General features: G+C 42.4%; 2 protein-coding genes across 3 annotated transcripts; both read right to left on the bottom strand.

Moving 5' to 3' along the window:
• Positions 1-25,026: 25,026 nt before the first annotated feature.
• cd79b (CD79b molecule, immunoglobulin-associated beta) lies at positions 25,027-34,509 on the bottom strand. 2 transcript variants are annotated; one of them, XM_060938802.1, is made up of 5 exons: positions 34,327-34,509; positions 33,511-33,825; positions 33,235-33,353; positions 26,159-26,212; positions 25,027-25,566 (listed from the first exon to the last, which is right to left on the bottom strand). In XM_060938802.1, the coding sequence occupies exons 1-5, from the start codon at positions 34,400-34,402 to the stop codon at positions 25,459-25,461; spliced, it is 672 nt and encodes a 223-aa protein (XP_060794785.1). In that variant the 5' UTR covers positions 34,403-34,509; the 3' UTR covers positions 25,027-25,458. The 2 variants fall into 2 exon arrangements, with proteins under 2 accessions (XP_060794785.1, XP_060794786.1); XM_060938803.1 differs by having other exon boundaries at positions 26,159-26,209.
• An 18,314-nt stretch (positions 34,510-52,823) lies between these two features.
• On the bottom strand, positions 52,824-132,934 carry scn4aa (sodium channel, voltage-gated, type IV, alpha, a). The gene is given in 25 exon segments (XM_060939525.1): positions 52,824-54,115; positions 55,506-55,776; positions 55,941-56,045; positions 56,138-56,275; positions 62,147-62,200; positions 62,539-62,817; positions 62,940-63,062; positions 63,187-63,360; positions 68,404-68,558; positions 68,739-68,865; positions 78,291-78,683; positions 106,583-106,939; positions 107,910-108,083; positions 108,248-108,486; positions 109,184-109,316; positions 121,562-121,711; positions 121,860-122,060; positions 122,604-122,745; positions 122,887-122,950; positions 124,856-125,104; positions 125,253-125,344; positions 128,132-128,260; positions 128,406-128,494; positions 132,385-132,516; positions 132,656-132,934. Coding segments are annotated over 25 exon segments (5,520 nt in total). The 5' UTR covers positions 132,914-132,934.
• Between the last annotated feature and the right edge of the window lie 11,245 nt (positions 132,935-144,179).

The following is a 144,179-nucleotide window of genomic DNA, read 5'->3' as shown; positions in this document are numbered from 1 at the left end:
CTCCTGCTCCTAACTGGCGAGGTGCAGCTCGCAGCGCAGCAGCTCCCTGCTGACAGCCGGCTGGTCTTTGCCGACCTGAGGAAAACCATCCTGCAGCAGCTCGGCCGCTCCCTGGAGCAACACCATCAGCGCTTCCGGATGCTGACACTGGAGGAGGTCAGCCGGCCGTTTGCATTCGGCCAGCAACTCCGGGATGCCTGCCGGCGGTGGCTGAGGGCGGAAGACTGCGACGCCGAGGAGATCATCGATCTGGTGGCACTGGAGCAGTTTATCTCTCAACTTCTGGAAGGAATGGCGGAATGGGTCCAGTGTCACCACCCGGTGTCACTGGAACGAGCCATCGAGCTGGCGGAGGACCATCTGGAGGCGGCGCTGATGGCAGGCAGACGAGGCACCTCCCCTCGCTTCTCTTCCCCCTCTCTCTCTCCCTCTCTCTCTCCTGTCTCTTGTCCCCCTCCCTACCCCGTTCCCCTGCCACGAAGGCGGCTGGCTCCTCCCCAGCCGGCCCGTCGCACCCGTGGTGTCCTCCTATCTCCCTCTTCTGTGTCTGTGTTGTCTCCCCCTCAGGTGAGTGACACCCATAACACCAGTGCAGAGGGAAAGCCTGGGCCGGTGTGCTGGCATGGCGGGTAATTGGAGTGTCTCCCGAATCAGAGCCCTGCAAGGGAGGTGGGGGCTGTCATCTGGACCCCCGACGTACCAGAAACCGCCCCCGATCGGGCCGGAGTGTATTGCGTACCGGTGAGTATTCAAGGGGATACATATCATGCTTTGGTGGATTCTGGTTGCAATCAGACCTCAATTCACAAACGCCTGGTGCAAGGCGAGGCATTGGGGGGAGCACAAGTGGTGAAAGTGTTGGGTGTGCATGGGGATGTTCACCATTACCTTCTAGTGTCTGTCCATATTCTATTCCGGGGCCAAACGCATAAAATGGAGGCGGCGGTTAATCCTCGTCTTACCCACTCGTTGATCTTGGGTACTGATTGGCTGGGATTTAAAGAATTAATGGAATATTTAACACGCAGTGGGTCCTGTCCTAGTAGGTCACGGGAAGATCCTGGTGTGGCATTGGCTGGAGAAGCTGTCACAGAGCCATCACACCGCGTCGGAGTGAGGAGCACTCCGCTCCTCCTCCCTCTCTCGGGGATTCCCTTGGGGATTTCCCGTTAGAGCAGTCGCGAGACGAGACTATGCGGCATGCGTTTGACCAAGTGAGAGTAATCGATGGTCAAACTCTTCAGCCGAGCGCAGCGCCAACCTTCCCCTATTTTGCTATTATGAAAGATAGATTGTACCGAGTGACTCAGGACACTCAAACCAAGGAACGAGTAACCCAGTTGTTAATCCCAAAGAGTCGTAGGGAACTCGCATTCCATGCGGCTCACTTTAATCCCATGGCTGGACACTTGGGGCAAGACAAAACACTAGCCCGAATAATGGCCCGGTTCTATTGGCCTGGGATTCGCAGGGATGTCCGTCAGTGGTGTGCGGCGTGCCGTGAATGCCAATTAGTAAATCCTGCGGCCACTCCAAAAGCGCCATTGCGCCCTCTTCCTCTAATCGAGACCCTGTTTGAGCGAATTGGGATGGATCTTGTCGGGCCATTAGATCGGTCAGCACGGGGATATCACTTTATTTTAGTTCTGGTGGACTATTTAACGTGATATCTGGAGGCAGTGCCTCTCCGCAATATCTCAGCACGCAGTATTGTGGAAGCACTATTCCGCGTTATCTCCCGGGTTGGGATTCCGAAAGAAATCCTGACAGATCAAGGCATCTCGTTTATGTCACGCACACTGCGTGAGCTGTATGGGTTACTGGGGATTAAGCCCATCCGCACCAGTGTATATCACCCACAAATGGATGGATTAGTAGAGCGATTCAACCAGACATTCAAAAACATAATCCGGAAATTCGTTAGTGAAGATGCGCGTAATTGGGATAAGTGGCTCGAACCCCTGTTGTTTGCAGTACGAGAGGTCCCGCAAGCCTCCACAGGGTTTTCTCCCTTCGAATTATTATATGGGCATAAGCCGCGTGGCATTCTGGATGTGCTGCGGGAAAATTGGGAGGAAGGACCTTCACTGAGTAAAAATGAAATCCAGTACGTTCTTGACCTGCGCGCAAAACTCCACACTCTCACACAATTAACACAGGAGAATTTATGGCAGGCACAAGAACGTCAAAGCCGGCTGTACGACAGGGGCACGCGCCTTAGAGAATTCACGCCGGGAGAAAAAGTACTTGTATTATTGCCCATGTCGAGTTCTAAATTAGTCGCCAAGTGGCAAGGGCCCTTCGAGGTCACACGGCGAGTCGGGGACGTCGACTATGAGGTAAAGCGAACGGATGGGGCGGGGCACTGCAAGTATACCACCTCAACCTTTTAAAATGCTGGAATGAGGGGGTCCCCGTGGCGTTGGCGTCGGTCATCCCAGAGAAGGCGGAGCTGGGGCCGGAGGTAAAAAAGATAACATCGCGGACTACTCCGGTCCCTTGTGGAGACCACCTCTCGCCGACCCAACTCATGGAGGTAGCCAGGTTGCAGAAGGAATTTTCCGACGTGTTTTTGCCCCTTCCGGGTCGTACCCACCTCATAGAACACCACATTGAAACGCCCCTGGGGGTGGTAGTGCGTAGCCGCCCTTACCGCTTGCCCGAACACAAGAAAAAGGTGGTTCAGGATGAACTCAAGGCCATGCTCGAAATGGGCATAATCGAGGAGTCCCACAGTGACTGGAGCAGCCCAGTGGTCCTGGTTCCCAAGACTGATGGGTCGGTCCGGTTCTGTGTGGACTATAGAAAGGTCAACGCGGTGTCTAAATTTGACGCATACCCAATGCCTCGCATTGATGAGTTGCTTGATCGGTTAGGCACTGCTTGCTTTTATTCGACACTGGATCTAACCAAGGGATATTGGCAGATCCCCTTGACTCCTCTATCCCGAGAGAAAACGGCCTTTTCCACACCGTTTGGTTTACACCAATTCGTCACGCTCCCCTTTGGGTTGTTTGGGGCGCCCGCTATGTTCCAGTGGCTTATGGACAGGGTCCTCCGCCCTCATGCTGCCTACACAGCCGCCTATCTAGACGACATAATAATCTATAGTCATGATTGGCCGCGGCACTTGGAACACCTGAGGGCTGTTCTAAAGTCGCTGAGGCGAGCGGGCCTCACAGCTAACCCAAAAAAGTGTGCGATTGGGCAGGTGGAAGTACGGTATCTGGGGTTCCACTTGGGTCATGGGCAGGTGCGTCCCCAAATTAACAAGACTGCAGTGATTGCGGCCTGCCCGAGGCCCAAGACCAAAAAGGAGGTGAAGCGGTTCTTGGGGCTGGCTGGCTATTATCGTAGGTTTATATCTAACTATTTGGACGTCACCAGCCCGCTAACTGACCTCACTAAAAAGGGGGCTCCAGATCCGGTCCAGTGGACGGAGCAGTGCCAGCAGGCCTTCTCGGAGGTAAAAGCTGCACTGTGTGGGGGGCCACTTTTACACTCCCCTGACTTCTCTCTCCCCTTTATTTTACAGACTGATGCATCGGACAGGGGGCTGGGGGCCGTTTTGTCCCAGGAGGTGGAGGGTGAGGAGCGCCCGGTGCTGTACATCAGCCGGAAGCTGTCGATGCGCGAGAGCAAGTACAGCACAATTGAAAAGGAGTGTCTCGCCATCAAGTGGGCGGTCCTCGCCCTCCGATACTACCTGCTGGGGCGCCCTTTCACTCTCTGTTCGGACCACGCGCCCCTCCAGTGGCTCCACCGCATGAAGGATGCCAATGCGCGGATCACCCGTTGGTATCTCGAGCTCCAGCCATTTAAGTTCGAGGTGATCCACAGGCCGGGGACGCAGATGGTGGTGGCGGACTTCCTGTCCCATCGGGGGGGGGGGGGGGGAGTCAGCTTCAGGCCGGACGGCTCCCTGGCCTGAGTCGGGCGGTGGGGGTATGTGGCAGTGGGGGCGTGGCCAAGCAGCAGTCTGTGAATGGAGGGCGGGGTCGGGGAAGGTAAGTGGCTAGGTCATTACACCTGATGTTAATTTGTGTGTGTGTGTGTGTGTGTGTGTGTGTGTGTGTGTGTTGCAGGGATGGAGTATAAAGGGAGGGGGAGAGGAGAGAAGAGGCTTGCTCCCCAACTAGACGACTGATGGGTGTGTGTGTGTCTGTGTGACTGGGAGTTTGTTAAAAAGCTGAAATGCTGCAAATAAAGAGTTTTGTGAAACTCAGTTCTGGCCACCATACTTCTGTGCTCCACCCACCCGCTCAACATACTACACATGGCATTAAACTACTACAGGTACAACTGTATAACTTCTACAAGTAACTTCTTTGAGCATAAAATTAAAAAAAAAAATCCCTTACATCAGGTTTTTTTGATTAGAAACAAGACGCTTGTTCAATATTAAAGCAAAACAATATCCTTTAAAAATTTGAGAATTAATTTATTTTCATTAAACAGCTTTTAAGAACAGAAGGTTACTTACTGACATACAGGTCATTTCTTGTTAAATTTGGTTTACCAGTCCCACCCAAAGAGTGCTGGGGTTTTGATGCTCTACCTGGGAAAACTTTACAGCTCCTCAGAAACTGCATAAATGTTGGGTTTAACCACAACATGAACTTCTGAAAAATGAAATATGTTCATGGGAAGTAAACATCACAATTGAAAAATGTACAAACAGATACAAACAGGAAAACTTTGGGTAATGTAACGTGGTTGATGTAAATCTTTTTAATCATAAAATTCTGTAATATGAAGAAAATACACAAGCTGTGGCTAATATTATATTAGTAATCCAGTGGAAGAAGTTACAGTGATGCTTGAAAGTTTGTGAATCCTATAGAATTTTCTATGTTTCTGCATAAATATGACCTAAAACAACATCAGATTTTCACACAAGTCTTAAAAGTAGATAAAAATAACCCAGTTAAACAAATGAGACAAAAATATTATACTTGGTCATTTATTTATTGAGGAAAATGATCCAATATTAAACATCTGTGAGTGGCAAAAGTATGTGAATCTCTAGGATTGGCAGTTAATTTGAAGGTGAAATTAGAGTCAGGTGTTTTCAATCAATGGGATGACAATCAGGTGTGAGTGGGCACCCTATTTTATTTAAAGAACAGGGATCTATCAAAGTCTGATCTTCACAACACATGTTTGTGGAAGTGTATCATGGCACGAACAAAGGAGATTTCAGAGGACCTCAGAAAAAGCGTTGTTGATGCTCATCAGGCTGGAAAAGGTTACAAAACCATCTCTAAAGAGTTTGGACTCCACCAAACTCTTTAGAGAATAACTGATTAATTTCCTTTTTCCAAGTTTACAGAAGCAACAAAACTACAATACAGAACACCTCATTTTTTTTTCCCAAACAGACATTTCACGGGATATACAGTGGTGCTTGAAAGTTTGTGAACCCTTTAGAATTTTCTATATTTCTGCATAAATATGACCTAAAACATCATCAGATTTTCACACAAGTCCTAAAAGTAGATAAAGAGAACCCAGTTAAACAAATGAGACAAAAATATTGTACTTGGTCATTTATTTATTGAGGAAAATGATCCAATATTACATATCTGTGAATGGCAAAAGTATGTGAACCTCTAGGATTAGCAGTTAATTTGAAGGTGAAATTAGAGTCAGATGTTTTCAATCAGTGGGATGATAATGGTGAGTGGGCACCCTGTTTTATTTAAAGAACAGGGATCTATCAAAGTCTGATCTTCACAACACATGGTTGTGGAAGTGTATTATGGCATGAACAAAGGAGATTTCTGAGGACCTCAGAAAAAGTGTTGTTGATGCTCATCAGGCAGGAAAAGGTTACAAAACCATCTCTAAAGAGTTTGGACTCCACCAATCCACAGTCAGACAGATTGTGTACAACTGGAGGAAATCCAAGACCATTGTTACCCTCCCCAGGAGTGGTTGACCAACAAAGATCACTCCAAGAGCAAGGTGTGTAATAGTCGGCGAAGTCACAAAGGACCCCAGGGTAACTTCTAAGCAACTGAAGGCCTCTCTCACATTGGCTAATGTTAATGTTCATGACTCCACCATCAGAAGAACACTGAACAACAACGGTGTGCATGGCAGGGTTGCAAGGAGAAAGCCACTGCTCTCCAAAAAGAACACTGCTGCTCATCTGCAGTTTGCTAAAGATCACATGGACAAGCCAGAAGGCTATTGTAAAAATGTTTTATGGACAGATGAGACCAAAATAGAACTTTGTGGTTTAAATGAGAAGCATTATGTTTGGAGAAAGGAAAACACTGCATTCCAGCATAAGAACCTTATCCTATCTGTGAAACATGGTGGTGGTAGTATCATGGTTTGGGCCTGTTTTGCTGCATCTGGACCAGGAAAACTTGCCATCATTGATGGAACAATGAATTCTGAATTATACCAGCGAATTCTAAAGGAAAATGTCAGGACATCTGTCCATGAACTGAATCTCAAAAAAAGGTGGGTCATGCAGCAAGACAACGACCCTAAGCACACAAGTCATTCTACCAAAGAATGGTTAAAGAAGAATAAAGTGAATGTTTTGGAATGGCCAAGTCAAAGTCCTGACCTTAATCCAATCGAAATGTTGTGGAAGGACCTGAAGCGAGCAGTTCATGTGAGGAAACCCACCAACATCCCAGAGTTGAAGCTGTTCTCTATGGAGGAATGGGCTAAAATTCCTCAAAGCCCGTGTGCAGGACTGATCAACAGTTACCAGAAATGTTTAATTGCAGTTATTGCTGCACAAGGGGGTCACACCAGATACTGAAAGCAAAGGTTCACATACTTTTGCCACTCACATTTATGTAATATTGGATCATTTTCCTCAATAAATAAATGACCAAGTACAATATTTTTGTCTCATTTGTTTAACTGGGTTCTCTTTATCTACTTTTAGGACTTGTGTGAAAATCTGATGATGTTTTAGGTCATATTTATGCAGAAATATAGAAAATTCTAAAGGGTTCACAAACTTTCAAGCACCACTGTATGTCCTGTAAAATATATGTTCGGAAAAAAATAAAGTGTTCTTTATTGTATTTTTGTTGCTTCTCTAAACTTGGAAAAATGAAATTAATCAGTTATTCTTTAATCGTATCGATGTGAATGTGTTGTGGATTGATCGCGAACATTTCATCAGAAGCAAAACTGGACAAACAATCCATGTACAGGATGGTGACGTTATTTTTTATTTTATGAAGACTGATGTGGAAAAAGACACTGCTTTCTCATTACAGTGGTGTTACTGTCTGTTGGGAATTTTCATCTTCATAAAAGAAAAAGGATGGACTTGAAATCTAATGTTGAATTATTTACAGTGGAGCTGATTGAATATGGGACTACAGTTAAACTCTAAAGAAGAGAAAAGCTCTAGAAACATGTCATATTTATTGTTAAACTCAATATTTGCTGGTTGTTTTCTCTGGTGTTTTTATTGTCTGTTATTCCGCTGCCATCTTCCCTTTTGTGTTTATTTTGATCCTGTACGGATTTACTGTTCTGGCACTGAATTAAACTATTATTGGATGGTACTGAGATTGTTTTTATTGGAGTTTTATTGAAGGGAACTGCAGAAAACTAGAAGTGATCTTTAAAATCTGTGAGCACATGTCAAACAGGCTCCAAACATGTCTTCATTATGGAATATTTTCCAACATCTGTGCGCGGGGGGTGGCACGGTGGTATAGTGGTTAGCGCTGTCGCCTCACAGCAAGAAGGTCCTGGGTTCGAGCCCTGGGGTTGGCGAGGGCCTTTCTGTGCGGAGTTTGCATGTTCTCCCCGTGTCCACGTGGGTTTCCTCCGGGTGCTCCGTTTTCCCCCACAGTCCAAAGACATGCAGGTTAGGTTAACTGGTGACTCTAAATTGACCGTAGGTGTGAGTGTGAATGGTTGTCTGTGTCTATGTGTCAGCCCTGTGATGACCTGGCGACTTGTCCAGGGTGTACCCCGCCTTTCGCCCGTAGTCAGCTGGGATAGGCTCCAGCTTGCCTGTGACCCTGTAGAAGGATAAAGCGGCTAGAGATGATGAGATGAGATGAGATGAGATGAGATCTGTGCGTGGGCTTCACCTTACCCACGTGTTTCCGGTTTTAACGTTCACCTTCATGAACAAACTGTCAAATTGTCCATCATCATTTCGGTGGTGTTTCACACTCGCTGTCTGAGGTCCTGCGCTTTCTGTTTCTCTTTCATCACAACTCTTCAGTAGGAATTCCCTCCAAGCTCCGGTGTGAATCTCACACACAGGGAAAGACGTGAAGACCAAATAAATAGTATGGAGAAGTAGTGCGGATAATGAGGTGTCACACTGCTTTGGAACGCTTTTTAGTGACGTAGTATGCTTTTCCTGACGCTGCCGGGATCTGGCCACGCCCATAGTGTCGTCATCAGTGGTGATGTTGAGAAAGTCACCTGAATAACCTCAAGTTCAGATAAAAAAAAATATTAATAATATTTAAGACAGTTAAGTTCATGAATAAAGAGGATAATCTGAGAAGATAAATATAAACATATACAGGCAGCACGGTGGTGTAGTGGTTAGCGCTATCGCCTCACAGCAAGAAGGTCCGGGTTCGAGCCCCGGGGCCGGCGAGGGCCTTTCTGTGTGGAGTTTGCATGTTCTCCCCGTGTCCGTATGGGTTTCCTCCGGGTGCTCTGGTTTCCCCCACAGTCCAAAGACATGCAGGTTAGGTTAACTGGTGACTCTAAATTGACCGTAGGTGTGAATGTGAGTGTGAATGGTTGTCTGTGTCTATGTGTCAGCCCTGTGATGACCTGGCAACTTGTCCAGGGTGTACCCCGCCTTTCGCCCATAGTCAGCTGGGATAGGCTCCAGCTTGCCTGCGACCCTGTAGAACAGGATAAAGCGGCTAGAGATAATGAGATGAGATGAGATCAGAAAGTGAAATTTCAACTCGTGTAACTTTCATTACATTGTGTATCTCACTTGTTGCCTATAAATCCTGAGTATTAACAGTGCACAAGATGGTGATAGTAAAGTGTAGAGCACTTCACAGTCTTATTAGGAGGAACAGTGTGCTGTACAGGAAAGTAGAATGTGTATACTGGGAATACAGTGTCTCTAGGTTTGGTGCACCTTTGTGTCATTTGGACTCTGTGCAGTGTGAGCTCTGGCTTCAGCTGCCGATGGATCAATCTTAAATTCAACCAGCACCATGGGACATGTTTAGCACTGCTTAGAGAAATGGTGAGGTCTATCTATCTATCTATCTATCTATCTATCTATCTATCTATCTATCTATCTATCTATCTATCTATCTATCTATCAGTGTAACAAAATGTGAAAATGTACCATTGGGATCCTCTTGTCTTTGTTCCAACAGGGAGAGGAAATCAGCATCAACTCCTCCATCCCGGATAACTGGCATCACTGGTTCTTTAACCAAAGCTATTCTCAGGTTAATATATTAATGATGGTGTTCACATACAGAAATCGTTGTTCTGATCCTGTAATCCTGTGTGTACTCTTCCTTCATCTTCATCTCCATCCTTCTTCCTCAGCCAGAGAAACAGATCTGGTTCATTGTTCAGACTCTGGACGAGGTCTCTCGTTTACAGGAAGACTCTGTCTCCTGGAACAAGGACAAGCTGGACACTTTCTTACATATGCTGGATCTGCAGGCCAACGGACTATGCTCATGTGTGAGTGCTCCTTTTCTCAATGCTTTCTCTGTGATCCAAGCATAATGTACTCTTACTATATCTCTGAATGTGTTTGTTTCTTTTAATGCAGCTTGAGCACAAAATGAAAAAGAACAAAGATTGCCCTTGTACTTAAAACGACTAAGAGATCTCACTGAGAATGACAAGGTCAGCAATTATCTCATTGTGGCAGCGGGGGCGTGGTCAAGCGCTGGTCTGTGACCGGAGGGCGGAGTCAGGGAAGGTAAGTGGCAGAATCACTACACCTGATGTCAATTAACCTGTGTTTGTGTGTCTTCCCAGTGACCGCGCCCTATATAAAGAGCGAGAGAGCAGAGGAAGGGAGCTCTCTCCCCAGTCAGACGACTTGAGTGTGTTTTGCGTCTGAAAAGAGCAAAATAAAGAAGGTTATTGAACTTGATTCTGGCCTGCCGTCTTTCTGTGCTCCTTCCCGTCCTACGAATGGCTACACTCATCTTCCCTCATTCACACACACTGTGACAGAGGCAGAAAGATGTTTAATGTAAAGGTGTCTTGATGTTGCTGACATGCTAAAATATTGGGATTTAACTTTACAGCAGGAGAAGAACGAGGCTTGGGAGTGGATCAGAAAAGAGCTGCTTCAACTCTTCGGGCTGTTGGAGTTTTTCCCTGCTGTCTCTGTGAATCGAACTGCAAACAATAATCAATAATCAGTTGAGGTCTTACAGTGGAGACCAGAAGATTGTGATGTCAACTCCCAGAACTGCCACAGAGACTTATTTTTTATTGCTGTCCAAGAAATGTGTGTTGGTCACATTTTTCAACATTTAATATGAAGTTTACGTTTTCCATTTATTGAATTATTTATTGAATTGATTTTATATTTATTTAAATTCGTATTTGTTTTTGTGATTATATTCTTGTAGTTATTTCTTACATTTGTAAAACTGGGCTGCTGCAATTGGACTGTTATTCTCAGAGCTATGAATATTTTTTCTCTTTTGTTTAAAAAGCCTTTTGTGTGTGTTGTCATCGTTCAGATAAGTAATTTTTTTTCCAGTTTATGCTACACGGTGGTATTGTGTTCAAGAAATGCTTGCATCATAATAAAAAGTGACTCATTCATTCATATGGATTGATTGCTTTGTTTACTTGCAGCCAGGTGATTTTTTGTTCCTAATATAAATTATATTACTGCATGTCCTTTTCATTTGTTTTAAAAGCAGTTTTGAAATGTAGAGCATTATTCTCACTGGCCACTTTAATCGGAACTTGTCCTTGATTCTAAGATTCCTGTTCTTCACTGGCAGGAGTGGAACCCAATGTGGCCTTCTGCTGTTGCATGTTGAGATGCTTTTCTGCTCACCATGGTTGTAAAGAGTTACTATGAGTTGCTATATCCTTCCTGGCAGCTCGAACCAATCTGGCCATTTTTCTCTGACCTCTCTTAACAAGGCGCTTCCACCCACAGAACTGTTGCTCACTGAATGTTTTTTGTTTTTTGCACCATTCTGTGTAAACTCTAGAGACCATTGTGTGTGAAAACCCCAGGAGATAAGCAGTTTCTGAAATACTCAAACCAGTCCATCTGGCACCAACACCCATGCCACAGTGAGAGTCACAGAGATCACAATTTTTCCCATTCTGATGTTTGAAGTGAACATTAACTGAAGCTCTTGATTTGTATCTGCATGATTTGATGCATTGTGCTGCTCTCCAGGGATCGGCTGATTAGAGAACTGCATAAAACAGCAGGTGGATGGGTGTACCTAATAAAGTGGCCAGTGAGTATATATTAGTATAAATGAGGGCAAAAGTGAAACCCACTTTTTATTTACCAGAATTGACCACAGGATGGCACTCCTTTTAATGTCATTATTTGAATGAACTGAAAAACTGAGGCATGGCTGCAGGGCAGAACAGTGGAACCAAACACTCATGTAGAGTATCTGCTTCAAGTCTTGTATCTTAAATATGCAAATGTTTACATACAGGAGATGTTACTATAAGAGAGAGTAACAGTAACATCTCCCATAAATGTTTCCATATTTGATACCTGCAACACACTAAAAAAAAAAAGTTGGGACAGAGGCAAAATAATACTGAACAGTTTACAGGATATTCAAGTAAAACCATTTTGGAATATTCCACAATAAGCAGGTTAATTGGTAACATGATTGAGTATAAAAGGAGCAGCACCAAATGCTCAGTCTTTGCAAGCAAAGATGTGGCTCACTCCTTTGTGCCAGAATTCGTGAGAGACTCGTTAGTCAATTCAAAAGAACATTTCTCAATGCAAGATTTTAGGTCTTTCAAAATTTACAGTACATAATATTGTGAAAAGATTCAGGGAATTCGAAAACATCACAGTGGATAAAGGGCAAGATCAGAAACCACTGTTGAATGTGCGTGACCATCGCACCCTCTGGCAGCACTGCCTGAGAAACCATCATGCTAATGTGACAAATATGGGCTTGGGAGTTCTTCAGAAAACTGTTTTGACTTAACACAGTCCACCGCTGCATTCAGAAATGCAACCTGAAATTGTATTACACAAGGAGCAAGCCATTCTATGCAGAAATGCTGCCAATTTCTCTGGGCCTGAACTCATCTCAGATGGACCAAAAGACAGTGGAAACATGTGCTGTGGTCAGATGAGTCCACATTTCAGCTTGTTTTCGGGAAACCTGGATGTTGAGTTCTCAGTATTGAAGGTGAACACGACCATCCAGTTTCTTATCAGAGCAAGGTGCAAAAGCCAGCATCTGTGATGGTATGGGGGTGCATCAGTGCCCACAGCATGGGTGAGTTGTGTGTGTGTGAAGATACCATTAATATATTGGGATTTTAGAGAGACATGTTCATCAAGGCAGCGACACGGTGGTGTAATGGTTAGCACTGTTGCCTCACAGCAAGGAGGTTCTGGGTTCAAGTCCAGTGGCCAATGGGGGCCTTTCTGTGTGGAGTTTGCATGTTCTCCCTGTGTCTGCGTGGGTTTCCTCCGGGTGCTCCAGTTTCCCCCACAGTCCAAAGACATGCAGGTTAGGCTAATTGGTGGCTCTAAATTGATCATGGGGTGAACATGAGTGTGATGGGTTGTTTGTCTCTATGTGTCAGCCCTGCGATGATCTGGCAACTTGTCCAGGGTGTACCCTGCTTCTCACCCATAGTCAGCTCCAGCTTGCCTACGACCCTGCACAGGATGTCATCCTTGACAGCTCTTTGTCATTCCAAACCCACATTAATAATGTTACCTGGTCGGCCTACTTCCATCTTCACAATATTAACTGCCTCCGTCTGTCCCTTACTTCCAATAGCGCTGCCATCTTGGTCCACACTTTAGTCACATCCCGCCTAGACTACTGTAACTCCCTCCTCTTCGGTCTCCCCTGCAAGTCCATCCATAAGCTCCAACTGGTCCAGAACTCAGCTGCTCATATTGTCTCTAGAACTCCATCCATCAATCATATCACTCCTGTTCTCCAACAACTCCACTGGCTTCCTGTCAAATTTCGCATAGACTTTAAAATCCTGCTCCACATTTTCAAGGCCATCCACAACCTCACCCCCCCATACCTCTCCGACCTTCTCCACATTAACACTCCCTCCCGGACACTCAGGTCAGCCTCCTCCATCAGCCTCACTGTGCCCTTTGCCCGTCTGTCCACCATGGGGTCCAGAGCCTTCAGCCACTCTGCCCCTCGCTTCTGGAACTCCCTCCCCCCTGACATCAGGAACATTAACTCATTATCCATCTTCAAAACCCATTTAAAAACCCAGCTTTTCAAACTTGCCTACTCACTATAACTTGTCATCCACTACTGCTGATTTCTGATTTTATTCTGATTTTATTGCATTTATATTGTTGTCTTTTTGCTCTTTTTACTGTCATTTATGTGTATTGTGAGGTGACCATGAGTGCCCTGAAAGGCACCTTAAATAAAATGTATTTGTAAACGTTACGTACGTGGGGGTGGAGCACAGAGGACGGCAGGACAGAGATCAGGGTTAAATATCAGCTTTATTGCCGCACTTTTCAGTCTGACAACTTAAACGATAGAGACACACACTGGAGTGTTCTCGTCCGGGGAAGCTCCCCTCCGCTCTCACTCTCCCTCCTTAAATAGGGCGTGGTCACTGGGAAGACACACACAAACACAGGTTAATTGCCGTCAGGTGTAGTGATTCTGCCACTTAAATTCCCTGACTCCACTCTCCTGTCACAGACCGGCGCTCGACCACGCCCCCACTGCCACATACCCCCACCACCCGACTCAGGCCGGGCGGCCGTCCGGCCTGCAGCCGACTCCCCCCCCCCCTTGACGGGAGAGGAAGTCCGCCACGACCATCTGCGCCCCCGGCCTGTGGACCACCTTGAAATTGAAGGGTTGGAGTGCCAGATACCAACGGGTGATCCACGCGTTGGCATCTTTCATGCGGTGGAGCCACTGGAGGGGCGCATGGTCCGAACAGAGGGTGAAAGGGCGCCCCAGCAGGTAGTAACGGAGAGTGAGGACCACCCACTTGATCGCCAGACACTCTTTTTCAATCGTGCTGTAGCGCCCGTCACGCACTGACAGCTTCCTGCCAATGTACAGGACGAGGCAGTCCTCCCCCTCCACCTCCTGGGACAAAACAGCCCCCAGCCCCCTGTCTGATGTGTCGGTCTGCAACACAAAGGGGAGAGAAAAGTCAGGGGAGTGTAAAAGTGGCCCCCCACACAGTGCAGCCTTCACTTCAGAAAAAGCCCGCTGGCATTGCTCCGTCCATTGGACCGGATCTGGTGCCCCCCTTTTAGTGAGGTCAGTCAGCAAGCTGGTGACGTCCGAATAATTAGGTATAAACCTACGGTAATAGCCAGCCAGCCCCAGGAACTGTCTCACCCCCTTTTTGGTCTTGGGTCTCGGGCAGGCCGCAATTGCTGCTGTCTTATTAATTTGGGGACGCACCTGCCCGTTGCCCAAGTGGAAGCCCAGATACCGTACTTCCACCCGCCCAATCGCACACTTCTTTGGGTTGGCTGTGAGCCCCGCCCATCTCAGCAACCTAAGGACGGCCCTCAGATGTTCGAGGTGCCTCTGCCAGTCATTACTATAGATGATAATATCATCCAGATATGCGGCCGTGTAAGTGGCGTGCGGGCGGAGGACTCTGTCTATCAGCCGCTGAAACGTAGCGGGCGCCCCAAACAGCCCAAACGGAAGGGTGACGAATTGGTGTAAACCAAACGGTGTGGAAAAGGCCGTTTTCTCTCAGGATAGTGGAGTCAAGGGGATCTGCCAATATCCCTTCGTCAAATCCAGCGTCGAATAAAAGCGAGCAGTGCCAAGTCGATCGAGCAACTCATCAATACGAGGCATTGGGTACGCATCGAATTTAGACACTGCATTGACTTTTCTATAGTCCACACAGAACCGGACTGACCCGTCGGCCTTGGGTACCAAGACCACCGGGCTGCTCCAGTCACTGTGGGACTCCTCGACGATGCCCATTTCGAGCATGGTCTGAAGTTCTTCCCGAACCACCTTTTTTTGTGTTCGGGTAGCCTGTAAGGGCGGCTAAGCACTACCACCCCCGGGGGCGTCTCTATGTGGTGCTCTATGAGGTTGGTGCGACCGGGAAGGGCCGAGAACACGTCCGAAAACTCGGCTTGTAACTGGGCGACCTCCGTGAGTTGGGTCGGGGAGAGGTGGTCTCCACAGGGGACCGGAGAGGTGCGTGATGCCAATGCCCTCTTTTGAACCTCCGGTCCCAGCTCCGCCTTCTCCGAAACCACCGACACCAACGCCACGGGGACCTCCTCAGTCCAGAGTTTAAGCAGGTTGAGGTGGTAAATTTGTAGTACCCCACCCCTGTCCGTTCGCCTAACCTCATAGTCGATGTCCCCGACCCGCCGTGTGACCTCAAAGGGCCCTTGCCACTTGGCGATCAATTTGGAGCTCGACGTGGGCAACAGTACTAGTACTTTATCTCCCAGTGTGAACTCCCTAAGGCGTGTACCCTTGTTGTACAGGCGGGCTTGCCATTCCTGGGCCTGCCGCAAATTCTCCTGGGTTAGGTGGGTGAGCGTGTGGAGTTTTGCGCGCAGGTCCATAACGTATTGGATTTCATTCTTGCTTTGTGAAGGTCCCTCCTCCCAATTTTCCCGCAGCACGTCTAGGATGCTGCGTGGCTTACGCCCATATAATAATTCAAATGGGGAGAACCCCGTGGAGGCTTGGGGAACCTCTCGCACTGAGAACAACAAGGGCTCGAGCCACTTATCCCAATTATGTGCGTCCTCACTTACGAATTTTTTAATGATATTTTTGAGGGTGCGGTTGAACCATTCTACTAAACCGTCCGTTTGTGGGTGATACACACTGGTGCGGATCAGCTTAATCCCCAATAACCCATACAGTTCGTGTAGTGTTCGTGACATAAATGTAGTGCCCTGATCAGTCAGAATCTCTTTTGGGATTCCGACTCGGGAGATGACGCGGAAGAGTGCCTCTGCAATACTGCGTGCTGAGATATTGCCTAGAGGCACTGCTTCTGGGTATCGCGTTGCATAGTCCACCAGAACTAATATAAAGCGGTACCCTCGTGCCGACCGATCTAATGGCCCAACGAGATCCATCCCAACTCTCTCAAACAGGGTCTCGATCAAAGGAAGAGGGCGCAAAGGCGGTTTTGGAATGGCCGCTGGATTTACTAACTGGCATTTGTGGCATGCCGTACACCACCTACGAACATCGCCGCGAATCCCCGGCCAATAGAATCGGGCCATTATTCGGGCTAGTGTCTTATCCTGCCCTAAGTGTCCAGCCATGGGATTAAAGTGAGCTGCCTGGAATACCAATTCCCGGCGGCTCTTTGGAATCAACAGCTGCGTGACTCGCTCTTTAGTTTGAGTGTCCTGCGTCACTCGGTATAATCTATCCTTCATAATCTCGAAGTAGGGGAAGGACGGGGTGGCGTTCGGCTGGAGCGTTTGACCATCGATTACTCTCACTTGGTCAAACGCATGTCGCAGATTCTCGTCTCACGATTGTTCTAATGAGAAATCCGCGAGGGATTCCCCAATAGACAGAGGAGGAGCCGGCGGCTCCTCACTCTGACGCGGAGATGATGTAGACGGCCCTGCGACAGCTGCTCCCGCCAAGCGACACCGGGACCTCCCCCTGTCAAACGGCAGGACCCACTCTTTACTAGGCGTGTCATTAAACCCCGGAATCCCGGCCAATCAGTCCCCAAAATTAAAGAGTGGGTAAGGCGAGGATTAACTGCCGCCTTCACTATAAATTTTTCCCCTCTGAAAAAAATGTGGACTGACACCAAAGGGTAGCTGTGAATATCCCCGTGCACACACAACACCTTCACCCCCTGTGCTCCCCCCAATGTCTCGTTTTGCACCAGGCTTTGGCGGATTGAGTTCTGATTACAACCAGAATCCACCAACGCCTGATATGTAGCCCCTTGGATACTCACCGGTATGCGATATGCTCCGGCCTGATTGAGGGCGGCCTCTGGAGCGTCGGGGATCCAGACCACCGCGCCCACTTCCATTGCCCTGCACTGTTGTTGAAGGTGGCCCGGCTCCCCGCAGCGCCAGCAAACCGGCCCAGGTTTTCCCTCTGCACCGGTGTTCTGGGGCTCACTCACCTGAGGGGGGGGGAGAGACAGACACAGAAGGGAGAAACGGGAGGGAACCGCGGGTGCGGCAGGCCAGCTGGGGTGGAGCCGGCCCCCATCTCCGCGGTGGGGGAATGGGGCGAGGACGGGACACAGAAGGAGGGGGGTAGAGAGAGAGAGAAGAAGAGAGAAGGGTCGACGTCGTCTGCTGTCCTGCCGCCGGAACAGCCGCCAGATGATCCTCCGCCAGCTCCACTGCCTGATCCAGCGACGCCGGGCGGTGGCACTGGACCCACTCCGCGGTTCCTGCTGGTAAGCGGGCGATGAACTGTTCCAGTACCACCTGGTCGATGATCCCCTTGGCGTCGCGGTCGTTGGCCCTCAACCACCGCCAGCAGGCGTCCCGGAGCTGCTGGCCGAACGCGAACGGCTGGCCGACTTCCTCCAGTCGCAGAGCGCGGAAGCACTGGTGCTGTTGCTCTGGTGGGCGCCCCACGCGCTGGAGGACGGCCCGGCGGAGGTCCGTGTAGGCCAGCCGACGGTCGGCGGGGAGCTGTAGCGCGGCCAGCTGTGCCCCTCCCGTTAGGAGGGGGAGGAGGCACGCCGCGTGTTGCTCCATCGGCCACCCCGAGGCTTCTGCGACCTGTTCAAACAGCGTGATGAATGCCTCGGGGTCGTCCTGCAGGCCCATCTTGGTGACGGTGAGGGGAGACGGGCCAGCGGCCGGAGCGCTGGTGGACCCCGCCGACGCGAGGAGGTGCCAGAACGCCTCGCGGTCTTCCTGCTGGGCCAGCACCAGGGCTTCAAAGTGCCACTCTTGTTCCTTCCGGAGTGTGACGAGCGCCTGGTGCTGGCTTTGCTGGGCCGTGGCGAGGGCGTGGACCAGGTCAGCGAACGGGGAGGATTCCATGGGGCTGCTTGGTTGGTGCTGTTAGGGTTTTGCTGGGATTCGAACCTGGTTCGTTGGTGTGATAATCCAGCAAACCCCCACTAGGCCACCAGGGGGATGACTCAAATGCAGAGGCGTGAGGCGGAAGTAGAAAAAGAATCAAAAGGTTTATTTAAACTATATACACTATATACAGGGCAAAACAAAAGACAAAAAAAAAAACCAAAGAGTATAATCCAAAAGAAAAGCAAAGTGCAAAAATACAAAAGCTAAGAAGATCAAAAAACACAGTACAAAGGAAACTGGAGATGAACATAACAGCACAAAGACTCCGTGACAAGAGGACTGAACTCAGGGGTATAAATAGACAAACTAATTAAGGACGCAGGTGAAGATAATTAGGCAATTAACACAAACACAAAACACAGGAACAGTGGCGGCCTCTAGAGGCCAAAATAAACACGACATGAAAAGGAAATAACAGCGGCCTCTAGAGGCCAAAACAGTCCTAGTCCTAACAGGACCCCCCCCTCTAGGAGCGTCTCCTGACGTTCCCAGGGCGATCCGGATGGGCCGAATGGAAGTCCCGACATAGTTCTTTATCAAGGACATCCCGAGCAGGAACCCAGCAGCGCTCCTCAGGACCATAGCCCTCCCAGTCCACCAGATATTGCAACCCGCCACGGACCCGGCGGGAGTCAAGCAGGCGATTCACAGTGAACACAGTCTGCCCCTGGAAGATGCGGGGGGGTGGGGGGTTCCTAGGGGCAGGGGCATACGTAGACGTCAGTACGGGCCGTAACAGGGAAACATGGAAAGTGGGGTTGATCCTCAGAGTCCGGGGCAACTGGAGCCGGTAGGAGACAGGGTTCACCCTGCGCACCACCTTGAAGGGGCCAATGTAGCGAGGAGCAAGCTTGCGGTTCTCCACCCGCAGTGGAAGGTCCTTAGTGGACAGCCAAACACGCTGCCCAGGGCGGAAAGCGTGTGCAGGTCTTCTATGGCGGTTGGCCTGAGTCTGGTTGGTTCTGGAGGTCTGTATGAGGGTCTTCCTGACCTTGCTCCAGGTCTTGCGACACCGTCTCACATATTGGTTGACCGAGGGCACCCCCGCGTCCTCCTCCTGGTCCGGGAACAGAGGTGGCTGGAACCTGAATTGGCACTGGAATGGCGACAGCTTGGTGGCCGATGACTGCAGGGTGTTGTGGGCGTACTCCGCCCATGGCAGCCAGGTGCTCCACGATGTCGGGTTATCCATAGCCAGGCCTCGCAGGGTGGTTTCCAGGTCCTGGTTGAGCCTCTCCGTCTGACCATTGGACTGTGGGTGAAACCCAGAGGAGAGGCTGGCAGTGGCTCCGATGACCTTGCAGAACCCGTGCCACACTCGGGAGGAGAACTGGGGCCCTCGGTCTGAGACGATGTCCTGTGGAAGACCAAAGACTCGGAAGACATGATTAAACAAAAGTTTCGCAGTTTCAAGAGCAGAGGGGAGTTTGCACAGTGGTATGAAGCGGCAGGCCTTGGAGAATCTGTCAACTAAGACCAAAATGACCGTGTTACCTTGTGACTCAGGGAGACCCGTGATAAAGTCGACTGCCACGTGGGACCAGGGACGCCGGGGAATGGTCAGAGGATGCAGGAGACCCTGGGGACGCTGTCGTGGGTTCTTGGTTCTGGTGCAAACCTCACAGGACAGGACAAATGACCTTACTTCCTTCTCCATGTTAGGCCACCAGAAGCGTCTTTTCAGGAAGTCCAGGGTCCTCCGAGCTCCCGGGTGGGCGGTGAGAGGGGAAGAGTGACCCCACTGGAGAACCTTGGCCCGGGCTTGATGTGGGACATACAAGAGGCCTGGTGGCCCCGTCCCAGGACCGGGGTCCTGGCGTTGGGCTCGTCGGACAGCCTCCTCAATACCCCAGCGGACAGGGGCCACAATCCGGGACACAGGGATAATAGGCCCGACTTCATTCTCCCTGTTAGTGGCAGAGAACAGTCTGGACAGTGCGTCAGGTTTGGTGTTCTTGGAGCCGGGGCGGTATGAGAGGGTGAAGTCAAACCGACTGAAAAACAGGGCCCACCTAGCCTGTCGAGGGTTCAGTCTCTTGGCTTGCTGGAGGTACTCCAGGTTCTTGTGGTCAGTCCAAACCAGGAATGGATGTTGTGCTCCCTCCAGCCAGTGCCTCCACTCCTCAAGGGCCAGTTTGACCGCTAGCAGTTCTCGATCCCCCACATCGTACCGGGACTCAGCAGGACTCAGGCGGTGGGAGAAGTAAGCGCAGGGGTGCAGCTTTCCTTCCGAACGTTGAGAGAGCACCGCGCCGACACCACTGTCCGAGGCGTCCACCTCCACGATGAATGGTTGGGAGGTGTCCGGGAGAACCAGAATGGGTGCCGTGCAGAAGCGGTCCTTGAGGTCTTTGAACGCCTTTTCTGCCTGAGGAGACCAGCCATAAGATCCACCTGTCCCTTTGGTGAGGTCAGACATGGGTGCTGCCACAGAACTGAAGTTCCTGATGAACTTGCGGTAGAAGTTAGCGAATCCTAAGAACCGCTGAACCTCCTTAACGGACTTGGGAGTAGGCCAATCCCGGACGGCCAGGGTCTTGGCAGGGTCCATTTGGAGTTGGCCTGTCCGTACAATAAATCCCAGAAAGGAGACCTCGGGAACATGAAATTCGCATTTCTGGGCCTTGGCGAACAGATTGTTCTGTAGCAGCCTCTGGAGAACCTGGCGGACATGGTGGCGGTGCTCCTGCACGGTCTTGGAAAAGATAAGGATGTCGTCGAGGTAGACAAAAACGTATAGGTTAATCATGTCCCTTAAGACGTCGTTGATTAGGGCCTGAAAAACAGCTGGTGCGTTGGTGAGTCCGAAGGGCATCACCTGGTATTCGTAGTGCCCAGACGGGGTGTTAAAGGCAGTCTTCCACTCGTCTCCCTGTCGGATACGGATGAGGTGGTATGCGTTCCGTAGGTCCAACTTGGTGAAGACGGTGGCGCCTTGGAGCAGGTCGAAAGCTGTGGACATCAGCGGAAGGGGATATCGGTTGCGCACAGTGATCTTATTCAGGCCCCTGTAATCAATACATGGTCGGAGCCCCCCATCCTTCTTGCCGACAAAGAAGAAGCCGGCTCCAGCAGGTGAAGTGGAGGGTCGAATAAACCCAGAGACCAGGGCATCTTTGAGGTATTCCTCCATGGCCTTGCGTTCTGGCTGAGAGAGGGAAAACAGTCTGCCACGAGGAGGGGTAGTCCCAGGGAGCAAGTCGATGGCACAGTCGTAGGCCCGGTGCGGAGGAAGAACGGCGGCCCTGCTCTTGCTGAATACCTCCTTGAGATCCCAGTACTCTGTGGGAACTTGAGATAACTCGGTGAGATCAGGGGGCTCGGCAGGAGACACAGGAGAGCTAGAGAGCAGACAAGAGGCATGGCATGCAGGGCCCCATTCCACAACCTGGCTTGTTACCCAGTCTATGCAAGGGTTGTGGCGAGTAAGCCAAGGAAGGCCTAGAATAACTGGGAACTCAGGTGAAGGAATCAGGTGCAGGGATATTTCTTCCTTGTGACCTTGAGACTGGAGGAAAACTGGAGAAGTAACTTGGGTGACTCTTCCATCACCTAACGCTTGGCCATCGAGGGCAGACACAGACAGTGGGACTTCAAGAGGTGCAGTCGGAATATTGATGCTTTGGGCGAAGTGAATATCCATAAAGTTCCCAGCCGCCCCTGAGTCTATCAAAGCTTGACAAGAGTGGACAGACTCACCCCAGGAGATGGAGACCGGGATGTAGATTCCTTGGCCAGGGAGTCCGGGAGAGAGGGTAGGCCCCGTCACAACCCTCCCTCGGCTGGACGGGGCAGTCCTTTTCCCAAGAGTTCGGGACATGATGCTCGGAAGTGACCAGGCTTGCCACAGTAGATGCAGCACTTGTCCCTCCTTCTGCGCTCCCTCTCAGATGCGGAGAGGCGAGTACGACCCACTTGCATGGGTTCTGGACAGTCACTGAAGGAGGTAGACGGTCTCCAGGTAGAGGTAGGGAGGCTGGAGGGGCTCAAGGCTTGGTGGCGTTCTCTCATCCTGTTGTCCAGACGAATAGCATGTGAGATGAGGGTTTCGAGGTCACTTGGGCATCCAATAGAGGCCAGACCGTCCTTGATGGGGTCAGACAGACCATGGTGGAAGGCTGACACCAGGGCAGTCTCGTTCCATCCACTTACTGCTGCGAGTGTTCGGAACGAGATGGCGTAATCTGCGACGCTTCCTCCTTGCCGGATGGACATGAGCTTTCGGGCTGCGTCGGTACTGATGTCTGCCTGATCGAAGACCCGAAGCATCTCTTCAGAAAACAGCTGGAAATCAAAGCACTCAGGTCCCTGTCTTTGCCAGATAGCAGTAGCCCAGGCTCGCGCCTTACCAGCTAATAAGGTGATCACAAAGGCAATCTTGCGGCGATCCGTAGTGTAGGTGGTAGGCTGAAGCTCAAAGGTGAGTTGACACTGGGTGAGGAACTCTCGGCACTCACTGTGCTTGCCGTCATACCTCTGTGGTGCAGGAAGGCTGGGTTCGCGAGGTGAAGAAGGCAGCATTGCAGGAGGCACTGGAGCAGGAGTGGGAGCTGGATCAGGAGCAGGAACTGGATCAGGAGCAGGAGATGCAGGCAGAGATGTCAGCTGTGCCAGGGTTTTCCCAATTTGCTGAAGCAGTTCCTCGTGGCGAGCGAGGGCCTCACGTTGGCTGGTGAGCGTACGTCCATGAGCGTCCATGGTTGCTCCGAAGCGTGTCAAAGCTGCCATAATTCCCTGAAGGTTGGCCGGGTAGACAGTTGAAGCAGCCTCTGCTGAGTCGGTCATGACGGAGTCTTTCTGTTAGGGTTTTGCTGGGATTCGAACCTGGTTCGTTGGTGTGATAATCCAGCAAACCCCCACTAGGCCACCAGGGGGATGACTCAAATGCAGAGGCGTGAGGCGGAAGTAGAAAAAGAATCAAAAGGTTTATTTAAACTATATACACTATATACAGGGCAAAACAAAAGACAAAAAAAAAAACCAAAGAGTATAATCCAAAAGAAAAGCAAAGTGCAAAAATACAAAAGCTAAGAAGATCAAAAAACACAGTACAAAGGAAACTGGAGATGAACATAACAGCACAAAGACTCCGTGACAAGAGGACTGAACTCAGGGGTATAAATAGACAAACTAATTAAGGACGCAGGTGAAGATAATTAGGCAATTAACACAAACACAAAACACAGGAACAGTGGCGGCCTCTAGAGGCCAAAATAAACACGACATGAAAAGGAAATAACAGCGGCCTCTAGAGGCCAAAACAGTCCTAGTCCTAACAGGTGCTCCACGGTCCCGGGTTTCGGCACCACTGTAAACGTTCCGTACGTGGGGGTGGAGCACAGAGGACGGCAGGACAGAGATCAGGGTTAAATATCAGCTTTATTGCTGCACTTTTCAGTCTGACAACTTAAACGATAGAGACACACACTGGAGTGTTCTCGTCCGGGGAAGCTCCCCTCCGCTCTCACTCTCCCTCCTTAAATAGGGCGTGGTCACTGGGAAGACACACACAAACACAGGTTAATTGCCGTCAGGTGTAGTGATTCTGCCACTTACCTTCCCTGACTCCACCCTCCTGTCACAGACCGGCGCTCGACCACGCCCCCACTGCCACAGTATTATTATTATTATTATTATTATTATAAGCAGTTATGGATAATGGATGGATATTCATCAAGGTGATATCTCTTCCTGAGAAGTCCATACTTATCTCAGCAGGACAATGCCAGGCCTCATTCTGCACAGGCTACAACAGCGTGGCTTCGTAGACACAGAGTACGTGTGTTTGACTGGCCTGCTGCCAGTCCAGATCTTTCTTCTATTGAGAATGTATGGCGCATCATGAAGAGGAGACTCAGACAATAGCGGCCACAGACTGCTGAGCAACTGAAGTCTTGTATCAAGCAAGAATGGTCAAAAATTCCAATTGCAAAACTGCAGCAATTAGTGTCGTCAGATCCCATACGATTAAAAAATGTTATTAAAGGAAAGGTGATGTAACACAACGATAATGCCTCTGTCCCAACTTTTTTTGAGTGTGTTACAGGTGTCAAATTCTAACCTCGTTTATATTTACAAAATACAATTGTCAGTAAAACTATTGAAAATCTTTTCTTTATACTTTTGTCAGTTAAATAAAAGTTCATGTGAAATAACAAATCCCAGGTTTTTGTTTTAATTGCATTTTGCAAAATATCCCAACTTTTCTGGAAATGGGGTTAGTACATTTAATGCCGTGAAATGTCAGCAAAACATTTGAACAGGAAAAAGTTGTTCATTCTCTCTCTCTCTGTGTGTGTCTTGAAGCTCTTTAATAATGCAAAATAAATGTCTCCTCACTGAAAACTTTTTCAGATTGTCTTCCAGTACACTTAATATCTCTTACCAACTTAATGCTTTCAATGTAGAATTGTGTTTGCCATCTTATAGTTGTACATTTTGCATCTGTTGCGCATTTAGATGTGTATTTTTGATTCTTATCGCTATAAACCTTCATGTATGTTTTTAGACTTTTAGCACATATGCGCTTTAGAGTTCACACATCTACATACAGCATAAGCATGCTATTACTTCTGAGTTAACATATTTTACATTTACAGTACGTAGATATCATAGTGTTTGAGCATGATTGGGAGTATGAGTTTTAAAAATGTGTGTAAAAAGTGGGTGCTGTGGAAAATCACCTGACCGTCTTGGTCTCATGTTTGGAAATAGATATGAAATGAAAGAGTACACACCTGATGGCCATATGTCTTTATTCTAGTGGAACAAACTCATAACTGGTCCTTTCCATCAAGATTGTATTGAAAAAACAAACAAACAAACAAACAAACAAACAAACAAACAAACAAATCAACTTTCATTACTAATATACAGAGCACCATAAAATGAATAGTTTCAACAAACCAAGCTTAAGCTGGTGAATTAAAAAAAAAAAAGCAGAGGTTGCCATTTAATGAAACAAAAGAATACAAAAGTAACTAAGTACTACACAAATGAAAAGCTTATTATATTATATATTATATAGCATGGATATAGGAAAAATTAAGCATGGTACATGATGTAAATAAAAAAAAAATACTTTGTGTACTATGCATCATTTTTTATATGTTGTATATGTATTGCTCTGATGTAATCATGATTTTTCTGCCCACAAAAAATGTTTCTCCAAAAAAATAATGTAGTTCAATTTCTCTACTACATGATATGTACTCTGCATTACAACTTTATCACTCTTGCTCTGGAGATTCAATTTCCCAGGATGCATCTGTATCTGGGTTTTGAACAAATGCAGTTAGGTCTTCATAGAGGTCTGCAGAGTGCCCGATCTCCAAACCCTAAGAGAGGTTGAGAAAGAAAGCAAGACAGAGAGAGTCAAAGACAAAAAGACAGAAAGTGAGACAGGCAAAAAAAAAAGTGACAGTAATAAACAGAAAGAGAGGTAGAAAAAGAAAACTCAAATTGGAGTTAGAGGACAAGACATTTAAAGGAAAAGAGACAGATGAAAGGAAAAAGACAGACAGGACAGTAGGCAGAGAGACATAGAGAAAAGTGGAAGCGAGATACAATGAGAAGGCAAGACAGAAAAAAATAGAAAGACAAAAAATGACAGTGAGAAAGGGATCGCTTGTCAATCCATCAGCATCAGTGGAGTAAAAGAATAGAGTAACGGTGAGCATGAAGACATAACAGCAGTCATGTTCTGTGTACTCTTCTCTATTTCTTAACACTTCCTCTTCCTCTAAGACATGCTACAATGACTGCAGTTCTTTGCTCTTAAGAATTAACCAACCAAAAACACAATGGAGTTAATTTGCTCCATAAACTCATAATGAAGAGTTTGCATTTCTAAATGTACAGTTATATTTTCCACCCTTTGAACCGCACACAGTGTCACTAATAATATAAGAAAGTAATTAAAAACAGCACCTCATATGTATGATCATGCTCAGGCTCTTCATATACAGCTTCCTCTTTTTGCTGCTGATAATGAGAGAGAGAGAGAAACAGAGCACATGTAAAGCTACATTCAGCCATCACTTCTTGCTTCTTTCCCTGTGATGAGAAGGCCATGTCGAAGTGTTGTATGTTAATACTTGACTATTTGTCTCACAATTGTCTTCTCAATTGCAAGAAAGTGCAATGTGGTGCAAATACCCATCATTAAACATCATAATTAAATGTTCAGGTGGATGCTAAAACAGCAGAGGCAGGAAGTCTGCATTGTGTAGTAAATAAAGTAGAATTTCCTGTTTGAAGATCGTGCACAGTCAAGTTGAACAATTTTGCTTCAGAGTCAACCTTAGTGCTGTCACTACATTGGAAAACCCCAAATCAGAAAAAGTTGAGACAGTATGTTGAAATTGAAATTAAAACTGAAAACAATGATTTGTAAATAATCTTTGACCTGTACTGCACTCAGAACAATATAACAACACATTCTTTGATGTTTTACCTCATTAATTTTTATTGTTTTTTCAAAATAAACACATTTCAGTTTTGATTCTTGCAACACATTTCAAAAAAGTTGGGACAGTAACGCATTTGCAACTTTATAATGGAAATTTAGAATGGATATTCTTTCTCACAACACTTAATAGATGTTTAGGGACTGAAGGCACCAAGTGATGAAGTGTTTCAGGTGTTATTTTGTCCCATTCTTCCTGCAAACAGGTCTTAAGGTGTGCAACAGTACGGGATCTTCATTGTCATATTTCCTTTCAAAATTCTTCACACATTCTCTCTTGGTGACAGAGAGGACAGGCACCCTCTTCTTCCACAGCCATGCCTTTGTAATGTGAGCAGAATGTGGTTTTGCGTTGTCTTGCTGAAATCTCCCTGGAAAAGATGTCATCTTGAAGACAACATATGTTGCTCCAAAACCTCAATGTACTTTTCCACATTAATGCTTGTGGCAGCGGGGGTGTGACCAAGCGTCGGTCTGTGAATGGAGGGTGGAGTCAGGGAAGGTAAGTGGTGGAATTGTTGCACCTGATGGGAATTAACCTGTGTTTGAGTGTCTTCCCCAGTGACCGCACCCTTTAAAAGGAGAGAGAGAGCAGAGAAAGGGAGTTCTCTCTCCCCAACCAGAAGACTTGTGTGCGCGCATGTGTGGCTGGGAGATTGGGAAAAGCTAAAAATAAAAAGAGTTTTGAGAACTCAGTTCTGGCCTGCCGTGCTTCTTTGCTCCACCCACCTGGTCAGATACTACAGTGGTGCCGAAACCCGGGGAAGGAGTGCAGAAGGGAACGGCCACATGGAGTCCTCCCCCTTCAAGGACCTGGTTCATGCCCTTGCCACAGCCCAACAGAGCCAGCACCAGGCGCTGATCGCCCTCCGGAAGGAGCAGGAACAACAGTTCGAAGCCCTGGTGTTGAAGCAACAGGAAGATTGCCAGGCATTCCGGCACCTGCTTGTATCGGTGGGGGCCCCGATCAGCACCGCCGCACCTCACCCTCCCCACCTCACCCTAATGAAGATGGGTCCACATGACGACCCCGAAGCCTTCCTTGCTCTTTTTGAGCAGGCAACAGAGGCATGGGGTTGGCCGGTGGAACAAAGCGTGGCGCGCCTCCTCCCCCTGCTAACAGGCGAGGTGCAGCTGGCTGTGCTACAGCTCCCCGCTGACAGCCGGCTGGTCTATGCGGACCTCCGCAGGGCCATCCTCCAATGCGTTGGTCGCACCCTGGAACAGCAACGGCAGCACTTCCGCACGCTGCGCCTGGAGGAGGTCGGCCGGCCGTTCGCGTTTGGCCAGCAACTCCGGGACGCCTGCCAGCAGTGGCTGAGGGCCAACAACCGTGACGCCGAGGGAATCATCGATCTGGTGGCGCTGGAACAATTCGTCGCCCGACTTCCGGAAGGAACAGCAGAGTGGGTCCAGTGCCACTGCCCAGCGTCGCTGGATCAGGCCATCGAGCTGACGGAAGACCATATGGCAGCCGTTCCGACGGCAGGACAGCATGTCTCCCCTTCTCCCCTCTCTTCTCTCTCTCTCTCTTCCTCTGTTCCTTGTCCTCGCCCCATTCCCCCACCGCGGAGGCAGGGGCCAGCTCCACCCCAGCCGGCCTGCCGCACCCGCAGTGTCCTACCATTTCCTACTTCCTTGTCTGTGTCTTCCCCCTCTCAGGTGAGTGATCTCCGGAACACCGGTGCAGGGAGAGAGCCTGGGCCGGTATGCTGGTGCTGCGAGGAACCGGGGCACCTCCAGCATAAGTGCTCGGCGAGGATATCGCTTTATTTTAGTTCTGGTGGACTATGCAACACGATATCCAGAAGCAGTGCCTCTTCGCAATATCTCAGCACATAGTATTGCAGAAGCACTCTTCTGCGTCATCTCCTGGGTCGGAATCCCCAAAAAGATTCTGACTGATCAAGGCACTACGTTTATGTCATGCACACTGCGCAAACTGTATGGGTTACTGGGAATTAAGCCTATCCGCACCAGCGTTTATCACCCACAAACGGATGACTTAGTCAAACGGTTTAATCACACCCTCAAAAACATAATTAGAAAATTTGTAAGCGAAGATGCATGTAACCGGGATAAATGGCTCGAGCCCCTGTTATTCGCAGTGTGAGAGGTCCCACAAGCCTCCACAGGGTTCTCCCCGTTCGAATTATTATACGGGCGTAAGCCACGTGGCATTCTGGATGTGCTACGGGAAAATCGGGAGGAGGGACCTTCAACCAGTAAAAACAAAATTCAATACGTTATCGACCTGCGCGCCAAACTCCATACACTCATGCACCTAACCCTGGAAAATTTGCGGCAGGCCAAAGAACGTCAAGTCCATCTGTACAACAGGGGCACGCGCCTTAGGGAATTCACACCGGGAGATAAAGTACTCGTGTTGTTGCCCACGTCGAGCTCCAAATTAATCGCCAGGTGGCAAGGACCCTTTGAGGTCACACGGCGAGTCGGGGATGTCGACTATGAGGTGAGGCGAACGGACAGGGGTGGGGCGTTACAGATTTACCACCTCAATCTCCTAAAACTTTGGAACGAGGAGGTCCCCGTGGCATTGGTGTTGGTGGTTCTGGAGAAGGCAGAGCTGGGGCCGGAGGTTCAAAAAAGAAAATTGACATCACCCACCACTCAGGTCCCCTGTGGAGACCACCTCTCCCTGACCAAGCTCACAGAGGTTGCCCAGTTGCAAACAGAATTTTCTGACGTGTTCTTGCCGCTGCCCGGCCACACCCACCTCATAGAACACCACATTGAGATGCCCCCGGGGGTAGTAGTGCACAGCCACCCTTACAGACTGCCTGAACACAAAAAAAAGGTGGTTCGGGAAGAACTCGAGGCCATGCTCGAAATGAGCATCGTCGAGGAATCCCACAGCAACTGGAGCAGCCCAGTGGTCTTGGTTCCCAAGACCGACGGGTCAGTCCAGTTCTGTGTGGAATAGAAAAGTCAATGCGGTGTCTAAATTTGACACGTACCCAATGCCTCATATTGACGAGTTGCTCGATCGACTAGGCACGGCTTGTTTTTATTCGACACTGGATTTGACAAAGGGATATTGGCAGATCCCCTTGACTCCGCTATCCCGAGAGAAAATGGCCTCTTCCACACCGTTTGGCTTACATCAGTTCGTCACACTTCCTTTTGGGCTGTTTGGGGCGCCTGCTACATTCCAGCGGCTTATGGATAGGGTCCTCCACCCCCACACCACCTACGCGGCCGCCTACTTGGACGACATTATTATTTACAGTAATGACTGGCTGCGGCACTTGGAACACCTAAGGGCTGTCCTTAGGTTGCTGAGGTGAGTGGGTCTCACAGCCAACCCGAAGAAGTGTGTGATTGGGCGGGTGGAAGTACGGTATCTGGGTTTCCACTTGGGCAATGGGCAGGTGCGTCCCCAAATTAATAAGACAGCATCGATTGCGGCCTGCCTGAGGCCCAAGACCAAAAAGGGGGTGAGACAGTTCCTGGGGCTGGCTGGCTACTATCGTAGGTTTATACCTAATTATTCGGATGTCACCAGCCCGCTGACTGATCTCACTAAAAAGGGAGCACCAGATCCGGTCCAGTGGACGGAGCAATGCCAGCGGGCTTTCTCTGAAGTAAAGGCTGCACTGTGTGGGGGGCCACTGTTACACTCCCCTGACTTCCTGACTTTTCTCTCCCCTTTGTTTTGCAGATGGACGCATCGGACAGGGGGCTGGGGGCTGTTCTGTCCCAGGAGGTGGAGGGGGAGGACCGTCCAGTGCTGTACATCAGCTGGAAGCTGTCAGTGCGTGAGGGCAGGTACAGCACAATCGAAAAGGAGTGCCTCGCCATCAAGTGGGCAGTCCTTGCCCTCTGCTACTACCTGCTGGGGCGCCCTTTCACCCACTGTTCGGGCCACGCACCCCTGCACTGGCTCCACCGCATGAAGGATGCCAATGCGCAGATCACCCATTGGTATCTGGCACTCCAGCCATTTAAGTTTCGAGGTGGTCCACAGGCCGGGGTTGCAGATGGTCGTGGCGGACTTCCTCTCCCGTCAAGGGGGGGGGTGAGTCGGCTACAGACCGGCCGGCTCCCCGGCCTGAGTCGGGCGGTGGGGGTATGTGGCAGCGGGGGTGTGGCCAAACGTTGGTCTGTGAATGGAGGGCGGAGTCAGGGAAGATAAGTGGTGGAATTGTTGCACCTGATGGGAATTAACCTGTGTTTGTGTGTCTTCCCCAGTGACCGCACCCTTTAAAAGGAGAGAGAGAGAGCAGAGAAAGGGAGCGCTCTCTCCCCAACCAGAAGACTTGTGTGTGTGCGTGTGTGGCTGGGAGATTGGGAAAAGCTGAAAAGCTTAAAATAAAAAGAGTTTCAAGAACTCAGTTCTGGCCTGCCGTGCTTCTGTGCTCCACCCACCTGGTCAGATACTACAATGCTCCATCATAGAAGTGTAAGTTACCTTTGCCAAGGGCACTGACACAACCCCATACCATGACAGACCCTGGCTTTTGGACTTGTTGCTGGTAACAGTCTGGATGGTCCTTTTCCTCTTTGGTCTGGAGCACACAGTGTCAATTTCTTCCAAAAAAGACCTGCAATACTGATCCGTCTGACCACAATACACGTTTCCGTTGTGTGATGGTCCATCCTAGATGCCTCAGAGCCCAGAGAAGTCAATGGCACTTCTGGACACAGTTAATATAAGGCTTCCTTTTTGCACAGTAAAGTTTTAATTGGTATTTGTGGATGTAACTCCATATTGTCGTGTTTGCCAAAGTAATCCCAAGCTCATGTAGTTATATCAGCTATAGATAAATGACAGTTCCTGATGCAGTTGCATCTGAGGGATTGGAGATCATGGGTGTTCAGCTTAGGCTTGTGCCCTTGACTTTTTATGCCCTGAAATTCCTCCAGATTCCTTAAATTGTTTAATAATATTATGCACCATCGAGGGTGAAATATCCAAATCCCTTCCGATCTTTCTTGAGGAACATTATTTTTTAACATTTCAATAATTTTCTCATGCATTTTTGAGAACCTGTTGACCACCTGTTTCAAATCACACCCATGTTTAATTGTTTTACCTCATAATTAGCCCTAAGTTGCCCCAGTCCCAACATTTTTGGAATGTGTTGCAGGCCTGACAAAACATATTGACCAGACAAAACATTAAATATCTTGGGTTCATACAATCTACAATGAAATACAAATGAAAGTAAATTTAGAAATCACTGTTTTCTTTTTTTTAATCTGCATTTTCCATACCGTCCCAACTTTTTCCAATTCGGGGTTTCTAAATACAGTATATACTCATGCGAGAACGAGTGGTACGGGTATGATTATACTTTTAGAAACAGCAACAACAACAACAACATATTAGAATGTGCTCATTAGTCTAACCCTATATGAACATTTTCCCTACAGCAAGAACTATGGTCAGAACTGCAGTTATTAAAAATAAAAAAAGAATCCACACATCCGGAATAATTAGATTTGAGATTTAAACCACACTGTGGTATTGTGAGTCATAAATGTCTATTCGGTTCCAAATTCTCGATGATCTAAAATAGATCCCAAAATACTTTATAATAAGAGATGACTTAAAGAGTCACCATACTACTCCAAAGATTAGGAACTTGTAATCATTCACAGCTGTCTGTGGAAATGTAATTTAAAAAAAAATTGAAAATGTGCTTGTGTCTGTTTTACCATCATGATAGACAACCAAATATGGAGCATACAAAAATGTTTCTGGGCTGAGAATGAAATGAAAGAATACGGGTATGATTATACTTTTAGAAACAGCAACAACAACAACAACAACAACAACAACAACAACATATTAGAATGTGCTCATTAGTCTAACCCTATATGAACATTTTCCCTACAGCAATAACTATGGTCAGAACTGCAGTTATTAAAAATAAAAAAAGAATCCACACATCCGGAATAATTAGATTTGAGATTTAAACCACACTGTGGTATTGTGAGTCATAAATGTCTATTCGGTTCCAAATTCTCGATGATCTAAAATACATCCCAAAATACTTTATAATAAGAGATGACTTAAAGAGTCACCACACTACTCCAAAGATTAGGAACTTGTAATCATTCACAGCTGTCTGTGGAAATGTAATTTAAAAAAAATTTGAAAATTTGACTTAAAATTTGACTTAAAGATTTGACTTAAAAAAAAATTTGACTTAAAGAGTCACCACACTACTCCAAAGATTAGGAACTTGTAATCATTCACAGCCGTCTGTGGAAATGTAATTTAAAAAAAATTTGAAAATGTGCTTGTGTCTGTTTTACCATCATGATAGACAACCAAATATGGAGCATACAAAAATGTTTCTGGGCTGAGAATGAAATGAAAGAATGAAAGAAAGCTAAAGAATGATTACATCCAATGATCATTAATTAAACACATTTAAATTTTTTTTTCTGTCTCCATGGAGATAAATGTCTGCCAAAGCAAAAATACTAGAGATGGAATACACAAGAAATACTGTGTGTGTGTTTATGTGTGTGTGTGTGTGTGTGTGTTGATGGGTGTGGTCCTTACCAGTCTGTAATACCAGATCAAGGGAATGATTATACACGCCATGAGGAGGAAACCCTGAAGCAAAATGATTATGTCTTTCATGTCATTCCTCCATTCAACCACTTCTCGTTTGTGATATCCTGAGGGAGACAAGGGTAAAACAGTCCTTACAAAACGATCTTCCACAGAAAAATGCTGGCAAACAAATTAATACAGATGACACAGATCTATATGCACCTTATTCTTTTGGGCTAGAGACGTCTACTGAACTGCTTTACCATGTGAGTGCACACTTACTGAATACTTGTAGCTGTGTTCCAGGTCCCCAAGTCTGGTTCATCTTGCAGTAGTAAATTCCGCTGTCTTTGACCTGTACATTGATGATCCTTAAGTGACCCCTCATTTGACCTGAAAGCTTAGATGCTCTGTCATTCTCAATTTGATGCATTTGACCATTATACACTTTGTCCTCTTCATATTTTTCAATCTTGTGCCACGTCATCACTGCCTCACCAAGGGTGGGATCAGAAGCAGAACATTTAAATAACACTTGCGTTCCCACTTTGACGCCATAAAACCTGGGCTTCTGCTGAACTTGAAAATCAGCTGCGACTGGACATAAGACAGAAAGAGGAAAAAGGAAATGTTGTATGATCAGCAATATGAGCTCAAATGCCTCAGTGACTGCACTGAAGCTCATTTCACATGGAATTGAATTTTCTTACGAATAAAGCACTTTCCTTCAAGCAGACATCAACAACAATATTACTGAAATGGCAGACATATTTTGAAGCACTTGTGACTTCCTCTTTTATGCACAGATGGAGAGGAAGTACAAGACCAAAAACAACACATCCACTATATGCAAAACACTTTTGCCTTTCAACAACTCTTTACTAGTTATCTTTACTATTTCGTAAAGATGAATACTACATAAACTAAAATGCAACCAATATGACTTAACACCTTTAACTTATTTACTTGCACAATGTAGCACAAAATGCACAAACATGCTCTGATTACTTGTTATTTTTTACTCTTTTAAAAAATCAAATAGCACATTATAAAAAGAATGATCTTTTTAATTAAAAAAATAGTTAGTTGGAGTCTTACCTGAGAGGTTTACCATCAACAGCAGAAAACAACTGAAAAGCATGTAGTTCATGATCTCATTGAGTTGGACTTTCATCCAAGAAACTCTGACATGCACAACAGTGTGTATGAGATGAATTTCATAAAGAAGAGAATGTTAGAGAGAGAGAGAGAGAGAGAGAGAGAGAGAGAGAGATGTATAGCCCTCCCTGTACTATCAAGGAGGTTGATATCACTAAGCAGTCATAGAGTAAGTTTTACTCCCTGGGCATTATGCAAATTAAACCATTCAAGCATAAGGTCTAAGTCATAGTCTGGAAAAAAATAACATTAACAGTGGTCAAAAGACATTATACCACCTCGATCCAACCTACCCTCTTAAAAAACGTTGTTTCAAAGTTTCTTTAGTACGGACAATAGTTATTTATATACAGACATATTATATACAGTATATTGAATATATTCCAAATGTGTAGAATTCTTTCTTTAAGTCCTTAACTTCTTTGCAGTTCAGAAAAATGCTTCTTTATACGTGGAGTTCAAATCATGTAGCACTTGCCTCAACAAGGTCAGTTATTATACACTCTACAATCCAATCTACACTGTGTAAAAGTAATGAATCATATTGCTTAACAAAGACAGTGAGGTTAACTCAGTTTTTACAAAATTAAACATAGTCATGCTACATATTTGTTGAGAAAAATAATTAAGCACATGTAAGGTAGAACAACCAGCTAAACAGGAAGAAGACATATTCTGAGTAAAGAGATACATATGTGGATGTTTAGAAAGCTTAATTATTAAAGATTAACGATGTAATTAAGTTAAGCATATTCATAGTGTTAGTAATATTTTATTATTTAAAATATTTAACAATTATTCCATGAAATTGAGTCGTACATGAGCTGATAGCCAATGAGGTGCGTAGCGCCGAGTTGTCTATAAGCCATGTATGACAAGATTGAGTGGAATAACTGTTTTATTCTATCCACATTCACTAGATTTTGAGAAACAGAGCATTTTTATTTTTTGCAAATTCGATAAATAAAAACTTTATTCAAAATGTCTGACAAAATCATTTTCTGCTTAGGTGGACTTCTTAAAAACCTATCGATGACTGCATGAATTGACTTTAGTGTTGTTTATTTTGTAGAAAGTGCTGTCTTGCTGAGGTATAGAATAGCTTTAGACATTTATTTAATTCTTCCTCAGACATTTCAGTTTTGTAATTTCAAACTTCTTTGAGCTTTTCAACCCATCTAAAAAAATTCAACAAATTTTAATGCTTAAAGATGAAGAATGTAAACAAACCAGTGAAATGACAGGAGCAATTTGTGAAAAATGCTATAATAATAATTCTTGAAAAATAAAAAAGACATTCTTACCATCAAATACTTTCATTCCATATTTTGTCGCTTTTTTGTAGTTTTTGGGAGTTTGTTTTCAAGTAGAGTTTTTATTTCATATTTGGTTGGTTCAGCAAAACGCTCTGCCATTTTGTTTTTCTCTACTCACGTATATGAGCTGATATCCTTATAGTACAGAAGATTAGCCAATCAGAGTACGCGAGTGCTCATATCCAGTGAATGTGGATATAATAATAAATAATATCTAACACTACAATGTTACTTAAATTCACCAAACACTTTATTAGGAGCAATAGATCCACAAGATATTGGAAGCATTCCTTTGAGATTCTGGTCCATGTTGACATGATTGTATCATGCAATTCCTGCAGATGTTTCAGATGTACCTTAATGCTGCGAATCTCCTGTTCTACCACATGTTCTTCTGGTAACTGGGAAGACCAGTGAAAAACAATGAACTCACTGTCATGTTCTTGAAAACAGTTTGAGATGACGTTTGCTTTGTTACATGGTGTGTTATCATACTGGAATCAGCCATTAAAAATGGTAAATTTTGGCCATGAAGGGATGCACGTGATCATTAACAATACTCTAATAGACTTTGGCATTCAAACAATGGTTGACCAGTATTAATGGACCCAAAGTGTACCAAGAAAACATTCCATAAGTGGAACCCGATGTGGTCTTCTGCTGTTGTAGCTCATCCACCTCAAGGTTCGACATGTTGTGCATTATGAGATGCTTTTCTGCTCACCACAATTGTACAGAGTGGCTATCTGAGTTACTGTAGCCTTTCTGTCAACTCCAACCAGTCTGGCCATTCTCCGGTGACCTCTTTCATCAACAAGGCATTTCCATTTGCAGAACTGCCGCTCACTGGATGTTTTTGCTTTATTGCACCATTCTGAGCAAACAATACAGCAGTTATAGAAATATTCAAAACAGCCCATCTGGCACCAACAATCATGCCACAGTCAAAATCACAGAGATCACAGCTTTTCCCCATTCTGATGTTTGATATGCATGTTACCCAAAGCTGCTAGTCCGTATCTGTATGATTTTGTGCATTGCACTGCTTCCACATGATGGGCTGATTAGATAATTGCATGAATGAGTCGGTGTACAGGTGTTCATGATAAAGTGTTCCACGAGTATACATAATATACAATATAAAAGTGATAATATCTAAGTTTGAAAAGTACTTTAATTTCCTTTAATTAGCTTTTTATTCTTTGTATAGGGATTTTGTACATTTTCTGTTGAAATACTGACTTATATCAAGAGCAGGCACATGCTTGTTATCCTCATACTCACCATAGAACATTGTAGACACAATTGCATCATAATAAGAGGAATGCAGTAAGTTAAATTATGAGTTTAGTGGTCTACATAAAATACAATAATGGCATTGTGATATCAAAATCCATTTTGAATAAGTAAAATGAACAAAGTGTGCTTTATTTCATAGCACACGGCATGTTCTATATAGAACCAATAGACAAGGGACCATTTTTTGCCAAAAGTGTAGTGCAGAAAGTATTTCTCTAAAAATACTGAAGTATTATTTTAGTTTTATTAATTGTAACTCTACATTACAGAACTATCTATGCATCAGTTATCTACTTACTGATAATCTGAGCCTAAATTCCAGTAGATGATTAGAGGTTTTTCAGTTCTCAGTACTAGGCCTGAAGCTATGTGAGAAAGTGAGAATTAATCTCATCTCATCTCATTATCTCTAGCCGCTTTATCCTGTTCTACAGGGTCGCAGGCAAGCTGGAGCCTATCCCAGCTGACTATGGGCGAAAGGCGGGGTACACCCTGGACAAGTCGCCAGGTCATCACAGGGCTGAGACATAGACACAGACAACCATTCACACTCACATTCACACCTATGGTCAATTTAGAGTCACCAGTTAACCTAACCTGCATGTCTTTGGACTGTGGAGGAAACCGGAGCACCCAGAGGAAACCCACGCGGACACGGGGAGAACATGCAAACTCCGCACAGAAAGGCCCTCGCTGGCCACGGGGCTCGAACCTGGACCTTCTTGCTGTGAGGCAACAGCGCTAACCACTACACCACTGTGCCGTCCAGTGAGAATTAATATAAAGGGTAGGGATGTCCCGATCAGGTTTTTTTGCCCTCCGATCCGATACCGATCATTTGATTTTGAGTATCTGCCGATACCGAGTCCCGATCCGATACTTCTTATAATCCATAAAAAATAATAAAGACGAGGAAAGAAACGGATCCAGGATGTTCCTCATTTTTTATTTAACACCTTATTTTAACATCCAGCAACTCCGTTAGCAAACAGAGCACTTACGTGAGGCAGTTTGAACAATAAATAACAAATTTTAAAAAATAACCTTAAAATACCTGGCAGGAATGTAAACAAAAAAAAAAAAAAAGTGCCACAGTGCCGGTAATTTGCTTTTAAGAACGCATCTCTCAGTGGTGTACAGTAATTTCAATTAAGGAAATGAACGTTTTTCTTGATGAAAACAAGCATTTCTACCCTTTCAGGTTTGAGCCCGTTTCTTTTGTCATCCAACAAAAAAAAAAAAAAAATGATCTCATGCTTTGCTTTCCGCTTCGAACTGCTTCCGTGTTCAACTTTGCCGGCAACGGGCAGCCAATAACCAATAGTGTCTCTGCTACAAAGTGATGTCATGCCGCACGCGTTGATGTTGCTGTGTTGAGACAAGAGGTCTGGTCTCACTCTGTGCCAACGCATAGTTATTGATGTGTTAAAAATGAGAATATATTATATAGATATATATCCGATCCCTGATCGGGAGGCAATGCCCGATTTCGATCGAGTCTGAAACCATGTGATCGGGCCCGATTTCCGATCACGTGATCGGATCGGGACATCCCTAATAAAGGGATAAAATATATAATGTCATAAAGATCAGGGGTTCTCAACCTTTCCTGCTTTGAGGCCCACCTATTCATACAGTACTTGTACTGAGTCGGGGCCCATTTTAAAAAAGATCCCCAATTATTTTGGCTCATCTATTCTATTAGAATCGAATAATCTATTGTAAAGTGTATTAATGGGATGCAACATCACTCCCTGCTACAGATGGGAGCCCAGGAATTAAATAAATGCAATCATTTTTTTTTAAATTGTAGGCATTGTATTTAAAACTGTATGGATTTGCCAGAAGCCAAACCATGCATGCAGGGCATTCTCAGTCAAAAGGGATTACTGATCCAAAAGTGGAGTCTGATCCATTAACACAAGAGCTTATTGCCATATTTGTGTATGGCAAACAAGCAAGTTATTAAAACCAAGAGGTACACTCAAAAGAAGTGGATATAGAAACCACTCAATGGGATAGATCCTTACATGCTAACAAAGAAGGATTTTCCGTGCGAGTTGGAAAATTATCCTTCCGTTGAGTTCCCCGACATCTCAAACTACCTGGTGCTGCAGACATTGTTCTACATGGACAAACAGATGAAAACCTGGAAGAGCATGGAGGCGTACAACTTTTATATGTGGCTGGGTTAAAGATCTGGGGATCAGGAGACTACAAGATAAATCCTGTATCGGTTTTGCCTGGGGAAGGAGGAATTTCTGGGCTTTTTGTACACGTCTTTGCAATAGTCACTTGGATGCTACAAGTTTTAGTATCAGGTGTAAACAAACCACAGCTGCTCGATTCTCAATCCTCCCTGCTCTTCTCTTCCGGCAGGAATCACAGATCCATATAATTTATCCATATTTAACTTAAATGTAGAGGAATGTGACAAAAATAAAAGCTTGTTCTTCTTAATTTACCCATAAATGTATTTATTCCACTTGGAAAATGTTTGGCGAACCAGCTACTGGATTTGGTATACTACCACATTCTGAACTATTTAGTATTAGGCTTCAAATTTGAAAAAAAAAAAAAAAATTGTGGCCCATGAGATGGCACTTCATGGCCCATTAATGGGCCATGATTCAGTGGTTGAGAAACAGTGATATAGATGATTGAACTTTAGTACACTAAAATGAAAAGTAAAGTATTTGAAACTACTCAGATATAAACTGTAACGCGTACACAGGATTCATGATTTATGCACTAGTAATACTACTCTGTAGAAGATAAGAATAGCCCAGTATTTATCTGGTCTCTCTACCAGTGGTGAGAACATTTGAATGTTGCACCATGTCCTTACATTAGCCATCAGGTGGTTTATTTAGTTCATCAGCATTAAAGAAAGTTTTGTTTCCACTGCTTGCTTGGGTGTGCCAAAATAAAAATGACATGTGTAGGTAGATGTGAGGTAATAGTCTTTGCAGATTTCTTAAGAAGGTCAGCCTTCAGCTACAGTAACTGGAAGTGATACGCTATTTTTAACTTGCATAAGCCAATATAAATTCTCAATAGATACATAATGGAAAGCCACAAGGTCGCATATAGGCTAACCATGGAAAAGCAACCATGTAACATTGAAGTAACCCTAACAATAATGCTACTTTCCACCCACAATTTTTCTGCCACAGGTTAAAAATAGAAGCAACAGTAGTCAAATTCATAAACCACCATATTTCCAACTATTTGTATTTTATCTATATTTGTATGGCTCTGCCCCAGATTTGCTTGTGTTCCTGGGAAAAATATGCAACATTATAATGTTACATCAAATAAACTATTAAATACATCTGGCTTTATAAGAAAAATTAAAACCTTTGTGCAATCATGCGTGAAGCATAGGATCTCCTTTACACAATGTTATATAGCCTAGTATGTTACATGTATGTATGTTACATAACGTACATACACCGATCAGCCATAACATTATGACCAATGACAGGTGAAGTGAATAACATTGATTATTATACACACTTTTTTGATGGAATAAAAACATGCATTCTATTTCCTTCTAGTGGGTTTCATTCATATGGTTTGACAGCATGCAATATTGTTAGCATATCGCTTATCCTACATGTATTACGTCACTCTACCCAATGGAGAATGAGCGTTGAATATGGTTTACGATATTGCATGGTTGTCAAGACAACATGACGTCACACATCGGAGACGTAAAACTTCCACGCTAGCGAGTGACTGTGACAATTTGTAAACAAACATGACTGCCAGGTTTGCTTCGTTAAATACAGAAGATTTTCAGAAAATTTTGAAAGAGAAAGACGCAAGCCCTGTGATGACCTGGCGACTTGTCCAGGGTGTACCCCGCCTTTCGCCCATAGTCAGCTGGGATAGGCTCCAGCTTGCCTGCGACCCTGTAGAAAGATAAAGCGGCTAGAGATAATGAGATGAATGAGATGAGATGAGAAAGACGCATTGATCACCCGAAAGAAATAAGTAAGTAAGTAAAATGTATTTATATAGCGCTTTTCCCAGACAAAACAGTCACAAAGTGCTTCACAATAACAGAAAAATTAAAAGGCTAAAACACAGTAACATAATAACACAATGAGACATAGTCACAGATAATGAAGCAATAGGTATACAATGTTAATCAAAAACTAGTTTAAAAAAGTGTGTCTTTAGCTGCCTTTTAAAACAGTCTACAGAGACAGCAAACCTAAGATGAATAGGTAGGGCATTCCACAATTTAGGAGCAACTGTCTCAAACGCACGGTCACCACGGGTTTTTAGACGAGTACGTGGGACAGACAAAAGGTTTTGATTGTCAGACCTGAGAGAGCGTGCCGGTATATGGGGGTGAATTAAGTCTGCTAAATAGGCAGGGGCCTGGCCATGTAGTGTTCTATAAGTGATAGTGAGAATTTTAAACTGAATTCTGTACTGTACAGGAAGTCAGTGAAGGGAGCTGAGAATGGGAGTAAAGTGGGAGTATCTGCTTGACTTAGTAAGTAGCCTAGCAGCAGCATTTTGAATGGACTGTAAGCAAGAGAGGACAGATTTGTTAAGGGAAAAGAGCATTACAATAATCAATGCGGGAAGAGATGAAAGCATGAAGAAGCATCTCTAATTCTGTGTAAGACCCCATAAATCTCAGTTTACTAATGTTACGCAGATGAAAAAAACATGATTTGCTTAACTGTTTGATATGTGTTTTGAAAGACAAGGACTTATCAAAAGTCACCCCTAGATTTCTCAGACTGGACCGAACAAAAGGTGAATAAGGCCCAATATTCTGTATAATCTCAGGTGTAACATTATCAGGAGCAAATATTAACACCTCTGTTTTACCAGTGTTCAGCTGCAAAAAATTTCTTGCCATCCACTCCTTGATGGCATCTAGGCAGCCTAGGAGCCTAGAGAGCCTTGACGCCTCCTTGGGTTTAAAATTAAAATGAAGTTGTAAATCATCTGCGTACATATGATAAGTGATATTAAAACTATTTATAATATGACCCAGCGGTAACATGTACAGTGTAAAAAGGAGTGGGCCCAGAACTGACCCCTGCGAGACACCACAAGAGAGAGGAGAGGAAGAGGAAAGAAAGTCCCCTATGGAAACATTAAAACTCCTACCAGTAAGATAAGAGGTAAACCAGTCTAATGCAATCCCTGAGATGCCCACCCAGTCACGTAGCCTCTTAATCAGAATGTGATGGTCTACAGTGTCAAAAGCAGAGCTAAGGTCAAGGAGCACAAGTACAGAGCATTCACCTGCATCTGCAGCCATTTGAATGTCATCAGTGACCCTTAAAAGGCCAGTTTCAGTTGAATGACATTTCCGAAAACCAGATTGAAATTTATCATAAAGACTGTGACTGTCTAGTAAGGCTGTGAGTTGGTTGGCTACAACTTTTTCCAGAATTTTGGATAAAAACGGTAATGTAGATATGGGCCTATAATTCTTGAGCTCAGCAGGGTCCAAATTGGGCTTTTTTACAATGGACTGTATAGTGGCATGCTTAAAGGAAGATGGGACACACCCTGTAGCCAATGACAAATTAATAATAGCTGTCACTACAGGTCCAATGGTAGATAGGACTTTAGTGAATAAGAAGGGTGGAATTATGTCTTGGGGACTGGAGGATTATTTCATTTTCTTGACCAAATTTTGTAGGTCATTAAAATTAATAGGATGAAAAGGCGGCGGCACGGGGCGGCATGGTGGTGTAGTGGTTAGCACTGTAGCCTCACAGCAAGAAGGTCCAGGTTTGAGCCCCGTGGCCGGTGAGGGCCTTTCTGTGCGGAGTTTGCATGTTCTCCCCATGTCCGCGTGGGTTTCCTCCGGGTGCTCCGGTTTCCCCCACAGTCCAAAGACATGCAGGTTAGGTTAACTGGTGACTCTAAATTGACCGTAGGTGTGAATGTGAGTGTGAATGGTTGTCTGTGTCTATGTGTCAGCCCTGTGATGACCTGGCGACTTGTCCAGGGTGTACCCTGCCTTTCGCCCGTAGTCAGCTGGGATAGGCTCCAGCTTGCCTGCGACCCTGTAGAACAGGATAAAGCGGCTAGAGATAATGAGATGAGATGAGATGAGGCGGCGGCACGGTGGTGTAGTGGTTAGTGCTGTCGCCTCACAGCAAGAAGGTCCGGGTTCGAGCCCCATGGCCGACGAGGGCCTTTCTGTGCGGAGTTTGCATGTTCTCCTCATGTCTGCATGGGTTTCCTTTGGGTGCTCCGGTTTCCCCCACAGTCCAAAGACATGCAGGTTAGGTTAACTGGTGACTCTAAATTGACCGTAGGTGTGAATGTGAGCGTGAATGGTTGTCTGTGTCTATGTGTCAGCCCTGTGATGACCTGGCGACTTGTCCAGGGTGTACCCCGTCTTTCGCCCGTAGTCAGCTGGGATAGGCTCCAGCTTGCCTGCGACCCTGTAGAAGGATAAAGCGGCTAGAGATAATGAGATGAGATGAGATGAGATTAAGTTGGCAAAGTAGGCAGACCGACTCTCCCTAATTAAGCTATTCAGAGAGTGCCTGAGCTCCTTTAAGTACAAACGATGTACTTCAAGTCCAGTGATTTTCCATAGGCGCTCAGTCTTACGACACTTTCTCCTTAAACAACGGACATCATCCAATATCCATGGACAGGGATTAAAGATGGCCTTTGACTGAACTTTTAGTGGAGCCACTTTATCCAAAACAGAAAAACATTGTTCATTGAAGGATTGCAGCAAGAGTTCAACATCATTACAACCTAAAATAAAGTCCCCTCTAAAATTTGAAGAGAAGCGATTCACAGATTTCTGTGTGATAGAGCGAAAGCGCATCATTCTTTCACTGCATGGAGGATCAATAGATACAGAAAGATTAAAAAATATACTCTTGTGATCACTTATCATCAGGTCTTCACAACAAGTATTCATAATGCTAAGACCGATAGAGAAAACAAGGTCCAACGTATGACCACCAGAGTGAGTTGCGCCAATAACATGCTGTATTAAATTGTGCGACTTAGTAATACTTAGAAACTCATTTGCAGCGCCGTTTTCACAATCATCAATGTGCAGGTTAAAGTCACCAAGTAACAACAAATTTTCCAGTTTGATACAAGAGATCAGGAAGTCCGAGAATTCTGATAAAAACTGAGTAGCCGAACCAGGAAGACGGTAAATTAAGGCACAATAGAATGGCCTGGACCGCCCAACATTAGTGAGTTGCAGCTCGAAAGTAGAAAAGGTTTTCGTGCTCACCAAATGGCAGACATAGCGAGACTTCCACACCACAGCTAGACCTCCACCGCGGCCTGACAGGCGTGGAGATCCAGTGTAGGAGCAGTCTGCAGGGCATTTAGGTGAATAAACTCCATGTTCTGTTGCCACATTTCTGTCACAAACAGAAAGTCCAAGTTCTCCCTAGTAAACAAGTCATTTAGGACATAAGCCTTGTTTGCAATAGAGCAGGCATTTACCAAGCATATTTTCACAGATGAAAAGGAAGAGTTCAAGGAGCAGGAAGTTGTGCGCTCAAAGGGTCAGAGCAGTCCACAACAGCCCTGACATCTCCAAAGCGCCGACGAGGTAAATCCATGCTTAGAAATCCACAGGGGGCATCCGGAATCAGTGCCCGCAGATATGATGTTCTGACAGGACTACCCCTAGGCCAAGCAGGGAATAACCTTCCCAGCTGGACACCATACGGGAGCAGCACAGGATGACCCACGTCAGGACAGCCCTGAGAGTTGACAGCAAGAACTTGCTTCCAACGGTGCCGGAGTTTAACTTGGGAACCTGCCCTAGATCCACGTCTCCTCCATTTGCAGTGTTTCTTGGCTGATGACATAAACTTCCTCCTCCAGTCATGCTGTAGCGATAGACCAAGGGAAGGTAAGCGGCGCACAAATGGGGGTAATGGAGGTGGATTCCCAACTCCAGGCAGACTATCCATGACAGTTCTGATTTGCAGCAACATTTGCCGATCACAGTCCAAGGCAACCGAAACATCTAATCTCATTATCTCTAGCTGCTTTATCCTGTTCTACAGGGTCGCAGGCAAGCTGGAGCCTATCCCAGCTGACTATGGGCGAAAGGCGGGGTACACCCTGGACAAGTCGCCAGGCCATCACAGGGCTGACACATAGACACAGTCAACCATTCACACTCACATTCACACCTATGGTCAATTTAGAGTCACCAGTTAACCTAAAGCCCCGTCTACATGATCATACATTTGTCCATGGACATCGTCATACAAATGTATGATGATGTTCATGGACAAATGTATAATCGTGTGGACGGTTTTCCCAACAAACTTGAACAACGTCATACTTGTATGACGTTGTATGATGTTGTTCAAATTTTTAGAATCGTGTTTCTACTTTCCAACAAATGTTCACAACATCTTACAACATTTTGGGTCATCCACCAATCAGATTGTTAATTCGGGTTATGTGATCTACACTGCCTGTCATGTGACATACAAAATGGCAACCCCCAAGGAAGAGAATGTATGATCGTGTGGACAGAAATCCACAACATGATCATACAAACTTGAACATCATCATACATTTGTATGATAATGTTTTGGACAAATGTATGATCGTGTAGACGGGGCTTAACCTGCATGTCTTTGGACTGTGGGGGAAACTGGAGCACCCGGAGGAAACCCACGCAGACAACATGCAAACCCCACACAGAAAGGCCCTTGCCGGCCACGGGGCTCGAACCCGGACCTTCTTGCTGTGAGGCGACAGCGCTAACCACTACACCACCGTGCTGCCCCAGCTGAAACATCACTGGCGAATAATAGCAATGGCAAGAGTAGGCATAGAATTGCCAACAGTTGAGATAGTGACAGTGGCAGCGACAGTTGGGCCGGGGCAGTGGCAAAGCCAAACACAGGCACCATCTTAGTGAACCCCGCCCATCTAGTTACAACTAGATCATCAAATTGTATGTATAATAATAATAATAATAATATTGACTGACTTTTTTTTCCATGGTATATCAGATATATTCCATTCAGCTAGCATGATATTGAACTTGTCTTCAACTCACTGAATATCATGCTAGCTGAATGGAATATATCTGATATACCACTCAATGCCAGCCAATATTATTTAATTATCTCATTACAGTGGCACCTGTCAAGGGGTGGGACATATGAGGCAGCAAGAGAACAGTCAGTTCTTGAAGTTGATCTGTTGGAAGCAGGAAAAATGGGCAAGGAAGGACAACCAGTGAACCAGCAACAGGGTCATGGGTGTCGAAGGCTCCTCGATTCGCATGGGGCATGAAGGCTAGCCCATATTGTCCATATTTCATAGAAGAGCTATTGTAGCACAAACTGGTGAAAAAGTTAATGCTGGCTAAAACAGAAAGGTTTCTGCATTAAATTTTCAGCAGTTTGTGCTACAGTAGGTCTTTTGTGGGATTGGAGCATATGGACTAGCCTTTGTGCCCCATGCAAATCGGTGAGCCTTTGACATCCATGACCCTGTCGCTGGTTCACTGGTTGTCCTTCCTTTGACCACTTTGATAGGTACTAACCGTTGCATACTGGGAACACCCCACAAGATGTGCCATTTTGGAGATGTTCAGACCCAATTATCTAGCCATCACATGCCCTTGTCAAAATCACCCAGATCCTTACGTTTACTCATTTTTCCTGCTTCCAACATATCAACTTCAAGAATTGACTGTTCTCTTGCTGGCTAATATATCCCACCCGTTGATAGGTGACACTGTAATGAGATCATTAATGTTACTCACTTCACCTGTCAGTAGTTTTAATGTTATGGCTGATCGATGTACATACGCTTTCATGTAGCATTTGGATCATTGCTGAAGTTTGGATTTGGGCAAATTATTCTTGTAAGAGATACTTTGAGGCTTTAGCTGAATCTCAAATTGCTCTCTGTACCTCTTTAGGTATACTCCATAGAGTAAAACTTCTAGAGCAACAATGTGTTCTACTGGGGTTCACCCTAAGACACATTTACAGCATTGTTATGGATTTGGTATTGTTTCAATTATGCCACTGAATGTGAGCCTTGCTCACGCACATGAGTGAGTTGTGAAAATGTGGACAGCCTGTCTGGTTGGATGTGTTTCATAAGTAAAAAGGCAACCATTATCTCTGTCCTTTCTGATACTCTCTGCTTTCCCAAATGGTGCTATTGAATGGTTCTGTCTCATCAGTCCACTGCCTACTGCCGAACTTTGACCTTTTATACTGACTCTATACTGACTGTAATTTCTCCTATATGCTCAACACTGAATGTCAAATATCCAGTTTAATTGGTAAATGAAAGTACAAGTACATATTTGGTAAACAAATATGGGATATTTTTCAATATACAAAAATCAGGGAAGTTATAATAAGAAAATGCATTGAACAGAGCTTAAATTCCAGTGATATAAGCACTTGTTACCTGAAGTGAAGCCAACTCACTGCTGCAAGTAAAAATAGAAGGTGTAAAACAACTAGAGCTATTAGAGGAGGAGGGCATCCATGAAGCACCCAGAGGGGGCTACAACCTTAAAGGAGACATGCAGCGCCATGGCCTCACTTTTTGTTTATAAATACCTTGAGACCTCAAGAATGGCATAGTAATAGTTTTAAGCATTAACAATAAATCTAATATAGTAATTTTTATGATTAAAATTATTCATATAGGTAGCAATCTGAGTGAATGACCTTGACATCTGTGACATCACCTCAGGAAGGCTATCGGTCTCATCACCATTTCCGCTATACTAAAACACAGAGCTGACTGCAACTTCAAGCTTCCATTTTGAGCTAATTTATCGCCATGCCACGTAGATGTGTTGCTGGCTGGTGCAGCAACATAACAGAAGGTGAATTTATGTTGCATTCATGGCCCAAGAATGTTCAAATTGCAAAGATTTGGACACATTTTGCGAGAAGTTCATGGGCACATTGGGCGCCTACGAAGTGGTCTCTCCTCTGCTCTGCACATTTTACTGAAGACTCGTATGAAACCTCTGATCGGTTGAGGAGTGTTGACTATAAGCCCATATTGAAAGAGGCTGCAGTACCAATAGTTAAACGAAAATAAAACTACAAGAAAAGGAAAGTAAGTTCAGTTGCACCAGTTCTCCCAGAGTGTGAGCCGAGGGTTGTTGCTAAAACCTGGGATGGAACGGGACTGGACAGGACGTGACATATTATCACTCGGGCAGTGATCTCCCTGCGGTTGTTGCTAAAACCGGTGATGTCTCATTCCATCCCGGGTTTTAGTAATTGCCTGAGCTGAGCAGTAATGGGGGAGTACTCAGTATGGAGAAAATGGAGAATGAGTGGACTAGCCGTCTGATTTCTCCGCTGGATATGCTTGCCTCAGCAGCAATATCTCGCCCTTAAGTGGAAGAAGCAAATGAACAGAGAACTGAATGAACAACTGAAAGTCAGATTGTTTCAAAACAATTGTCCACAAGATCAGCTTTCAAGAAGCGAGAACACAGATGGGTTAGATGCGACTCTCATTTGGATACAAAACAACAAAAACAACAACAACAACACTCATTGTTTACCTGCATTTAGATTAATACATGTAACTTGTATTGTGTATTTAAGTTACTGGTATAAGATTATTTAATTTGCTTCAGAATGTGATTGTCTCAGTTCATCTGATTATTTAATTATCCATTTACATTTTATCAGTAAAAAAAGAATGCATGTACATGTACGTTGCATAAGTTATAACACCTATCCTGTTTTAATGAGAGTCAACCCACAATCAGTGAAGCCAAATCAGTCTTGGTTGAGCAAGTCGGTAACGGTATTTCTTACTTTCACCGTAAATTTTTATTTATATGACTTTGGTCTATACCTGTCAAAGGCCTCGGCCTTAAAACTGGTTCCTGCTGTGATGTCACACACTCAGGGCTGGCTGGCTCAGTGAGGCAGCTCGAATGCCAACTTTGTGGTCGATTTTAACTCCATCCATCCATTATCTGTAGCTGCTTATCCTGTTCTACAAGGGTCACAGGCAAGCTGGAGCCTATCCCAGCTGAGTATGGGTGAGAGGCGGGGTACACCCTGGACAAGTTGCCAGGTCATCGCAGAGCTGACACAGAGACAAGCAACCATTCACACTCATGGTCAATTTAGAGCCATCAATTAGCCTAACCTGCATGCCTTTGGACTGTAGGGGAAACCGAAGCACCTAGAGGAAACCCACACAGACACGGGGAGAACATGTAAACTCCACACAGAAAGGCCCTCGCCAGCCGCTGAGCTCAAACCCAGGACCTTCTTGCTGTGAGGCAACAGTGCTAACCACTACACCACCATGCCACCATTTATGCAGCATACAAGAGTCAAGGATGGAGATACTATCCACTCAGAAATGTATTTAAAAATAAAGGTTCTGTGTATCTCCTTTAAAGATAAAGTGCTTAAATAAGGTTCCTGAGAATGTACATCATCTTGGGAAAGAAAGGCATTTCATAGGATTATGTAACCTCCTTCATTACTAAACGTATAGTGAAAAGAGAAAGAGGAAAACATGCAGTTTGTGAGATAAGCCACATGTACAGCAGCAGTCAAAAGTTTGGACATACCTTCTAATTCAATGTTTTTTCTTTATTTTTATTAATTAAATGACACTTTATGTCTTAAAGTAATGATGGATGTCGTTTCTCTTTACTTAGTTGAGCGGTTCTTGATATAATATGGATTACTAAGGTTATGGAATAGGGTGATTTACTGTATTGTTATCATTTACTATTTACTGCTTGATCTCAAATGCATTAAGAAGGCAATAAATTGCACTAATTAACTTTTGACAAGACACACCTGTTAATTGAAAAGCATTCCAGGTGATTACCTCATAAAGCTAGTTAATATGTGTAAAGTGTCATCAAGGTAAACAGTGGCTACTGTGAAGAATCTAAAATATGGAACAAATTTTGTTTTTTGTTTACCACATAATTCCATACATGTTCCATATGTTATTTCATAGTTTTGAGCTTCAGTATTGTTCTACAATGTAGAAAATAGTCAAAGTACAGAAAAACCTATGAGTAGGTCTGTCCAAACTTTGGACTGGCACTGTATGTGAAAGGATAGAGACAGATCAATCATATTCCCATGTTTTTCAGCCAAAATTGTGTTAAATGTCCATTTTATTGAAAAGGTTTTTAATTATATAAAGGAAGGAAATGGGTAAAATAGCATCTAAAATACTGAATGCATAATGTATATACAGCCAACACAAGCCTAAAGCACTAACATTTCTCTTCATGTAAAACAAACAATTCTGAACATAGTTTTATGAGCGTTCCTAAAAAAAATCTGTCACAGATAAATCAAAAGTGCTTCATTTATTAACGTGCACATTTCAGGAGTAAGACATTAGTAATTAGGTTAAGACCTATGGTTCAGTTTCCAAAAACGTCCTTAAGCTGATGCATTACAAAATAAAAACAAATTATTTTCATCACAAATACAAACTATCAATAAATTAAGATATTTAGCCAAGATTATCGATTAATTAAACTAGCAAACTATGTATTATGATTTATAAGACATAAAGAGCAGGCTGTGAATTTAATTTGATGCATATAATTTAAAGTTGATAAATTGATACCAAACTAGCAATACAAACTGTAAACATTGTAAAATAACATTGCAGTCACAGTCTATTAAGATTAAGTAACACAACATAGCTTGACATTTAAAATGATTGAAAAAATATATACCTTCTCTAATGATGAGACACTCAGCTTGAGGAAAAAAAAAGTCCAAGAACCCATACATTAACAATGTCTCAGGTTAATTTCTAATATCAGCCAGTTTAGTCTAATAAGCAGGTCTGAAAAGGTACTTACAATAACACAAAAGTAATTAATTAAAAAAGTGAGTTATTTTAAAATAAATTTGGTCACAAAGTACAACTTCATTAAGCATACATAAAAAGTATTGCTCTGTATAATGAAAGACTACAAGAACTGCCACTGATTTTATTATACTAATGGTACTAATATAATGTTAAATATTACAATTTACAAGTTTTAATTAATAGCATTAGTTTTAAACGTCTAAGGACACTATTTTTTGTTCCGGCATAAGTGTAACTAATTGCTTTTTTCCCTAATTCATACACTTTTGCTATTTAAGTGTTGAGAAATGAACTCAGAAAAACATTGAATGCACCTGCAGGGGCATAGAGAAGAAATGCAACAGAGGATGTGACAGTCAAAGTCTGTGGATGCAATGAGATTTTAGCACAGACTCAGTGAAGATTTCTTACAGCGTAGTTTTGTGAATGTACTATTAATGCCAACCGCGAGTTGGCCTAGTGGTGTGTGTATCCACCTCTTGATCAGGAAATCACAAGTTCTACTTGCAGTCGGGTCATACCAAAGACCATCATAAAAATGGTACCTACTACTGTCTGGCAAGGCATGCTGCAATACAGATGTGACTGGGATGTCAAACTCTCACGGTTACCAGAGGACCAGCCCCCCACTGCAACCCTCACTGTATAGGTGAGAGGCCAAGGGCTACGGAAATGGAAATCGGCGCCACCCAATGCACCATAAGGCCTGGCTAGTACTGGGATGGGAGATTGCATGGGAAGACCAGGGCATTGCGTGGGAAGGACTTTAGACTATGAATGTCATGTCTTTAATAAGAATAGTTCACCCAATTTCTACTAATTAATTATATCCGACATGTAATTATGTACAGAAATATCACCAACATAGGGAAGAGGAATTAGCCAAAATAAGCATAAGAGTGCACACACATGTGAGCAAAGGCCCACAAAAGAGCATGGGAACACACACACACACACACACACACACACAAATGCATTTAATTGTATGTCATTACAGCAACATAATTGTGCTGACACTAATAAGAAAAGTTTATTTGCATAGATATCACAGCCCCACATTATCTCTTGATAATGTATTCATTTTAACCACACCCTTCTGCACCAGGTTGCTGCCTGCATAGAAATACCTCTGCCACACTGTTGGAATCTCAATCGTATACGCACATTATTTTTGCTTTTGATCATGATCATGATCACGAGAGTAGAAGTATAATGGTATGAAGTCAAGGCAACTTACATTCTTAAAAACATTTCAGCACTTCTATAACATGCAGAAAAAGTTTTAAATGACCTGGTTGACTGAGTGCATTCAGAGACTCGTAAACACTACAGGAAGTGTGTACTGTACTGGTTATGTATGCCTTATGCAGTTGCACATAGTGCCCAATGTGACAGTATACCTCCCATGTAACTGATCAGAGCCTGTTCTACTCATTCTGTCTCCCTGCTGTAAACTGACAGGCCGTGAACTGGGGGTCTAAAAATAGTGCAAAGGAAAGTGAGGCCCCAAGACAAATCAGGGACTAGTTACAGCAGCTCTAAGGTGAAGGTGAGGAAATACATTTTAGGGAAAAAGCCTCTAACAATGTTCATGTTAATATGAGAATTTGGACAACTTTAAATGGTGAGCATGAATGCACAAAAATACTGCAGGTTTTGGGAAAATGGAACGCAATAGTCTGACTAATCTAAAGTTTGTCACAGGATTAGTGTTTCATTTCTGAGCACGGAACAGGGTGATCAACAAAATGAATCAGATGCAGAAAAATTATATTGTGAGAAAAATAAATCACTACTGGACACCAATAAACATCACTTCAATAACTTTATAAAATTGATGTGTGTTTTAGAGCATCAGTAAGGTGTCTTTTTGTGCCGGTGATACTCCAGCTGAACACATCACTCTCTGCTTAAAAAAAAAGACAAAAAAAAATGCTGAACATTGTCTCTCGACTATATTATTGATTCTTTTGCTGCTGCCACCTCTGAACTCGAAGAATTCCGCATAGTTGTGGGTGCAGAACGAAGAACTATGTCATTTGTGACTTCTACTGGCACTACTCTTTGTCGTCCTTGGGCTTGTCTGTAGGGTGCTGGCACTATGAGACCAGTTGAAGTGGGTTTGACTGGCATGGGCCTGGACTTAAGCTCCAGAGCCATAGCCAGCTCTGCATTACTGCCATAGAGAGCATTCATCTTTCGTGCTATCAGACCCTCCATTTCTGGCAGTTCCTCGTCCTCCTGTCGCCTCACTTTTCTTTTCTTGGAGCGATGCATGAAGGAGGCATGGTGGATAGCGCGTCTGAGGAGGTGTTTGCGGTATGCATGTTGGATCAGAGTAGCTGCCCGCGCCTCCTCCTTTCTCCTTAGTGTGGTGATGATGGGCTCAAAGGATGCAGTACTTGGGTTGTTCATCTTGAACTTTGCCTCCATACTCTCTCTCATGGCTGCCATCTCAGTAGTGTCTCCCAGCACTTGTTGGGTGACGGCCAGCATAATATCTAGACAGTGGATTTTGTCTCCTATTACAACCGGCAGATCCATATTGACCAGTGTGATTCTGTTAGGTTTGTGAATACGTAAGGGTTCTTGCAGTGCATCAACAAAGTTAAACACATGGTCATAGTCCAAAAATTGAGTGCCTTCTGTGTCAAACTTCTCCCAAGTCTCATTAAACATCTCAAAGTCCTCCTCACATAGTGGGTCACTGCTCTCCTCCTGGGCAACATTGAAGTTCTCCAGGATGATGGCAATATACATGTTCACCACCACTAAGAAAGACATGATAATGTAACTGCAGAAGAACATGATGCCCATGCCTGGGTTGCCACAGTTGCCCCTCACTTTTGTTCCAGGGTTTTCAATGTCAGGGTCACAGTCAGGAGGGCCGCTGTTTAGCATAGGTAGCAGTAGCCCATCCCAACCAGCTGAAGTTGTGATCTCAAATAAGCAGAGGATGCTATTCCCAAAGGTCTCAAAGTTAAAAATGTCATCAACACCAGCCTCCTTTTTCACATAGGCAAAGTTAGACATTCCAAAGATGGAAAAGATGAACATGATAAGGAAGAGAAGCAGGCCGATGTTGAACAGGGCAGGAAGTGACATCATCAGAGCAAATAAAAGTGTCCTGATGCCCTTTGCCCCTTTGATAAGACGCAGCACACGGCCAATTCTAGCCAAGCGGATGACACGGAACAGGGTGGGGGACACAAAGTACTTCTCAATTATATCTGACAGCGCAAGTCCTTTGAGAAAACAGACAAAAACAGTATAAGAAGCCATCCAAACATTGTCAGCAGCAATAAGAATTGCTGGGTTTCAGTCACGTGACATTTCTTGGCGGTTTTACCGGAAGTGAAATAGTTGGTGGTCTAAATGGCTGCCGTAGCGCAAACAACTAGCGATAACTTATCAGAGTACGCTCATAATCTAGAAGCCACTGCTCGCTTTAGATATATTCAGAAGATTGCTATGTGCAATGGAATCGACCCCTACAGTCTGGGAAGGAAGGATTTGTCATACGATCTCGAAAACTACCCTTCAGTCGAGTTCCCCGACATCTCGAACCATCTGGTGTTGCAGACATCCTTCTACACTGCAAAACAGATGAAAGCATGGAAAAGTATGGAGGCTTACAACTTTTTTGTATGTGGCTGGGTAAAGGACCTCGGTATCAAGTTGCTGCTGAATTAATCCTGTATTGTTTTTGCCCGTCTAAGTATGTTTTTTTAAGCTTTTCGTTTGTGTCTTTACAGCGAAGTGCTGCAAGTTGAAGTGTAAACAGTTTGCTTGATTCTCACTTGTGTTGGCTCTTATCTCTCAGGTAAATCATTCACAAAGATCATCAGAAGCCTCTTTAAAGACCTGGATCTTAGTTAAACAAGACGGAGAAATGATCACTGCGCATTGTAACTGTACAGCTGGGGAAGAATTTTGTCGCGACCTTCATGCATATGGACTTTGTGAGGAGGAAACAAAGAAACAGCTGGGGACTTTAGCACTTCGTGACTAAAAAAAGGTACCATAAAATAATGACACACAGAAGAAAAGTACTTGGAAAACACTAACAACATAGCTGAGAGGGATACAAACCTTTCACGAAGTGATCACTGCAGACTCGAGCATGCTTCGACTCGGCTCCCTTCGATTTCAGTGAGAGGTTCAAAAGCTGCCTTTCTCGACATCTTTTTGTAAAATCCTGTGTTTGTTCACCCTTTTTTATTAGTTCATGGGGAACCCTGAGGAAACTTTTATGAGTTTCACGGTTTGATTGATTCAGACAACCTAAAACAACACGAGCATAAGGCATTTTTCATGCGAGCAATGCACCTTCTCCATATAAACGCTTTGCCAACTGAGCTTTGGTAAACCACCAGCTAAAGTTTTGAATAACTAATGAGGCGGATGTGACGTCACGTGAAACCCAGCAATAGCACTGTGTATATGGGGGTGCGGGACAACAGCTTAATAACTAATTAATAGTTAATGTTGAACTCAATTATTCAGCCAATTTAAGCAAACAACATACTTTTATTAAAATTTAACCCACACTCCAGCTCATGATTTAGTCCACCAGAGTCAATAAAAACTGATGACTAATAAATAATTTGCTACTTTTGGTTACTCAGAACCTACCAGCTATTGAAAGAATGACAACGATGAAATCAAACACATTCCATCCCACAGTGAAGAAGTATTGTCTCAGTGCCAACATTTTGAGGAGGCACTCTCCAGTGAAGACAACAATGAAAATTAGGTTGATCTGGTAGAGAACATTTATTTTCTCTGCACTTTGGTCATCTGTCTCAATCATCATGGTAACCATGTTGAGGCAAATTAGCACCATGATGAAGATGTCAAAGAACTGCTGAGAGATGAAGTCAAACACCATGCCCTGGATCATATTCTGGAAGGTGACGAACATAATGGATGACCATCACAAACGAACCAAAAACATCCTGGCTATATTTAAATGAGTAGTGTCTAATAAAAAAAATAGTCAAGTGTCATAATGTGAAAGAAACAACAGCAGAATGTGTAGTGTTCTGCTTATTCATGATTTCTGCATACCGTAGGGCGAGGTATGGGTTTGGCAGGCTTCTTGGAACCCAGCTTTTTCATGGCATTGTAGTACTTTTTCTGCTCCTCTGTCATGAAGAGATCTTCCCCACCGAAGTATATAATAAATAACAAATACACAATTATTTTTTTCTATCTATGGTCAATCAAACCTTTTTAGGATAAAACAAGAAAGAACTGGTGCTCATCTTTTGCTTTTGCTGATTAAAGTTGTCAATGATGACACCAATGAAGAGGTTGAGGGTGAAGAAGGAGCCAAAGATGATGAAGATGACAAAATACAGATACATATATATGTTAATCTCATATGATGGCTGTTCTTCCACCTGCAAGTAAACAGAAATAAGCAATTTAAATTAAATTGCCATTTGAAATGTATATTTGGGGGGGGATCTCATATATATATATATATATATATATATATATATATATATATATATATATATATATATATATACAGTGGTATGCAAAAGTTTGGGCACCCCTTGTCAAAATTGCTGTTACTGTGAACAGTTAAGCAAGTTGAAGATGAAATGATCTCCAAAAGGCATAAAGTTAAAGATGACTCATTCCCTTTATATTTTAAGCAAAAACAATTTTTTATTTTCATCTTTTACATTTTCAAAATTACAAAAAAGGAAAAGGGCCCAAAGCAAAAGTTTGGGCACCCTGCATGGTTAGTACCTAGTAACACCCCCTTTGGCAAGTATCACAGCTTGTAAACACTTTTTGTAGCCAGCTAATAATCTTTCAGTTCTTACCTGGGGGATTTTCACACATTCGTCCTTGCATAAGGCTTCCAGTTCTACAAGTTTCTTGGGCTGTCTTGGATGCACTGCTCTTTTGAGATCTATCTACAGATTTTCAATGATGTTTAGGTCAGGGGACTGTGAGGGTCAGGGCAAAACCTTCAGCTTGTGCCTCTTGAGGTATTCCATTGTAGATTTTGAGGTGTGTTTTGGATCTTTGTCTTATTGTAGGACCCGTCCTCTTTTTAACTTCAACTTTTTTACAGATGGTGTGATGTTTGCTTCCAGAATTTGCTGGTATTTATTTGAATCCATGCTTCCCTCAACCAATGAAATGTGCCCTGTGCCACTGTCTGCAACACAACCCCAAAGCATGATCGATCCACACCCATGCTTCAGAGTTGGAGAGGTGTTCTTTTCCTGGAATTTGGCACCCTTTTTTCTCCAAACATACCTTTGCACATTGTGGCCAAAAAATTCTATTTTGATTTCATCAGTCCACAGGACTCGTTTCCAAAATGCATCAGACTTATTTAGATGTTCATTTGCAAACTTCAAATGCTGAATTTTGTGGCTAGGATGCAGGAAAGGTTTTCTTTTGATGACTGTCCCATGAAGGTCATATTTGTTCAGGTGTTGCTGCAGAGTAGAACAGTGCACCACCACTCCAGGGTCTGCTAAATCTTTCTGAAGGTCTTTTGCAGTCAAAAAGGGTTTTTTTTTATTTGCCTTTCTAGCAATCCAACAAGCAGTTCTTTCAGAAAGTTTTTTTCCACTGTTTCTGTTAACTGCCATTTCTTAATAACATTACAATCTGAGGAAACAGCTACCTGAAAACACTTTGCTATGTTCTTGTAGCCTTCTCCTGTTTTGTGAGCATCAATTATTTTATTATTCAGAATGCGAGGGAGTTGCTTAGAGGAGCCCATGGCTGTTGATTTTAGGGGCAAGTTTGAGGAGTCAGAGAATTTATACAGCTTTGAAATCTGCATCATCTGACCTTTCCTAATGAAGAATTTGAACAAGCCACAGCTCAATAAGCTAATTAAGGTCTGGAACCTTGGTAAAAGTTACCTGAGAACTCAAAGTATTAGGGTGCCCAAACTTTCGCATGGGTGTTCCTTTTCTTTTTTCACGCTCCAATTGTACAAAGCAAAAATACACAAATCTTGCAGAAAACGCTGAAAAGAAATGTCTCGTCTTTGCCTTTATGCCTTTTGGTGATCAGTTCATCTTCTGCTCACTTAACTATTCACAGTAACAGACATTTTCAGTAAGGGTACCCAAACTTTTGCATGCCACTGTATGTATCACACACACACACACACACACACACACACACACACACACACACACGCACACACACACACACACGACTGTTTTACTGGGAAATATGCCACTCAAATTTTTCATCCGAGCCTTAGAGAACCAGAACCATGACATATTTCTCTGTATGTCCTTTATGAGGAAATTGATGAATTGTGGGGTAAATTTTGGTACTTTTTGTTTGTAAATGTGTCTATATAATAAAAAAAAAAAAATCACGTGTTGGCTTGAAGATCTGAAGTTTATCTTCTTGTGTTGAAAAACTCGCATTTTTCATACAAAATACATCGCGGATCTGAGTGACATATTTAAATAATATTGGCTGGCATTGAGTGGTATATCAGATATATTCCATTCAGCTTGCATGATACTAAATGAGTCAAAGGCGAACTCTCAAAAAACCTTACATGCAAATCCCTAATTTACATTTTTTTTGTACCCCTGCTTTGAACATCAGTTACAGCTGTGGTCAGAAGTTTACAAACACAGACATGAATGTCATCATGGACATGAATCTAACAGTAATATTGGGCTTTCAGTGATTTCTTTGAAATGTTCCTTTTCTGGGGCAGAATCTTTGTACAACATACATCTATGATAGAAAAAAACAAGAATTTGATGCACACATTTTAATTTATTTTGAGTTTTCTGAAATCAACACAGGGTCAGCATTATATGCACAGGGTCAAAATGCCCACTGATGTTGTACCAATCTACAGCACCAACCACATCATCAAGTTTACGGATGACACAACTGTGGTGGGCCTCATCACTAACAATGATGAAGCCAACTACAGGAATGAGGTGAGCCAACTGGTCCAGTGGAGTAAAGACAACAATCTGTTCCTGAATGTGGGGAAGACCAAAGAGATTGTGGTTGACTTCAGAAGAGGTCACTCACAGCATCCCCCTCTGACCATCGACGGTGCTGCAGTGGAGAGGGTGAGCAGCACCAAATTCCTAGGGGTGCACATCGCTGAGGACCTCTCCTGGTCCAACAACACCGCATCGCTAGCCAAGAAGGCTCAAACTCGCCTCTACTTCCTCCACAAACTGAGGAGTGCATGAGTCCCATCCCCCATGATGTGCCCTTTCTACAGGGGCACCATTGAGAGTGTCCTCACTGGCTGCATCACTGTGTGGTACGGAGGCTGCAGTGCCTCCTGCTGGAAGACTCTGCAACGTATAGTGAACACGGCCAGCAAGGTCATTGGTATCCCTCAGCCCTCCCTTACGGACATCTATCACTCCCGTCTCACTCGCAGAGCCATCAGCATCACTGGTGACACCTCCCACCCTTCAGCCTCCTGCCCTCAGGGAAAAGGTACCGGAGCCTCCGGGCCCACTCCACAAGATTACTGAATAGCTTCATCCACCAGGCTGTCAGGATGCTGAACTCTGTCCATTACGTACTCCCTACCCCTGGTCTGTAACACATTCATTCACACAAGAAACTCTATCTCATCCGTTTGCTCATCACACTATAAACATTAGCATTACTGCTATATCTGCTGCTATTGCTCATTTGCACTACTGTTCATATACACCTCATAAGCTGCTCTTCTAGCATCTTCTCCGTTACAGATATTGTACTGTATTTGCACTACTGCTATTTTGTACACTGCTTGATTTTAGAGTGTATTTTTACTTATATTATCTATATTTATAAATATTTATATATATTGTTTTTGGCAGCACGGTGGTGTAGTGGTTAGCACTGTTGCCTCACAGCAAGAAGGTCCGGGTTCGAGCCCTGTGGCCGGCGAGGGCCTTTCTGTGCGGAGTTTGCATGTTCTCCCCGTGTCCGCGTGGGTTTCCTCCGGGTGCTCCGGTTCCCCCCACAGTCCAAAGACATGCAGGTTAGGTTAACTGGTGACTCTAAATTGACCGTAGGTGTGAATGTGAGTGTGAATGGTTGTCTGTGTCTATGTGTTGGCCCTGTGATGACCTGGTGACTTGTCCAGGGTGTACCCCGCCTTTCGCCCGTAGTCAGCTGGGATAGGCTCCAGCTTGCCTGTGACCCTGTAGAACAGGATAAAGCGGCTACAGATAATGAGATGAGATATATTGTTTTTCTTAATATAATTTTTTTAATCTAATTTTACAAGTAAGGTGAGAGAGAAACGGCTTTTCAATTCTCCTATATGTCCTGGATATATAGTGAATTGACAATAAAAAATCTTTGAATCTTTGAATGTTACATATGCGGCGTAGCACGGTGGTGTAGTGGTTAACACTGTCACCTCACAGCAAGAAGGTTCTGGGTTTGAGTCCAATGGTCGACGGTGGCCTTTCTGTGTGGAGTTTGTATGTTCTCCCTGTGTCTGCATGGGTTTCCTCCGGGTGCTCCGGTTTCCCCCACAGTCCAAAGACATGCAGGTTAGGCTAATTGGTGCCTCTAAATTGACCATAGGTATGAATGGGACTGTGAATGGTTGTTTATCTTTATGTGTCAGCCCTGCAATGATCTGGTGACTTGTCTAGGGTGTACCCCGCCTCTCGCCCATAGTCAGCTGGGATAGGCTCCAGCTTGCCCACGACCCTGCACAGGATAAGCAGTTATGGATAATGGATGGATGTTACATATGCACACTTAAATGATTAATACAGTGGTGCTGAAAGGTCCAAAACCTCTTAACTTCCTGTTAGTGACCATGATTGAATACAGCTGGCAACTTCTCTGTGTCAACATAAAAAGGGTTTGTTTGACACTCATTGGATTGATCAACAAACAGTACAATAGAAAATTCCAAAGAACACAGTACAGATCTGAGAAAGAGGATCATAGATTTACACAACTCTCTTGGAGACATTTCTAAACAACTGTAAATTGCAAGATCATCAGTTCAAACAACTGTATATAAGTACAAGTTTTTTTGGGAGGTGTGGCCACTTTGCCAAGCTACTTTGCTGGAAGAAGACCCAAATTGTTACCCTCAGCTGAGAGGAAGCTGGTTAAGAAATTGGGTTGGTCAGGAACAACCCAGGAACCACCAAGGCACAGGCCTGCCATGAACTGCAAGCTGCTGGAACACTGTGTACAATCAAGTGAATTTTATATCACCATGGACTATGAGGTTTCTGTCCAAGAAAGAAGCTTCTGTTCCAAAAACAACATCTTTAAGCTTGACTAAAGTTTGCAGCTGACAACATGGACAAAGAAAAAGCATTCTGGAGGAAAGTTTTATGATCAGATGAGACCAATATTGAGTTGTTTGGCCACAATGACCAAAGATACAGAGGGACACTGTACCACCTGTTAAACATGGTGGTGGTAGCATCATGCTTTGGGGCTGTTTTGCTGCAAGTGGCACTGGTGTTTTGCACAAAGTGGATGAAATAATGAAGGAGGACTGCCTCAGAATTCTTCCACATAACCTCAAACCATCAGAAACTTGGACACAGTTGGGTGTTCCAACAGGACAGTGACCCCAAATACACATCAAAGCTGCTTGTGGAATTAACATTAAGCTTAAAACAAGTCCTGACCTCAACCCTATCGAAAATATATGGACTGTACTTAAAATTCAAGTCCATGCCAGGAAACACACAAATTTAATTTTCTCAATTCTGCTAAGAAGGCTGGTCAAATATCCAACCTGAATTCAGCCAGAAGCTTGTTGAGGGCTACCAAAAGTGTCTGGTCAAGGCGAAACTTGCTAACATTTAATTAAATATTAGTTCTGCTGTATATAAATGTTTGACCCTGTATGTAAAATTTATAATTTTGGTACTGTGTTGATTTCAGAAAACCCAAAATAAATTAAAACTTGTGCAGCAAATGCTTAGTTTTCTTTTTCTATTGAAGATGTACACTGTACAATCATTCTGTCACAGAAAAGGGACAGTTCAAAGAAATAATTTCTATGGCCCAATATTGCCATAAAATTCATATCCATGATGACATTCATGTCTGTGTATGTAAACATCTCACTACAACTATAATTCATGCATTTATTCTTTATAAATCACTGGCAACATGCTCAAGTTTTGCACAAAAATTTTTGCACACATACATTCGAGAGTTATTTGGGATGTTTGTAAATCAGGGCCAGAGTGTATACTCCATGCTGTAAAAAAAAAATGCACGTGTTTACAAATTTCAAGAAACAAATGAATCACCTCTCTGGAATCCACTGCAGCATACATAATGTCCATCCAGCCTTTAAATGTAGCCTATGACCAGAAAAGTAATTCTCAGTATTTGATGAACAAAAAGCTACACACTAATGAGGTTAAAATGCAGCATTACCTTATACCCTCTGAAGCAAGGAAATAAAGATAGGACATCAAAATTATATTGCAAAACATAACAATTATGCAGCTTTTAATTGAACAGATTAGCTGAAAGTTGCATATTTTCCAAGGTAATATTTTCCAAGCCTATATTTTGACACACACACACACACACACACACACACACACACACACACACACACACAATATTATATATAATTTAGCAAAATCTAAGTATCTGAATACTTCCAAATAAAAAAACTGAAACATGTGCTCACCACTTGTAACAGGGAAAGATAACCCAATCCCACATTGTCATAGTTGACCTTGACATTGACCCAGCGTGTTTCATTCGTGTGCATTAGTGCTATGCAGTCACTTATGTTGTTCACTTGCTCAAGAGGGAAAAGTTCTTCTGTGGTGGTATTAATGCAGCGGTAGAATTTTCCAGCAAACAGGTTGACCCCCATAATACTGAAGATCAGCCAGAATATTAGACACACCAGGAGCACATTCATGATGGAAGGAATGGCACCCAGCAGTGCGTTCACTACCACCTGTACAGACAGTCATAATCATCATCGAACTCTGGGTGTGGTACAGTCATACAGTAAAGGATGATGTGATGTGTGTGCTAAAACTTGAAAACATTAAGTTCTACTTTGAGAGAAGCTCTCACCCTCATTCCTTCAAATCTGGAAAGGGCACGTAAAGGTCGAAGTGCCCTAAGAGTTCTGAGAGACTTTATTGGACCCAGTTCTGAATAGCCCAACAGATTTGCTGCTAAACTGATAAGTGACACCTGAAAAAAAGGATGGAAAAAAACCTTGTTGAACCACTAAAGACATAAATAAAACCATAAGTGTAAACTACATAATCTGTCAGATAAGCACAATGCTACCTAAAAAATTAAATAATAAACATACATCAACAATTAGAAAGTCCAGCCAGCACCAGGCATTGGTGAAGTAAGTCTTGAAGCCATATGCAACCCATTTCAGTAGCATCTCTATTACAAAAACATATGTGAAGACTTTGTCTGCATACTCCAAGATAATCTTAATCACCATGCGACGCTCAATGTAAATGTCTTCAAAAGCCTGGGAAAACAAAACAATAAAATAGTAATTAAAAGTAGAGTGCAATGCAGATTAAAAGTAGTGATTTTCTGTAATAAAAGTTATTGAAAAAAAACTGAAGCAAAGGAAGATTCAAAACCAAGTGCTTAATATTTCATTTTTAATTATTGCAATGAGTTTTAATGCGGGCGGCACGGTGGTGTAGTGGTTAGCGCTGTCGCCTCACAGCAAGAAGGTCCTGGGTTCGGGACCCTGGGGCTGGCGAGGGCCTTTCTGTGCGGAGTTTGAATGTTCTCCCCGTGTCCGCGTGGGTTTCTTCCGGGTGCTCTGTTTTCCCCCACAGTCCAAAGACATGCAGGTTAGGTTAACTGGTGACTCTAAATTGACCGTAGGTGTGAATGGTTGTCTGTGTCTATGTGTCAGCCCTGTGATGACCTGGCGACTTGTCCAGGGTGTACCCCGCCTTTCGCCTGTAGTCAGCTGGGATAGGCTCCAGCTTGCCTGCGACCCTGTAGAACAGGATAAAGTGGCTAGAGATAATGAGATGAGATGAGATGAGATGAGTTTTAATGCATATTTTGATTAATCTGATTTCTTAAAGGTAGACTGCCTTTCAGATTTTTCAAGTGTAAGTCATAAAAATAATTTTCCCTGACACCCAATTATTTTTGTTCAGTGGACTGAAAGCTACTGAATTCGAATCACAGACTTCCAATTTATTTATTTATTTATTTATTTATTTATTATTATTATTATTATTATTATTATTATTAATTTTAAACAGAACAATTAAGAACTTAGGGCCACATGACCTTAAATTCTCTGCTATTTTTTCCTGCTTCACCATGACCCAATTCAAATACTACGTCATGCATCATGTGGTGGGCTTTCCCCATTCACGGAAGGCATTGTGGGATACAAATTTGAAACAGGAGAGAAAAATGGAGGATGTGAGTGTGTGAATGAAATGTGGAAGACTGACTACAGTAACAGAAGGTGAGAAGAAAAGATGTTATGTTGCAAAGGAAAGGAAACACAGGACCAAACTAATAAATACTGGCGGTCAGCGAGCACCTCGGTGTGATTAGCTGTTCGTTTAACGACAAGATGATGTAACTGTCAGTGCACAGTCAAGGTAAACCTGCGCATGTGCACACAGACTTCCTCTGTCTGCTTGACTGCGCGAAATGTGTGATTTCATGCACATTATTTGCTAGGGAATCCCCTCAAATTAAATAACTTCCCAGCCACAGAATGGCCTGATATTTCGAGAAATATTACAGAAATATCACAATGACCAAATTTCAGAGGGAACTAAATTTCACAGATTTTATGAAATCAAAAGCCTGTCTCTCTTTAAATCTTATATTTAAACCTAAAAAATCCAACATTTCAGATACAAATTTTTTTTTCCATTTTATTCTCAGTCAAGAACCAAAACTGTAATTGTGGCAGAGGGGGAATAGTCGAGCGTTGGTTGTGGATGGGGACAGGAGGCAGGTTGAAGTGTCAATTAACATGTGATTGTTCTCACCTGTGTTTTATTATATCAGCCTATTTATGTGCATTATTTCTTTTAATGAGGGCTGTGAACCAGACAGAAATGGAGCTGGCAGAGCCTGCACACACACACACACACACACACACACACACACACACACACACGGAGTGTGAACTTGAATTTGAATGAGGCCAAGTCTGCAAACTATTGAGACGGTGTTCTTTTTCTCATTTTCCAGTAAGTTTTCCAGGCAGCACGGTGGTGTAGTGGTGTATGTAGCATTGTCGCCTCACAGCAAGAAGGTTCTGGGTTCGAGCCCAGTGGCTGACGGGGGGCCTTTCTGTGTGGAGTTTGCATGGTTCTCCCCGTGTCTGCGTGAGTTTCCTCCGTGTTCTCCGATTTCCCCCACAGTTCAAAGACATGCAGTTAGGTTAACATGGGGCAGCCTTGGGCTGAAGTGCCCTTGAGCAAGGTACCTCACTGCTCCCCAGGTGCTGTAGTATGGCTGCCCACTGCTCTGGGTGTGTGTGCATGTGTGTTCACGTGTGTTCACTGCTTCAGATGGGTTAAATGCAGAGGATGAATTTCATTGTGCTTGAGTGTGCATGTGACACATAACGGCTTCTTCTTCTTAAAAGTTTATGAAAAAAGCAGTGAAAAGCACATGCAAAAGAATAAAATGAGACCAAGCTCAAAATTTGTCTGTCTACCTTAGTCCCCCTCCCTACACACATGTCCCACTTGGTGAAGTCTCTTGCCAGCCTTGACCAAACCCAACACCAAGTTCTCCTCGCCCTGCACAATGAGCCACAATTTGAAACTATCACTCAAAAGCAGGCTGAAGACTGACAGGCATTCCACAAGGTGCTGCAGCCCATCGCATCTCCTGCTGTGACCGTTCTCACCATACAGCTCATGGCACTCATGAAGATGGCCTCCCCTGACAAGCTGGAGGTCTTCACTGAGCTTTTCACCCATGCTGCATCTGTGTGGGAATAGCCAGAAGATAAATAGTTTCTGTGATTCCTCCCCTTGCTGTTGGGGGAAACCCAGTTTGCTGTGCTTTCAGACACAGCTAGAGTATCAGTGTGTTGAAAAGATAGTACAACAGTGGGTCAGCTGAACACCAGAGTAGCACTGCCGATGCTTCTGGGTCACTGAAGCTCGCTGAGGTTGGCTATGCATTACTCTATATGTAGCAGCTGAAGGATCCACCACCACCTTCCCCCTCCTCTGCTGCCAGAGGAGCCGGCCATAGAGCAGATCATTGGGCTGCTGGTACTGGAGCAGTTCATCACTCAACTTTTCAAAAGGAATAGCAGAGCCACTGGACAGTGTCCCTGAATGAACCCATCCAGCTGGAGCAGGATCACCTGCTGTGGTTCTTGGTCCAGATGGCTGTATTTTTTCTGACTTTCTTCTCTCCCTCCTGTTCCAGTTCCATGGGATTGAGATGGCCAGACCTTGAAACTGCCAACCTGGAACCAGTTTTCACCTCACTTTTAATCCCATCCCTCTCATTCCTCCCCAATATCTCCCCCCACTCTTACTTTCTACACTGGGAGAACCGTCTGTGCCAATGAGGACCATCACAAAGCCTGGGCACATTTGCTGGCACTGCAGGGAAACCAGGAACTTCCAGGACCACAAAAATCTGCTGATGCTTCTATCAGTACATTTCCATGGCATTCCAAACACATAGCATTGAGGTAATGGTTAGTCCCCACCACAACCCATTCTGGGGACAAATTATCTGTGGTTTAGGAAATTAATTAAACCTGTGATTCTTGAAGGGTCCTGCTTCAGCATACCAAGGTATGGAGTGTGTGCTGCTCTGGCTGAGGAGGCAGTGGCAGGGCCATCAACATTGGTTCTGCTTCATAGAGACTTAGCAGAAAGGAAGGGCTCTGCTCCCCTACCCCCCTCCATGGGGATTCCCTTTGCTGACTTCCTTTTGGAATAAATGTGCAACAAGTGCCTTCAGTGTGCCTTTGACCAAGTGAGAGACATGGATGATCAAATAATTCAGCCATAAATTGCACTCACAAACCCTTATTTTTCAATAATTAAAGATAAATTACACTAAGTGCTACGGCACACACAAAAGAAGAGACTACTGAATTGTGAGAGCCAAAGAAGCACAAGTAAATGCTTTTACATGCAGGTGAATAGTTCTAACTCTATGGAGGGGCAACTGGGACAGGATAAATCACTGAACTGTCTAATGGCTTAGGTTTATTAGCTGGAAATTTGTGGCAATGTGGTGTGGTGTATGCTATAGCTGGTGAATCTGCTGGCCAACCCAAAAGCACCATTGTTCCCATTACCTTTCATTAAAGTCCCAGTTGAAAGAACTGACATGGTCGTCATCAGACCATGAGAGAGATGCTTTGTGTTATTTTTGATGTATTATGCAATGTCATATCTGGAAGCAATGCCTCCATCAATTGGTTATACCAATTTGCCACCTTTCCATTTTTTTTTTGGAGCCCCAGCCATTTTATAGCTGGGTTTATGGACATGTGTAATGGACAAAATACTCTACCTGCACAGTGAATATGCCACTGCATATTTCCATGACACTTTATAGTAATAATTGGCAGTGGCATTTTTGTGCTTGGCCATCAAGTGGACAGTCCTCACCTTTACAATACTAACTACTAGGGTGCCCATTTATCCTCTGTTATGATCATTCCCCACACCAGTGGCTCCAGCACATGAAGGATCACTCATTATGCACAGATCACTCATTGGTATCTGGCGCTTCTGCCACTTTAGTTGGAGAGGGTCCACAGGCGAGGGGGCACAGATGGCTGTGGAAAATTTCCTCTCTCTCTCTCTGGGAAGGAATCAGCTGCAGGCCAGACAGCTCCCCAACCTTAGTTGGCTGGTGGGGGTATGTGGCAGAAGGGGTGTGGTTGCGCATTGGCTGTGGACGGAGAGAGGATGTGGGTTGAACTGGCAGGTAACACATGATTGTTCTCACGTTGTGTTATTACTGGCAGCCTACTTATGAGTAGTATTTCTTTCAGTGGAGGTTGTGAGCCAGAGAGATAGAACTGGCAGAGCCTGCATACAACACAGACACGCATGGAGCGTGAATTTGAACTTGAATGAGGCTAAAGCTGTGAACTACTGAGACTGTGTTTTTTTCCCCTGTTAAGTTTATTAAAAGAAAGTTGAAAAGTGCCTGCAAAAGAATGAATAGAGCCCTGAAGCTCTGTCAAAATCCAAGTCATCCTACACACACACACACACACACACACACACACACACAAAGTAATTTTTAGTGTTTTTTTTTTAAATTGTAGGCAAGACTTCAGTGCATAAACACTATAATCCCACTAAATTCCAAGCTAAATTCCAAGTCCAAGAACCCGAGTTACAATCCTCGTTATATGCATTTCAATGTAGTTACTATATACTTCATGGTAGTCACTGAATATGCTATATTTGTACTGTAAGGGATTAAAGATGACTAGGTGATTCTAAATAAATTGTGAATTAAAGAAATGTTATATTTAGCTAGAAACAAATGTATTATTTTAAGGATTCTGACATACCAGTGCACCACTACTGAGAAGAATCATGAAGATGATGAAGCTTTCAAAGTAAGTATGCTCCACTATGGTGTAGCAAGTTCTACGCAGATTCCACCAAATCTTTCCCCTTCCCTGAGTGATATCCACATTCAGACATGGACATCGTCTCACACAGTCTATCACATGGAACAAGATGATCAAGAGAAATATTATCAAAGAAAAGCCTTTGAAGAAATTTCAGAAGTGAAACTATGATGTTGCCTGGATTTAATTTTGTAATAATTGGTCTACTGTGAATCATATTATGTTAGATGTAATTAAAGTATAGAAAGAAAGGGGGATTATATAAAACAGACTTTCAGTAAAACAGGCTTCTGGATCATCAGGCTCTGGTTCGTCTTCCTCCTCTTCCACAAGTGGGGGTTCTGGAGGTCTGTAGTCCACTGTACTACACACTGAACAGTCTCCATCATTGAGAACACCCTGACCCTACAGAAAGAAGGAGAGATATGGAATAGAGGTGTAGCAATAAACAAGTTGAGAACAAAGATCTACATGTGCTGAAGCAAGTCACTTTGGGTATCTACTTTATTCACATCAGAAGTTGTTTTAAAATAATCAATCATGCTTCTTTTCCACCAAATCAGTTCCAGGGCTGGTTCGGAGCCAATGCTGGTGCTGGTTCACAACTCGTTCAACTTGCGAGCCAGCTGAGAACCAGTTTGCTTTTCCATCGCTCGCGGTGCTAAGGGAAGCCACGTCATTATGTCACTGTATACGTCAGTTACGTCGCTACGTTTGCATAAACCTTGGCACGAATATCGAAGCAAAAACAACACTGAAGAAGCAGCGGCAGCAACAACAACAACAACAATAATAATGGATGACTTCGCGTTTGTACAGCTGCGGCTTCTCGTCGTTTAAAAATGGCGATCTTTCGTGGTCTTGTTATTGTTGTTGGTCTTAACAACTCCGCCCCCCCCCGCTGACGTAAGCGGTTCTTTCCTCTGGCCCAGCAGAGAGTTGGTGCTAGCCTGGAACCGTTTTTTCTGGCCCCAGAGCCAGTTCTTTGTCAGTGGAAACAGAAAACCTGGTTCTAAACTAAGCACTGGCCCCGAACCAGCCCTGGAACCGCTTTGGTGGAAAAGGGGCATTAGAGACAGAACAATTTTCAACTTTAATTCACTATATCAAAATTCCAGTGGCTCAAAAGTTTACAAACACAAGTTGATTGTCTCTTGGAACAGTTTTGAAAATTTCACAAATTGATGTAATGAATGTTCTGATTGGATACTTGTCATAATTAAGAGTTAATTGGTAGTGCACCTGTACTTAAGGGCCTACCTTTAGAACTCGTACCTTTTGCCCACTTGGGGCCAGACACTGCAGGATTCTGGAAAGACCCACAAATTAAGTTTCAGGGTTCAACTGAACCACAAGACAACAACAAAGGAACTGGTAAAGGAGTTGTAGGCATCAGGTACCAAAGTATGTACAACCACCATTAAGAGGATCTTACATGTCCATGGCCTGAAAAGCTGTCATGCAATGAAGAAGCTGTTAATCCAATGTCAGATCGCAGGCACTTATGGATGTAATTGCAGGGGAGAGCGGGTGTGATGCAAACTACAGACAAAGCCAAAGCATGAGTCAGGAATCGTAGTCAGGAAACAGGCATGGGTCGATCGATCAGTGAACAGCAGAGTGTAGGGCAGATGAGAAGATGAAGTCAAATGAGATCAGGAACAGAGGTCGTTAACAGGAAGTCAGAAGATAAACAGAAAGCTTGGTAAAGTCAGGTACGGGACACAGAATGATACTTTGCAAGAAGTACTTGTGACTGCTGAGCCTATATGGGGTTGGTAATTGCAGGTTAATAGGCTGCAGGTGAAGTGATTAGAATTCTGCTGACCGGGGATGCTGCAGCTCTTGGGAAGTGTAGTCCGGAGTAGCCATGTTTGGAGGCTGCTTTGTACTCAGGTTTTCAGTGCTGTTATTGACAGGACCCCCCCCCGAGGAGCTCCCTCTGGGAGCAACCTCTTTCCTTGGTCGACCTCTCCTTGGTGTGGGCTTTTCAGGATGCTGGCTGTAGAATTCTTGAGTGAGGAGTGGGTCTAAGATGCCCTTGGAACTGACCCAACTGTGCTCCTCTGGGCCATAACCATCCCAGTCGACCAGGTACTCGAGATGCCCCTGTCTGTGGCGAGAGTTTGAGGATCTTGTTCACTTGGTAAATGGGCTCGCTTTCAATGTCTGGGAAGGGGAAGGGGTTTTCTTAGTTGGGTGTGTCTGAGGCTCGGGGCCCTTGGATAGCAGGTTTGAGGCATGATATTTGGAAGGTGGGTGCCATTCTGCTGTGGGGAGGAAGCTCAAGTCTATATGAGACCTCGTTGACTCTGTGGAGTACATTGAATGGGCCAATGAACCTGGCCTGTAACTTCTTGCAAGAGTTGGGAGTGCTGAGGTTTTTTGTGAACACCCATACTCTGTCACCTGGGGCATATTCTGGAGTGGTGCTTTTGTGCTTGTCAGTATAGTGTTTATACCCGATGTTCACCTTCTCCATCCTCTGGTGTACCTCCTTCCAGACTTGTTGACTTTTCTGGAACCATGCATCAAAGGCTGGAATCTGCATGGGAACGTCATCCCATGGGAAGAGTGGGGGTTGGTAGCCAAGTACTCACTGAAATGGGGTTAACTGAATGGCGGAATGTTTGAGAGAATTTTGTGCATACTTGGCCCAAGGAAGGAAACGCGCCCACTCTTTCTTTCAGGTTCTGCATGCAGTGGATGCGAAGAAAGCAGCTCACTTCTTGATTCACCTGCTCTGGCTGGCCGTTGGACTGAGGATGATATCTGGAGGTGAGGCTAACAGATACTCCCAGCCTGCCCATGAACCTTGACCAGAGTCATGAAATGAACTGGGGACCCCGATCACTGATGATGTCCTTCGGTATCCCATAATGGAAAACATAGTTAAACAGTAGTTTGGTGGTTTTGAATGCTGTAGGAAGATCTGGTAGTGAGATGAGTCTGAGGGTTTTGGAGAACCTGTCAATTATAATCAAGATGACTGTGTAACCTTGAGACTGTGGGAGGTCGGTGAGAAAGTCAAGGGTGATGTGTGACCAAGGTTGCTGGGGTACTGGGAGAGGATATAGTTTACCAGCTGGAGTAACTCTGGGGATCTTGGCTTGGGTACAGGCAGAGCAAGATGAGCTGTAATGGTTAATGTCAGCTATCATGTTTTCCCACCAACACTTGTGTTGAAGGAGCTGATAGGTGCGTTGGCTGCTGGGATGTCCAGTGGCAGGAGAAGAATGTCCCCAGATGATCAATTTACCTCTAAGTCTAGGTGGGACATGCAAAAGACCTGGAGGGCAGATTTCTGGTGGACTTGTGAGTTGAGCTTGTCTGATTTCTTTGTCAACATCCTAGGTGGCAACTTGCAGAAAACATTCAGGTGGAAGTATTGTGGTAGGTTCTGATGGTTGAGGTGTGGAAGTGTGAATTCTGGAGACAGCGTCTGCTTTGATGTTTCTGGAACCTGGACGATAGGAAATGGTAAACTGGAATCTGGTGAAGAACAATGCCCATCTGGGCTGATGCAGGTTTAATTGTTTAGCTGTCCTCAGATATTACAGGTTCTTGTGGTCTGTCAGGATCGTGAATGAGTGTGCTGCGCCCTCTGGCCAGTGCCTCCACTCCTCTAGGGCCAGCTTGACAGCCAAGAGTTCTCAATTCCCGATATCATAGTTTCACTCAGTGGGTGTGAGTTTCTTTGAGTAGAAGGCAATGGGATATAATTTAGATCATTCTCCAAGGCACTGTGATAGAACCCCCCCAACTCCCATTTCTGATGTGTCCACCTCCACGACAAATTGTTTAGAAGGATCTGAGTGTTGAAGTATAGGAGCTGTGGTGAAAGCTTCTTTCAGCTTGCTGAAAGCCTGATCGGGTGCTGGACTCCAGTGGAGGTGACGGGGTCCCTTCTTCAGAAGACTAGTGAGAGGAGCTGTGACAGAGCTGAAACCGTGGATGAAGCAGTGGTAGAAGTTGGCAAACTCCAGAAAGCATATAAGCTCCTTGACAGAAGTGGGAGTTGGCCAAGATGTTACAGCAGCAATCTTGGCTTGATCCATACTCACTTCCTCCAAGCTGATGATGTATCCCAGGAACAAGATCTGGCAGGCATGAAACTCACATTTCTCAGTTTTAACATATAGGTGCTGCTGGAGCAGGCGATAGAGGACAGATCTGATATGCTCGTGATGGGTGCTTTCATCTGGTGAGTAGATCAGGATGCCATCGATATAGGCAATTATGAACCTTCCCAACATGTCCCTGAGCATGTCACTGATGAGGCACTGGAAGACACTGAGTGCAGAAGAAAGGCCATAAGGCATGACCAAATATTCAAAATGACCCACCATGGTGCTAAAAATGGTCTTCCACTCATCACTCTCACGTATCCTGACCAAGTTGTAAGCGCTACAAAGGTTGAGTTTGGAGAATATTTTGGACGATCTGAGTTGCTCTAGAGCTGATGGAACCAATGGAAGTGGATAGAGATATTTTACAGTGATCTTGTTCAGGCCTCAATAATCTATACATGGCTGGAGGCCCCCTTCTTTCTTTTCCACAAAGAAAATCCCCGCTGGGACTGGAGATGTAGAGTGTCAGTTGTACCCCTGCTGCAGTGCTTCTTGCACGTACTCCTCCATTGCAGCTTGTTTTGCTAACGACAAAGGGTAGATGTGGTTTCGCGGAGGAGTTGTACCTGGGAGGAGGTTGATGGCACAGTCATAGGAATGACACAGAGGTAGACCACAGGCTTTCCCTTTGCTGAATACCTTCTTTAGATCCATATAACAGGTTGGGACATTGTTGAGGAAGTCAGGCTGAGGGCTTTCTACCGAGGTGTGTGTGATCTGTGGAAGTTTCAGGCAGTTTTGCAAACAGGAGGGTGACCACTGAATAATGTTCCATTGTTTCCATGAGATTAGAGGGTCATGTAGTTGGAGCCATGGGTAACCTAGGATGATGTCGTGATTTGAAGTCAGGGTGACAAGGAGAGTTAGCTGTTCTGTGAGGTTGGCTCCAACTTGAATCTCAAGGGGAGTTGTTTGAGTTGAGACCAGTCCTTCCCCCTATGGGGACCCCATCAATAGCTTTCATTTTGATGGGTCTCAGAAGGGTGTTGGTGGGGAGTTGATACCTCTGTATAATAGTACTGTTTATGAAGTTTCCCTCAGCCCCTGTGTCAATGAAGGCAGAAAGTACATGGATCGAGTTTGGTAGCTTTAATAACACTGGTACTTGGAAAGATTGTAAGCTGTGAGACATTTCTGGACTCCCCAGATTAACAGGGCTGGAAGCCTTGCTTGGCTGACGATCTCATGGGGGCCAAGTAAGGCACTTAGAGATCTGATGACCAGTCTCTCTGCAGTAGAAGCAGAGACTGGTCATCAGATCTCTAAGTGCCCTACTCAGCCCCCATGAGATCTTCCTTTCTAACCTCTGCAGTCATGTGCGGGAGATCTCCATGGGAGTTCCAAATTCATGCTGGGAGAGGAGGTTGGAGGTAGTTGCAGTGAGGGTTGTTTGCGGAGGAGGTGATCCAAGCAGATGGCCAGATCAATGAAAGAATCTAGTGAGAGATGTTTGTTGCACCATGCTAGCTTGCTGAGCACTTCTGGATGCAGACTTTGTCGAAATAAGGCTTTCAAGGCTGGCTCATTCCAACCGCTGCCGGCAGCCAAGGTGCGGAAATCCAGTGCATATTTGCCGACACTCCTTTCTCCCTGTTGGATTATCAGCAGGCTCTCTCCAACCTCTGTACCCTCAGGCTGATGATCAAACACTCTCATGAACATCTCCAGAAAATGGTCATAGGATGTAGTGTGTTTGCCCCATGCATCCAGACAGCACTTGCCCACTGAAGAGCCTTACCGGTGAGAAGACTGATGAACTGGGAGATCTTGTATTTGTCTGTGACTCCAGTGAGAGAAGAGAAATATAGTGAACATTGGAGAAGGAATCCCTTACAATTGGAAACCTCCCTAAAGAAGTTTTCAGGCAGAAGAATGCTACGAGGCATACCGGCAGGCGATGAGGGGCATGTGAGGATGGCCTGCGACATCACAGCAGCAAATTGTGACATCCTGGTGTTTAGATCGCTAATCTGCTGGTGCTCTCCTAACAGATGCCCCTCTGCATGGATTGCCGTCTGCTTAACTTCCTCTGCTGCATCCATGACAGCGAAGTATCGTGTCAGATCGCAGGCACTAATGGATGCAATTGCAGGGGAGAGCAGATGCAGTGCAAACTACAGAGAAAGCCAAAACGTGAATCAGAAATCATAGTCAGGAAACAGGCGTGGGTCAATCGATCGGTGAACAGCACAGTGTAGGGCAGATGAGAAAACAAATTTGAATGAGATCAGGAACAGAGGTCATTAACAGGAAGTCAGAAGATAAACAGAATGCTTGGTAAAGTCAGGTAAGGGACACAGAACGATACTTCACGAGAAGTGCTTGTGACTGCTGAGCTTATATGGAGTTAGTGATTGTGGGGTAATAGGCTGCAGGTGAAGTGATTAGAAGTGACAGGGGGGCGCTGTGGCTCTTGGGAAGTGTAGTCCAGAGTGGCCATGTTTGGAGGCTGCGCCAAACTCAGGTTTTCAGCGCTTTTGTTGACATCCAAGACCAGCAAAAATGCAAGACTGAAATTTGCAGGTGACCCACAAGCCTTTTGGAGGAGTGCTATCTGGTCAAATGAAGCAAACAAACAAACAAACAAAAATAACTGTTTGGCCATAATTATCAGCAATATGTATGGAGGAAAAAGGATGAAAAGGCTTTACTTCAAAGAACACCATCTCAGCTGTGAAGCATGGGGGTGGCAGCATCATGCCGTGAGGGTATTTTGAAAAGGGACTGGTGCACTTCACAAAATAAATGGCATCACGAGGAAGGAGGATTATCTAGAAATACTTGATGCTTGAGTAAGCCTACCACAAGCATTCGTTTAAAAGTTGAGCAATTAAAAGGCAATGCCACCAAATACTTAAAAAAAAAACCTGTACATTTTTTGAACAACTGAAAATCTCACTTAGTAAATAAAAGCTAAAATAAATTAGCCTTTTAGATATTATTTTAAATGAACTCATGTAAATAACTCAGATACCCTAAGTGCCTTAACAAAGAAATGGTAACATGAAATGTGTGGAGAAATAGCTGCAAAAATAAATTCAAATGTCAACATAGTATACAGCATCTACAGTCTAACCATGAATTATTGTTTTGAATCAACCAATTTTGTTTGGTTCCAACATATTTTAGTTTAAAGCCATTTAATACAGCAGTTACTTTGGGCTGTCAGTCACTATGCACAACACACAATGCTGTATCCAAATGTTGCTTCTTTGGGAACTATTTCCATTGTCGGAGCAAAAATAAACAAAATATTTGGTCAAACTGTGCCTGAAATGTCAGTTACTTGTTATTAAAGGAGCCATATAATGCAAATGTGTGTTTCTGTTGGTGTAGTTGAAAAAGGAGAGTTCAGTACATGGAACTGACACACTGAACCTCAAACACTGCCATCTCTTCTTTTAAATGCAACTCTTGCATATACAAAAGAGGTTGGTAAAACTGGCCAATTCCAAAATCCTAGAGTGTTTTGTAAATTTCAGGTTCAGGCTAAATTTTTACCTTGGATCTGCGCAGCTGAAACTTCAACAGTTCTGCAGATATTATGAAAAATTAAACCATGACAATTATCACTGCACAAATACAACAAGATTAAGTGTGGTTGGTGCACCAGTCACTAAAGAACCTTCATCTCCTTTCAGCTGGCATGATGATCAATGGAGCTGCCAGTGCTCTGGCTATCTCTTTTGGGATGCTACCAAAGTCGCTAAAAACTTGTTGTTCACAACTTCACCTGATATTAAGCAGTTCCTCACAGCTGTATAAACAGTTCACACTGGCAACTAAACTGAACATTAAGATAATAAAGATAAGTAAATAGTATAAATAGCATCCATGTGGAGATCACAGAGCTTCTGCATCTGGACCTGTCACTACACATTTCAGTTAAGACAGTTTCTCAAACCTTGGACAATATCAAGCAGGCTTCACTCAGGATTTGACACAAAAGAGAGATGAGGTTTCACCTTTGTTATCATCACAACCAGAACCTTTAAGTAGCTAACCATGCTGTGTGATTTTTTTTTTCCAATTTTTGATGGCTGAAGCCAGATTAAAAAAAAATAGCCTGTATTGTCATTTAAAGATACAATATAAGATGCATCTTTGTTAATCCCTTTGTCAAGTAAATCTCTAATTTATATCTCATCAGCAAGACATAACTTCAAAGTGAACTAGTTTGGTTGCTTGGAGAGATATATACACTAAGGGCCCGTTTACACGAGGACGCTGTCGGATAAAAACGACTAAATATTTTATCGGAAGTGCCTTTCATCTACATGGGGACGGCGTTTCCGAGGCTGAAAAACGGAAAAAATTGAAAACGCCTTCCAGAGTGGATAAGTTAAAAACAGCCCCCGTTGCATATCCGTCTAAACTACCCAATACGCGAAACTCTGCTCGGATCTGCTCACGTCGGGTACGCGTTTACGTCATACATATGTCATATACTGTACATGCCAGCCCGGGAAGTAAGAAAGTAAGTAAAAAAGTAAGAGCATTCTGATTACATCGATCCAACGGACCTTCAAGCTGCTCTGGCAGCTTTAATAAACGTCCAGGAGTCCTTCGAACATCTATACCGAATCTGCACATATACCGTTAATGAACAGAGGCGGGTATAGTATGCTCTTACTTTTTTACTTACTTACCATAGCCAGAGTAGTCAAAGTTTTCGCGGCGCAGATGTGCAGATCAGACAAGACGGAAGACGTTGCGCATGCATGCAGACATAGCGGAGGTCTTTCACAGCACCACCTAGCCGCCTGGCATGCACATCTATTTGAATTCCACACATTTATGCGTCACCGTATAGACGCAGATTTCCTCCATGAAAACGGTCGTGTAGACGCGGAAAAAAGTGAGAACGAAAACGGACTTTTGCGTTTTTGTTTCAGACCGTCCCCGTGTAAAGTGGGCCTAACTCGCCATTTTGACATGTCACTCTGAGTCATATGACATCATTGTTGCCTGATTGATATGATTAAATTTTTGCCAATTTCTAATAATAACAACTGGACTGCAGAAATTTCCTCCCTCACTGTGAGTCTGTTGTAAATTGACAAAAGGTCAGACTACATTGAAAGTTTTGAAAGCTTTATGGTGAGTGAGATTTAAATCATGACTTGATTTATATCTGGCAACCCTGTCCATCACAGTACCTGTGTGAGCAATGGTGCTGCAAACCAACCAATCAGAGCAGAGATCATCAGCATATTAATGTCCCCACCAAAAAAGTGCATACAGCTTATTCCATTCTAGAGCCAAATCGTAAGGTTATAAATGGGTATGGATAATGGCATCTGGGCATTTTTTCCCCAATCTAAGTCACATTCTATTTAAATATCAGAGCACAATTTAAAATACTGAATAAATGCATTCTATGGCACCTTCAATTTCTCATTAATAGAATTGTTGTAAAAGAGCAATATCACACTCATGATCATGCTGTTGTATTGAATATCAGCATGGCTGTCATTAAGCCATAGGTAATGTTCAGTATAACGCTACTTTTTTTCTTGTGCAATAGTACTTAATTATTGCTTTTTTTAATGTTTGGAACAAATTGTATACTTTTTTGTTCTTTAAACAGATGTAAAACATAACCATTTTGGAACAAAAAAAATGTGACTGATTACAATATTGTTTTTAGTTTTGATGGAATTTGAGAAACAAATGAAGTAAAATAAATGAAACCTTCTTTTTGTTTGCATCCTCTACATCTGATGAATTCTCTGACTCCTCATCTTCAACATCAGACTCAGCTTTGGCAATTGGTACGTTCAAGGTCAGAGCCTCAAGACAGTTGTTCAACCCGTCTGCCATCTTCCCTTCAACAAGGTGGTTTAATGAAACGCTTTCCTTTTTGTCTGTATCATCACGTTCTGTTTCTCCTGTATCACCCTCAGGAAGCTTCCTGCGCATGATCTGCTGTACAGTGCCGAGGATGAAGGATTTGACCCAGTTAATGCCCCTGGTGATGCGTCCAATGGCAATCTGGAGATTGTTCATCTCACCATCTTCATCACTTGCTGAGAGATTGTCCCCGCTGAATGAGCTGAGCAGCAAGGCAAGGAACAAGTTCAGCACCTAAAAGATTTGACAAAGAGAAAATATTTTAGAGAGGTTAAGCTTAATCTTGAGTAGGTATACTGTATATCATATAAAAATATATTTGAATGCCTTCTGATTATGATATAAGCTTTTTAATGTTTCATAAACTGGACAGGTATCAATGATGAAAGCAGATTTTGTGTGTGTGTGTGTGTGTGTGTGTGTGTGTGTGTGTGTGTGTGTCTACTATAACGTGGAGTCAGTAAACATTATGCTGTCTGCAGGACCTCTTTAGCTATCTTTAGTTTCAAAACCAAGTTAGTCCACATCTGGATTTTTATTTCCTTGCTTTATATACTGTTCAAGTCTTAGGCACCCTATTTTTTACATACAAGCTTTGTTATAGATTTCTATTTAATGACTTCTACATTATCAAGTTAGCACATTTTAGAGTTACAAATGTTCATTTTCCAGCACAAAATTAAATGGTACAGAAAAAAATGTATCTGAGCAGCATCTTACATAAGAGCCCACTTTTCAGATTAAAAAAGAAAACAATGAAGGCTGCTGGGTTTTGCTGCAAAATGAAGAAGCAAGTGTGACAGTCAAAGTGTCCAGAAGAACTGTGGCTGGTTCTGTAAGATGCTCAGTAAAACTTACAGCTCATTTCCGCATAAAACTGCACTCACTGTACCTGAGACTACTATTTTTTTTTAAAGCAAAGGGTCATCTCACACCAAATATTGACTTTGTTTCATTTATAATGGCATAATACTGTTTATATATTTTTTAACATTAAAACAATTCATTTCATAATTTTTAAGCATTTATGGTCTACAGCAGTGTTTCTCAACCACTGGGCCGCAGCCCAAAAGCGCCGTAGAGTGGGCCGCAATTTTTTTTCAAGTTGAAGTTAATTTTTTACTCGTAGTAGGGTACAATTGCTGGGTTGCATCCGATGTCACAGCCGCCTCATTAAGCTACGGTCACACTACAGCTCGTAATGCTTTGCAATGGGTTATCGATGAAAATGAGGCATTTTAGTGGTGATGCATGGTGATATACATGTGAGCTAAAAGTTATGGTCAAAAAGAGTTGATTCCCGATTACTTACGCTAAGATCAGATCAGATCACATGACACCGTTCCACAATTATCGACACCGTTCCACAATTATCAACATCCAGATGATTATTTAAAAAAATAATTGGTATGTAGTATTAAGTTAACAAAACATAGTTTTTATTTAAAACTTGCTTTACATAGACTTATATTTCGTACAAAATATCTTTTATATAAATATATGGATGTCGGCGCTTAAGTAAATGAGGAAGTAATTCTAATGTTTGTAAACAAATGAACTGATAATGTTTAACCTGTGTCAGAAAATATTTTTGTTCCACTTTGTAAGTATTTTCATAGATCACATTTTGTTAATCATTCATTTTTGTTTGTATTCATTTCTAGTTTTGTAGTTTACCAGTAAATGTCAACAGGTAATTGATATTGTAACCACATGAAAATCCAGGTCAAAGGTCGCATGTCATTCCTCGAACCAAAACTTTATTTTTACATCTAAAAATATAAAATGTCTACTGATATTGTAATATGTGGTAGATATTTACAACAAACTGCAAAAAATATTTTCTGAATGGAATAAAAAAATCTGAATATTTCAAGCATGTAATTTTTTTTATATGCTAGGAATTTAATTCTGGTCTAATTCTATTTATTGCAATCAGATTCCAAATACTCTTGAAACATTCCATTCTGTTATGAATCAGAAAAAGATTATTATAAATCACAGCACTTTTATTTTTTTTAAAAGTACTTCATCTACTTCAACAATGTTACACAAAGATCGATACATAAGAGTTGTAAATGTCACTTAATTCTACAGGGTGTCGATAATGGTGGACACCGGTGAAAGTGATCACTATTATCGACATCTCACATGATTTCTCAAACGCGCGTACATGAGAAACCTCCATAGGAATGGGTGTGCTAGTGGCAGGAGCCAGAGTAGTAGTAGGTTGCAGAGAGGGTCTATTTGTGATGAGGTGGTCCAGACGACTGGCCAAATCGATGAGTGAGTTGAAGGACAGATGTCCAATTCACTCATCACCTCTGGACATAACCCTTGGTGAAAAGTGGCTTTTAGTGCAGGCTCATTCCAACCACTACCTGCAGCCAATGTACAGAAGTCCAGGGTGTACTCTGCGACTCTTCCATTTCCCTGCTTGATGGACAAGAGACTCTGTTTGACCTCTTTTTCTTCGGGTTTGTGATCAAACACTTGCTTAAACAGATCCAAGAAACGGTTGAAGGATATGGTGTGTTCACCACTGCATACCACTCTAGCCCACTGTAGAGCCATGCCCGTGAGTAACATGAGAAATTTAGCAATCTTTTGTTTGTTGGAGATTCCAGTGAGTGAGAACTATAGGGAACAATGGAGAAGAAATCCCTAACAGTTTGATGCTTCACCCGAGAACTTCTCCAGTAGCGGAATGAGTGGAGCGGCACTGGCGGAAGATGCGGGGCACTTTAGGAGGGCCTGCAACATAACAGCAGCGAGTTGCACCATCCTAGTGTTGAGGTCGCTGAGCATCTGCTGATGTTCACCTAATAAATGCCCCTGAGCATTGAGTGTGGTCTGCTTTGCCTCCTCTGCTGCATCCATTGGTAGCAAAGTATCCTGTCAGGGTGCAGGCACTTACAGATGCAGGCGCAGGGGAGAGTGGGGAGAAGCAAACTGCAGACTGAGCCAAAACAAAGAGAAGGAATTGTAGTCAGAGTAATGGGCAGGGGCTGTTTGATCGGCAAACAGGACAACGCAGAGAAAACGATAGAGTGAGGTCGAGGACTGAACGTAGATAACAGTCTAAACAGGAAAGTCAGGCAGAAAGTAAACAGCTTGGTAAAGTTAGGCACGGAACCACTAAATGATACTTTGCGATGTGAGTGTGTGAGAGCTGGGCTTAAGTAGGTGAGGTGATTGCTGAGGAACAGGTGCAATTAGTAATCAGGTGACAGAGGGTGCTGTGACTCTTGGGTGTTGTAGTCTGGAGCAGCCATGTTTGGAGGCTGTTCCGAGCTTGTGTTTTCAAAGCTGTTACTGACACACTTTTGGATCATTAATCCCTTTTGACTGAGAATTCCCTGCATGCATGGCTTATACTGGCTTCTGGTACATCCATACAGTTTTAAATACAATACCTACAATTAAAAACAGTTTGTTTTTAGTGCATTTATTTAATTCCTGGGCTCCCATCTTTAACAAGGAGTGATGTTACATCCCATTAATACATGTTACAATAGGTTATTAGATTCTAATAGAATAGATGAGACAAGATAATTGGGGATCTTTTTAATGGGCCCTGACTCATTACAAATATGATTAGGTGGGCCTTAAAGCAGAAAAGGTTGAGAGTCCCTGGTCTACAGCATTTCTTTACATGTGCCTAAGACTTTTGCACAGTACTGTGTATATATATATATATATATATATATATATATATATATATATATATATATATATATATATAAATCAGTGTTGTAGTCGAGTCACTAAACCTCGAGTCCAGTCTCGAGTCCCCAGTGTTCAAGTCTCATCTCATCTCATCATCTCTAGCTGCTTTATCTTGTTCTACAGGGTCACAGGCAAGCTGGAGCCTATCGCAGCTGACTACGGGCAAAAGGCAGGGTACACCCTGGACAAGTCGCCAGGTCTATAAATATCTCATCTCATCTCATCATCTCTAGCCGCTTTATCTTGTTCTACAGGGTCGCAGGCAAGCTGGAGCCTATCCCAGCTGACTACGGGCAAAAGGCAGGGTACACCCTGGACAAGTCGCCAGGTCTATAAATATCTTATGCCAAATTATTATGGCATATTATAACAAATAAAGAAAAAATCCTAGTCCTAATGCAGTTAATGCATGAGTCCGAGTCAAGTCACAAGTCCTTAAAATTAGAGCACGAGTCAGACTCGAGTACTACAAGCCTGATATATATACACTAGTGCATCTCAAAAAATTAGAATATTGTGAAAAAGTTCAATATTTTCCATCAGTTATTTAAGAAAGTGAAAATATTATATATTATAGACCAATTACACATAAACTAAAATGTTTCAAGCATTTTTTTATTTTAATTTTAATCAGTATGGCATACAGTACAAAAACATAAAAAACCCCATCTCAAAATATTAGAATATTTCATTTCGAGTTTGAGTAAAACAGTATGAATACAGTGTATCTCTCGGTCTAGTTCAGTACACACAGCCACAATCATGGAGAAGACTGCTGACTTGACTGTTGTCCAGAAGATGATCACTGATGCCCTCCACAAGGAGGGTAAGCCACAAAAGGTCATTGCTGAAAAGGGTGGCTGGAAAAGGTGCACAAGCAACAGGGATGGCCACAGTCTTGAGAGGATTGTCAAGAAAAGTTGATTCAAGAACTTGGGAGAGCTTCACAAGGAGTGGACTGAGGCTGGTGTCAGTGTATCAAGACCCATCACGAACAGACATCTTCAAGAAAGGGGATACAACTTTCGCATTCCTAATATCAAGCTACTCGTGAGCCAGAGACAATGTCAGAAGTGTCTTATCTGGGCTAAGGAGAGAAAGAAATGGACTGTTGCTCAGTGGTCCAAAGTCCTCTTTTCAGATGAAAGTACATTTTGCATTTAATTTGGAAATCACGGTTCTAGAGTCTGGAGGAAGAGTGGAGAGGCACAGAATCCAAGGTGTTTGAAGCCCAGTGTGAAGTTTCCACAGTCTGTGATGATTTGGGGTGCCATGTCATCTGCTGGTGTTGGTCCACTGTATTTTATCAAGTCCAAAGTCAACACAGCCATCTACCAGGAGATTTTAGAGCACTTCATGCTTCCATCTGCTGACGAGCTTTTTGGAGATGCTGATTTCCTTTTCCAGCAGGACTTAGCACCTACCCACAGTGCCAAAACTACTACCAAATGGTTTGCTGACCATGATATTACTGTGTTTGATTGGCCAGCCAACTTGCCTGACCTGAACCCCACAGAGAATCTATGGGGTATTGTCAAGAGGAAGATGAGAAACACCCGACCCAAAAATACAGATACGCTGAAGGCCACTATCAAAGCAACCTGGGCTTCAATAACACCTCAGCAGTGCCACAGAATGATCACCTCCATGCCACACCGCATTGATACAGTAATTCATGGTAAAGGAGCCCCAACCAAGTATTGAGTGTATAAATGAATATACTTTTCAGAAGTTGGACATTTCTGTTTTGTAAATCCTTTTTTTTGATTGATCTTGGGGAATATTCTAATAATTTGAGATACTGGATTTCTGATTTTCGTGAGCTATAAGCCATAATCATCAAAATTAAAACAAAAAAGGCTTTAAATATTTCACTTTACATGTAATGAATATAGAATATATGAAAGTTTACCTTTGTGAATTAAATTATGAAAAAAAGGAACTTTTTCATGGTATTCTAATTTTTTGAGATGCACTAGTATATACAGGGCTTGAAATTCGTATATTTTTTCACCAGCCAGCCAGACTAGTTACCTTCCAAAGTAACTAGCCAAGCAGAAAATCAACTCGCCAAAATTTGTTCATGTATGAATTTTACTGCCCTGTGATGACCTGGCGACTTGTCCAGGGTGTACCCCACCTTTCGCCTGTAGTCAGCTGGGATAGGCTCCAGCTTGCCTGCGACCCTGTAGAACAGGATAAAGCGGCTACAGATAATGAAATGCGATGAGATGAGATGAATTTTACTCCGGGGTGAAAGTAACTTTTATTTCTTGCCGTTACTATTATTTTGAGTCATAGTGCATGTGCGCAGCGAGCGCCAAATAATACACCTAATTATTTATTATTGTCTACTTATCAAGCATTCACTAGGACTTCTTATCACTCAGTAGTACTAGTATTGTACTTTTTTATCAGACTATCACTCTTTCATCCACCTGTATCAGTTTTTGATTATAAATAAATTGCAAACACATCATTTCAACAACACAATCGTTTTAATAACTTTTTTTTTAGCTGAACAGTTGAAAACTAACTTTCATTTTGGACATTCTGTCTACTAAAACACTTTGGATACCAGCTGCGCACGTTGGCGCAGGATGGTTAAGCAGTGGGCTCCGCGCACTATCTTGCACGCTGTCTGTCAAGTGAAACACGGAAGGAATTCACTTCAGACATAATTCAGAGACAGGTCAGAATGAGTTATATGCAATGTCTCATCTCATCTCATTATCTCTAGCTGCTTTATCCTGTTCTACAGGGTCGCAGGCAAGCTGGAGCCTATCCCAGCTGACTATGGGCGAAAGGCGGGGTACACCCTGGACAAGTCGCCAGGTCATCACAGGGCTGGCACACAGACACAGACAACCATTCACACCTACGGTCGAGTCACCAGTTAACCTAACCTGCATGTCTTTGGACTGTGGGGGAAACCGGAGCACCCGGAGGAAACCCACGCGGACACGGGGAGAACATGCAAACTCCACACAGAAAGGCCCTCGCCGGCCACAGGGCTCGAACCCGGACCTTCTTGCTGTGAGGCGACAGTACTAACCACTACACCACCGTGCCACCTTATATGCAATGTATATTGAGGAAAATGTGTTGCTTTTGGTAAATTGATGTTAGCAGGTGTGTTGTTATGCTGAAAGTGTATGGAATCAATTTTGTGCCAAAATGTTCATACAATACTTTTGAAATATCAAACAAAAATGATAAATCAAAATTTTAAAAAAAAATTTAAAAAGTAAATTTTTTTAGACTGGCAAACAAATTATTCGTGTAATCGTGCAAAATATCAGTCTATTACTCTTCAGAAACCTTTTATTTTTGTTCCGCGTCTTTCTCAGTTTTGTTTGACGTAATTTATTTTGGTTGCGATTCCAGCTTTCTCGTTTGCGCTCCCTGACTTTTTGCTTGCAGTTTTGGCACAAACTTCACATGTGGGTGGGCTGTCCAGGAATGCATTCCCATTGGCTAACTTGTGTTTGACTGACAGCTATGCTCAGCCATTCCCCCGGAAGTGACCGATCCATTGACGGTACACAAGGATCGAGTGGACTTCAGTGGCGACTATGATATTGAATTAATTCAACAAAGTGTAAGTGCGGGACAAATGTGTTGTATGTGTTGCAGTAGTACATAAGTCCACTCGATCCTTGTTTACCGTCAATGGATCGGTCACTCGTCAAACAGTCCACCAGAATCCGAGTAGGAAATGGCCGCAACGACGGGAAGGGGCCAAGATGGCGCTGTAAACAGTCGTGTTTTCGAGTGCAGCTATCAAGTTGAACTTTAATATGTAAAGACTGCTTTTGCACGGCGTGCAACTTTTCTTTGTGACACAGCACTGAGTTATCTTCGTTATTTTGGTATCTTATTTAACTTGTAAGGCGACTTTATCGAGTTATGTCGAACTCCAGTGGGAAGAGAAAAAGTACCGCGAAGAAAATGGAGGAGCTGTCGGTCGCAGGTGCTTCCAATGCACTAATTGATAACTGCCACGATTATTCTGCCCGTGATGACACCCCGAAATTTTCCATAATAAGTGAAGAGGACTTTCCTTCTCTGCCTGTCACCCCAGAGAAACCTCCTGTAAAGAGAGGTAAAACTGAAATGGCCAACACTGATATTGTGTCTACTCTGTCAACGTTGATCAACGCCAGATCAGATGAGCTGAAGACTTTGGTCCAAAATAACACTGCTCAAATCACAGGTCTGAGGGGAGAAATGGAGACTGTCTGCAGGCAAATGAGTGAGGTGAAGGGGAAAGTTTCCCAACTCGAGCTCTCTCTTGAAGAAGAAAAGAAGCATGTTAACATGCTGGAATTGTGCATCACTGAGATGGAGAGATATTCGAGGCGCTGGAATTTAAAACTACACGGCGTGGCCGAGAGGGTGGAAGACAAAGGTGTACGGAAAGAGGTGATCCACATTTGCCAGGCGCTGCTGCCATCAGATGCTGAACGACTCCCAGATGTTATCGACACAGTGCACCGCGTCGGGGTGAAGAAACCGAACGCCACCAGAGGCATCATCATACAGTTCTCCTCCCGTGTACACAGAGAAGCCGTGTGGGCTGCAGCAAAGAATTCATCCTACCTCAAAGAGAACGGTCTGCACTTCGCGGAAGATCTCTGCAAAGCCGATAGGGAATCGAGGATGAAGTTCTGGGCGCTTGTGAGTGAAGCACGCAAGGCTGGGAAAATCGCCTACTTTGTAGGTGGCCGTGCCTTCATTGAGAGACAGGAGATATCTCTTCCAGGTTGATTTAAGGAGTATGGCAACTACAATCCACCACACTTGTACCTTATGTTGCCCTTGACATTTGTGCTGGGTATTTTGCAAAAGTTTGATGGCTAAACTTAAGCTGTATTTACATTTCCTTTTACCATAATATGATGCTGCTCTCGTATCATTCCTTCATAGTTCTCAGGGTAAGAGCTGTGCGGTTAGCGCGTTTAAGTTCGTCTTTATAACACAAGTTTGTCGTTATCTGTAGTTTCTCTCAACGCCAGGGGTTTAAGGGATAACTTGAAACGAAAAGCTTTATTTTTATTTGGAAAACAATGCAAAACTGATTTCTGTTTTTTTTCAGGAGACTCATACTGTTAATGATGATGTGCACTTTTGGAAATCTCAGTGGGGGAATGAGGCCTTTTTCTCACATGCTACACAATGTTCTGCTGGAGTTTGCACTCTTAAAAATAATTTTACAGGGGGTATATTACATACTGACTGTGATAAGAATGGTCACTATGTATGTCAGGTTGTGGACACTCACAACTCCAACTTTATTTTAATTAACATTTATGGATATAACTTAGTATCTGATAACAACACTTTGCTTACTATCGTGGAAAAGAAAATTTGTTATTGGCTGGCCAGATTTCCTAATGCTCATCTAATTATAGGGGGAGACTTTAATATTACTCTGGATGACACTATTGATAGGTGGCCACCAAGATACCAAACTAGTAGCAGTGCAAACTTAAAATCACTAATGCAAAGGTTTGATTTATTAGATGCTTGGAGAGAAAAGCACCCTCATGACAGAATTTTTACCTGGTGCAATAAAACAAGGAGTAGACAATCTAGAATAGATTTTTGGTTAGTTTCAAGCAATCTTAAAGACTCTTTAAATATTAACATTCTCTCAACCCCGTTGACTGATCACAAGGCTATCCAAATTAACATTTCTTTACTTCCCTCTTCCACTAAATTTCACCAAAGCTCATACTGGAAACTTAATAGCTCTATTTTGTGTCATGAAGCAGTAAAACTCAGGGTTAAGGAACTAATACGAATCTATTGGAATGAAGCCCAAGCTGAAAGAGTATATGGGAGTAAATGGGAACTTCTGAAGTTTGAAGTTGGGAAATTTTTTAGGAAATATTGCAGTAATCTCGCTAAAGACAAACGACATGAGGAAGAAAAGGTGATTTCCAAGATAACTACCTTATCCTCCAGATGCCCTGATAAGTTGTCCTCTGAAGAAAAAGAAACACTATTTGAATATCAAAACAAACTAGACAAGATCTACCAGTCTAAAGCTGAAGGGGCTTTTGTAAGGTCCAGAAGGCAATGGATGGAGGAAGGTGAACAGAACTCGGCGTATTTCTTCAGGTTAGAAAAGTCCCAGTCCAAAAATAATACCATTCATCAACTAAGAATAGACAATGTAATATGTGATGATGCAAACCAGATTGCAAACTTCTGCTCCAACTTTTATAAAAATTTATACGGCTCCCAATATTGTGAAGACAGTACTGTCTCATTTCTGGATTCTTTAACTGGTATTACTCCGATCAGTACTGCGGACCAAGAGTTCTGTAATTGTCCAATCACTTTAAAGGAAGTAATAGACTCAATTAGCAGTTTAAAGAACAACAAATCTCCTGGAGTGGATGGTCTCACGTCTGAGGCTACGTTTACATTACGTCGAATCAGCGGATCATCAGATTAATGTTCTTAAAATGATTCGCGTTTACACTAAAACCGTTAGCCGTGCACACAGCAACACCAATACGCGGATACGCTCGGCTCCGCAGGCATCCTGCGCTCCAAATCACTCCGCCCTGAACAGCGAGTGCCCTCTGGAGGGTGTGCACTCCGGCCCTGCGCAGCTCACAGAGCGCGCGAGTGAAGTGAACAAGCCACGATTCGGGACTGAGCCGCTGTGTGTGAGATCCCAGCGCATATCACTTATTACTTGCAAGTGGAAGGATGGCAAGCCTAAAGACAATCATAACTACACAATGGGCAGTATTTGCATCAGTATTTGCAGTATTTTCATACTTTTATACTCTTTAATGAAAGGTGATACAAGGCGGAAGTCTGCGCCGTTTTTCAGCAGTCGCGTCACATGACCAACGCCAGCGAATCAGGAAGGTGGATGTCACAGTGACGTTGTCCAATGAGACGCCAGCTAGAGCTCAGCACAGCGTATTCGCGTATTCTCAATGTTTACACAGCACCGGAGCTGATACGATCTAGATTGAATACGTGGACGCTGGCGGATTCCCGTTTCCCCGCTTTTTCAGGGGGGTTAATGTAAACGGACAGTGCATCCGCGAAGAAAACGAGACAGATACGGTCTAGTGTAAACGTAGCCTGAGTTTTACAAATCCTTCTCCAAGGAATTAGCTCCATTTTTGTTACAAGTGTTTTGCGAAAGTATTGCCAAAGGTGCTCTCCCTCCCACTCTAACACAGGGCCTCATAACCCTCATCCCTAAACCTAAGAAAGATATTTTACTTATTGATAATTGGCGTCCAATCAGTCTCCTCAACAATGACTACAAAGTTTTAGCTATTATTTTTGCTAAGCGCTTAAAAAATGTTTTGGATGATATTATAGATGAGACACAATCTGGATTTATGAGAAACAGGCATATTTCCAATAATATTCGACTTGTACTTGACATATTAGATTACCCAGAGTTAATTAATAATGAAAGTTTCATCCTCTTTTTGGATTTTTACAAAGCTTTTGATTCAGTTGAACACAAATTCATTTTTAAAGCACTTGACAAATTTGGTTTTGGTGATTTTTTTTTGCAGAACAATTAAAACATTGTACGCCAATGGGAGTAGCTCAATTAAACTAAAAAATGGTACATCTCCTAGATTTGAGTTAAAACGTGGGATACGTCAGGGATGTCCTCATCTCATCTCATTATCTCTAGCCGCTTTATCCTTCTACAGGGTCGCAGGCAAGCTGGAGCCTATCCCAGCTGACTACGGGCGAAAGGCGGGGTACACCCTGGACAAGTCGCCAGGTCATCACAGGGCTGACACATAGACACAGACAACCATTCACACTCACATTCACACCTACGGTCAATTTAGAGTCACCAGTTAACCTAACCTGCATGTCTTTGGACTGTGGGGGAAACCAGAGCACCCGGAGGAAACCCACGCGGACACGGGGAGAACATGCAAACTCCGCACAGAAAGGCCCTCGCCGGCCACGGGGCTCGAACCCAGGACCTTCTTGCTGTGAGGCGACAGCGCTAACCACTACACCGCCAGGGATGTCCTATCAGTCCTTATTTATTTCTGCTTTCCACTCAACTATTAGCTAATCATATCAAAGCGAGTAATCTGAAAGGTATATCGGTCACAGATAGGGAAGTTATTATAAGCCAACTAGCTGACGACACGACCCTCTTTTTACAAGACTCCTCTCAAGTTTCTCTTGCTCTCGATATAATTCAAATGTTTTCTAAAGCTTCGGGTCTTCATTTGAATGTAAATAAATGCGAACTAATGGCAGTCAAGAAATGTGAGTTACCTGCTATCTGCAATATTCCAATTAAAGAAAGAATCACATACCTAGGAATAATTGTTACAAAAAACCAAAAAGACAGGTGTGACTTGAACTTTATCCCAATTTTAGAAAGAACCAAAAAAAAACTTAATCAGTGGCTTCAAAGAGATCTTTCACTAAAAGGTAGAACACTACTCTCTAAGGCGGAAGGTATATCCAGGCTTACCTATGCTGCCATTTCCTTAGATGTTCATAAAAAAGTTATCAAGGAGATCGATCAGTTGCTTTATAATTTTGTTTGGAAGAATAAAACTCATTATATTAAAAAGTCTGTCTTAATGAATAATTATAGTAGTGGTGGCCTAAATTTTCTTGATTTTAGTACACTAAACAACACATTCAAGGTTAATTGGATTAAGCATTATTTAAAAGAACCTACCTCTGTTTGGAACATCATCTCAAGTCATATATTCTCTAATTTGGGTGGTCTGAAGTTTCTTCTACTTTGTAATTATAATATTGATCGTATACCTGTCTCTCTCTCAAACTTTCATAAGCAAACACTTTTGGCCTGGTCTCTTATTTATAAGCACACTTTTTCTCCTAATAGATATTTCATATGGAACAACAGGGATGTTTGTTACAAAAGGAGATCTCTATTTTTTGACAGTTGGTTTAGGAATGGCATTGTACAGATCAATCAGCTTTTCAATAAGGAAGGGAATTTATTTAATTACCAAGAATTCCTTTCTCATTATAAGATCCCTGTGACCCCTAAAGATTTTGCGGTCGTCTTTGACGCCATTCCATCTGGTGTAATTATGCTCTTCAAGGGTTACACCACTCCACCTTCCACTGTGGCTCCTTTGCCTGATCCAATGGACACACCCATAGGGAAATTATGTTTTCTGCCAGCATCTCGTAAAAACAACAAAAAAATTTGCTCCTTATTTTTAGCTGATTGTGTCTCTGTCCCATATGTAATTACCACCTGGAATACACATGTTCAGAACCTATGTTGGGGAAAAATATGGACCCTTCCTAATAGATACCTACTGGTTAACAAAGTTAAAGAAATTTATTTTAAAATCATTCATCGTTGCTATCCTGTCAAAACATTCTTAGTGAGGTTCATTAAAGACATTGATGTATCCTGTACTTTCTGTAACGTGCACCCAGAGACTGTCTTCCACTTATTCTGGACTTGTGAACACACTCGGAATCTATGGCAAGGCATTTGTCGTTTTATTTTGGACCATATTCATGAGACCTTTGTACTATGTTTGCACAATGTATTGTTTGGATTTATAGATTATCAGAGAGAATTGGACAGTGAATTTTTTCTTGCTAATCTCATTATATTGCTGGCCAAATTTTATATCCATAAATGTAAGGTGTTGAAAATCAGACCCTCTTTTTGTACATTCAAAAAAGAAATTGAATTCTACATAAAAACAATATCAACCTCTCCCAATAAGAAAGCCATTAAAACATTAAGTATGTGCTCCAAATTTCATGTATTTTTGTAATTTATACATATGTGTGTGTATACATATATATTTTTTATTTTTTTTTACACGTTTGCACCATTTATAGTTTGTGTGTTTTGTTTACAGTAACCCCTGGCGTTGTATATCCGCATTTCATGTTTGTTTGTTCTGTTCATATGTTTGATAATATTGTCTGATGTACTGTATATTGTAAATGAAATGGTTTAAATTAAATATATTTAAAAAAAAAAAAGGAAATGGCCGCAACAGCTTCCGGGGACTCGCTGAGCAGAGCTGTCAGTCAAACACAAGTTAGCCAATGGGAATGCATTCCTGGACAGCCCGCCCACACGTGAAGTTTGTGCTAAAACTGCAAGCAAAAAGTCAGGGAGCGCAAACGAGAGAGCTGGAATCGCAACCAAGATAAATTACGTCAAACAAAACTGAGAAAGACGCGGAACAAAAATAAAAGGTTTCTGAAGAGTAATAGACTGATATTTTGCACGATTACACGAATAATTTGTTTGCCAGTCTAAAAAAAATTGACTTTTTTGTTTTGAATTTTGATTTGTCGTTTTTGTTTGATATTTCAAAAGTATTGTATGAACATTTTGGCACAAAATTGATTCCATAAAAGTGCATTTTTTTCAGACAGTATATTTTTCTTTCCGGTACGGCCAAATCTTTTAGTGGTACGCCGGACCGGCCAGGACTGGCTTACTTTCAGCCCTGATTTTACTTCTGTCAAAAATAACACAAAAGAGAGTAGTTACCATTGTTCATGACTAATGTGCATTTATTTCAAGAACTGGAGTATTTTGATACTGTTGTTAAATACATAAATGAAAACAACACAGAGCACCATAATATAATATCAACAAATAATAATATATTGGACTTTTTTCCCCGGTCTGCAGGTCGGGATGTCTGTAAACCAATCAGGATGCTCTTTGTCTTGCATGCGCTTCATGAACAGGCACATGCGCAGTCTCCCTCCCGCACTCCCTCATATGCGCAATGCAGACATTAATGTTTCGCGTGCACGCTCTTGCTCGCTTGCTCTAGATTCCGGGAGATATTCTCCAATTTGCGGGCATCAGGGAGCCGCTATCAATATGCAGGAGACTCCCGGAACTTCCGGGAGACTTATAAGCATGCGCAGTAGTGAAAAAACCGACAGCCTGACCGTCCTGCCGATAAACACATCGATTAACACAGACACGGCACGCGCTTAATATGTGGCGGCTTTAGTTGACGATGTGTCTGAATCTTCACTTCACACACTACCGTTCAAAAGTTTGGGGTCACCCAGGCAATTTTGTGTTTTCCATGAAACGTCACACTTATATTTCCCACCATAAGTTGTAAAATGAATAGAAAATATAGTCAAGACATTTTTCTGGCCATTTTGAGCATTTAATCGACCCCACAAATGTGATGCTCCAGAAACTCAATCTGCTCAAAGGAAGGTCAGTTTTATAGCTTCTCTAAAGAGCTCAACTGTTTTCAGCTGTGCTAACATGATTGTACAAGGGTTTTCTAATCATCCATTAGCCTTCTGAGGCAATGAGCAAACACATTGTACCATTAGAACACTGGAGTGAGAGTTGCTGGAAATGGGCCTCTATACACCTATGGAGATATTGCACCAAAAACCAGACATTTGCAGCTAGAATAGTCATTTACCACATTAGCAATGTATAGAGTGGATTTCTGATTAGTTTAAAGTGATCTTCATTGAAAAGAACAGTGCTTTTCTTTCAAAAATAAGGACATTTCAAAGTGACCCCAAACTTCTGAACGGTAGTGTATATCTTTTTTATTTTCAACTAGACAGCCGGGCTGGCTAGTGACAGGAATTACTCGCCAAATGACAAATTAAGTCGCCTCGGGCGACCGGACCACCGCAAGTTTCGAGCCCTGATATATACATATATACAACCCCGATTCCAAAAAAGTTGGGACAAAGTACAAATTTTAAATAAAAATGGAATGCAATGATGTGGAAGTTTCAAAATTCCATATTTTATTCAGAATAGAACACAGATGACATATCAAATGTTTAAACTGAGAAAATGTATCATTTAAAGAGAAAAATTAGGTGATTTTAAATTTCATGACAACAACACATCTCAAAAAAGTTGGGACAAGGCCATGTTTACCACTGTGAGACATCCCCTTTTCTCTTTACAACAGTCTGTAAACGTCTGGGGACTGAGGAGACAAGTTGCTCAAGTTTAGGGATAGGAATGTTAACCCATTCTTGTCTAATGTAGGATTCTAGTTGCTCAACTGTCTTAGGTCTTTTTTGTCGTATCTTCCGTTTTATGACGCGCCAAATGTTTTCTATGGGTGAAAGATCTGGACTGCAGGCTGGCCAGTTCAGTACCCGGACCCTTCTTCTACACAGCCATGATGCTGTAATTGATGCAGTATGTAGTTTGGCATTGTCATGTTGGAAAATGCAAGGTCTTCCCTGAAAGAGACGTCGTCTGGATGGGAGCATATGTTGCTTTAGAACCTGGATATACCTTTCAGCATTGATGGTGTCTTTCCAGATGTGTAAGCTGTCCATGCCACACGCACTAATGCAACCCCATACCATCAGAGATGCAGGCTTCTGAACTGAGCGCTGATAACAACTTGCGTCGTCCTTCTCCTCTTTAGTCCGAATGACACAGCGTCCCTGATTTCCATAAAGAACTTCAAATTTTGATTCGTCTGACCACAGAACAGTTTTCCACTTTGCCACAGTCCATTTTAAATGAGCCTTGGCCCAGAGAAGACGTCTGCGCTTCTGGATCATGTTTAGATACGGCTTCTTCTTTGAACTATAGAGTTTTAGCTGGCAACGGCGGATGGCACGGTGAATTGTGTTCACAGATAATATTCTCTGGAAATATTCCTGAGTCCATTTTGTGATTTCCAATACAGAAGCATGCCTGTATGTGATGCAGTGCCGTCTAAGGGCTCGAAGATCACAGGCACCCAGTATGGTTTTCCAGCCTTGACCCTTACGCACAGAGATTCTTCCAGATTCTCTGAATCTTTTGATGATATTATGCACTGTAGATGATGATATGTTCAAACTCTTTGCAATTTTACACTGTCAAACTCCTTTCTGATATTGCTCCACTATTTGTCAGCACAGAATTAGGGGGATTGGTGATCCTCTTCCCATCTTTACTTCTGAGAGCCGCTGCCACTCCAAGATGCTCTTTTTATACCCAGTCATGTTAATGACCTATTGCCAATTGACCTAATGAGTTGCAATTTGGTCCTCCAGCTGTTCCATTTTTGTACCTTTAACTTTTCCAGCCTCTTATTGCCCCTGTCCCAACTTTTTTGAGATGTGTTGCTGTCATGAAATTTCAAATGAGCCAATATTTGGCATGAAATTTCAAAATGTCTCTTTTTCGATCTTTCATATGTTGTCTATGTTCTATTGTGAATACAATATCAGTTTTTGAGATTTGTAAATTATTGCATTCCGTTTTTATTTACAATGTGTACTTTGTCCCAACTTTTTTGGAATCGGGGTTGTAAATAAAAGTCCCTCCTATGCCAGGACCTGGTCTTCCCAGGCAGTCTCTCATCCAGGCATTTTGGGCAGCACCAAACTCCATTTCACTACCCCATGCCTATTACATAGCTAGGGTTACAGTGGGGGGCCAGTCCTCTGGTAACTGCAAGAGTCTGACTCCCTACTTACATCTGTATTGCAGTGTGCCTCACCAGGTGGCACCATTTTTATGATGGTCTTTGGTATGACACGACCATGAGTAGAACTCGCAGTCTCCTGGTCATGAGGTGGACATGCTAACCACTAGGCCAGCTTGCAGCGTATTTATAGAAACATACATACCGTAAACAATATAAGAGGAACATAAAGCAAAAAAGCACATCAATGGACAACAAAACAAATATCTACTAATGCCTACTAGTGAAACTCATAAAGCATATCAAAAATAAACATCAAACAAAGCCATCGACATTTCTTCTTACACGTTATTAATCCATCCTCTTTGATCAATATTGTAGAGAGAAGATGAGGTGTACACTAAAGATACCATTTCAATAACCAATCCAATACACACTGTACCCTGTGTCAGTATGTGGGCTGAATCTGCTTGCTCTGTTGCTTGTCAATTTGAGGATACTGCTGTGTTTTGCACTGAGTGGAATAAGAAGCAGGAGCATGTGAAGATCTTCAGACTCTGCTGCTGTGCTTCTCAGCTGTCTGTGTTTGCTCCCTGAGTGCCAGAATGCTCACTTGAGCTGGGTCTTAGCACATAGCCAAGGTCAGAACCACTGTTTGCTGGCTCAAATCATAAAACTTAAATAGAAGCATGAGTAGAGAAATAGTGCTGAGTACCAGTGTGCTATGTGTGTGTGTGTAGTCTGTGTCAACATGACACAAAACCTTGTTTTTGCTCATGCTGAGTGGTGATGCTTTTGTTAGCTCACTAAGATACGTCATTTCATTTCCTCTTTCCCCTCAGCAGTATGCCCAGCTGCTGTATGTATAATCTGTATGAACTTCTACACTTACAGTGCCTTGCAAAAGTATTCATACCCCTTGAACTTTTTCACATTTTTCCACCTTACAACCACGAACTTAAAAGTTTTTTATTGAGATTTTAAGTGATAGACCAACACAGAGTAGCACATAATTGTGAAGTGAAATGAAAATAATAAATGGTCTTCAAAATTAAGCAAATAAAAATCTGAAAAATGTGATATGCATTAGTATTCAGCCCCCCTGCGTCAATACATTGTAGAGCCACCTTTTGCTGCAATTACAGCTGCAAATCTTTTGTGGTATGTCTCTACCAGCTTTGCACATCTAGACACTGAAATTTTTGCCCATTCTTCTTTGCAAAATAGCTCAAGCTCAGCCAGATTGGATGGAGAGCGTCTGTGAACAGCAATTTTCAAGTCTTGCCACAGATGCTCAATGGGATTTAGGTCTGGACTTTGACTGGGCCATTCTAACACATGAATATTCTTTGATCTAAACCATTCCATTGTAGCTCTGGCTGTATGTTTAGGGTCATTGTCTTGCTGGAAGGTGAATCTCCTTCCCAGTCTCAAGTCTTTTGCAGCCTCCAACAGGTTTTCTTCCAGGATTGCCCTGTATTTAGCTCCATCCATCTTCCCATCAACTCTGACCAGCTTCCCTGTCCCTGCTGAAGAAAAGCATCCCTATAGCATGATGCTGCCACCACCATGTTTCACAGTGGGGATGGTGTGTGCAGGGTGATGAGCAGTGTTAGTTTTCCGCCACACATAGCGCTTTGCATTTAGGCCAAAAAGTTCAACTTTGGTCTCATCTGACCAAAGCACCTTCTCCCACATATTTGCTGTGTCCCCTACATGGCTTCTTATGCCTGTCTTTCAACAATGTCTTTCTTCTTGCCACTCTTCCAAAAAGGCCAGATTTGTGGAGTGTACGACTTATAGTTGTCCTGTGCACAGATTCTCCCACCTGAGCTGTGGATTTCTGCAGCTCCTCCAGAGTGATCATGGGCCTCTTGGCTGCTTCTCTGACCAGTGCTCTCCTTGCTCGCTCTGTCAGTTTAGGTGGACGGCCATGTCTTGGTAGGTTTGCAGTTGTGCCATACTTTTTCCATTTTTGAATGATGGACTGAACAGTGCTTCTTGAGATGTTCAGAGCTTGGGATATTTTTTTATAACCTAACCCTGCTTTAAACTTCTCCAGAACTTTATCCCTGACCTGTCTGGTGAGTTCTTTGGTCTTCATGATGCTGTTTGTTCTTCAGTGTTCTCTAACAAACCACTGAGGCCTTCACAGAACAAGTGTATTTATGCTGAGAGTAAATTACACACAGTAGGACTCTATTAACTAATTAGATGACTTCTGAAGGCAATTGATTACACTGGATTGTATTTAGAGGTATCAGAGGACAGGGGGCTGAATACTAATGCACACCACATTTTCAGATTTTTATTTGTTTAAAATTTTGAAGATCATTTATCATTTTCATTTCACTTCACAATTATGTGCTACTCTGTGTTGGTCTATCACATAAAATCTCAATAAAAAACTTTTAAGTTTGTGGTTGTAAGGTGGAAAAATGTGAAAAAGTTCAAGGGGTATGAATACTTTTGCAAGGCACTGTACGCTGCACATTTTTCTGCACACTACAAAGCATTGGCAGGTTTCCTTGATCTGTTTCCAGAACTCTAGAAACCTCGTATGAAACATGTTCACAATGCTGATGACAGTGAAATCAGAATATATTCTTCAGGAACATGTCTGAATGTAATATAATGCACAACTTATAACATATGTTTTTAAATCTAATTTAATCTACAGCTATGCATATATATATATTTTTTAAATTCACTAACCACACCCTCCAGCTCCCACAGTTCTGATTACACCCACCCACAGTATTTTCCAATGAACTCACAATTGGCACAAAACCTACATTTAAACAAATAAACAATATAAATATGGTTAAGGGGGTTATGTTTTTAAACAACACAAGAAACTTTTTGGCAGGTTTCACACTTGGTCCTAGTGTGCACACTCAGGACTGATTCTGGGCTTATTTGGGGGTGGGGCTCATAATAGCAGGTTTGCTTTCAAGTAGAAGAATTCCTTCCAAGCCCTGGCTCCACTGTGAAATTCCATACGTCATTTTTGCGCACTCAGGTTTGCAAAATGGTTATTATCTTCCTGTGGTGGCAACACTCAAGCTGCCAAAAGTGCTTTTTAGATGCATGTCATGTCATCATCTATGAATACCTATGAACAAAGCGCTGATCTCATATGCAGGCTGACATGAGATGGGCCTTTTTTTTTTTTTGCTGCACTCTCAGCTCAAGTGCTGGTGCCAAAAGGTGAGCTAATTACAGTGCCCCAGTGCTATGAAAGTCTGGTTTTATATATCAATAACCAGAATAACCCTTTCCCCAGCTTCATGAAAGCAGAAACAGGAAGTACTATGACAAGATGAATCAATCACATTGGTTCCACACGTGTTGTGAACCGCCTCCAGGTTCAGTTGAAGTGAACCCCAGACCACTGTTTTCAAGAAGACCAGGGATCAGATCTCTGAACTGCCCCCTGACTTGAAAGCAGCATTCACACATCACCAACAGTACCGGAAAAAAGTACAAGTGTGAAAAAGATATTAGGTTACTTGCAATATTTAGGCACTCCCTAAAAGTGGAGCACCTGATGATTGTATGAGCAAAATATTTGCATGGACACAAAATCAACCTGAATAGAATAATAATATTATAGCATATGAACCATTGAATTGTGTAGTGTCGTGTATTTTGCTTCAATAAATTGCTGCATTGTCTTGTGACAGTGATACCAATAATGAGATGTGCATCGCAGTTATGAATATATTCTTATTAATTTCTTTGGCACTACAAAATGTGCCAGAAACAACAGCACGACATTTATTATGGTGTGACTCTGTTGGGTGTCTGGTGGACAGCAGTGAACCAGCACTTTCACTTCACATCATTACTCTAGAGTTACGATTGAATATCAAACTTGATATGTCAAACAGTTGTCTGGTTACATCTTTCACGTCCACAGACTACAACACATCCCCAGCACCAATAGGACTAATTACCATGCACCTGTTCCTAATTAGAGTGCAGTCACAGCGCTTACATATCAAGACTCTCTATAACACAAACTTTGCGAAGTATATGCTCTCTACCCTGCATCTGACATTACCAAGCCTGAATTTTGTTTCGCTTTTCTGGTTTTGACACTGTTTGTGTTTTTGGACTGTGAGTATTGTATTACCTCTGATATCCTGTCTGTGCCTCACTTGACCACTGCCTGTTTTTCAACTCTGTCTCTGTTTTGGACCTGTTTTCTAGCATGTTTTCAATAAAACTCTTCCTGCACTTACATCCATCTATCATCCTTCCATGACAGAAACTGTCCATTATCTAACTGTCAGCTGTGTGAGAGAGGCGGATGTATGTGCAGAAGTGTTTATTATCATACAGTGCGATCTATACATAGAGTGCATGAAATACACACAAAAACAAACAGTCCAATTCAGCAGGCAAGGTCATAAACGAGGAAACAGGCAAAGGGTTGATTGAGGCGCAAACTTGATGTCGGAGGCAAAACAAGAACGAGAATTAGAACCAGGAACAGGAGTCAAGAAACCAGGAGAACCACAAACATGGGAAACAAGGCTCGGTAATGCGCACTGAACATAGTACTTCGCATGGTCCTTGCATCAGCACAGTCCTTAAATAGCCCAACACTTAGTTCATTAATTGAGAACAGGTGCGCCTTGTTCACGGCGTGCGTGCTGGAGCTCACTTGGCATGTACGCAGCCCGAGGTGCGCTTTTTGATGCACGTGCCACAGCACGCAGGACTGACAGAACCCTCTCCCAAAGAGCTCCCTCCAGGAGCGAAAATCCATCATACGGGGCCCTGGTGGGGGTTTGGGCTCAGGCTCTGGACATGACTTGGGTTCTTGGCTAGGAGTAGCCTTGATCGCAAGACTTGACGTGGACTCTGGACCTGGACTTGGGCTCTGAAGATGACTCTGGACTGGACTCGAGCTCTGAAGGTGACTCTGGACTGGACTCGAGCTCTGAAGGTGACTCTGGACTGGATTTGGGCTCGGGCTCTGGAGACAGCTCTGGACTGGGCTCGGGCTCTGTAGAGGGCTCTGGACTGGGCTCAGGCTCTGTAGAGGGCTTGGGACTAGATGCAGGCTCTGATGCTGGAGCAGGCCCTGGCACGGGAGCAGACGCTGGCTCTGCCTCTGGCACGGGAGCAGATGCTGGCTCTGGCCCCGCCTCTGGAGCAGACGCTGGTGCTGACTCTGGCTCCGCCTCTGGTTCAGGATCAGGCGCTGGTGCTGACTCTGGCTCCGCCTCTGGCTTGGGAGCAAGCGCTGGCTTCGCCTCTGGCTCAGGAATGGGAACAGGAGCTGGCATGGGAACAGGAGCTGGCTCTGGCTGAGAAACCAGCTCAAAAGAGACAGCCTCCTCTGCTGTCTGTACTTCAGCCACTAGGGAGAGCCTTGGAGCAATGGCCTCCTCATCTGAGTCGGCCACTGGAGTGGTTGCCTTTAGGAGGCGCTCTAGAGCAACAGCCTCCTCGACTGGGTCGACCACAGGAGGGAGCTCTGGAGTGCCGGCCTCCTCAGCTGGGTTGGCCTCTGGCATGATTGCCCCTCCCCAAAAATTTTCATGGGTTCCTCCCTTACTAAGGATTTGAAAATAAACTTTAGCATGGCAAAGAAAGTCTGAGGGTTATGAAGGCACAGGTGTTCAACCTAAATCAGATAGTCCACCCATCTGCATGCTCGTCCAGCAATAAATGTCAGTACAAAGCTTACTCAGATGGGTTTGGGTGGCTTGGGCTCTTGGAGGTTCTTGTAGAAGAGATCACACTGCAGGTTGAATCCCATAGGGTGATATATCCCATAGTAGACTGCCGGGGGACTCCAGTCAGTCTTCAGACGAAAATATGAGGTGAGTGGCAGGGGCAGGGAAACCCGGAAGCAGCATGGGATCACGTATTGAAACACTTCCACTACATCCATTTTGGGCAAAGTATTCTGTCAGCTGCGCGAGAAAGGCGGATGTATGTGCAGAAGTGTTTATTATCATACAGTGCGATCTATACATAGAGTGCATGAAATACACACAAAAGCAAACAGTCCAATTCAGCAGGCAAGGTCATAAATGAGGAAACAGGCAAAGGGCCGATCGAGGTGCAAACAGGATGTTGGGCAGCAAAACGAGAATGAGAACTAGAACCAGGAACAGAAGTCAAGAAACTAGGGAAACCACAAACACGGGAAACAAGGCTCGGTAATGTGCACTGAACGTAGCGTAATACTTTGCATGGTCCTTGCATCAGTGCAGTCCTTAAATAGCCCAACACTTAGTTCATTAATTGAGAACAGGTGCCCCTTGTTCACTGCGTGCATGCTGGAGCTCACTTGGTGCACACGCAGCCCGAGGTGTGCCTTTTGGTGCACGCACCACAGCGCGCAGGACTGACACTAACAAGCTGGTGGACTAATAAAACTGTTTTAACTAGTTTTATATGAAACTGTCATGAATATTTTCTGTAAAATGTGTTAGTAAATAATCCCACATAATTAAAAAAAAGAAGAAAATTAAAAATAAGCACTGGATTAAAAACCCATCTATATTATGTAAATAAAGATATAAATTGCATTGTCTGGTGGTCAAGTATTTATGGCATACATTGCCTTGCACTTACGATAAGGTTCCCTGTGGTGGTACAATGTATGTATGGATGTTGTACGGTTGCGAAAGCCATCAAAAGTCAGGTTGATGCATTACCATATTCTGTTAAGTATGGAGCTCTGCTCCACTATAAGCAGGAGGGGTCAGATCTCATGTAAATAACATTTGCCTCGTGAAAAAAAAAAATACCCAACAGTTCAGCTGAATGAGAAATAGCACAGGAACTTAAAAATAATTTATTTTGCTTTGTTCTGAATTTAACCAATTAAATTTGCAGACTTTCTTGTGAGGAAAGAGTCATACTGTTAAGTGCTATCTATCCTTGAAACACAATTTTCATTTCTAACGGGTCACTGAACTAGGTTCATTTATTGCATAATCTAAACATCATGTTATTAATTATTGGTTATTAACAATAGCACTTCTGTCACAATGAGGAGATGGAGAATGAGCAAAATGCATAATTACAGAACAGTGAACATGAAATGTATTAATCGAACCTCAGAAGGCACATTTTCAAAATGCAAAAATGCTTTTCTGTATTTTACCTGATTTGACCACAGGGTCATTCCATGTCAATTCACACAAATGCCCAAAACCTCCCCAGTGACACCTCTTCAATTTGCCTTATTTTTATTTTCTCAGTGCCTTATGATGTCAAATGAAAGAATCCAAAATTTTAGCTTCCTAGCTCGAACGTTTTTTGAGTTATGGCCCTTCAAATTTGGGTGCCACGCCCACTTTTGTTATATTGACAATTACAAGGGATAAACCCTTTCCTGGCTGTTTCATGATGCTGTTTTTTTTTTACATTTGACACCTTTCCCTGTATCCAACCAAACTCTGACCACTATACACTTAATAGTTAAATGCATCTTTCAAACAGGAAAGGGAAAGATGCAAACAAAGGGATGATCCCAAGAAAAACATCCTGGTTGCTTTACTACATGTTCTGACATCTGATCTGGAAGTTAAACCTAGACTCATCAGGTTTCTTTTTCAAGAAAAGGGGAAGGGGCCCCTAGCCACTCATGTGGGGAAAATTAGCATATCAATTAGTAAAAAGGGGAAATTATATACAGTGGGGCAAAAAAGTATTTAGTCAGCCACCAATTGTGCAAGTTCTCCCACTTAAAAAGATGAGAGAGGTCTGTAATTTTCATCATAGGTACACTTCAACTATGAGAGATAGAATGGGGGGAAAGAATCCAGGAAATCACATTGTAGGATTTTTAATGAATTAATTGGTAAATTCCTCAGTAAAATAAGTATTTGGTCACCTACAAACAAGCAAGATTTCTGGCTCTCACAGACCTGTAACTTCTTCTTTAAGAGGCTCCTCTGTCCTCCACTCGTTACCTGTATTAATGGCACCTGTTTGAACTTGTTATCAGTATAAAAGACACCTGTCCACAACCTCAAACAGTCACACTCCAAACTCCACTATGGCCAAGACCAAAGAGCTGTCAAAGGACACCAGAAACAAAATTGTAGACCTGCACCAGGCTGGGAAGACTGAATCTGCAATAGGTAAGCAGCTTGGTGTGAAGAAATCAACTGTGGGAGCAATTATTAGAAAATGGAAGACATACAAGACCACTGATAATCTCCCTTGATCTGGGGCTCCACGCAAGATCTCACCCCGTGGGGTCAAAATGATCACAAGAATGGTGAGCAAAAATCCCAGAACCACACGGGGGGACCTAGTGAATGACCTGCAGAGAGCTGGGACCAAAGTAACAAAGGCTACCATCAGTACCACACTACGCCACCAGGGACTCAAATCCTGCAGTGCCAGACATGTCCCCCTGCTTAAGCCAGTACATGTCCAGGCCCATCTGAAGTTTGCTAGAGAGCATTTGGATGATCCAGAAGAGGATTGGGAGAATGTCATATGGTCAGATGAAACCAAAATAGAACTTTTTGGTAAAAACTCAACTTGCCGTGTTTGGAGGAGAAAGAATGCTGAGTTGCATCCAAAGAACACCATACCTACTGTGAATCATGGGGGTGCAAACATCATGCTTTGGGGCTGTTTTTCTGCAAAGGGACCAGGACGACTGATCCATGTAAAGGAAAGAATGAATGGGGCCATGTATCGTGAGATTTTGAGTGAAAACCTCCTTCCATCAGCAAGGGCATTGAAGATGAAACGTGGCTGGGTCTTTCAGCATGACAATGATCCCAAACACACCGCCCGGGCAACGAAGGAGTGGCTTCGTAAGAAGCATTTCAAGGTCCTGGAGTGGCCTAGCCAGTCTCCAGATCTCAACTCCATAGAAAATCTTTGGAGGGAGTTGAAAGTCCATGTTGCCCAGCGACAGCCCCCAAAAATCACTGCTCTAGAGGAGATCTGCATGGAGGAATGGGCCAAAATACCAGCAACAGTGTGTGAAAACCTTGTGAAGACTTACAGAAAACGTTTGACCTCTGTCATTGCCAACAAACGGTATATAACAAAGTATTGAACTGAACTTTTGTTATTGACCAAATACTTATTTTCCACCATAATTTGCAAATAAATTCTTTAAAAATCAGACAATGTGATTTTCTGGATTTTTTTTCTCATTTTCTCGCTCATAGTTGAGGTATACCTATGATGAAAATTACAGGCCTCTCTCATCTTTTTAAGTGGGAGAACTTGCACAATTGGTGACTGACTAAATACTTTTTTTGCCCCACTGTATATTTTATTTATATATATATATATATATATATAAAGATTATTTTATTATAATCATTATAAACATGAAGGGGGCAAGGGTATTCATGAGGAACTCTATATATTTTTGATACATACCTTTCTTCTATACAATTGTTTTTAAAGTATTGATCATAAAGACATCTAAATGTTTTTATGCTATGTGTTCATTACTTACAATAATTGGTTGTTTCAATATCAAAGTCTTGAGCATATGGCAGTTCATATCAGCCTGGGCAATATATTGCTTGTGCGTATGACAACAACTGGTATGTGGCAAACATTGTCGACCGTTCTGATGAACACAATGATGTATATTTTCATTTCATGAAACGGTCAAACACGACTCTGTCTTGGCCTGCTGAAAACCGCCAAAATCCACCATGCTGGGTGCCATTTCAAGACATTATATGTCGTGTAAATGCGCCAGAGATTCAAGGTCGTAGTGCTCAGCATTATAAACTTGTTGCAGTTGATGTAGAAAGAATTGAGATGCTTCTTCCAAAGTACATTCATGCTTAACTGTCAGTGTCAGTCAGCAAGCCTGGTTATGGTTTTATATTGAATTGAATTGAATCGTTTTGTATTGTGCCTGCATGTATTTTACAACAGTAAATGGCGTCCATGCCTCGTTAAAATTGTCTGATCTGATCACATGACATTTATTCTTAAGTAAGTGTAGTTTAAGTTACGTGTGTGTGTGTACAGTGTGCAAAGGGTTAATAAATGTAAACTGTCAGTTTATATATTCAAAATTATATGTGTTCAGTGATATTATCCTTGTTTTAATCTTACTATTTTATAATTTGAATGTGTTTTAGTACCTTTTGATTTGAATTGGCAGTTAAAACAATAGCTGACCTACTTTCCGGACTTTTCAGATTTTTCAGAAAATATGCAAAAACAGTACCATATACAAATGCTTCGTTTATATTGAAGGAGTTGGATAATCAAAGTTTTTATTGGCTTAAAAGTTTGATAAAAAGTGTCTGTTGATAGAGTTAAAGGCTCATTCCAGTCATCATGTGCCCACATGGCCAACTAATGGCCTGAAGTAAGACGTACGTACCAAACGGTAATTTTGTCCCGAAGCCATATTTGGGGCCCTCCTGTACCCCCACCAAACCTCTGAGTGCCCTGAAACTCTCTAAGTACACAGTAGAGTTCCCAAATATGATGATAAATCAGCTTAAACCTTATCAACACAAAAACTTCCCAAGATATGGACCCCTGAAATGTCAAAAAAAAATTTGTGTCATTAAAATAATCCACTTTTAAGGGGTTAATATCTCTAAAGTTAGTAAACTTGTGCTATTTTTAGGTGCAGAATCAGATAGACAGGGCCAGAATACATAGATATAGCAATTTACAGGTCTATATTCTCCTTAGAACAAAAGATATGGGCCTCCAAAAATGCTTGCAAATTAAGTGTACAATTCCCAGACCCCAAAAGTGGGCGTGGCACCCAAACTTTGAAGGGCCAAAATTCAAAAACCATTCGAGCTAGGAAGCTAAAATTTTGGATTCTTTCTTTTGACATCATAAGGCACTAATAAAATAAATATCAGGCAAATTGAAGAGGTGTCACTGGGGAGGGTGTGTGAATTGAAATGGAATGACCCCACATAGACTCACACAGTTCTCCTGAACTAACATCTAGTCCTGTTTTTGTTTATACAGACACACTGTACTCACCACCAGGTTTCCTATGACCATGACCATGAGGAAAACCACAAGGCACATGCTTGCTCCAGCCACCTCCATGCAGTCCCACATTGTTTCAATCCATTCGCCACACAGGATGCGGAAGACAATGAGGAATGAATGGAAAAAATCATTCATGTGCCAACGGGGCAGCTGGCAATCCTCTGCAATCTTACACACGCAGTCCTTGTAACTCTTGCCAAAGAGCTGCATGCCTACGACAGCGAAGATGAAGACAATGATGGCCAGCACCAGAGTCAGGTTCCCCAGGGCCCCCACTGAGTTCCCAATGATTTTGATCAGCATGTTGAGAGTAGGCCAGGATTTAGCCAGCTTAAAGACTCGCAGCTATCTCCATCAAAATCAGCAAACACACACACACACACACACACACACACACACACACACACACACACACACACACAATAGAATGTCAGCAAAAATGTACTGTACAGGAGTAGTTTTGTTCCCCAATACACAATGTAAATCAGTTGTACAAGAATGGTCCTTAAGCTCTAATTATGCACTGTAAATAAGTTTTAAAATTATTTGACATTCATTTTCCAGCTAGAACACAAAGAAAAAGATGTATCCTTAAAAGTACTGCCCAGTTGTAAGCAATACTGCCCTGCATGTGTGCACAAAGACACCATTCAGAAGCAAATATAAAAAAGTATACACAAAAGGAGAGAAAAGTAGGACACAAAACAATGTATAAAAGCAAATATTATTATTAAAATCAGATTAATACCAAAAAATGAATATGTTTCTAAATTTGTCCTATGGAAAGCAGCCACAAGTTGGGCAGAATCTGGCTGCTTTAAAAAAAAATGCTGCTCCTAAATATGAGGAGATTTATGACATGTTGAATTGAAAATATTGAACTGCCAATTTTCCAATGTTGCAATATAACTAAAAATAGTATATATCCAGCTATTTTCAGGACGACATTCACCGATACACAATGTGAAGTCCCACTTTGTCTGTGGCTGCATACAGTCAAGTCATGCAAAAAGCTCCCCTTCTCTTGATTTAAGTTAAACCAATCTTTATTTGATCTTAATAAATCTAATTTACAATAATAAATAAATCTAATCTAGATAGCAAGCTAGCAAGCTAGTTAATTAGCTAGGACTAGTTAGGACTAGTAATAGCATAATTGTTATAATTACAGTGTGCACGTTGTGCGAGTTGATTTTTTTTTTAGCACGTAAAATGCATTCTGAAAATGAAAAAAAAAAAAAAACCTGGTGTGAAAGCAGCCTTACACTTTAAATATGTTGCCTGATGTCACAGGATCATAATGGTTCAGGCTTACCAAACGGAAGGATCTGAGGACAGACAGACCCTGCACATTGGCCAGGCCTAACTCCACCAGGCTAAGAGTGACGATGATGCTGTCAAATATGTTCCAGCCCACCTGGAAGTAGTAGTAGGGGTCCATGGCAATGAGCTTGAACACCATTTCAGCTGTGAAAATACCAGTGAACACCTGCATAGAAAAGAAGAATTGTTTTTTTTTAATCAGTTTAAAAACTTTGGCATAGTACCATCAAGTTCTATCAATTCTTTATCAAGCTATGCTTACTTTTCATTAGAACATCTTGGTGTATACAGTAACAACAACTGCTTGGAGATTGTCCTATTTGTACCTACCAAGTTGCCAACAGTGAGCACATGTTCAAATTCTGGACTCATAGGATAGTGCTCCATAGCCATGAAAAGTGTATTGAGCACAATACAAATTGTGATACCCAGGTCCACAAAAGGATCCATCACCACAAAATGGACCCATTTCTTGAAGACCATCCATGGTGCACAGCAGTCCCACTTCAAAAAGATGTCAGCAAACTTATACCAGCCTGGAGGACAAGGCCTCTGGGCCTCCTCCAACTCTGAATGAAGACAATTTGCAATTATTTAACTGCAACACATTAAACATAAAACACAAGTAACTTTCATTTTGTCCACCATTTATTAATTCACTATATCAAGAAAATTGTCTCATTCTCATAACATTAAATAAACAAAACATTTTATATTAGATGTTCATTTCTGATTCTTTTACAGTACTATAGCTATTATTATTATTATTATTATTATTATTATTATTATTATTATTATTATCAGTGGGCAACAGCAGGACAGATGAGTGTCACACACCAAGTCTAAACTCAATCAATTGAAATACGTAACCTGAACTTGAGCACCACTCAGGGTAGGGCAGCAGGGCTTTCTTCTCATACAACATGCTTGACCATGCCGCCTTTGTGCTAAACTCCAGACAATGCACACTCATTGCCAGTGCTAAACATTAATAACAGTAGACTAATCTCTGCTACTACACTTCAAATTGAATCTCAGGTACACCTTTCTGTCTGCCTAAGCCTGCTATACAGTATTTCAAATCAAACCACTGGAACTTCTATTGCAACCACACACACTAAAGCTTAAAATCACACCAGTGGCATAGGTTCAAATAGTTTGTTTACTCCTTTTGTTCAATGTTGAAAGATCCAAATACACAGAAGAAACATAGGATTGTCATTCACATAGAATTTAGACCTTTAGTCTCCTTATCTTTAGTAATACCTTCTTTAGTTGCACTGCGCACACTCAAGGCACTGGCTGTTCTGTGAGAGAGCCCAGGATGTTCCAGGTACATCTTGCTATGCTGGGAGCACATTGACTTATTGTCAGCTTTTTGCTCATCTTCTGGTGCTGACTAAAGAGATAAAATACATATCTTGTTAAAAACAACAATAATCAGTTGAAAGATAAAAACAAAAGGGATTTTTTCATGAAATTTAGTTTCATTTATGCTCATGTATAATCAAACTGACTACATGAAGTGCTTCCAAATTACAAAATAAATAAAAATAAAAGGTTAGAAAAATAACTTTTAAAAAGTTATTTTAAATGATAAAATTACAATTAATTTCTGATCATTTGTGAAAAAAATTTATTGTGAAGGTGTAAGAAATGTACAAGTCTCTATTATTTATTATTAGCACAATTATATTAATTAATCTACAATAAGGGCTGTATTCAGAGTTCAGTGGACAGACTGAGGAGTCTAATGCCAATGCTGTGTAACCACATTTTATCCTGAGCTACATTTCCAGCAATGTAAATACTTTCATACACATTTCTCAAAATGTGGCTCAGGGTAAAATATAGTTAGATGGCATTGGATCTGTACACCACCAAAATGGATTGAGATGAAGACATCAAGATGTGAAAGTGTAGATTTTCAAGGGGTTTACAAAAATATTACATTAACTGTTTAGGAATTACATCCATTTTTTACATAGTCCCTCCAGGCTCAAAAGTAATTGGACAAACTAACAATTATAATAATTTTTAATACTTGGATGCAAATCCTTTGCAGGTCAATGACCACCTGAAGTCTGGAACCCATGGACATCATCAAATGCTGAGTTTCCTCCCTTTAGATGCTCTGCCAGGTCTTTACTACAGCCACCTTCAGTTGCTGCTTGTTTGTGGGTCTTTCTGCGTTCAGTTTTGTCTTCAGAAATGAAAATCATGGTCAGTTGGGTTAACTGACTCGGTCACTTAAAGAAGATACGCAGAACCTTTCTTTTTAAATAAATTTCTGAGTGGATAGTGTCTCCATCCTTGACTCTTGTACTGTATGCTGCATAAATGGGAATTAAACAAATATATTTTTGAGAGTTAAAATCGACCGCAAAATTGGCATTCGAGCTGAGTGCGTGACGTCACAGCGGTGACCGGTTTTAAGGCCGAGGCCTTTGACATCTATAGACCAAAGTCATATAAATAAAAATGTATGGTGAAAGTAAGAAATACCGTTACCGACTTGCTCAACTAAGACTGATTTAACTTCACTGATTGTGGGTTGACTGTCATTAAAACAGGATAGGTGTTACAACTTATGCAACATACATGTACATGCATGCATTTTCACTGATAAAACGTAAAAGGCTAATTAAATAATCAGATGAACTGAGACAATCACATTCTGAAGCAAATTAAATAATCTTATACCGGTAACTTAAACACACAATACAAGTTACATGTATTAATCTAAATGCAGGTAAACAACGTGTTTTTGTTGTTTTATATCCAAATGAGAGTTGGAGCTTACCCGTCTGTGTTCTCACTTCTTGAAGGCCGATTGTTTTGAAACAATCTGGCTTTCAGTTGTTCGTTCAGTTCTCCGTTCATTTGTTTCTTCCGCATAAGGGTGAGATGGCAGCGATATCCAGTGAAGAAATCAGACAGCTGCGCTCCACTCATTCTCCATTTTCTCCATACTGAGTACTCCACCATTACTGCTTGGCTCAGGCAATTACTGTACTAAAACCCGGGACGGAACGAGACATCACCGGTTTTAGCAACAACCGCAGGGAGGTCACTGCCCGAGCGATAATATGTCACGTCTTGTCCAGTCCCGTTCCATCCCAGGTTTTAGCAACAACCCTCAGCTCACACTCCAGGAGAACTGGTGCAACTGAACTTACTTTCCTTTTTTAAAAATAAATAAATACTTTCCTTTTCTTGTAGTTTTCTTTTCCTTTAATTGTTGGCACTGCAGCCTCTTTCAATATGGGCTTATAACCAACACTCCTCAACAGATCAGAGGTTTCATATGAGTCTTCAGTAAAATGTGCAGAACAGAGGAGAGACCACTTCGTAGCCGCCCAATGTGCCCATGAACTTCTCGCAAAATGTGTCCAAATCTTTGCAGTTTGAACATTCTTGGGCCATGAATGCTATGTAAATCCAGCTTCTGTCATGTTGCTGACACATCTACATGGCATGGTGATAAATTAGCTCAAAATGGAAGATCGGAGTTGCAGTCAGCTCTGTGTTTTAGTATAGCGGAAATGGCGATGGACCGATAGACTTCCTACTGTGACATTACGAACGTCAAGGTCATTCACTCAGACTGCTACCTATATGAATCACTTTAATCGTAAAAATTACTATATTATATTTATTGTTAATGTTTGAAAACTATTCCTTTGCTATTCTTGAGGTCTCAAGGCATTTATAAACGAAAGTGAGGCCATGGCTCTGCATACATGCTTTAATAATATTCCATTTCTTTGCCTTAAGAAGCTCTTGGGTTGCTTTCACAATATGTTTTGTGTCATAGTCCATCTGTACTGTTAAGTGCCATCCAGCAGTTTTGCAGCATGTGACTGAATCTGAGCAGAAAGTATAGCTCTATGCACTTTAGAATTCATCCCATCATCAGTCAGATCATCAATAAACACCACTGAGCTATTTCCATAGTCAGCTATACATGCCCATGTCCATCATGTTTGAGAGATGAAGTGGTATGCTTTGGATCATGAGCCCTTCCTTTCCTTCTCCATACACTTCCCATCATTCTGGTAACAGCTAATCTTGGTTTCATCTGTCCAAAGAATCTTGTTTCAGAACTGGGAAGGCTTTCTAGCAAATTCTAATGTCGCCTTTCTGTTCTTGCATGTTACCAGTGTTATCAGTTACATATTGAGTTAAACCCTCTGTATTGACATTCATGAAGGTGTCTCTTGATTGGAGACTTGATAGGACCACATCCTCAATAGTTTTCTTGACATGGCTAGATGCTATGAAGGGGTTTTTCTTCACCAAGGAAAAAATTCTCCCATCATCCACTTTAGTTATCTTCCATGATCTTCCAGGAATTTTAGTGTTGCTGTGATCACCAGTGCATTCCTTCCTTTTAAGAATGCACAAAATTGTTGAGTTGACCACTCTTAGGCCCTGTCCACACGGCAACGGATTCAGGTGAATCTGATAAAATTGTTTATCGTTTCGGCCTGGCGTCCACACGGCACCGGCGTTTTGGGTGCCCCAAAACGAAATCTTTTGAGAACGGGTTCCAGAGTGAAAAAATCTGGCAACAGAGCCGTTGCGAAGTCGTCTGGATGAGTAGAACGGATTTGTTTACGATGACGTCACAACCACATGTGCTTCACGCCGGGTAGAAGTGTAATGAACTCGATGCGAGTTGTCAACAAATCCTATAACTTGGTTCATGAAACATGCTTACAAAATATTTTCACTGTGAATATTTATTGTGTAATGGTGCAAAGTGAGAGAGAGAGAGAGAGAGAGAGAGAGTGAGAGAATAGCCGTTAGGGCAGAGTCAATCCCGCCAGCAAAAATAGGGAAAAAAAAGGAGCGATCTCACCTCTTCAGACGTTGGTTTAAGTCCGACAATACATTCCTCAAAAAGGGCATAGAAGAACAAAGTAATCCATCAATGTGTAGCATTCAATTTATTCCGGACCATTAAAGAATTCTGGAGGATATCAGAATGTTGGCGTACCGGCTTCCATCTACCCCCGTTCATTCCTCTCTCTCTCCATCTACCCCCGTTCATTCCTCTTTCCGTGTCTCCATTCAAAAAACTAGCACGTGATTTAAAGGGACTATATCCATAGGATAGGGAGTGAGAAGGTGTGTGCGTGTGACAGTGACAGGGATAGTCACTGTGCGCATGCGCAGTTATGCGCATGCGTCTATTTCTATTGTTCTGGTGTCTCCGATGGGACCGTCTTACAGTGCACGTAGAGGTGTGGCATGTGTATTGCATCATTTTCAGCAAGCATTGCGTTGCCATATGAACCTGATATTTTACTGATCTGTTGCGCATGTGGTCGCGATATTTAAAAAAAAAAATCTCGTTGCCGTTGTCGTGTGGATGTAGCCTTAAAGTTTCCGTTATCTTTATGATAGGTCTGTTGGGTTTTTTTTACCTAATGATGGCCTCCTTCATTTGCATCAACACCTCTTTGGACCACATATTGAGAGGTCCCTTGAACAGCTGCCAAATGCAAATTCACCACTGGGAATCACCTCCAGACCTTTTATCTCCATAATTGGTGATGAAATAATAAGGAAATGAAACTGCTTATCAGTCAATTGTCCAATTATTGAGCCTGCGAAAATGGAGGGACTACCGTATGTAAAAAATGGCTGCAATTCCAAAATTCACTGTTTGGTGAATTACAAGAAAAAGTAAAATCTTGGGATTTCCAAGTCTCCAAAACCACCATCAGATGCCACCCCCATGCCTAAAGATTATTTGGAAGGTATGCCAGGAAAAAAGCCTTTTCTGTCAGTTAGCCACAGACATAAGCACCTGGAGTTTGCAAAACACTACTCCAACTTTGACTGAAACCGTGTTCTATGGTCTGATGGAGCTTTTTGGCAATAAACACACAAGGTGGGTTTGGTGTAAAAAGAAGGATGGTTATAATGAAAAGAACCCTATCCCAGCTGTAAAATATGGTGGAAGTTCTGTGATGTTTTGGGGCTGTTTTCCTCCAAAGGCCATGGAAACCTTAGGGTAGTTAGGGTACTTGGCATCATAGATTCCATGAAGTACCAGGACATTTTAAATCAAAATCTGACTGCCTCTGTCAGAAAACTAAAACTAAGTCATCAATGGATCTTCAAGCAGGACAATGATCTCAAGCAAATGTCCAAATGAACACAAAAATGGTTACCGGTAGCTGACCACAGAATCAAGCTTCTCCCATGGCCATCTCAATCCCCTGACCTGAACCTCATTGAAAACCTGTGGAGTGAGCAGAAGAGGAGCGTGCACAAGAGAGAGCCTTGGATCCTGGATGATCTAGAGAGAGTCTGTAAAGAGGAATGGTCTCAGATGCCCTGCTCTGCTCCATCCTTATAAAATGTTATAGGAGAAGACTCAGTGCTTTTTTACTGGCAAAGGGAGGTTGTCCAAAGTATTAAATGCAGGAGTACCAATAATAGTGGCACATGTGTTTTGTTGAAAATAATTATTTCTTGAAGAGGGATTTATTTTTCTCTGAATAAATTTATTTCAATTTAAGGGTGGATTTTTCTCATTTCTCATTTGTCAGTATGAGATGAAGCTACTTCACCAAAAAGTGAATTTTTTAAACACTTTTTTTTTAAATCTTTACAACAGGTCTCAATAACCCTGGAGGCCACTGTATTTATACAGCCCGAGAGAGAGTGGCTGCAGGGTGCAGGTAACTAATTGTACACAGCTGGAGCGGCATAATCGGCACCTTAATTCACCCTCCTCGAGTAGCCTGAAGAATATAAAAAGGCACCACATAAAGCACAGGTTAGTCAGAGAGCTCTGGTCAGATAACTTGTATGCTCTCTCTTTCTTGCTCTCCCTGTGTGCAAGAAAGTTCGCCGACATGGAAGATGATAATAATGAGCTTGTGATCCGTAAACATCATGCAAGTGGTCTGCATCACCACGGAACCGCTGCTAGGACACAGTGCAGCCAGCCCCTGCCAGCAACCTCACCCTAGGCCAGTTGGGCTCCCCACTGCCTGCACTCATCACACCTCTCACTACTTCAGCACTTCCCCATTCCTTCCTTAATTTCAATTAAAATTCTGCACTTTTTTTGCACTGAAACTTGGGTTGTGTGTCAGTGCTCTCTCACCCTCGCAGTGTGAGCCCTACACTGGTGGAGAATACGTGCCTGAGCATGACACCCCCACCTCCCTCCCTTCCATGGAACCACTTCTGCAGCACCTTCTGGAGACAACGAACCTCTAGCAGCAACAAATAACATAGGAGCTCGCAAAGGGCCTACAAGTCACCAGCCCAGAGCTGCTGCAGCAGTGAGCCAGAGCCACTCCTCTCCCCTACCACTTTCTGGACCCCCACCAAGAGACCCTGCATGTGCTACATAAACTCACCCCCTCTGACAATGTGGAGGGCTATCTCTACATGGTCGAGCAGACGGTGTGTTGCAAAGGTTGGCCCAAACAGGAATAGGCCCAGGCTCTGGTTCCCCTCCTCACTGGGGAGGCTCAACTGGTCTGCTACTCCCACCAGCTGTGGCAGATGATTATCTGCTCCTGAAAGAACAGATCCTGGGGCGCTGTTTCTCTATCTGCCAGGCCACAAAGGAGCTCCACTGCTGGGTGTATCAGGCCAATGTCAACCCTCTTAGCCAGATGGACTCACTGCTACGGACCACCAAGCTCTGGCTACAGTCTGAGCAGCACTCAACAATACAGGTCGTGGAGCAGGTCGCCATGGACCAGTTCCTCCAGACACTACCCCCTGAAGAGTGCGATGAGGGTGCCCAAGACACCCAGTGATCTAGTAAGAGAACTTGAGTGTACCTTGGCAACCCTAAAACAAGGAGCAAAGCCAAGGCAGGGAAGCACTGAGCCCCCCCACCACTCTCTGGGCCAATGTGGGTGCCCAAAGGTGCCCCCTGCCCCATACACTTACCCTTGCCCAACAACGAGCCCAACACACCTGAGCAACCTCCCTCCACCCCATCCCAGAAACCATGGCTTGCTGGCTGCATCATTCACACACCCACCAGCCCTCATCTACCAAGCACCTCTGTGTGGGTAAAGGGCTGGCCAGTGAAAGTCTTCCTGGACTCAGGCAGTATGATCATGCTGCCCCGGCCTTTGATCCCGCCTGTGGCTGCAGGGTGCAGCACTGGGCACATCAAGGTCACCTGCATGCAAGGGAACACATGAAAGGTAGTCACTGCTCATGTCAAGATTGGAGATGAGTCAGGTGAGTGGAAAGTATCTGTAGGTGTGGTACCTGATCTTTCTGTCCCTTTCCTCCTTGATAGGACCTGGCCCAGAACTACCTGCTGCCTAGAGGACAAAGAGATGCCACACCCCATGGAGACCCCAGAACAGCACCTCTTCACCCCAAGACATGTGCCTGGCTGGGGGACACAGGGAAGCCAAGGATGGTGCTGCTGAAGGTGAGTCGCACACCACCTCTAACACACTCTTGTGTGTGTTTAAGCAGGTGATATGTGAAGGGAACGTTGGGCTGGAGCAAAAGAAGGATGAATGGCTGAAAAACTGCTGGGGGCATGTGCGTTTTATTGAAGGTGAAGACCAGCAACTGGGGCAGCTAGTCCTCAGCTCCTACTTCCTGGTTCGCCACAGCCTACTCTATCATCACACTGAATGGCAGGGCTAGGACATCGATCTACTGGTGGTTCCCTGCTCAAAGGTGGATGTGGTGATGTCCCTGGCCTACTCCCACCACTTGGGCATCCACCTGGCAAGCTAGAGCGTCCTGGAGAAGATCAGGGACCAGTTCATATGGCCAGGGATGAACACAGATGTAAAGAACTTCTTCCAGTGCACCGACCCCCGAAGACCTGCTCCTTTCCCGCTCGTGCTGCTTGTGCTGCTCTTGATCATTGACATTACATTCGAGAGAGTGAGCATGGATCTGGTGGGCCCACTTCCTAAGTCTGCCCGGGGCCACAAGCACATCTTGATCATCGCAGACTACAGCACCCAGTACCCTGAGGCAGTTCCCCTGTGGAAGGCTACCTCAAAATACATCACCTAGGAACTGATGTCCTCCTGTGTGGGGCTCCCAAAGGATATGCTCACTGACCAAGGGATGCACTTTGTGTCAAAGCTAATGGCAGATATGTGTCAGCTGTTGCATGTCAGGCAGATTCACATGTTGGTGTACCACCCCCAAACATGTGGGCTGGTTGAGAGGTTTAAACCAGACCCTGAAGCAAATGCTCCGACGAGTGGCAGATGTAGATGGCAGGAACTGGTACCTCCATCTCCCCTACATCCTGTTCATCATCTGGGAGATGTCCCAAGCTTCCAGCAGCTTTACACCCTTCGAGCTGCTGTTTGGGAGAAGGCCCCAGGGTCTGCAGGGCGTGGCCAAGGACACCTAGGAGAAGCCATTCAGCCCTTGCCATTCAAGACAACAACAGAGCATGTGAGGGAGATGCAAGAACACATCAATATAGTGGTCCCCATTGTGCATGAGCACATGCTCACTGCCCAGGCTGAGAAGAGCTGCCAGTACAACCATGTGGCCCAGCCCTGGGAGTTCTGGCCCAGTGATCGCATGCTGCTACTCATCCCCACTGCAAGTTCCTCATGTGGTGGCAGGGTCCATTCATGGCATCTGAGCGTGTTGAAACAGTGAACTACCACCAGCAACTGGGTAAGCGCAAGGAGACCCAAATATGTTAATTTGCTGAAATGCTTGGTCAAGCCCCTCCCTCTGCTCTCAGCCCATGCCCTTGTATCCCCATGTCCTCCAAGGCATGCACTGGTCCAGCTGGGAGAAGAGCTGTCTGGATGACAACACCAAGAGCTGGGAGAGTTGCTGGACCAGTACACAGACATGTTGACAGCAGAACCAGACCAGACCAGACCCACCTGATTCAGTATGATATCTGGACCCCTCTGGGTTAGTGATTCGCCAACACCCCCATCACATTCCAGAGGCCTGCCATTGTGCGATTGAGGAGGAAGTGGCACAAATGTTGTAGATGGGCATCATCAAGGAGTCCACCAGCCCCTGGTCAAGCCCCATCATGGTGAAGTCCAAGCCTGACAGAACTCTGAGACTGTACAGAGACTTCAGGAAACACAACTACATCTCAGACTTCAACAGCTACCCCTGCACAGAGAGGATGATCTGATCAACAGGCTTGGGAGGGCCCGCTTCATCTCCATCTTGGACCTCACTTAGGGCTACTGGAAAGTGGCCAGGATGCCCCAGGCCCTCCCCAAAGCCACCTTCATCACTGCATCAGGCCACTGGCAGGACTGGGTCCTCCTCGTCAGCTTCCATGGGGCACCAGCGACCTTCCCCCAACTCATGGATATTGTGCTGTGCCCCCACCAGGAGTTCACCACCGCATACCTGGATGACATAATCCATTCCTCCACCTGGGCCAGTTACCTGCTACACCTAAAATCCATCCTGGGGGAGCTGAGGAAAGTTGAGCTCACTGCCAATCCCTGGATCCCATCTCAGGCTGACCAAAGCACAGTACTTGGGATACTGCATTGGTTGGGGGCTGATGATGCCATAGGAGAAGAAAGTGGAGGCCATGCAAAGGTACCCCAGCCCACCACCAAGCACCAGGTACATGCATTCTTGGGGCTGGCTGGGTACTATCATAGATTTCTGCTGAATTTCTCCTCTCTAGCCTCTCCCCTCTCAGACCTCATCAAGAAGGAGGAACTGGAGAAAGTGAGGTGGTCCAACCAGGCAGAGCAAGCATTCTAGGCCTTGAAGATGGCCCTCAGCATAACCCCTATCCTCTGAAACCCAGACTTCAGGCTCCCATTCATTATACAGACAGATGCTTCAGAGACGTGACTGGGTGCTCTACTCTCACAGGTCATAGAGGGTGAAGAGCGAGCATCCTATGCTGTACATCAGCCACAAGCTGCTCCCAGCTGAGATGAACTATGCAGCTGTGGAGAGAGAAGCTCTGGCCATCAAGGGGGCAGGAACTGAGTTGAGGTACTATTTGTCTGGTCGTCATTTCATGTTGGTCATCGACCATGCCCCACTTCAGTGGATGGTGGCTGCCAAAGATAACAGTGCTTGAGTTACTTGCTGGTTCTTATCTCTTCAGGACTTCACGTTCCAGGTCCAGATCTGGGACCCAGCACAGGAATGCTGACAGTCTTTCAAGGAGATACAACCTCTGGGTTGAGCCTGGGTGGATGGCAGGCTCAGAGCTAAGGGGAGGAGGATGTGACAGCAGCCCAGGAAAACCACCACCAACACAGTGCACTGCTCCTTGCACAGCTGTTCCTACAGTGCTGAAGAAACAGCAGCACTTCAGCACCATTGTTTTGGACAGCCCGAGACAGTGTGGCTATGGGACAGAGCCAGCTGATTGTGCATGGCTGGTACAGCATAATCTGTGCCTTAATTCACACTCCTCCAGCACCCAGGGGAGTATAAAAAAGCGCTGCAGAAAGCACAGGTGAGTTGGAGTACTCCGGCCAGAGAACTCATATATGCTCTCTCTCTCTCCCCCCCTTTCTCTCTCTCTCACACACTCTCCTTCCCTCGCTGCGTGCAGGAAATTTCATCAATGGGAAAACAAGGATGATGAGCTCGAGCTCCACAGACGTCACACCAGTGATCCATGTTACTGTCGGACCACCACTAGGACACGGCGCAGCCAGCCCCTGCATGCGACCGTGCCCTAAGCCAGTTGGGCTCCCCACCACCTGCACTGACTGCACCACACCTCTTACTACTCCAGCACTTCCCCGTTCCTTAATTTCTATTAAAATTCTGCACGTTTTTGCACTGAAACTTAGGTTGTGTGTCAGTGCTCTCTCACCCTTGCAGCGTGAGTTCTACTATATATAATATTACATTTTAAATCTCTTGCTTTTATACTACAACCCCAATTCCAAAAAAGTTGGGACAAAGTGCAAATTGTAAATAAAAACGGAATGCAATGATGTGTAAGTTTCAAAATTCCATATTTTATTCAGAATAGAACATAGATGACATATCAAATGTTTAAACTGAGAAAATGTATCATTTAAAGAGAAAAATTAGGTGATTTTAAATTTCATGACAACAACACATCTCAAAAAAGTTGGGACAAGGCCATGTTTACCACTGTGAGACATCCCCTTTTCTCTTTACAATAGTCTGTAAACGTCTGGGGACTGAGGAGACAAGTTGCTCAAGTTTAGGGATAGGAATGTTAACCCATTCTTGTCTAATGTAGGATTCTAGTTGCTCAACTGTCTTAGGTCTTTTTTGTCATATCTTCTGTTTTATGATGCACCAAATGTTTTCTATGGGTGAAAGATCTGGACTGCAGGCTGGCCAGTTAAGTACCCGGACACTTCTACGCAGCCATGATGCTGTAATTGATGCAGTATGTGGTTTGGCATTGTCATGTTGGAAAATACAAGGTCTTCCCTGAAAGAGACGTCGTCTGGATGGGAGCATATGTTGCTTTAGAACCTGGATATACCTTTCAGCATTGATGGTGTCTTTCCAGATGTGTAAGCTGCCCATGCCACACGCACTAATGCAACCCCATACCATCAGAGATGCAGGCTTCTGAACTGAGCGCTGATAACAACTTGGGTCGTCCTTCTCCTCTTTAGTCCGAATGACACGGCATCCCTGATTTCCATAAAGAACTTCAAATTTTGATTCGTCTGACCACAGAACAGTTTTCCACTTTGCCACAGTCCATTTTAAATGAGCCTTGGCCCAGAGAAGACGTCTGCGCTTCTGGATCATGTTTAGATACGGCTTCTTCTTTGAACTGTAGAGTTTTAGCTGGCAACGGCGGATGGCACGGTGAATTGTGTTCACTGATAATGTTCTCTGGAAATATTCCTGAGCCCATTTTGTGATTTTCAATATAGAAGCATGCCTGTATGTGATGCAGTGCCGTCTAAGGGCCCGAAGATCATGGGCACCCAGTATGGTTTTCCGGCCTTGACCCTTACGCACAGAGATTCTTCCAGATTCTCTGAATCTTTTGATGATATTATGCACTGTAGATGATATGTTCAAACTCTTTGCAATTTTACACTGTCGAACTCCTTTCTGATATTGCTCCACTATTTGTCGGTGCAGAATTAGGGGATGGTGATCCTCTTCCCATTTTTACTTCTGAGAGCCGCTGCCACTCCAAGATGCTCTTTTTATACCCAGTCATGTTAATGACCTATTGCCAATTGACCTAATGAGTTGCAATTTGGTCCTCCAGCTGTTCCTTTTTTGTACCTTTAACTTTTTCAGCCTCTTATTGCCCCTGTCCCAACTTTTTTGAGATGTGTTGCTGTCATGAAATTTCAAATGAGCCAATATTTGGCATGAAATTTCAAAATGTCTCACTTTCGACATTTGATATGTTATCTATGTTCTATTGTGAATACAATATCAGTTTTTGAGATTTGTAAATTATTGCATTCCGTTTTTATTTACAATTTGTACTTTGTCCCAACGTTTTTGGAATCAGGGTTATACATTGTATTTTAAAATTTTATGAAATAGGCTGCCTAGAAATTCAAGTTAAGCACAACTCTGAAGACAAAAATTGGAATGAAACTTAAGAACATAATTTGCTGACTTAGGTCACCAACTCTGAATACAGCTCAAAGACTGGTACTGAAAGTAACAAAAGCCACACTTTACCTTTACCATAGTTGGGGCTCTATGGATGACTAGACGGGGAATAATCCTACCATTACAATCCTTTATTACATCATCCCCATCATCCGCCATTTCTGACCCTCTGCTCAGAGTTGTCTGACTGGCCAGTGATGCCTTGCTACCAGCTTGCAACTGCAAAAATGAAGAAAAAAAGCAACAATGAACCAATGACAGTTGTTTGTTTGTTTGTTTGTTTGTTTTGTTTGACAGGGAGTGATAGAGAGAGCTCTATGCAGATTTCTGTCATCTATTACATTTAATGATATTGTAGTCACCTGACCTGTTGCTCTTGGTTTTTGAGCTGCTCCAGCAGTCTCTGAAATTCTTCCTCTTTTTCCCGGGCCTCAGCAATTGTGGCCTGATTCTGTTCATCATATGCCATGGCAACTACAGCCAGGATTAGGTTGATGAGGTAGAACGATCCCAGAAATATAACCACCACAAAAAAAAGCATGTAGGTTTTCCCAGCTGCACGGAGGGTCTAAGTAAAATGCAAGGTAGGGTTACATTAATTAATAATAATAATAATAATAATAATAATAATAATAATAATAATAATAAGCAGACAGGACAGGCTTATAATTGCATAAGTAGACTAGGAGTTGCCATGACAGTATGTTTATATTTCCCCATCATTCCACTCTGACAGTATGGAAATATACACTGCAGTCCTGGTGTTTGAAAGATGTTAAACTCTTCTATTTGTTCAAAGGTGACAATAGGCATGAGTAATAATAGAAATTATTTAATTATCATAAAATTAATACCTAATTCATCATTTAATAGAATTTAATCCATTATTTTCTGATCAACAAAATCAGACGTTTCCAGACTCCATCTCTGCCAAAATTAATGCAACCAAAATGTTATTGACAAATTATTACCCATCTAATCTTGCTATCAATTCTGATTAGAGAAACAGGGAAAATGTGATATTTTAATTTATATCATTTTGTGCATTTCAATGATTCCTTCAAGTTTTTTTTTCTATTGTGCAGCCAGCAATAGAAAGTGATTGTGCTACCAGCTGAAAGAGATTCTCCCAGTAGTCCTGAGTCATCAACCTAAAGAGAGCAAGGAAGGCCCAGCCGAAATTGTCGAAGCTGGTGTAGCCGTAATTCGGGTTCCTTCCAGCCTTCATGCACATGTATCCTTCTGGACACTTTCTGTCAAAACAGAGGCAACACTATCTTACTTTCCTGTATATTTTGATTATTTTTGATTTCTGGTAAACAGTAAAACTTTACTGAATAAATAAATTTAGAGAGTTAAATGTTGAAATATCCACAACTGGATAGCAAACTTACCCAGCATCAGAACTGTTGCCACATAGTAAAGCATCTAAGCTACCATCCAGAAAGTACTGATTTTCTGTAAATCAATCAATCAATCAATCAATCAATCAATCAATCAATCAATCAATCAATCAATCAATTCATCTACCCAGTGTTTATGTAAATAAAAGCCCCTGACATCCACAGTACAGTAAGTAAATAAATAAATAAATATTCCATCCAAAGAGGTCACAAGTTAAGGGCCATGTGAGAAAAAGAAACATGGAGGACTGTCACATCCAGAGACTCATCGAATTCTGCCTGGAGCTTGGGCTCCTGCTCTGAGCCAGTGCTACTCTCATTTGTAGACCATTTAAACAAGACAGAAACACTCACACATTCACTCTCATACATTCACACTCTTGCCATTGTTCCTTTTTTCTGTATTATCAGGCTCTGTATTCTGATTGCCTCCTGTTATTGATCTCTGCTTTGTATTATTTACTTCCACCTTTTTTGACTGCCCCACATATATCTGCATCACAGTGTGTTTGACTCATGCCTGAAATTCAGTTTGGATTCATTTGAATAAACCTTGCATTTGTATCCCAAGACTTCAATATACCATGGAACAAGAACAAAGCACAGTAAAAAAATAAAAAATAAAAAAAATAAAAAATCTGTCTTGTTCGCAAGTGAATATGAGGAGATTTACAACATCTTCAGTGTTGGGAGTTACTGTAATCACACTGCATTTGTCTGTAACACAGTAATATAACACATTACTCTTCCTAAATTCAGCAATCACATTACAGTTACTAATAGTGCATGTTTGTGCAACAATTGCCTGACCTCTCATCACATCACTTTAGCGAGAGCTCATGCGGGATTTGGGACAATTTGTTGTGCAAAAGGACAAGAATGTGATTGTAAAGTGTAATTTATGCCTAGGCCAGAAAGAACTATCCTGTTTGGCCCATTGAATGCAGTTCATGTGCCATTAAACATGTTTTTCCTTTTAAATCTGTCATCATGTAATGGTGTTAGGAAGGCCAGTCAACTGTATTATTTATTTTGATTTGTTTATTGATATATTATTTTGAGGCAATTAATATTTGTACTAGGCAGTGTTAGGAAGGCCAACCTTTTTTATACTGTTTTATATATTGATATAGTTTTAGTTTGAGCCATCTAACCTACTGCCAATGCCACCTTCACTGGCCTGCTTGAAAGGCATTCCAGCATTATCTGGACATGCAATTGAGTCATGTTCTTGCTATGACATCTTTTGATGAAGTTCCCTTTGGGCTGGTTTTCATGAACTTTGCTGTCGGTTTTGTGGTACTATATGAAAGAGCATAAAAGAAAGAACTTTTGTATGCCCTCCTCATTAGGATAGAAATATGTTGTGCTGATATGTGGGCATGTACGGTATAACATTTAAAGTTATAGGCTATTATTAACAGGCAATTAAGTGACAATGCATCTCAGGCGATGTTGCAGAGTAACGCAAAAGTCCTGTAATAAGTAGTGTAACAAATTAGTTTCTGCAGAAAGTAAATAAGTAACATAATGCATTAATTAAAAAACTAATGCGTAATGTGTAGCACATTACTTTTTTGACTAATGACCTCAGCGCTGAACACACTGTATTAAAAATATTTCATTGCCAAAATTTCACTGAAGTAATATAGCTAAAAGCAACAACCCACTTCAAATAACCTCATCCTTATTCATTTTTATTACTGATAGTAATAAATCTAATCTACATACCAAGTCAGGCAGACAGTACTAGCTAGCGCATTGTATGAGCTGTTTTTTTTTTTAATCAGTACAAATGTTGCTCCAGCTAGTGCTTTGTCTAAAACGTTTTTTTGAATAAATAAATAAATAAATAAATAAATAAATAAAATAAAATAAACCCCCAAGTGTCAAAGCACCCTAAATAACACAAATCAGGACAACTTTGATAGCCAAATTATTCTATTAAACCATAAGTCACCTTCATTTTCAATGTAGGCTGTGAAGTCAAAAGTGTTGTTGATGAAGGAGGTGTTGTAGGTCAGTGTGGAGTTGTACTCATCCATAGTGCTGTTCGAAATGGGCCAGCGTATACACTTGTGGCGCAGGTTCCCCATGAATAGCTGCAGGCCAATGAGGGCAAACACAGCCAGAGCAAAGTTGGTCAGAATCATCACATCCACCATTTTCTTGACAGACTGGATCAGAGCTCCAACAATAGTTTTCAAGCCTGAGAGAAAGAGAATAAAAACGAGGGAGAGAATGAAAGGGGGGAAATTGGAGAGTAACTTAAAAAATAGGAGTAAAAGAAAGGAGTAAAAAAGGGTAGATTTATGAATGCCATATAATTAAAATTAAGAAAAAAAAATCAAACAGACCAGGAATAACAGTGATTGTTTTCAGAGCTCTGAGCACACGGAACGTCCTAAGCGCTGACACATTGCCGAGGTCAACAAACTCTGTGATGTACCTAAAAGCAGCAGAAAGACAAAAACTTGCTTAATACAAAATTAGGAGTAATGAAATACAATTTAAATATGCACTACATTCCAAAAGTAACTATTATATTCTGTACTGGCTTGGTAATCAGTGAAGACTGAAGTCTCTATACACGTGTGTGTAACCCTGTGAACCACCATTGGCTCAACTATTGTCTTTACTTCTTAAAAAGAAACGAGGTGTTGAAGTGGATGTATGGATCTGTTATATGGACAATGTTTGTGTCCCTTCTTCACCCTACCTGACCTTGACCAATTATATCAGCACAGTTGCAAGAACAATAACATAAAATACAATACAATACATTAAAAAGGTATTAAAAAGTACAAAGTTCGGAAAGTGTGCAGTTTTGGTCCTTGGATTTTTCTTACTGGTTATGTTGTTGCACTGAAATGGGGTTGTTGCTGATGTAAATGATATGTTTTAATGAGTGCTATTTATAGATGTGTCCACCACCTCAGTCAAATGGCAGCATTAGCTGACTGTCATTGAGAAGGTGCCTGAATAGTATAACTGCGCATGAAGCATAAGGAGATCACTTCGCGAACAGCACAAAAGATTGGGTCTGAAATTCCAAAGAGAAATCAAACTCTCCCATGCACAAGTGTGAGATGATGACTCGATAAACTAGTCCACTTTCTTATACTGTATACTGTGCAATTTCAGCAGCAATATCGAACATGTTGTACAGAAAAGACGGTCACATAAATAGAACCATTCTTCATAGTAAAGATCTTTATAGTGGTAATCAGGATTTTTTTTCTGTCCACAAGCATGTTTTATTTACATTTTGCCATTACTGTATTTGAAGCTGTATGATGAGTTTTGTGTAATCCTGTAAAACATATCATGTACATCACTAACAACCCCATTTCAAGCTTCTTGTTTGTGGCTTTTACAGTGGTGCTTGAAAGTTGTGAACCCTTTAGAATTTTCTATAGTTCTGCATAAATAGGACCTAAAACATCATCAAATTTTCACACAAGTCCTAAAAGTACATAAAGAGAACCCAGTTAAACAAATGAGACAAAAAATATTAGACTTGGTCATTTATTTATTGAGGAAAATGATCCAATATTACATATCTGTGAATGGCAAAAGTATGTGAACCTCTAGGATTAGCAGTTCATTTGAAGGTGAAATTAGAGTCAGGTGTTTTCCATCAATGGGATGACAATCAGGTGTGAGTGGGCACCCTGTTTTATTTAAAGAATAGGGATCTATCAAAGTCTGATCTTCACAACACATGTTTGTGGAAGTGTATCATGGCACGAACAAAGGAGATTTCTGAGGACCTCAGAAAAAGCGTCATCAGGCTGGAAAAGGTTACAAAACCATCTCTAAAGAGTTTGGACTCCACCAATCCACAGTCAGACAGATTGTGTACAAATGGAGGAAATTCAAGACCATTGTTATCCTCCCCAGTTGTGGTCGACCAACAAAGATCACTCCAAGAGCAAGGTGTATAATAGTCAGCGAGGTCACAAAGGACCACAGAGTAACTTCTAAGCAACTGAAGGCCTCTCTCACATTGGCTAATGTGAGAGTCATGAGTTCACCATCAGGAGAACACTGAACAACAATGTTGTGCATGACAGGGTTGCAAGGAGAAAGCCACTGCTCTCCAAAAAGAACATTGCTGCTCATCTGCAGTTTGCTAAAGATCACGTGAACAAGCCAGAAGGCTATTGGAAAAATGTTTTGTGGATGGATGAGACCAAAATAGAACTTTTTGGTTTAAATGAGAAGTGTTATGTTTGGAGAAAGGAAAACACTGCATTCCAGCATAAGAACCTTCTCCCATCTGTGAAACATGGTGGTGGTAGTATCATGGTTTGGGCCTGTTTTGCTGCATCTGGGCCAGGATGGCTTGCCATCATTGATGGAACAATGAATTCTGAATTATACCAGCGAATTCTAAAGGAAAATGTCAGGACATCTGTCCATGAACTGAATCTCAAGAGAAGGTGGGTCATGCAGCAAGACAACGACCTTAAGCACACAAGTCGTTCTACCAAAGAATGGTTAAAGAAGAAGAAAGTTAATGTTTTGGAATGGCCAAGTCAAAGTCCTGACCTGAATCCAATCAAAATGTTGTGGAAGGACCTGAAGCGAGCAGTTCATGTGAGGAAACCCACCAACATCCCAGAGTTGAAGCTGTTCTGTATGGAAGAATGGGCTAAAATTCCTCCAAGCCAGTGTGCAGGACTGATCAACAGTTACCGGAAATGTTTAGTTGCAGTTATTGCTGCACAAGGGGATCACACCAGATACTGAAAGCAAAGGTTCACATACTTTTGCCACTCACAGATATGTAATTTTGGATCATTTTCCTCAATAAATAAATGACCAAGTATAATATTTTTGTCTTATTTGTTTAACTGGGTTCTCTTTATCTACTTTTAGGACTTGTGTGAAAATCTGATGATGTTTTAGGTCATATTTATGCAGAAATATATAAAATTCTAAAGGGTTCACAAATTTTCAAGCACCACTGTAGATGAGCACCACAGCAGCTCTGAGATTTGAATGAAAAATTCAAACTGTATCGTATCGTAACCTTATCAGCTGCCTTTGGTTGCAATGGTGACACAACCAACAACTCACAGTTAAAGAATTGTTTGATAATGTGTAATTTTGTCAGCACAATTTTGTTGAAAATTGCACAGCATAATCCCAACTTAACTCCACATTCAATTAAAGAAAAAAAAAAAGCTGAATACAAGCTCACATTGATTTTAACTGATTATATACTTACGCCATGCTAATCACCATGAAATCCAGCCAGTTCCATGGATCACGAAGGAATGTAAAAGAGCCAATACAGAAGCCTCGTGACACCACTTTAATTGATGCCTCAAAAGTATATATACCAGTAAAGACATACCTAAAAACAATTGTAATATTGAAATGATTAGTAAATGTTTAGAAAGTAAATAGTATATATCTAAGGAATTACAAAGGAGGTAAGCTAAGATGAGATGAGAAAATCTATTATTATTATTATTATTATTGAAATATGTTGCACTTACTCCACAGTTTTACTCCAGGCAGGAGGGTTGCTCATCGTCATGAATACACAGTTGGCGAGAATGGTAATCATGATGAACATGCTAAATAACTTAGTAAAGAGTCAAGGAAAAAAAACTCACACATCCAAGACTGAATAAAAACATAATCAAATGTTCAAGTTTTTTTTAACCCTTTCATGCATGAACTATTTAGAATATCATATATGAGAAAAGAAATGGATTTTCAATGTTTGCGAATAGTCTTTGTAAAGAGATGGTGTAACAATATTATGTTGAAGATTACAGAATATTATTTCTAAATATATAGCAATAGTCTTAGCATGCACATAGTTTAGTTTAGGACTGTTGAATCTCACACGCGCAAACAAACAAAAACTAATTTTTAAAAATATCCCATGTGTCCATTGTTGTCTGGCACAAAACATTTTTATTTAACTTTTTTTAATGTAGAAATTTAATAAACATTGAATGTCATATAGTCTAGACAGCTACAGAAACTATGGTAGCAGTCAAAAGTTTGGACACCCTTACTCATTCATAGGTTTTACTGTACTGTGACTTTCTGTATTGTGACTACCATATTTTTTTTAAAACAAAGGGTCGGCTCATACCAAATATTGACCTTGTTTAATTTATTATGGCTTACTGCTGTTTATAGTTTTTTTTTTAAACATTGCATTTCATTATTTTTAAGCCATTTTTGGTCTACAGCAGTTCTTGTCATGTGCCTAAGACTTTTGCAGAGTACATTTTATATATATATCAGGGGTTTTCCTTTCAGATATATATATATATATATATATATATATATATATATATATATATATATATATATATATATATATATATATATGAGTGATTCCACGCTTATGGGTACTGAAATAGGGACATGAACTTATTTTTAAAAATTCACCTAAAACCATTTCTTTTTTTACCATCAGGTCACAAAACATGTAATCTTTAATGAATGATATGTTAAAAGATAACTTTAATTTTCTGAGATGTAATAAAAACATATTTCAAAGTCAGAACGTAACAGAAGTGTTGTGGACATATATATTCTCAATTTTAACAATGTAGAATTACTTTTTGAAACATAGGAAGGTGATGTTTTAGCAAATATAATTAATAAACATGTGTAGTAGAATAAACATACACATTCTTTCAATAAGATTAACATGGTATATAGCTAGATTGTAATTAATTTGTAACAGACGCGAGATGGACAATCGTAACAGAAGTAATGTAACAGACATCATTTTGGAACTCATAGGCTTGACTTTGGCATATAAATATGTTTTTATTACATCTCAGAAAATTAAAGTTATCTTTTAACATATCATTCATTAAAGATTACAAGTTTTGTGACCTGATGGTAAAAAAAAGAAATGGTTTTAGGTGAATTTTTAAAAATAAGTTCATGTCCCCATTTCAGTACCCATAAGCGTGGAATCACTCATATATATATATATATATATATATATATATATATATATATATATATATATATATACAGAGTTTCATTAAATTTTGGCAATGGTGCGGATGACTAAATACTCTCACTATCAGACTTGAGCTGGTCAGCAACATGCAGTGAACTGGCTTTCACGGTCTCGCAACTATGGTCTGCCACTGTTGCAGAGTTGTTTTCTGCTGTTTTCTTTGTGAAAAACTCCATAATTAAGCTGCTACCTGTTTTGCTCACACGTACCTGACTTAAAGGCTACGGCATTTTTGCATAGCTTAGCTATGAATATTAACTGTGAATTGCTCATCCAATCAACGCAGGATACCGCCCACACTCAGCCAATCAGCACAGATTACCCTTCTCTGACATCAGTTGTGAACTTCGGTCAAGTTCAGGGCCATGGGTTTGCATGGACAGTATTGATTACCTGTTCAAAGGCTATAAAACACATGCATGTTGATTCTAGCTTTATAATGTAGGCCTAAATTGCAAGCATCATGATGGTGGTTTAATGGGTTGTGCATGTCACTAAGCATATTGGTCATTAAATTAAGCATCGCAGGGCCACTACACTATGATGCTTTAGGGGAAACCCTGTATATTATACACACACACACACACACACATACACACATATATATATATATATATATATATATATATATATATATATATATATATATATATATATATATACACAGTGGTGCCTGAAAGTTTGTGAACCCTTTAACATTTTCTATATTTCTGCATAAATATCACCTAAAACATTATCAGATTTTCACACAAGTCCTAAAAGTAGATGAAGAGAACCCAGTTAAACAAATGAGACAAAAATATTAGATTTGGTCATTTATTTATTGAGGAAAATAATCCAAAATTACATATCTGTGAGTGGCAAAAGTATGTGAACCTTTGCTTTCAGTATCTGGTGTGATCCCCTTGTGCAGCAATAACTGCAACTAAACATTTCCGGTAACTGTTGATCAGTCCTGCACACCGGCTTGGAGGAATTTTAGCCCATTCTTCCATACAGAACAGCTTCAACTCTGGGATGTTGGTGGGTTTCCTCACATGAACTGCTCGCTTCAGGTCCTTCCACAACATTTTGATTGGATTCAGGTCAGGACTTTGACTTGGCCATTCCAAAACATTAACTTTCTTCTTCTTTAACCATTCTTTGGTAGAACGACTTGTGTGCTTAAGGTCGTTGTCTTGCTGCATGACCCACCTTCTCTTGAGATTCAGTTCATGGACAGATGTCCTGACATTTTCCTTTAGAATTCGCTGGTATAATTCAGAATTCATTGTTCCATCAATGATGGCAAGCCATCCTGGCCCAGATGCAGCAAAACAGGCCCAAACCATGATACTACCACCACCATGTTTCACAGAAGGGATAAGGTTCTTATGCTGGAATGCAGTGTTTTCCTTTCTCCAAACATAACGCTTCTCATTTAAACCAAAAAGTTCTATTTTGGTCTCATCCTTCCACAAAATATTTTTCCAATAGCCTTCTGGCTTGTCCACGTGATCTTTAGCAAACTGCAGACAAGCAGCAATGTTCTTTTTGGAGAGCAGTGGCTTTCTCCTTGAAACCCTGCCATGCACACCATTGTTGTTCAGTGTTCTTCTGATGGTGGACTCATGAACATTAACATTAGCCAATGTGAGAGAGGCCTTCAGTTGCTTAGAAGTTAACCTGGGGTCCTTTGTGACCTCGCCGACTATTACACACCTTGCTCTTGGAGTGATCTTTGTTGGTCGACCACTCCTGGGGAGGGTAATATTGGTCTTGAATTTCCTCCATTTGTACACAATCTGTCTGACTGTGCATTGGTGGAGTCCAAACTCTTTAGAGATGGTTTTGTAACCTTTTCCAGCCTGATGAGCATCATCAACACTTTTTCTGAGGTCCTCAGAAATCTCCTTTGTTTGTGCCATGATACACTTCCACAAACATGTGTTGTGAAGATCAGACTTTGATAGATCCCTGTTCTTTAAATAAAGCAGGGTGCCCACTCACACCTGATTGTCATCCCATTGATTGGAAACACCTGACTCTAATTTCACCTTCAAATTAACTGTTAATACTTAAGGTTCACATACTTTTGCCACTCACAGATATGTAATATTGGATCATTTTCCTTAATAAATAAATGACCAAGTATAATATTTTTGTCTCATTTGTTTAACTGGGTTCTCTTTATCTACTTTTAGGACTTGTGTGAAAATCTGATGTTGTTTTAGGTCATATTTATGCAGAAATATAGAAAATTCTAAAGGGTTCACAAACTTTCAAGCACCACTGTATGTATATATATATATATATATATATATATATATATATATATATATATATACACACACACACACACACACAGTGTATATTATGAAGAACTTTTAATTGACTGTCAATAAGTATGGACCCTACACATGAAAGGGTGATTAACAAATAAATGTATATAGTACAGTATGATTTTTTAAAAAGAAAATATTAGCTAATTGTATGGCGCATTAAGGATATGAATGTATGAGAATTCTAATGGCTGCTCTTCTCATGATGTTAAATGGGCTGATAATGTAACAGGATGGTTCTGCATTAAACCTGTAGATTGTGTTGCCTTTGCTGATTACAATAAATGTCTGAAAAAAATACATCACTAAATGAATAAAAAAAACACTGCTAAAATTTTCATACAGAGAGATACATAGTTATTTTGCAAGTAAATAGAACAATTTCACAGCCCTCTTCCCATGCATAAGAGTTGGTCTTGAAACTGACTTTTTGTGCTTTGTAGAAGGGGTCTATGTCTTCCAGCGGTGTGTTGAGCAGCTCCTCTGGTGGATCTCCATAGATCATGGGCAGAGTCTTCCCTGCCTCCAGGTCACTGCTAGGTGCTGTTGGCTCTGTCTCTGGAGCTACACCCTCTTCTTCCTTCCTGACTTTCTTCTCCTCAATAAGCCTCTCAATCTCCGCCAGTGATTCCGGAGTCAAGCGGTGGAACACTTCGGTGCCTGTGGTAGGGACCATCTTCGCCATCTTCGCATTGCGAAGATACACTATACTACCTCACTGAGGAATCTCTACCCTGAGCTGTCAAGAATAATCCAAAGACAGATTTATCTGCACATTGATAACTGACACTGATGTTTGAGATTAAGAATCATGAAACAAATGAGCAGTGTCTTTTATTATAATCAAACATGAATTACTTCATTACTATATATTTCACTTTATTACTTTATTCATTAAATAATTTCCATCTTGGAAAGGCAACACAAATGGAACAATTCAACAACAGATGCAATCACAAAATACTGAAGATCGTGGTGGTAAGGTGACTAATTCAAAAACGTTTTCTCTTTTTTTTGCCTACTTTAATTGGAACACCTTTAGACCTGTTCATTAATGCAATTATCTAATCAGCCAATCATATGGCAGATCTCATGTGCATACAGCTCAACAGCTTCAATTAACGTTCACATCAAGCACCAGAATGGGAGGAAATGGTGATCTTTAACTGTGGCATGGTTGTTGATGCCAGAAGGGCTAGTTTGAGTAAAGAGCCAATCTAGAGTTTACAAAGAATGGTGTTGGGAGGGGGGAAGGCTGAAGAGCACAGGTCCCCAATCCTATTTCTGGAGTTTGAATGACTACAGATCAATAGCCCAGTCATGACTTCTCTAAAGTACATTACAGACATTTAGCAGATGCTCTTATTCAACAAGTTCAACAATTTTTAAACTAATCTGCATGCCTTTGAAGTGGGAGGAAACCCACACAGATACAGGGAGAACGTGCAAACTCCACACAGAAAGGCTCCATTGGCTGTGAGATTCAAACCCAGAACCTTCTTGCTGTGAGGTGACAGTGCTAGCCACCATACCACCATGCTGCAGAAGCGGTCATGCTTAAGGCTACTTTCATGGTACCAGGCTGAAGTTACTCCAATCTATTTTTTTTGCCTTAATGTGTCACAGATATGATGTTTTCAGGGCTGTGTGGGCAGAAAAATCTGATCTTTTCAAACCAGATTTGAGTTCCTTTCATATGGGGTCCTAGATCTAATACATATCTGATTTGTGGCCATGCAACATAAATGAGAATGGTCAGATTGGAATTCATGTGGCTTTTTGCTTATATGCATGCACTGAGCACTGTTTTCATCAGCCAGCGCCATCAGTGTGGCAAAAAAAAAAAAAACAATGAAGGAGAGCTACAGCTGTGACTAGTGTTGTAGTATTTGAGAGTGGTCTTGGTCTCGAGACCAGTCTCAAGACCACTTTTTGAAGGTCTTGGTCTCAGACAGAGAGGACTTGGGATTTTATTTCAAGACCGGTCAAGACCACAACTGCAGGGATTTTACTAAATTGCCTGTGCATTATCTGATTTATTTGTTAATGTCAGTACTGTGATTGGATGTAAAACTTCCTGCTCCACATGCAACCAATAGCGTGACTCATTGCTAATTCGAAATTTTCATTACTGTTAATGACTATGACCCCTTCACGCCCACTGGTCTGATCTTGATCTTGACTCAGTCTCGCCCTTGCCTTATTCTTGGGCTTGACTTGGTCTCAACCTGTCAAAGTCTTGGTCTCGGTCTTGAGACACTTGAGTCTTGGTCATGACTTGGTCTCAGTTTAGGTGGTCTTGACTACAACACTAGCTGTGACAATGGTTGGTGGAAGGATGGGAAAGTTGGCAATTTCCTAGATATTTGGGGAAACTAATCAGTTCAAGCCAAACTGGAAGGAACCTATTGAAATCAAGAGTGTTTGAAACAGTTGCCAAAGATATGGCAAAGTGCGGCCACAAACTAACATGGCTACAATGCCAAAGAAAAATAAATAATTTGAAATAAATTAAATTTTTTTGTTGTTGATGACGCAGATGATTTGTCCAAAAATGTGTGTCAGTGTGCCATTTCAGAGGACAGATGCATTCACATTGCAGTTAGATACAGGTCACTTGTAATTATGAATGTGAACCATCTAGATTGGCAAATCTGATCGGAGCAAAAAATTTGAATTGAGCAATGAGGCTGGTAATGTGAATGTAGCCTTTGAGACATGTGCATTCCTACTTCCAATCCATCATACTGTAAACCTTCTGCTGGAGCCTCTGTAGTTTGCATACAGAGCAAACAGGTTTGCAGGCAATGCTGTAAACATGTGGCCAAAATACATTTTGCAACACTTTGATTGCCCATGATCCTGTGCCTATGTATTTAACACCATGGTCCCATAACTGTTACAAATCAAGCTCTCTGTTCCAAGCTAGCTAGGCAATAGTGCATCTTGTGGTGAATTCAATCCTCTCAAATCTAGAATGGGATATAAACTGCAGTTAAGTAGAACCCCTTGTTCTGAAATAATATAGCAAACAGAATGGTGATTGAACTAATATAGTAAGGCTAGCGATTATAATTTGGAAAGGCCAACTTGAAGATGATAGATATATCAGACTTCAGTCTTATGACAGGTGCTTAAAATATTATGTATAAGGAAATACACTCACTGGGGTAGAAGACATTAAATTAGATGACAAGAGGCTATCCCTAGATTTGGTGGACAGAATACCTCCAAAAGTAGCGACAATCTGTTAAATGTATGAGGCGAGAAAGAAAGGAGGGCTTGTATGACAGTGGTATTTACTGCAAATACTGCATCATATATCACAATGTGAGATTGTTGCAAGGTTTCAACATGCATAGGCATGAGTGGGTGGACCCAGGCCATACAGTGAAAACACTCTCCAAAGTGGAGAAATTTTAAAACTCTGTTCACTGTTTTCATAAGGAAAGTAAAAATACATGGTTTTGAAAATGCACTTACCCATTGCAGGTTTGGATGTGCTATAAATGTATGAGGACTCCATTTATCATGACCATTGGCCAGGTAGTTATAGTCTACTTTCTTATTTGATAATGTGTTTGCAATTTAATTTCACTTTGTTTTATTATTATACCTTCAACTTTTGGCTAAAAGCAAGCCTGACATTGAAGAACCAGTTACTGAAGTTGGATGAATGAATGAATGAATGAATGAATGAATGAATGAATGAATGAATGAATGAACTTTTGGGAATTCTAGTGTTTTTTGCCTTTTCTACTGCTGAATATGCATACTCTTCACATTATTCTTGACAAATAATTATTTGTCAATGCAGTTCATAAGATACTCTCACTGGTTTGGCGTGCACATGCGATAGCTTTCAGATAATTTTTGCATTTTTGTGTGGGCAAAGTTATTTTCAAAAATGCACAATGTGGAAAGGTAGATATTTTTTTTGGCCCTATACCCCCAACATGACATGAATCTACAACTTCTCCAACCAGAAAAAAGTACACAGGAAATTTGCCTAAGTAAAATGTACTCAAATTGAAGAAGATTTTACTCTATGCTAGGTAACATTTGGTCCCTCACTAAAAAGAGTAAGAATTGCTCTTTTGATAAAGCTGTTTCTCCAGAGTCAGTTCTCCTCAATTGAGTGTTAATATTTTGAAAATCTGACAATGTTTCACACAAGTCCTAAAAGTAGATAAAGAGAACCCCGTTAAACAAATGAGACAAAAATATTATACTTGGTCAGTTATTTATTGAGGAAAATGATCCAATATTACATATCTGTGAGTGGCAAAAGTATGTGAACCTTTGCTTTCAGTATCTGGTGTGACCCCCTTGTGCAGCAATAACTGCAACTAAACGTTTGCGGTAACTGTTGTTCAGTCCTGCACACCGGCTTGGAGGAATTTTAGCCCATTCCTCCGTACAGAACAGCTTCAACTCTGGGATGTTGGTGGGTTTCCTCACATGAACTGCTCGCTTCAGGTCCTTCCACAACATTTCAATTGGATTAAGGTCAGGACTTTGACTTGGCCATTCCAAAACATTAACTTTATTCTTCTTTAACCATTCTTTGGTGGAAATACTTGTGTGCTTAGGGTCGTTGTCTTGCTGCATGACCCACCTTCTCTTGAGATTCAGTTCATGGACAGATGTCCTGACATTTTCCTTTAGAATGCCCTTGTCAAAATGTTTTTTAGAATTCTATAGAAACTCTATAGAAAATCCTATAGAAACCCCTTTTTCTATACAATCTCTATAGAACGCTATAGAACTAATACTCTATAGAAAATAGCTTCTATAGAAGTTGTATAGAAATAGTATAAATTCTATAGAAGTTGTACTCTATAGAAAACAGCTTCTATAGAATCTCAACAGAATTCTATATAAATAGTAGTCTATAGAAAACGATTTCTATAGAATTGATACAGAGTTCTATAGAAGCTCTACTTTATTAGGGAATTGCTTTCTCATAGCTCAAGTGTTATTGATAATAGATTAGCAATGCATTAATTGTATTTCCTTTTTAAAATTTCAAAATCCCATTTTTTGTTTCAGATCTTGCATGCCGTAAATTTGGATGCCCTCCAGCAACTATAAAGATGTCTCTTGCCAACAAGCTAAAGGAAATAACAAAAAAGGCAGCAAACTAGCTTACATGTACTGGTAGGATAAAACTAATAAATTTCAATACTTTCAGCAAGAAGCGCTTTTGTCATACTGTACCAGGGTCTGGCATTTTGGAAGTTAAGAGTGATTTGGTAGGATGTCCTGAATTCTATGGCACCTTGCATCCTTATGTTTTCCGCCTTTGATAGCTTTTTCTCAAGATGAATTTGGAGATGAATCTGTCCAATTTTTATAATTTGGTATTCTCTCGTGTTACTGTTATGATTATTTGTTATACGATCCAGTATTCAGGTGGTGGACACAGTTTTAGTTGCTCACTGTATTTTCATGGGTAGGTCTTCGAGTATCTATTATGCAGGTGACTTCAATAACTATAGCAATCTCTATAGAAATTGCTATAGTTTCTATAGAAATTGCTGTCGAGATTTTCACAGTACTCTATAAAGAATTCTATAGAAACTTCGTTAAATTCTGTTGACTTTCTATAGGAATTCTATAAGATTTCTATGTATAATCTCTATAACATTTCTATTAAAACTCTATAAAGTCTCTATTAAAACGCTATAAAATTTCTATTAAAACTCTATAAAATTTCTACAAAAAGTCTATAAAAATTCTATAAAATTTCATTTAGAAATTATATAGAATTTTTATAGATTTTTTTCTATAGAAATCTATAGAAAATTTTACCAAGGGTGTGCTGGTATAATTCAGAATTCATTGTTCCATCAATGATGGCAAGCCGTCCTGGCCCAGATGCAGCAAAACAGGACCAAACCATGATACTACCACCACCATGTTTCACAGATGGGATAAGGTTCTTATGCTGGAATGCAGTGTTTTCCTTTCTCCAAACATAACGCTTCTCATTTAAACCAAAAAGTTCTATTTTGGTCTCATCCATCCACAAAACATTTTTCCAATAGCCTTCTGGCTTGTTCACATGATCTTTAGCAAACTGCAGACGAGCAGCAATGTTCTTTTTGGAGAGCAGTGGCTTTCTCCTTGCAACCCTGCCATGCACACCATTGTTGCGCAGTGTTCTCCTGATGGTGGACTCATGAACATTAACATTAGCCAGTGTGAGAGAGGCCTTTAGTTGCTTCAAAGTTACCCTGGGGTCCTTTGTGACCTCGCCAACTATTACATGCCTTGGGCCAAGTTTCCATTAGACCGTATCTGTCTCGTTTTCTTCGCGGATGCACTGTCCATTTACATTAAAACGCCTGGAAACGCCGGGAAACGGGAATCCGCCAGCGTCCACGTATTCAATCCAGATCGTGTCTGATCCAGTGCTGTGTAAACATTGAGAATACGCGGATACATTGTGCTGAGCTCTAGCTGGCGTAGTCATTGGACAACGTCACTGTGACATCCACCTTCCTGATTCGCTGGCGTTGGTCATGTGACGCGACTGCTGAAAAACGGCGCGGACTTCCGCCTTGTATCACTTTTCATTAAAGAGTATAAAAGTATGAAAATACTGCAAATACTGATGCAAATACTGCCCATTCTGTAGTTATGATGGTCTTTAGGCTTGCCATCCTTCCACTTGCAAGTGGTAAGTGACTTGCGCACAGCGGCTCAGTCCCGAATCACTGCTCGTGCACTACACTCGCGCGCTCTGTGAGCTGCGCAGGGCCGGAGTGCGCACCCTCCAGAGGGCACTCGCTGTTCAGGGCGGAGTGATTTGGAGCGCAGCCGCTGAGGAGGAAGCGATGAGCCGCACTGACACATTTCAACTTACGTGCCGAATTAGTCATGTGATTAGCGTATCCGTGTATTGGCGTTGCTGTGTGCACGCGAATCATGTATTGGCGTTGCTGTGTGCACACTAATCATTTTTAAAAACGTTAATCTGATGATCCGCTGATACGGTCTAATGTAAACCCCACCTTGCTCTTTGTTGGTCGACCACTCCTGGGGAGGGTAACAATGATCTTGAATTTCCTCCATTTGTACACAACCTGCCTGACTGTGGATTGGTGGAGTCCAAACTCTTTAGAGATGGTTTTGTAACCTTTTCCAGCCTGATGAGCATCAACAACGCTTTTCCTGAGGTCCTCAGAAATCTCCTTTGTTCGTCCCATGATACACTTCCACAAACATGTGTTGTGAAGATCAGACTTTGATAGATCCCTGTTCTTTAAATAAAACAGGGTGCCCACTCACACCTGATTGTCACCCCATTGATTGAAAACACCTGACTCTAATTTCACCTTCAAATTAACTGCTAATCCTAGAGGTTCACATACTTTTGCCACTCACAGATATGTAATATTGGATCATTTTCCTCAATAAATAAATGACCAAGTATAATATTTTTGTCTTATTTGTTTAACTGGGTTTTCTTTATCTACTTTTAGGACTTGTGTGAAAATCTGATGATGTTTTAGGTCATATTTATGCAGAAATATAGAAAATTCTAAAGGGTTCACAAACTTTCAAGCACCACTGTATTTTATTCGGTTCAGAGCCATAACCAACTCTGTTACTCTGTTACACAATTGCTCTGTAATTTTGCTCCCACTCCAACTCCAAATTTTACTCCCTTAACTCAAAATAGAGCAAAATTAACTATTTTTGAGGAAAATACTTTTCACTCTGGAAAAATTGCTCAGTCAGGGCAGCACAGTGATGTAGTGGTTAGCACTGTCACCTTACAGTAAGAAGGTTCTGCGTTCAAGCCCAGTGGCTGACGGGGGTATTTCTGTGTGGAATTTGCATGTTCTCCCCATGTCTGTGTGGGTTTCCTCCGGGTACTCTGGTTTCCCCCACAGTCTAAAGACATGCAGCTTGGTGGCTCTAAATTGATTGTGAGTGTTAATGGTTGTTTGTCTCTGTATGTGTCAGCCCTGCAATGATCTAGCAGCTTGTCCAGGGTGTACCCCGCCTCTTGCCCATAGTCAGCTGGGATAGGCTTCAGCTCACCCGTGACCCTGCACAAGATAAGCGGCAATGGATGGAAAATTGCTCAGTCATTTTTCCTGTGTACGGCTGCTGTAACACTAAAACAGTATTTAATGTAACAGCAACCAGTCAGTGAACAGAGTGAGGTGCAGAGAGGGAATGTCAGTCCTTATGCATAGTAGTAAAGGCACAAACAATCACAGAGAGAGAGAGAGAGAGAGAGAGAGAGAGAGAGAGACATGTACAGAAAAGCTTAAAGTTATACAACCCTGTTTCCAAAAAAGTTGGACGCTGTGTAAACTGTAAATAAAAATAAGTGATGATTTGCAAAATAATAGAAACCTTCACTGAAAATAGTACAAAAACATCATAACAAATGTTGAATCTGAGAAATTTTATCATTTAAAAAAATATATATGCTCAGCAACATGTCATCACATTCCGTTTTGTTTTATATTTTACACAGTGTCCTAATTTTTTTTGGAAATGGGGTTGTAACAGCCATCACACAACAAAAATACAAAAGGTGAGAATTATTTATCAGAATTCTATAGAAGGTGGACAATATTGTACGTTTTGTATTTCACCATTCAAATTATACTGAAACTTTTTTTAAAATCATAAAATTAAAAGTTAAACAATGCTAAAGTGTCCACACTAAGAGATATCGTACCAATATAATCTAGAGAAGGTGAATAATATTGTTAACTATTTGTTAATTGTTATGAACTTGTTCTAAACCAACATTGTCAATCTTGAAGAAAATATCATGATGACATGGGATTAGGAGTCAATTTGTGATGTAGTAGGGGCGGCATGGTGGTGTAGTGGTTAGCACTGTCGCCTCACAGCAAGAAGGTTCTGGGTTTGAGCCCAGTGGCCAATGGGGGTCTTTCTGTGTGGAGTTTGCATGTTCTCGCTGTGGATTTCCTCCGGGTGCTCCAGTTTCCCCCAAAGACATGCAGGTTCGGCTAATTGGTGGCTCTAAATTGACCGTAGGTGTGAATGTGAGTGTGAATGGTTGTTTGTCTCTATGTGTCAGCCTGTGATGACCTGGCGACTTGTCCAGGGTGTACCCCGCCTCTCGCCCATAGTCAGCTGGGATAGGCTCCAGCTTGCCCATGACCCTGCACAGGATAAGCAGTTATGGATAATGGATGGATGGATTTATGATGTAGTAGCAACTACTCAGTCACTTTGATACAGTAATTGTACCTGACTGTGATTTTTCTATGACTGTAGCAGTGTCAAATATTAATCATTATACTTATTTAGAAATCCAGTACATGTTCATTACCAGTATGAGGTTAAACATGCTGAACTACTGGGTTCTTATAGAACTGAAATCCTAAATATTTATTCATAGGTTTGATTAATAGGGATACATCCCTCTTTTAAAGTCCCTCTTTTTGCTGAGAAGCATATTATGAAGATCCTGTCAACCTGACATTAAGTGCATTGCAGTATTTTAATCTTGAAAACATTCTGATGACAGTTTTTTTTTCCATATACAAACTAATTTATCTCCTAAAGTCAAAAGGAGAAAGTTGTGGGAGTGGAAAAAAAAAACCTGCCTCATGTTGAATACCAAAAATTAATTCACTGAAAGAAGTAGCAGACCAATTTAATTTAAAATACTTGCTATGATCAAATGTACTGTTTGGATTTAAACTAACTAACTAACTAACTAACTAACTAACTAACTAACTAACTAACTAACTAACTAACTAACTAACTAACTAACTAACTAAAAACCCTTTTAAAACTTCATACCTGCTGACACTTAATCAAGAAAAATAGAAGTATATTGTGGGATATCCATCTCCATACTATGCCTAGAGTTATCCAGTGTTTTGAAATGAGGTTAAACACTCAGTTCTGCTCCACAATCATATAAAATTGCTGTTAGTTGCAACATATTTGATTATGTATTTATATGACTAGCCAATTTATCCTTTATTTTCAGGACATTTTGATATAGCTTACTAAATTATGACATACTATCCAGCACCCTGTTATATTTATTTACTGGATAAAATACTGGAATTGGATGTTATCTGAGATGTTACTGTAAATGTTGTGCACTGTCATTGTGTCATCAGTGGCACTGATAGAAATTAAGTACACCTCTTCATACATAAACATGCAGTTTAGTTTTCATTCTATGTGCCTTAGTATACTATAGTATATTAAACTGTAATCTATGTGCACCACGACCTATTAAAACCTGATGCCTCACTACCCTTCTGCGACACACTTCGCTCCAATCCTTGAACAGTGAACCCACTATAAAAGTGTCAGGATAATGATAAACTATAGAGCTAGGTTGAAAGTAAAATAAGAAGTGGGAGCAGGACTTTCCCACAGTATGATAATCACACACAGCCTAATGCTACCAAAGTCCAGTACTATATAGATGACTTATTCTTGGTTACAAAAGTATACTGTAAGTACAAGAAAGTATACTGCACATTGGATAATACATACTTATGGAAGTTCACATCAATGACCCAGGCAGAAAAATATATATGGGAAGGAAAGAGACCTAAATAAATCTAAATGCATAAAATAAACAGGAGTACAATATGCTGAGACATGGCAAAGACCCAGTTGAAGGTGTTAAGTTTAAACAGTGTCAGTTCAAACATACATGTACATAACCTAAGGGTATAGGGTATAAAGGCACACACGCCTTCAGAAGGATTCTGTCAGTCTTTACAGGGCAGGCACACGCTCAGTATCACTCCTTTACACAGAAACCAGCATTAGACACATACACCTACACACAGATATGGTGGCCTCCCAGCTGCCATGGGCCATCACGATTGGGCATCGAGTTACAGAGGCGTGATGGCTTGGCTCATTCCTGCTTTCCATAATCTATACTCTTTGATTAACATCACAATGATAAACGGTCAATATGCAAACTTAAACCACACACGCACTATATCTTGCACAAAAAGTGTGCACACACATCAATCGACCTTCTGTCCAAATTCCCAATCCCAAAAAAGGGCTAAATCACACCCCTCCCCCATCAGTCTGTTTGCTCAATCTGTCTCCTATTGCTGTTTCGGAAGCTCGTGCCAAGGATAAGGATACTCTCTGCAATTTTCCCACCACTATTAGACTTCACCATGCCATTCTGGGGTGGCTGGCGAAGAAGGCATGGCAGTGAGCAGCATATGACAAGACAGAAACACCTCCCCTTCTTACATTTTATTTCCTTGTATCCTGGGGCCTCCTTTTCCCCTATGCCTTAAAATACACCTCTGGAAAATGTTATCAGGTCTGGGGCTTACTGAATACTACTTCATGATAAAGCTTAACAGCAAATCAGCATGCTCGTGTTAAACGTTTAGTTTGTATGATTGTACATTCTGAAAGGAAGCTTATTTCATTTACTGATGAAATAATGATAAGAGGCAATGAAATGCCACAAGGTTTGGACAAAAGTAAAAACTAGATAATATGGCAGTCCTAACAGAGCAAAAGAAAACAGCTAATGATGCCTAATACTACCACATACTACCACATATCATTGATTTTTCTGTTCATTACACTGAGTGCAGAATTATTAGGCAAGTGAGTATTTTGACCACAACATCCTTTTAATGCATGTTGTCCCACTCCAAGCTGTTTAGGCTTGAAAGCCTACTACCAATTAAGTATATCAGGTGCTGTGCATCTGTGTAATGAGAGGGGGTGTGGTCTAATGACATCAACACGCTATATCAGGTGTGCATAATTATTAGGCAACCTCTTTTCCTCTGGCAAAATGGGTCAGAAGAGAGATCTGACAGACTTTGAAAAGTATAAAATTGTGAGATGTCTTGCAGACGGATGCAGCACTCTTGAAATTGTGAAGATGTTGAAACGTGATCACCGAACAATCAAGCGTTTCATTGCAAATAGTC

This window comes from Neoarius graeffei, chromosome 14 (assembly GCF_027579695.1).
Source record: "Neoarius graeffei isolate fNeoGra1 chromosome 14, fNeoGra1.pri, whole genome shotgun sequence".
NCBI lineage: Eukaryota > Metazoa > Chordata > Actinopteri > Siluriformes > Ariidae > Neoarius > Neoarius graeffei.
This window is presented reverse-complemented; position numbering and strand designations above follow the sequence as displayed.

What these genes read in the sequence shown, in the direction of transcription:
- cd79b (XM_060938802.1), bottom strand. Translation starts at nt 34,402, where the DNA reads ATGAAAGTCCAACTCAATGAGATCATGAACTACATGCTTTTCAGTTGT. An exon ending in GTTGATGGTAAACCTCTCAG is followed by an intron (nt 33,826 to 34,326) that starts GTAAGACTCCAA and finishes TCTTATGTCCAG; the next exon opens with TCGCAGCTGATTTTCAAGTT. An exon ending in AGCATGATCATACATATGAG is followed by an intron (nt 25,567 to 26,158) that starts GTGCTGTTTTTA and finishes AACCTCTCTTAG; the next exon opens with GGTTTGGAGATCGGGCACTC.